Source organism: Barbatula barbatula, assembly GCF_947034865.1.
Source record: "Barbatula barbatula genome assembly, chromosome: 9".
Taxonomy (NCBI): Eukaryota; Metazoa; Chordata; class Actinopteri; order Cypriniformes; family Nemacheilidae; genus Barbatula; species Barbatula barbatula.
The window spans coordinates 10,862,630-11,006,808 of record NC_136772.1 but is presented as its reverse complement, the minus strand read 5'-3'; the positions used below and the strand labels follow the sequence as shown (position 1 = coordinate 11,006,808).

At 39.3% G+C, this 144,179-nt stretch overlaps 2 protein-coding genes across 5 annotated transcripts; both read left to right on the top strand.

Moving 5' to 3' along the window:
* Positions 1-58,065: 58,065 nt before the first annotated feature.
* On the top strand, positions 58,066-103,995 carry zeb2a (zinc finger E-box binding homeobox 2a). 4 transcript variants are annotated; one of them, XM_079464301.1, is made up of 10 exons: positions 58,066-58,242; positions 59,584-59,714; positions 91,278-91,496; positions 94,346-94,408; positions 95,351-95,539; positions 95,789-96,003; positions 97,541-97,649; positions 97,974-99,931; positions 100,353-100,455; positions 101,923-103,995. In XM_079464301.1, exons 2-10 carry the CDS (start codon positions 59,591-59,593, stop codon positions 102,519-102,521), a joined length of 3,579 nt encoding a protein of 1,192 aa, XP_079320427.1. In that variant the 5' UTR covers positions 58,066-58,242; positions 59,584-59,590; the 3' UTR covers positions 102,522-103,995. The 4 variants fall into 4 exon arrangements, with proteins under 4 accessions (XP_079320427.1, XP_079320424.1, XP_079320426.1 ...); XM_079464298.1 differs by having other exon boundaries at positions 100,353-100,533; XM_079464300.1 differs by lacking the exon at positions 58,066-58,242 and having other exon boundaries at positions 59,265-59,714.
* Positions 103,996-106,212: 2,217 nt separating this feature from the next.
* gtdc1 (glycosyltransferase-like domain containing 1) lies at positions 106,213-141,420 on the top strand. Its single transcript, XM_079464305.1, has 11 exons — positions 106,213-106,249; positions 112,350-112,550; positions 117,143-117,310; positions 118,868-119,041; positions 127,934-128,029; positions 128,405-128,560; positions 134,748-134,857; positions 135,651-135,795; positions 139,169-139,239; positions 139,521-139,612; positions 139,907-141,420. Exons 2-11 carry the CDS (start codon positions 112,366-112,368, stop codon positions 140,006-140,008), a joined length of 1,299 nt encoding a protein of 432 aa, XP_079320431.1. The 5' UTR covers positions 106,213-106,249; positions 112,350-112,365; the 3' UTR covers positions 140,009-141,420.
* Positions 141,421-144,179: the final 2,759 nt, after the last annotated feature.

Here is a 144,179-nt window from a genome sequence, read left to right as displayed (position 1 = left end):
CCATGCCTAATGCACACATCACTGTGCGGGTCAAAGCCATCTGTAGCCTTTCTTAAAGGTCCTCTTTTATAGGTTTCTTACCCCTGCTATTTACGGTAAGCCTTTTTAATTGACTGGTCATGGATTGGTGGTCTACACTGCTTTTTTTGATTTCGCTAACGGCCCACAGTGTTTTATTTATGGGTTTATATTAAAGCGTCAGAGATGTAGAGTTTAGGGTAACTTGACTTAAATGTTTGAATTAAGTCAAACATGAATAACCTTTTTATTTACATCTACATTTAGTCATTTAGTAGACGCTTTTATCCAAAGCGACTTAAAGATGAGGAAACATTGGAAGCAATTATAACAACATAGGCAACAAAATACATAAGTGCAACAAAAACTAGTCCATTAAAGCCTAGCACAGTATACAAAGCTAAGAATTTTAAGAAACGTTTTTGAAAGATGGCAACCGAGTCTGCTGATCTTGTAGCAGCAGGTAGATCATTCCACCAATGTGGAACAGAACCAGAGAAGGTACGGGAGAGTGACTTTTTTCCTTTTTGGGATGGTATCACTAGTCGTTGTTCCTTTGCAGACCGCAGTGATCTGGTAGGAACATAGGTCTGCATCAGCGAGTGGAGATACGATGGTCCAGACCCAGTGGTGGTCTTGTAGGCCAGGAGCATAGCTTTGAACTTTATGCGGGCGGCAACAGGGAGCCAGTGTAACCTGATGAAGAGCGGAGCTAAATGCGCTCTCTGCGATTCATTGAAGACCACTCTTGCCGCCACATTCTGGATCATCTGTAGAGGTTTGATTGTGCAAGCAGGAAGACCAGCCAGAAGCGCATTGCAATAATCCAGTTTGGACAAGACAAGAGCCTGGACTAGGATTTGTGTAGAGTGCTCTGATAGGAAAGGTGTAATTTTCCTAATGTTGTAGAGGATGAATCTACAGGACCGGGTGGTGCTGGCAACATGACTTGTGAGGTTAAGCCGATCATCGATTACCACCCCCAGGTTTCTGGCTGTGCTGGACGGTGTAATAGTTGATGAGTGAATAGGAAATCTGAATGGATTTATGTCAACCTTTTAAGTAGATATGCATTTTCTCTGTTCAATGAGCGGCAGAAGCAGCACATTCATGACCAAACAACAGCTGAAAGTTACTGTGAATGAATGAATGATTACAAAACAGCGTTTAGAAGCACCTGTTATTGTTGCTGGACACATGAACATAAATATTTGTCCTTAATTATTATTTAACGCCTCACAACAAAAACATTAAATATGTAAATGACTTCTGCTATTGGGTTTGCAGTTGTATTAAAATACAGTAAGTTTAGAGAGTTAATGGATGTATGTTGTGATGACGTCACATAGGCTACACGGTACATCACCTTACACCTTAATAACAGGTAATAATAGATTATGGCATTTTTACGAGCCTGTCTGCCAAAATGACAGACAATAAAAAAGTCTAGCGCAACCTCTGGTAACTTCACTGAAAATGCTAAAATATAACATTTTATTGATTTATTTAAGTTTTTGTCACAACAAAATTAGGTACATTTATGTTTTTTCATAGTTTTGTTGAACTCACTATCATTACAAAATGTCAGAAAAATATAAACAAAGTATAAGTAAGCGATCCTAAACTTTGAAATGGTAGTCTGAATGATTTTTTTATATTTTTATAAATAAAGGTTTCACGTAACTGCCAACACGCCCAGAGGTCAAAGGTCATGGTAGCTATGCTGTCGGACAGTTTTTATGAACATGCCCGACAGAATTTTTTAAGGGACAAGCAAACTCCTGCAGGAGTTGTTTCAAATGAGGAAAACATCCAAGGAAAAGATTAGTCTGTGTCTGATCTTCCCTCATTTGAACTGCTATTTCAACCATCTTCCTTTTCCCGTGCCAATGGTGAAACAAATGCTACTGTTAAACATTCCAGGATTCATCCATATTGAATCACTCCCACCGTCATTAACATACGACTCCCTTAATGAAGAAAGTGTTAAATTTATTCACACCAAACGGCAATTCTGCCTTTGATGATCTCGGCAATTAGAGAACATCAAAGCCTAGATTGTGCAAACAAAGAGTCACATTTGCATAATTAAACCAACCTGTAGCTAGAAAAAGTGTAATACGAGCAGCGCAGTGAACATTTGAAATGGAAAGTGAAATGATGTTTACGCTGCTTATGAAATAATTATGTACCTTGTACTCAATTAAGAATTTGTTAATTAACTTGTAGTTTAAACACAGCTAAAGGAATTTGTTTAGCTGCTCTGTGTTGACATAGCAGTGTTGCTTTCGGCATTTCTCATGTCTTGAAATGGCAATATTAATCTGTCATCTTTTAAGCCGTATGTTTAATGGCATCTAAAACAGTTCATGTTACAGGATATACGGATTGAGATTTGCAGCGTAAGAATGATGACCTCGTCTGCTGTTGTTGAAGAGCCTTTAATGTCAGCTGTGGCCTAATTGTTAGAGAGTCGGACTCGTGACCGGAAGGTTGCCGGTTGGATTCTCAGGGCAGGCAGGTCACACGCATCTTACCCCTACTTGCTCCCTGGGCACTGCAGTGATAGCTGCCCACTGCTCCGGGTGTACGCGTATTCATGACTTGCTGTGCTTGTGTTCACTACTCTCTGGATGGGTTAAATGCAGAGGTCTCATTTCGGCTATGGGTCACCATATCTGACTACTTGGGTCACTTTCATGTGACCTCAATTGATTCTAGGCGACGCCTAATATGGCGACACCTCCCTGACCCCACAACGAACTGAATAATCTTTTTCATGATCTTAAAAATCAGAATATCTTCTTTTGTGTTCTGCGGAAGAAAGATTTCAGACAGGTTTGAAATGACAAGAGGGTGAGTAAATGATGACATCATTTTCATTTTCGGGTAGCATATTATTTTAAATATGTTACAATATAATTTCTTTAGATGCTTTTAGTCACAACATGATGTTTCTAAAATGTGGAAATACTTTGAGTATGTTTTAAAGATATTTAATTGTGTTTAGACATATAGCTTTTATATTTTTTAAACTCTTTACGATTATTGAAGTTTTCCGTCATCATCTTATTTGCAATTTCAATTTCTTTAGTGAGTTGGACAATAAAACAGCGTGTGCAAATAAATTGCCCTGTCAGGGGACAGCAGATTCCCTCGAGACTGCCGAACACAGCAGAGCATGTGCAACATGCTCAAAAAGGAAAGTTCAGGAACTTGTTGTGTTTGGCCTTTGCCATCCATCCCCTGTACAAAATCAAACCGGCGTTCTCCATGTGACCTGTTCTCTACTCTCCACTGTCGGTTCTGTTAACATAAGCCAAACTAATGAGGCAGCGCTCCTTATCTGCCTCCCTCTTCTCTCTTGACATGAGCGTCCTGCACACAACTCTCTCTCAGTCATCGTTCCTCTGTGCGTCAGCTCCTGCAAGTCGGGGAGTTGAACCCCTCCGGCCTTCGCTCTTCGTGGGAAAGATGTGTCCCCCTCCACCTCCCCGATGGACCTTAGGCCTTGTCATCTTTAAACCTTCAAACAACACCCGAACCGCCCTCCCCCTTCCCACGGTTTAAATAAATTGTCCTTAGTGCCGAACCGGCTGTCTGAAGCTTGCAAGTTAGGCCTTCCTGTCTTGAGGATTTTGCTAGCCCCCCCCAGAGGCTGTGGGTTTGTGTTTGTGAGAAAAACAGAGAGAAAAAGAGGGACAGGAAAAGAGAGCAAATGAGAAGAAGGTGTTGTTCAGAGACTCCGCTTGTTCCTGCCCACTCCCAAATGAAGTCGGCGCCCACACGCTTTTTCTCAAGCCCCCATGAGCACTGATGCTTGGGGTGATAGCAGGGGGACTGGGGACCGGTGTGGGGTGTGCGTGCCGTTATGACGCTGAGGTGGCGTTTAATGGCTGGCCAAAGTATCCTTGTGGGCGATTGCTGTTCCCATGCCCTGCTGCATTCCTCCCTCAGATCCCAGACGCGTTCTTTCGCTACTATTTATTTTTCCTTCCCCCTACGTGGAGGCCAGGATGTACAACGAGTGCATTACCAGTGACCTGAGTGGGAGGGGAAACCGAGGAGCCCTCCTGAACACAAATGCACACGAATAAACACACGCAAAAACATGGCAAGCAGTCCTGTCCCCAAGGGGTTGTGCTCTCCTTTAAACACAGCAGTGACACTATGAACAGTGGACTTTGGGTAATCGGGGAGCAACTTTACCCAGCTCATTTTGAGGTGTATGTTATTTTCACTGTTCGTAATATTCGTTCATATTGGCCAACGTGTTTCAAATACTATAGTAATTTTAAACTTTGTGTTTGTAAGGGAACAACATTGGCAGATCTCCATTTATGAAACTAAAATATATTGTTACTGTCCTTCTGAAACCTCAGATGTCCACATTCACAGTTTTTCTGGAAATTTAAAAAACACTGTACCTTTAAAGTGATAAATACAGTGTTGTCAAAGTTGACAAGCACTCTGTAATACCTTTTATTGGTTATTTGCAAAAAGGATGGCTAATAATATAAATTTTAATGGCAAAAAATAAAATATAGAGATACAAGGTTTTAGGAGGACAGCAACAGCATGGGAATATACCGGAAATACAAGTGGCATAGACTTTTTTATTATTCATCATTGTAATATTGTACAATATTTATTATTCTATATATTTTCAAATATTTACACCGCATTTTGTACAGTAACACCTGAACCAGACAGCCAGTGATCATTATGCATTACCATAGAATGAAAATGATCAGCTTTGATTATTTCATTTGTGTTTGACAGGAAAAAATTGTTTGTAACAACATAAGTGCAACACAATGATAAAATTTCACTTTGAAGCAAAGGGACAAACTAGAAACATATTGAACATGTAACGCTTGTGTGGTTAAACCAAAAAAGATGATCCTGTTTTATTTACCTCCGATGTTTCTTTTAGTACATTTCTTACAAATAGCTCCTTTTTGTGTATCACTCCAAGTGTAAGTCAAATTCTTTTGACATTTTTTCTCACTTGAGTCTCGAGGTCAGCTCTAAAATGCCTTCGTGGCATTTTCCCAGCAGTGCAGGACTATTAGTCCAGTGTCCCTGGATTGTGCATGCATGCAGCACTGAGGCCTGTAACTTCTTGGTAATGCTTAGGGTGACACCGGGGGCGCATCCTTGATATGAGTCTGCACATCGATATCAGGATTTCCAGAGGCTGAGTCACATCACAGTGAGTGAGAGTCTGTGAAGATGCTGAGAAAGAGGCTTAAGGCTTTTGACTTCAGGCCTCACTAAGATACTAATTTCATATCCTTTTAGTATTTAATGATGATAGCAAATGTGAAAAAAAATGTGTGCATGGATGGATATACATATTGTTCATATATACATATAAGTGTGTCTGTGTGCGTGCGTGAGCATTTGTCTTCTCATTTGTGTGTTAAACATTTCATACACACCCTGTAGTTTCTAGTCTTTTCTTTTAGCTTTTCTTTCTTTGTAGATAATACATCAATAAAATTAGAAGACATTACATTACTCTTGTATCAAAAATACTTGAATAGGCATTTCAAAATGTGACTTCAGAAGTCAATATATTTTTATTTCACACAAACACAATGGTATATAGTCCACAACAGCCCATTTTGCAATGTTCACAGACATCTGATCAGAAAGTCAAAGATGTTCTAGAACATTTAAAAGGAAACAGACCTAAATCCTCAGCTCATGAGATCTTCCTGAGGCTCTTCTTCATGGGAAAACATGGGGCAAACCAAACACCCCGAACTTTCTCAAAGCTCCCACAATCTGCAGATCTGACAGACCCACTTCCTGTCGGGGGAACTTCCCACCTCTCCCTGCTGGAGAAGAACAGGATGCAAGGACCCCCAAGGTGATCCGAAACGTGGAAAGGACATCGCTCTGGGGGCCCCATACAGAGCTATCATAACACACTACATATTCACACGTTACTGCCCCCTCCATCCTGGTCCTTACTTTCTCACACAGTTTGTGATGTGGGTTTGTGTACAGCCGCCTCCAGGAGGAGGATTGCTGCCTTTTTACCCTTTAGAAATGATCGTTGTTGTCTTGTCTAATATTTCACCCGATGATGTTGGAGGCCCACTACAGTGGTCTTTTTTCTTTCTTGTATATGCCTCCCCGTTTTCAAATGACCAATTATCATGATTTAGTAAAACCTGACATGCGGTGAACTGCGTTCTCACGTCAGTCGCAGGAAGAGCGACGCCACTTTCCCGGACACATCCCTGTTTAAAAATGCATAAATATTTGTTCGCTTAAGGATCACAGTGACAAATGTTTTAAAAACAAGTCATTTAGTGGCTCTCAATAAATCTATATTTAGCTTCCACTACAGCTGAAACTGAAGTCATTGACCCCGAGTCAGAAGGAAGAAAAAAGCGAGTGAAAATGTATTTTGCGCTGGAGCACATCTGGGATTGGTTACCCTCACGGAGGTAGGTATTAAAATGGGAAACACGCTAGATTTTCCCTGAGCGTATGCCTTAGTGACTCTAAACAAAGCAGAACATTTACACTTCCGTTTTACACGCGGATTAGAGAAAGAAACATGCACCCGGGAGTCCACCTGGTCTGACCAGTTAATCAATATCGGCCTAATCCTTGCCGGCGTGACCTCTTATAGATCGTGACGGCAGCAAATTGGGTTCCTCTTAGAAGATATACATCACTGGATGCTTTGCTTTTGGTGACTTCAAATTATTCCACGCTTCACTGAGAGACCCTGTCTCGATCCTAGATAAGTGCTCTGAGCATTGTGTTCTTTTCCAGTTGCCTGACATCTCAAGATGACCGGGCGAACATCAGTGATGTACAAATGAGGACGATGAGGGACGGCTCTTTCGTTACAGGAAGCTTTTCTGAAGGGGAAAATAAAAAATGGCTCATTTGGAGAAGACAGTGAACACATCATGAGAAAAAGCGCCTCTCTTGACACCCGTGTCATCAGCAATCAAACAAATGTTGATAAATTGAGTATAATTAGCATGTGTCAGGAGCTTTGTGCATAATCGCGAGTGACGGGCCAGCCAGTTAAGCATACACATTAAAAAGTCCCAGAGTGCTTTTTTAAGTAGAAATATGGATAATTTCTTTCTGGCGGTGTGTCCTTCAACTGTAACACACATCATCGTGGATGACGGATTCGAGTGGATTTGTCCACTTTTGAAGACAAGAAATACAGGCTAATCACGCTGACCATCTTAACACGTCTATTCATCTACTGCTATATTTTTCCAAATAACATATCAAGGGGTAAGAAAAAGTAATTGGCACACTGAATGCAGTGCACTTCTCAAGCATTTTGTGGAATTTCATTAAACACATCTATCTGAAAATGATCATTTTTGGGTGAACAGTTCCTTTCAGCACCTCCTACACTACACAATCCCATAGAAGAACCATTTTCCTCAAAGAACCATTCAGTCAAAGGTTCTTTAAAGAACCACCTCTTGCCTACCCTTTTACAATCTGTAGAACCTTTAATGCCAGAAAGAACCTTTTGTGAAACAAAAAGTTCTTTAGATGTTAAAAGTTCTTTATGGAACCATTTAGACAAAAAAGGTTTCTCTATGGCATCTTGAAGCACCTTTATTTTTAAGTTGTTGAAAGAAAAAAGGTTATTCAGTAGAGTGTAGAAGATACTGTCATCGTTTACTCAAAAACATTGTATGGACACAAAACAAATGCAAGTCAATAAGGACCACATTCCATTTTATGTATGTAATCTTGAAATGTATTAGTTAATTTATTTCTTAATAAATGAAAGTTATTATTTTCAATCAGGTTTATATTCATGAATGTTGTCATTGCTGTTACTCTTCTGTGTGGTGTGAAACTCCACGCTGAAGAATGTGTATGAACAAACTGTGATTATACTCTAGCCCGATATGGCCTTTGTATCAACACCTTCCACAAGTCAGGGGCTCTCAGCGGCCATTAGAGACCACATACAAAGAGCTCTCAGCTGCAATCAAAACTCGATGTACTTCAGAATGAACTGCACTTCCTCTTATTCATTTTCCACCTGTGGAGGTCCATAGTCCAGCGTGTTCTCTTAAGGAAAGCTCAGACCACTAAATAATTCTCCAAAGGACCAAAGAACCAATAATGAATAAACCAGCTATGAACAACCTGATGGCTTCCTCATAGAGAGGACCAGAGAGAGAACAGCTGGCTTATAATGTTTGAAAGCCCCTTAACCCCTGATGATTGTTTTTTTACAGTTAGATACAGTACAGTCTGTTTTTGGGGCAGACACTTTTGTTATATTCAGTACAGCTAGTGTATGTATTCAAAAGATCTGAAATTAATGTATATATTCATAAATGTTTCCATTCATTTGAGATTTACCTTCAGTGATAAACATAATTAAAATTTTAAGAAGAAATTATGAAAAAACTTTCTGCGATGATATTATACCTTATTTAAACGGACATTTCCATTAATCCTAAAACCAAATGCAATGAAAAGCTAAATTCAAAATACAGGGGAAACAACTGTAAAACATTTATACTCTTATTGATACACTGTAAAATTAGGACGTGATTATTAATGTGAAGTATTACTGAAGTACTAACCAGTGCATTTTTCGTATTTTTTTTAACAGTGTACAGTAAACTTGGGTAACAGTGAACAGTTTAATGAATTGAATTCTCCTTAAAGGTGCTGTGTGTACTATTTAGGAGGATGTATTGACAGAAATGCAATATAATGAAGATAACTATGTCTTCAGAGTTGTACTAAGACCTAACATAATAAAGCGTTATGTTTTTATTACTCTAGAATGAGCTATTCCCACTTTACAAATATATATATTTGTAGATTAAATAAACGTGTTAACTGCATTAAAAAAAAGCAATGCTGACAAACATACAATTGGCAGTGGTAGTATGTGCGTGAGAGCCTTTTTGTTTAAAAGCGTCTGGTGATATGAAGCCCATCAACAATACATTTTACCAAACACAGTGGGCTGTGCCTGGGCAAATAAAGAAGCTTTGGTTATGTTCTCCACGAAAAACAATGCAATCAGATCTCAGCCATCAAGACAATAGCAAAACCACATCAACATTGAAAACACACACAAACGTGCAGTATTTATGTGACCTCTAATACACCTTACAACCAGTCACACATTAAGCCAGCAGTCCGAGGATTTAGCCCAGGCTTACAAGACCTCCTCACTCCTGACATTTTTTATCTCACCACATGGACGTTCAACTTAGGAAAACTACTTAGACAAGGTAGAGGATTTGGGGGAGCAGCTTTATTTCCATTAATCAGTCTTAAAAAAAGCAATCTCCGGACAGATGTTTCTGCCTCCTTTTTTTATTTTCTGACGGGCAGCTGAAAAGCCGTTTTAGGACCGGATTGAGAGCAGGACGCCACCTGTGTCAGCAGTTCCAGAGCACGGGCTCTTGTCCACAGGAACATCTGAACTAATCCGGCAGTGTTCAGAATGCTGGTACAGATGTACGGTACAGATTGCTGTTGGTGAGCCACCTCTGGACGTGTCGTGCTGATATTGAACAGCCAGCCACAACAACCGAAGATGAAGACATTTCTTATTTCTTTAATCTAGACTTAGTGTTCTGTGTGACCTTCTCACTGATCTCTCTTTTTCTTTGTTGTGCATCTTTAGCAGGACGGGTTCTTTTGTGAGAATGGTTTGGCACTAGGGACACGCCATATGCTTTAAGGCCCCTTTTCCTTAACTGTGGGCACTTTTGGCCCCGTAAACACACTTTCACACTCTCGCTGATTTATTTTATTTGTGTTCTAACAATGGCTAATGAACAATTCATTGACATGAATGACAGGAAGATGAAGTGAAACTTTTCTAAACCGACAGATGATATTTATATTGCACAAAAAATATGTATTGTGTAAGAGAAGCATTCTGTGGTGGACCATATTTTGGAATAAAAATAACTTCTAATTTCAAAGGCGGGAAGGTCTTAAAGGGACAGTTCACCCAGAAATCTAAATGATGTCCTCATTTACTACTCACCCTCAAGTTGTTCTAAGTCTGTATACATTTATTTTTTCTATCGAACACAGAGAAAGATATTTGGAAGAATGCCTGTAACCAAACAGTTCTTGGCCACCATTGACTACCATAGTAGGATCATTTCAAAGTACCATAGTTTGTTCTGTTGAACACAAAATAAGATATTTTGAAGAATGTATGAAAGCAAACAGTTCCGAGGCACTTTTGACTACCACTGTAATTCTTCCTACTATGGTAGTCAATGGTGGCAAGGAGCTGTTTGGTTACAACCAAAATTTTCATTTTAGGGCGAACCGTTCCTTTAAATACACATGAAAAATTATTGTAATTGAGAATACATTCCTTTGTAAAAAAAGTACACATAACTTGACCATCATATCTAGTTTAACATAATAAACACCTAATTTGTGTTATACAGTGATATGAATAACATTAAAGGGTTTTATGTTTTAAAAGTGCCAAGGGTAAAATAAAAATAACCTATAGTTACGTACTTTAAGAAATACTTAAATTGTTTTTAATGCTGTTTATTTTCCACAAAGCGTCTTGATATCATAATGAGCAGACTGGAAGCATAATGATTTTAATCCTGAAGGAGGATTTCTTACAGTATTTCTGGATAGCTACAACCAATCAGGTTCCATTACCTTAAACGTCCAGTTCAGATTTCACCGCAGGTCTTTGAAAGCTGGAAAAAAGACAAGGTTGATGGTAATGGCAAGCAGTCAGTGAGATTTGTGAATTTAAAAGAGGTGGAAACATTCTTGAATGTCTTTAAAGAATCAGAGTTTATGCCATTATATGTAGCAGGGAGACACCCTTCCAGTCTATCAAAACCAGAAGCCACCATGGACATGAGCCCAGTGGGCCGAACTCCCTAAATCCCGTTTATATTGAGAGCTAGTATAATCTGGGCTTTAGTACCATAATTCATTATTTAAACCTCAGTATTTAGACAGCTTTTAGATGATGACTGTCGCACAATGTACGCAGGGTCCCTAGTTTTTGTGCAATCCAATCCCAGCAATTATATGACAAATAATATATGTAGAATGTGCTGTTGTAATTCTCCGCTTTAAATCAGAGAGTGAAAGGCAGATCTCCAAATCTTTTTCTGACACCATCTGAAATGAAAGTAGATCCTAATGTATCCAGAAACTTCTAAAACTGCAAAAATGTAGCAGGGAACCTCTAAACTATCAGGTGACCAACTTCAAGTTTCTTGGAAAATGCTTCACGTTTCCTGTTTAGGTGAAATGGAAAATAATCCACAAATAAACTGGAACGCTATTAAATTTCCCTAGGCTAAGAAAGTTATACTGGCAGTATCTCGCCACAAATTTGATAGGAGTATTGTGATTGTGAGCGTCTCTTCAGATGTCACTGAAAACAATTTGAATGATTGCGGTAAAAACTGTAGAAAATGCACTGGACTGATTAATTGAGGTGAGAGGCGCATGTCTGTTTAAAAACATCAGCGACATTTTACTCTGAGTGAATAATTGTAGCCTGTCATATGCGAAAAACATTCAAAAGAAAACCACACTCTTTGGCAGCAAAGGCATCTCCTTAGTGAATTTAAAATTATATGTTGTCGATGGAAGTATTTGAGCTATAATTTGGTGTCTCTCTTTCATAAAAGTTTAAACTCATTTAATTTACCAAGACTGGGGGAGCCCACGGATCACTTTACGCTAATTTTTTTCTCGATGGTGATGATCGTTGTCTTTGTTTCAGAAATCTCAGAGATGCGGCGCCATTATTCCACCAGTGCATCAAGGTTATTAACAGATGGCTAAAATGTTACATTACTGGTACTCTGATGTGCTGAGTAACCATCCGTGTTTTAAGTAAACATGGTTTTCTTTGTCTTTAAGGCATTAAAGGTTCTTAATTCACAGAAATGTATAATCACGTCATGTGTCACTTTTGCACTTTAACACATTACTACAGAGCTGCACTCCATCTAAGCGGCTAGAGAAAGAAAAAATGTTTTCCCACATTTTCCTGCGCCTTTTTACGGTATTGTTTTGTTCCAACATCTGCCAAATAGATGTGCTATTCCAGATTTGTGGCATTTGGAGGCATTACACGGATTTATGGCTTGTTTTAAACTTTTTGCGCCTCGATAATTGTGACGGCAAATATTTGTCCCCTCAGTATGGCCCGGTCGAAAGGCATCTGCAGGCATCTTCAGGGAAACACAATGATTTCAACACGCCTGATCTCAGACCTGCGTGACCGATCATTGGGCCTTTGAGGAAGGACTCAGATGTCAGGATTTACAAGGGACCCCTTTGGGGTTCACCAAGGTATACTTTCTGCTTTTTGTTAACAAAATACAACGGTAGATTTTGGCTGGATGTGTTTACCTGCATTATGTTTTAAGGCAGAAGGGAATTTATGAAAAAATGCTCAGATGCTGCAGAAATAATCAGATTATGGTAAGCATCATACAGATAGTGGGGGAAATAAATATATATCTAACTTAGCCTTTTAAAAGCATTTATCCATGGAATTACAAGCTCATCTGAGGACACATGTGTCTGTGCATGTGTTGGTTTGTGTTGAGACTCAAATGAGATGCACAGATGTTGTAACATGTAATCAGTTTATTAGTTTGGTTTCAATGAATAACGCTGTGTGTTTTACACATTTTTTAAATAATTACACCATATATATCCTTATGCATGTAATATATGTTGATTATCTATGCTGATTGGCATTGGACTGGAATTCTATATTCAAGTTCATAAATATTAGTAAAAGGGGGCTTAACTTAAATATGAGTAAAGCCCCCCAAAAATGTTTAAGGCATAGCTCATGTAGAATATCTGTCAGTAAACTCACATTTGCCCTTCTTTCAGGAGCCATGATTAAGACACATGCCAACCCAATGCAAATCCAACTGCGTTTTTATCAAAAGCACAAATCTGAAAAGCGTTAAAGTAAAAAATGTCTTGGTGAGGTGATGACATAAAGCTGTCAACGTTATAATGGCCCTGTCCCAAATGGCACTTCAGCTTGTGGTCTGTGCTTGCTTGGACTCCACTGCGGATTATTGCTATTAACAGCCCGTGTAGCAAAACGCAGACTTAAAGAAGGACCACAAGGGCTGAGGGTGCCATCTGAGACACGGCCAATGTGCCTCTGTATGTCTGTTTCTCTGTCTCTTTCTTTTTCTTTCCCTCTGTCTGTCTATAGACGTTTTTGTCAAGCTATATTAGCAGCTTTGCATGAAGTTCAAGCAGCATGTCATATCCTTAACCTTATTGTGTAACTCTTCTTAAAACAGCATGACCTTGCATATTTATCTTCACCCCTGAGCCTTGAAACCGCTTCCACAATATTCACCAATGATCAGGTTGATAGAAAACTTGCTTGTAAACAGCGGTCGAAGGATGCTAACCATCATGGTCAGCAATCACATTTGACATCCTCAGACATCTTTCCAAGGGAAATAAGCATGGCGAGTCAAATTAACTGAGCGTCCACGTGCCAGACCTCAGCCTCAATTCCGGAATCTCTCACAGGGAATGTGATAGCAAGCGTCTGCCTCCTACCAGTCACACCCGTACATGTGGACGTATTGCTTTGTTCCCTTACTTTGTTGCAAAAATCTCACAGATGTTTTTTTCATATTTAAATGATTTTTCCAAGAGCTTTGAAGAATTGTCCTTGACATATCTAGCAATCTATTACCTGATAATCATTTGATATAATTTCATTGATTTTTATAGCATTTAGAGGATTTTGCATCTGGACTCTTCACATGTCATATGGCATGTTAATACAGTAACCGTCCAATCACACTGGAGAAGTGATGGGGGATATATTTATTCAAAGTTTTTGTGTACAGTGGAAGAGAGGATGGGAATGAAAGTGATAGAGAAAAAGGGAGTGGAGACAGGAAAGGACTACGAGTCGGGTTTTGAATTAAGGTTGCCCAGTTAATATTTCAATTATGTAATGTAATATTATAAAATAAAATAATTGTTAAAACAATGATAATACAATATATTGAATTTATTTTAATGGTATTTTTATGATTATGATTATTACTATGATTGTTAATGTAATAAAAGTATAATAATAAATCTAAAATAGTTTAACAATATACTGAATTTATTATTATTAAAATTAATGTAATATTAGAAAATAATTTAATAATACTACATATTGAATTTTATTATTATTATCATCAAAATTGGATATTTATTTATTTGTTATGGAATGTATCTTTGCTATGAAATATTATACCTTACATAATAAAAGCATTCGTAGCTGGCATTTTAGAAGAGAATGCAACATTTTCAGACACCTTATAATACTTTGGTGGATATATAGCCTAAGGAACAGAGAGGAGGAAGGGCTCATGTCACACTATGGGCTGTTAAGAATGTGAAAGTACTGAGGTTTGAGCTGTTTCCACGGCAGCCCAGTCCATAAAACAACCAATGTTTACCACACTACGCTGGCTCCTCTGGTCATCCATTTGTCTCTTCAGCGCACTGTATATGTTACTGAGGTTTCTCTACATGAGTACAGTATGGCCACTAATTTGTACTCTGGCTGTATTTTGCAACATGCTGCACTCCTTGTAAATTGTCAGATTGAGGAATATGGTAAAATGTGTCAGATTCATCATGACATTTTCTAAACCTTCTTACGCTTCAATAGATCAATATCACGTTAAACATATTTAAATTGTGTCTCTTAATGTCGTTAATTTAAAATAATGTCATATAACATGATATGATTGGAACAGATTGTGTACACTTGTCACTTTGAAATATTGCATCATTCATAGGCTTTGCCGTTTGTTTCTGTTGATTAAGCACATGGAAACGCTTCAAGAGAAAAATGATGGAAAGTAGTTAAGTTGTCATTACCACTTAATAACATGTTTATACACAGCTGCGGTTTTGCAGTCCATACCTCCTGACATAAAGCACAGTCGATTGTCTAACATTTGGTCCAGTGAGCAAGGTTTTGTACTTAGTCCCTCATCTCCGGCCTCCGCAGGTATTTGAGGGAAACTTCCCAAACTTGAAAAATAAAACAGTACAGAACAAACCAGGCACCTCTTTTCATTTTTTCTTCAACAGTTTTAAGGCTTCTCATCTGACATATAATTTGAGCTGTGGTCCTTTTGAAAGCGGCATCGTGGCTTGGCTGACATTTGACAAACCTGTGTGTAGTTGACAGCATTGGTCTGTGGTCTACCTTATTTGAAGCGAGCCTGCTTACGGCACACACAAAAAAGGTTTGAATTACTGTTTTGAGAAGCACGGCCACGTTAACTGCAGGCCTGAGAGAAGGAAGATGGAGGTATGATCTCCACCTCTGCCCTTAAAGGTAGCCTGAGGTTGCACATTGGTATACTGTCTGACGTCCAAAATAATGTCTCAGTGTGAAAAAATACTTTGACATTCCAATGTAAATTTATTAGTTTTAGTGTATTATCGCACATTAAAAGTTAAAATGTTACAACGTAACTACTTAACTTTGACCAAGGATAGTTCACCCAAATAATCAAAATTCTGTCATCATTTACCAACCCTCGAGTTGTTCCAAAACTGTGTAAATTTCTTTGTTTTGGTGAACACATTCTGATCCTTTATAAGCATAATCAGATGAATCAGTCTTATTATATATGATAAAAAAATTTTGGAGGATCTATTCTCAGTAATATACACATAACTGACCATAAATAGTGAAGCGTTGCGTTTTTTTGTTATCTCAGAATGAGCTATTTTGATCTATATACACCGCGGGTCCCCTTACATGGAATTCACCATGTTGTTTCTACAGTAGCCCTATGGAAATACGTGAAAAAATGTAATAACTGCAAAGTATTAAAAGCTGTGTGTGTGTGCATGTGTTTGCATCTCAAACTGAGTAATTAAAGAGGTAAAATAAAAACGCAACACACTCATTCTCTGTTAATTTGCAGACACCAACAAAAATGGAAAACAGACAGCAAGTGGACCTTCCGACCCCCATACACACTGGAGCCAGTGAAGTGTGTCAAATCTAATTGGAATATATGAATGTTTCTTTTGTCTGTTGCCCTATTCCACTTGGCACTGAGAGGGGATTGGGTAAATACTGTTTTTTGATCACAGAGTAGACCATAAACCTGTGTGAAAAATATATACATTGATTTTGCAGCACGTTGCTGGTTTGTCGGAGTCTTTAGATTTTTTATCAAGTGTAGGATTTATGAGTGACAAAGGTTAAATGTAGATTATTGAAACTAGAGCAGTAGAAAGATTATTAGTTGTCAGAAATATCATTAGTTTTACCTTTACTTCGTCAATGTGGTAGACTTTTTTATCGAAGTTGTTCTAAATAATGTAAAAAACATATGCAATTGTAAAATGTCAGTGTTTATATCTCGGTCTTTAAACTCTGGCAGATTAAATTAGTAAACCACAACAAACACAGGCAAACAGTCAAGTGGGCAAATCATAAAAAGAATGTGCCACCACACATCTACTAAAACAGAATCATTGTTGCTGAGAAAAGCAGTTTTATATTTTTAGGTCACCACATTTAGCAGTTCATACTGTCTATGCCTTCCCCTTTTACATTAACAAAACTATTTTGTAACAGAAGTGAATTCAATCTACCTAATGAAACCCAACATAATCCTGTCCTGTGAGCAGATAGGTTAACCATTTGCCATCAATCAGCTCAAGGTCTAGTAAATGCCCCTGGCACCCTGTCATTCCCTCACAGAGAGGCAGGAGGAACGCAATGGATTCCTGGACCCGGGGACGACTGGAGTCTTTGAGAATAAAACACCAGTGGTTCTCAGCAGCTCCACTAACAATAATAAAAACGCCCCGACTTTAAGGTGACATTCCCAATTTACGAGTATTTGTGTCTATAAAGTGTGATCCTTGGCTCCTGACTCCTTCAGGCTGTCCCGCAGAAAGAACAATATGATTTGCCTACCACTAGGAAATCTTCGTCCTTCCTTATCGAATATCCTCTCACCAGCTCGCTGTGTGGCTCCTTTGACATCTGAGAATATATTAACTGATCTTTTGACTAGACAATTGCACATTAGCTGACATAAAAATGACTATTTTATGCATGGTATTAAACAGTGTAGTATAGTGAGAGAACTTAACTGAGTGAGAGTTTATTGTTTTTTATTAGATTCTTTATGACCTATATAGACTTGAAAATAAACTAAATGCATCAAATGTTTTTTAAATATGTGAAATCAAAAAAAAAATGTGATGGCTATGAGATGCTATGAGGCTTGAACCAGCAACATTCTGAATACCAGCAGGGAGCTTATGTTCATCACATCATGTAGATAAACAGATCACTTTGTAGACCACTTTGGAAAACTTTTGCAGCACAAATTCTTAAACACAATACAACCAACAGAACATGTATAACTGAATGAAAATGCTAAATGAATATCTTTAAGATTAAATAATATATGAACTGTATGATATAAAACGGAAATCAAAAGTGATTTTAAAACAGTGTTAACATTATCCAAAGTGGTCTATAAAAGTGTTTGTTAAAATAATGTTTTCTGTCTACAGACATCTATTTACATGCATACAATGTACGTTTTAAACTGCTGATGCTTCACACCATAGCTTGAAATCTTTTTTTGGCTTGTTTATTAATCTCAAATCATGTTTAAATGTTAATTTCTTATTGTGATTGTTATGAATAATCTGTGATTAAGAGTCAACCAGGCAGCCAGTATGGACATGCTTGCAAGGCTTTAACCAGTGGGACACCAAAGGCAGTCTTTTTATTTACAGTATTTGCTACAAATGATTGATCCCTTGTTTCGTGCCCTGCAAGATACTTCCTGTTTTGCAGCTTTTCTTCTCTCAGAAAACATAATACAAAAAAGTTATCCCCCGTTCATAAAAGACATGATTAATGTAGAGAGCAAATAAACGGAAATTTGACATCTTTTGAAAAGAGGCCTCTTTGTGAAATGAAGCCATTGAGAACAATGAGGCATGCGGAGCCATTTTGGACCTGCCAAATAAAGTTTGACTTCTGTGGCGGCCGCAGATGCCATGGCAACACGCTCTGACAGGGAGTTTATTTTCTCTAAGCTCTGGTGGAATATTAATATCTGAGGGACGCATCCTGCCAAGTGGATTTGGATGGGGCATAATCGCAAACTGCGCGGGAAACACAAGTCGAATGTCAAATCAGTTGAGCTCCTGGTATTCCATCAGATGTACGCTAACTGTTTGCGTTCAACTCATGCCATTTCGGCTTTGGGAGAGCGTGATATTTATTGGTGTTGCCATAGGTTATATGCAACGTTTATAGCTCGGAGGGCTGTTTAAAACAACAATAGACTGAATTAATCTCCACGGCTGAGATTTGGACGGAGAATGGCGCTTTCCTTTTCAGGAGGAATCTGTCAATTTGCTCTTCCCAGCGATCACACATTGCCTAATACGTCTCGGTAATAGCACATTCATATTGTAAAACACACAGAGACCCATCCAGCGTATTGTTATTACTAAATCAGCATTGCAGTTTTGATTCCTACAGTTCCCTGTTTGTCTAAAATCCCCCAAGGCCTGTGAGTTTGGCTGTTTTCTAATGGTGGGAGTCAGGTAGCGCAGCCAGAAGACGCTGGATCTGCTCTCCTAAGTGTAGGGACTGCTATCTCACATGTGTTTGACACAGTGTCAGGCCACAAAACTCCCACCAAAGCACTCAGGCATTGGGGATGTTATGTTTTCCCCAGCCCCTAATCATTTTTGGCCCCAGACCCACTTCCTGTTCTGCAATGAAATGGTTCAGGAATGCCATTCCTCTGATACAAGAGAGACGGAGAGAGAGAGAAAGGACAGGGGAGGAGGAGGATCTCCTGCACTCTGTGTGCCAGATAGTGACAGTGACCTGTTTAAATAATGATCGCCTGACTCTCACGTTTTTAAATCCCTTATGTCAACATAATAACACAGACATATTCACAGTGATACAATTTTAGCCCTCTCTCCCGCTCCTCTGTTCGAAGAGCTGGAATGCATCAGGCGACAGGGGAGTGTAAAGGACACACTTTTCCCACATCGGAGTCGCGACAGACTTTTCGGACCCTGGCCTCTAAAAATAGACCGCATTTATACTCCCTTCATCTGCGATCGGAGGTCAGTTGGAGGCGCCACATCTCATTAACACAAACAAACACGGTGTCGCAAACATTCCGCGTCTTTATTCGCCGCTCGTCCTTCATATCACATAAGAGGTCGAGCGTGCATATATTTAGTTGCAATTCGTTAATGTTCCATGTGCCACACCGACATTGTAGATGCACGAATCTAGCAAGCGATTCTGTATTTTATGGGTTTGATTTACATAACCCTCATCCAGACCACATCAAAGCCTCACGCAAAGAGTAAAGACCACGTCAAAAGGTTCCCTGAAGCAATGTGATGTCTTGAGAGGATTCAAAGCAAACACACGCTGCCCACAGAAGTCCTCCGTATGGAGCCTCTCTCTTTTTTCCGCCTCCCCCACCCCATTTTTCCTCGGTCTTACAGGGGTGTCGAAGTGACTGCGGTGTATTTTTACACAATTCCATCCCCTCTGAAAAGAAGGCGCCTCAATTGGCTTGAACAATGTTTAAATAATCAAGGAGCCCATGCGTCTTTGAACTAATTTCATGAGGAGAGAGATCCAGATGTGGCGTCCCTCGCTCTGGCTCGCGTTCTGGTGCACGAGTGTGAAAGACCTCATCTCGCCAAACCATTCAATCAGATTTTGTCAGCGTTGGTGCTGGAATGATGGAGGCATAATAAACACTGCAAAAGTAAAGATAAACCAAGATGTCAGCCAACAAGCGGCCCAAATCATGTGACATGTCCAAAGAAACAATTCAGAGCGGCCCACTTTGTCATGTGCTGCCAAAGGTTTATATTTGCAGGTATGCCATCTTTGTTCTGCTCTGCATTCAGCCGACGCACTCAAATTACAATTTATTTCTCCCTGTGGTGCCATGTGTTTGTAATTGGCCCGAATGATTCCGCCTAGAAATGTGTGCTCAACATTTTCTGCACTTCTCTTGGGTGTCGAGAGAGACAAACGTGCATATGAAAATTCGGAGGGAAAAGGGCCGTGCAGGACTTTTCATTTGTATACATTCATCGGAGGGATAACTCTAATCAGATTTGAAAGGCTTGATTTGAGGATGATGAAAAGGAAAGGCTGCGCCGGGACTGCGTTGCCTTTGGCGGGATGAAATTACAGAAATTTGGGTGGCAGCGCTTTTATTTGAGTGCCTGTAACAAAGATAATTTTACAAGGTTTCCGTTCATTAAGTGCTGCTCAGGTGCAGTGCAGACGGCAGCGTTTGCACACACGCACAAACATAGAAAAGCATGGAATGCACAGAAGCGTGGCCATGCACATTTGCACCCTGTTTGTTAAAAGCCTAGTCAAACCTGAGAAGTCAAAAAATAATGTTTTGGAGCACAACTGATAGAGATCATATTGACAAATATGTGTCCCGAACAGAACAGCGTGAAAGCGTCTGGAAAATTAATAAATCTGTTGTAAGAAATAAAATAGAAAATAATAGTGTGGATGTACTTAAAGGAGCAATATGGAGATTTTTGTGGCATCTGCTGGCTCACTCCACCCCTCCTGCCATTTGTTTTGAAGTACTACGGTGGCTGACACAGGATTTTCAAAGATGTCTTCACGTTTTCGCTTCTTTGCTGTAAGAGATAGCGTTTTTACAACTTGTGCTCTGTAGAGTCCGTTTAGGGCTACTGTAGAAAAAACATGGTGAATTCCATGCAATGTGTGCTACGCAGATAGAAATAGCTCATTCTTAGGTTATAAAAACATAATGCTTCATTATGTAAGGTCTTAATACACCTCTGAAGACATCGTTATGTATATTATATTGCATTTCTAGTAACAGATCATTCCAAAAATTACACAATGGACCTCTAAAAGCGTCAGGAAAATGCATGTGTTGTAATAAGGAATAGAATAGAATAGTATATAGTATAGTATAGTATAGTATAGTATAGTATAGTATAGTATAGTATAGTATAGTATAGTATAGTATAGTATAGTATAGAATAGAATAGTATAGTATAGTATAGTATAGTATAGTATAGTATAGAATAGAATAGAATAGAATAGAATAGAATAGAATAGAATAGAATAGAATAGGTGTTGTACACGAAACATGTGACACACTTCTCCCATGTTTAAATGGACACACACACATTTCACACGCATGCACACAATCACACTGCTCACACACACACACACACACGCACACACACACACACACACACACACACACACACGCACACACACACACTCTCACACACACTCTCACACTGCTCTTTTCTCTGAACTGTGACACAGAGAATGTTGAACCTTTAAGGAAAATAAACGGGCCACTTCTCAGCTGCCTGGGCTCTTTCCCAAACTTTCACATGAGAAACAGAGGCAGGAATGCTGAGGAGCAACTCTCTCTCTTACTCAAGTACATCCTTCTCATGTGTCCCTGCCATAATATACCTTTAATCGAGCCTATTTTTAGACATTTCCTGCTTCTCCGTAGGGCAGGATGGGGGGCGTCTGATGTGTGTGTGTGAGACTTACAGTCAGTCATTCAGCTCCACAGGGAAATGGCTGTTGTTCTAGCCTGGGAAAAAATGCACCTACCTCGTAAAGAGTTTGGGAAGGAGTAAAACATTTTGGCGAGTCTTTCTCTGAAAATCCCCGATTTACACAACAATGAGAACACCGTTTTAAGTCATAAAAGTCAACAAGTTTCCTATGATGCATATCAAGGTGTGAATGTAGGATGTTACTGTTGCTCATGTTACAAAATAGTCCGAAATTTGGGAGACGTTAGAAATGGCTGGATTGTGTTGTATATTACAGCATGATTAAACATTAGAAAATGTATAAATAAATTAATAATAATTGGCTGTGTATGAATTTATTTAAATAGGAAAGGTACCATAAAGAGGGTGCAAGATATTTGTGCTGAAGGCCTGTGGTCAAAATGATAGAATATAGTCCAGAATATATCATCTGCAGACTACTTAAATGGAAACTTGCATGTAGAATAGCAAAATCACTATAATATGATAATGGAGATGTGGTCAACATCATCCCTGTAAAGTGGCCTTGTGCTGTTCGTCTGTGTGTGTTTGAGCTGGGCAGCAATATTAGGGTTTCCCAAGCACTTTGAGCACAAACTTTTTAACCAGCCTCACAGATGTCAGGGTGCACTCAGAGTGACATCAGGATATCCTTGATAAAGCCAGCAGGGTCATCTATCCAGAGAGGCTGGCACATACTGGCATTACAGAGGTGGGCATTCCCTGTTTTGAAAGAGAGACTTGCTACCAATCTGCTGCCAATAAGTGGTAAAGTCCCAAGAACATTATTAAAACACAAAGACTTTGAGATCAAGAACGCCAACGAGTGGAAACTCTGAGAAGGAAAACAAAGCAAAAGAAAGTGAGGGAGACAGAGAGAAACCCAATGAAAGAATAAAGCAACAGAGAGAGAGAGAAAGTGAGAGAGAGGTGTGTCTTGAGAGACGTAAGAACTGAACTATGCTGCTCTTGGCAGGGTCGGGACAGAGCGATGGAGCCGGAGGCGTCACGGCGCCACCTCAAAGAACGTTCCGGCGCAGCCACTCACTCGGGCGTTCACTCCCAGCACATGGCATTCATTTACGGGGGGGCTGCCGGCGAGCGCGGGCTGCTGTCTCCCCTCACAAAGCCCAGCGGTGCCTGGGCAATTAGGAGGCCGCAATTACCCGGGGTGGATCTCCTCCAGAACGTGGCCAGAAGTTACTACGAGACCCTGCCAAAGGGCTCTGAGGAAAGTGACAGGGAGGAGAACTGCGAGCCTCTCCGCGCACTTGATTTACGCGAGAAAAACTTTGGGGTTGTTGTTTGAGGAAATGGATTTCACTTTAAGTCGAAGACACAAACACATTTATGGCTCGGCCTCGGGGTGATAGGGATAATTAAAAATGTGCATAATCCACATCCTCGGAGCACTGTAGCAAATATGTGGTGTGACATCCTCCCCTTTGAGATCTCCGATGGGTGCATTTCTTCATCGTCTCACCAGTCGTAATTATTAATGCCAGAGATTCCTCCTTGGTTTGTGTTCCCGGTGCGACGGAGTTTATTCAAATGCTCTGATTCTCTGAGTCATATATGCTGTGAGGTCATTAAGAAATGATCGTGACAAGTGCAAAATCAGCAGGTTTGCTTTTTTTCAAAGTGATAGTCCGCCCGAAAAGGTTTCGTGTCAGTACAATAGAAGAGCTATACAGAAGAAAGGCATACAAACTTACAATAATAATTGAATTATTTCACCTGAACTTGATTTAACAATATCAAACTAAACGCTTACGTGCAGTGTTTCTTATTCAATCACCAGTCATGCATCACTGCACTCAGTAGCATCAAAGAGACTATTAGTATGTGTGTAAACCAACATTAATGTCAATGGAGCAATGAAGAACACAGTTTAATGTGACATGATCATAAAGCGAGGTCTTCGGAGTGAACTCTAATCCCTTTGGCAGAGGAACTGACAGGCGACACGCACTCAAACAGTTAAAAATGAAGTGTTAAGAAAGCCCACACGAGTCGGTAATCCTGCTGTTTCTATCCTGATTTTTGCTATATAATCCCTAAGAGCTTCAGCTGGAGGTGAAGGAAGACACGTCTCAGAGGAGCATTTTCAATAAAAGAAACAATGTTATTGAATAGAAATAGAAACTGGATGAAATAAAAAAAATGGTAATGAAAGCAATAGAGTTAACAAAACACCTATGTTTATTTATGCTTGCAACATGATCAATACATTTCAAACAAACTCTAAGGTCAAAGCCGCAAGTCAGCAAAAGCTCACTTCTCCATACCTAATCTGACATTAATATAAAAACATTCCACTCAGTTTTTAGTTCAGGAAGAAAAAAAGGCTCCAAACTGTAGTCAACGTGAAGTTGTCAATAAATCTTGAGAGACCTGAGGCACACTAAACTTCTCAGAATAGTTTCACTGTGTTGCTGAAAAACTGAGAATGTGATAACATAACTCATTTTCATTATAAGATGATGCTGGTTTTGCAGCGCTGTGGTATCCATCATTTGTCTCTGATTAATGTATTAAATAGTCACTGTTTTTGTTTATCAAATAGATATTTGTTCATTACCTGATGTATGTTTTAATGACTACATTGGTTGGTTGGTATAAAACCCATGACCTTAGCATTCCAAGTGGTGCTGTACCATATAAGCTAGTGTACCCACTGTATATTGTGATCATTGCTGTAACTTCCCCCTAATGGTCCATCTTTTACATCACATCCATATTTCGTTTGCATAAAAGTCTTTCAATCTTTATGATCAGATTTATTAAGTTGGCAATTTGTGTTGTTGGTAAGCATGTTTTAAATAAAGACAAAGAAATTAAAATACATTTGGGGATTGATGCACTGACAAAGCACTGTAACTTCATCTCTAAAGTGTAACTGATGAGAGCGGTGAGTCCAGATTGGTCCGCTCTATAAAAATTAATGAAATAAGAGAGAAGTACTTAAAAAATCTATATGGAACACATCCAGTTGACATAATTTTTACTGTACTTCAGCTCAAGGAAAATTTACAGATGTGTATAGACACTACACATAAAGAAAATTTGAAGTACCTGTCAACCTGACAAAATCCAGAAGAAGGGAAAGATGGGAAGATGGGAGTTCGGTTATACATCATTAAATGGTGACAAAGTGTCATCTTTATATGACAAGGAAAGTACCTCTGCTTATAACGTGAACGCTGCTCTGTATCCAAAGACGGCTCACTCTCTCTTACATCTATGGCAGTTTTAATAAGATAATGACATTATAATCAGGATGTGAGAGAGACAGAAACTGAGCTTCGGGGAACCAGAGGAGGAGAGCAAAGAACAGATAAAGGAATAGATGAAGAAGAGGAAATGTAACATGACGAAAGAGTGTTCACGCAGACTGGGAGACGCCACGCTGCCTGCTCAGACAAATAGCCCGTTCTAACAGTGTTTGCTTGTCATGCGCTTGTCTTTGTGGCCACTGACTTTAGAGCATGCACTGAGAAGGGGCTGTGATGATGTCATGTGGGTCTTAGAACAGGTGGAGGGTCCCATTGTATGGGCACAAAACCACTCAGACATTTCATATACAGAGTCATAAACAGGTTTTGAATGACATGGAGGTGAATAAATGAGAACCGAATTTTCATTTTTGGGTGAATTATTCCTTTGATCTTAAGCTTCCACATAAAACCCATAGAAAGATGCTGTAGCTCAGTGGTAAGAACATTGCATTAACAATGCAAGGTTGTGGGTTCCATCCCAGGGGATTGCACATACCTATGTATAAATGTATAGGATAATGCAATGTAAGTCGTTTCGGATAAAAGCGTAAATTTAATGACATCATGTCTCACTGCTGCATTGCTTTCAGATCACCCATAAAAAGAAACTGGTGTATTGAAACTGGGAACTTTCTATTGTTCACTCTATTGAAACTCATCTGGTTCCACAAACTAATACGAAACCTGCTATAAGGAAATTGGCAGCCCATATGGACACAGCAGTCATTTGTCTTCAACCAGATCAGCCAAAACATGTCACATTTCCTCATTATTACTCCTAACTAGTGCTGTTGTTAACACTGACACACGTTATTAAACCAGAAAAGTTCAACATCACCTGCATGTTATTAGATGAAATAAGTTCATCACAGTAATTCTTTGTCATTTGCGTTAGTAATGTCTTGCCTGAAAGTGTACTAAGTCACTTTATTTTTAAATAAATAAACACTGCCTTTGCATATAATAGAGCTTAAATGCAGTCTCGATATCAGATTCTCAGTGAGACGCGACCCGGAGCACTTGCATGCAGAGCGGCTGTCATTACATCAGAACTACTCAAACCTTCACAAAAGCCTTTCTTTGTCTGTCCAGACAGAGACGCATCAGGGTTTTATCTATAGCTGAATTAAAGAAGTCACAGCCTTTAAGTCAGGAATATAAAAGTGTCTCCAAAATAACGGAAAGATAGGTGACATATTTCAATTTAATGGCATATTCAAGACACTGCAGATGCTTAAACTGATTCATTTTGTTGAATAAAAAAAATACATTTTTATTCATAATTTTAAAATAATCATCCTTTTTTATTAGATTTTTCTTTATTAAAAGTTTATATTTCTTTCATATAACTTGAATTGGACATTTCCTTTCTGGATCGTAACATCTAACATCCTTCTAGTTAGGTTTGTCTAGGTGGACATGTTTTCTCTGAAAGTAAAAAAAAACTCTGTTTTTGTTTCTTGCTACAAATGAGCCCAATAAAGGGATTGGTGAGATCAAAACAAACATCAGCTGCCGCGGTAGAGCCGCTTCATCAAACGTCTTGTGAGACCACCAGCCCTTCCCTCTTGGCTGGAATCCCCAACTTTTCAACGTTTGTGTGTGTCCAGCAGACCGGTTGTTTTTCTAAACAACAAACATGAGAGCAGAAAAGGTAGAGCATGTTTTCATTAATTAGGAGAGCCAACAAGCTTTCACCTGATAAAAACATTTCTTGCCCCCCTTTTCAGGCAAACTACGGCAACATTTTGCAAATCTGTCTCTTTGAGGCCTTGGTGAGCGCAGCCAGCTGTACTGACAAGTCTTTTTGCCTATGAAAGTGACTGTTGACCTGGCCTGTGTCTTCTCTCAATGCGTCCTCCTCCCCTTTTGGCCTTGGGAAGGCTTTGGATATTGCTTGCCGTGCCGAAGCAAATAATCTGGAATTAAAAAATGGATTCCTGACTCCTTATCCCTAGCAACAAGCCCATTGCCATCTGCTAGGCCGAAAGGGGCCACCGTCAGTGGGAATTTGGGCTGTTGTGAGGGCTCTGTCACCTGTTCTTCTGTGTTCTTTTGTCCACAAGATAAAGATCCTCCTCACATGTAAAGCAGTGAATGGACATTATTCATTTTTAGAGGCCCTGCATCATCATAAACGCTCTTTTCAACTATGAAGGCCTGTTTTTATATTATAGAAACTTTTTATTAAAAGTACAATTGTTAAAGCCAAATTTCCAGTAATATAATGAACGGTATGATTATAATAAAGCTTATAGATGTTTCAAGATTCATTCCCCTGGCTCAAAGTTAAAGTCCCAGTGAAATAAAAAAATACTAAACCTATTTTGTCATGAAATATTGCAGCGTTTACTGTAAATAGTTTGTGTGTCATTCGCTTTTAAAAAATCGTGTGCCCTCATAATCTTTAGTCAAAATCTGAAAATGCACTTCCGCCCGTAATGACTATCCATAATAGATGACGTATGTTAGATGACTTGGTCGAAGCAACCGTTAACTCCTCCCCTTCAATTGTCAGCCTACTGCCAGTTCCATTTTAAAATGAAGAGGCTGTTTATACATCCAATCAAATCGCAGAGAAACACCAAAGGCACGCCCACTATTTTTCGTATTCACTCGGAAAGGCGTCAAAATACAGAAGTAAAGGCAATCGCAACTTCCTGTTCACGAGGACTTTAACTTCAGGCACAAAGTTTTGTTACGATTTTCCGGTTGAACTTCTTCTTCGTCTTCTTTTTGGACTTTGACACATGCGTATGAGGTTTGTGCGCCAACGCCTCATGGGGCTCTTGTCCAAGAAGAAGTGCTCTCGTGAACGCGCGGCATACACTGACAAGACAGAGGAGAATATATCGATTAAAGTCAGTATTTTGGTTAGTTTTTCCGCACATAAGGCATTTTCGTCGCTATAAAAAATAAGCCACTATGCGTGGATGAACTGTAACTATAGTTACAGTTAGCATCCTAATGACACAATCCTGTTTGTTCATAAAAATGTTATTCTGTTTAGAGAGAATGACTTAGTAGTGTTTACTATTTAGAGCAATAATGAGTAACCTTTGGCCATCACCAACAGCTGTGTAACAGATTCCGGTGGAAATGTGCTATTCAGGTTTCTTTGAACAAATAAAACAAAACACCAATAAGGCAATCGAAAAATAACAGGAAAATGTGAGCAAGTGTCTTTGAAGGATTAATCATTAAACTCTTACTGGTGGGATCTAAAGGCTGTAGGACAGGAAGGGGTCAGGCAGAGCCATTATCCCAGACAGCCTTAAGCCATGGGCGTCCTATTCACCTGGGGGCCATTGACAGCTGTAGAGTCTCCTTTCTGCTCATTTTAGTACCTCTAATCCAATATAAAAGTCCATTTGAAACCTTACTTTGTAAGGCCACAGATGCCACAAGTTTGAGGTACAATTGTTTATGTATTTTTGCATTCTGTTAGTCTACCATAACTTTATTTCGATGCAAGACAGACTGTGTTTAACATTGTTGAAGTAACTTTCATTTATTAAGTCACACCTAAAATGGACCCCAGAAAATGTATTCCAGTTCAGGTGCTGTGAAGTCCAAGACGGCAAATTCAGAACTTGGTCTGCATCGTCAAAAAAGAAACAGCTATGAATTGTTTACTGATATTTATATAAGTTCTATTTATATCCTTCCAAGACAGATAAATAAATACAGTTGACGTTAAAGTCTCAAAATCAGGCTGCTCGATTTCAAAAGCAGGTAGTTCAACCACAGCACAATCTTTTGCCTTGAAGACAAAAACAAGAAATTGCACTCCGCTCTGTGATTTCCAAAATCAAAGGATTTGTTTAGGCATAGATGACATAGTGACAAGGGGCATATTAAACCCAGATGGACCAGTACAGCAAGTCAAGATGTGCTCATCACTAGAATCAGAGCTCTACCTCCCACCAGGAGGAAATGGAGGAATGCAGCGAGATTATCTTTGTTCGGCTCAGGGGTTCTCCAGGGGAAACATGCTGAAGAGATATGTGATCAAATGAGAACGTGGACAGTCTACTTAAAGAAAAAGAGACAATATCATTTGAGAGGTCAGTGGTTAAATTAGTGCTGCCACAACAGTCACAATCCTCCGGGGACACAGTGTCTGGGTGGTTGTCTTTCATAGAGAAGATAAAACTGAGGACATGCAGGATTTAAACGTATTGCATTCAGGTATGAAAAAGTAGTTAGAGCATGGGGTCATATGTATTCATCATAAGAAACAGGTATGAAATGTTATTTTGCCGAAAATCAATCACAGCCTCAATGAAGTCAAAACCCGACCTCGGTTGTGCGCCAGAATACAAGAGGGTTGATTAAATCTTTACCGCATGTACTTCTAAGAGCTGTAATCTGTTTGCTAAGCCCAGCGTGGCTTTTGTGTTCTCGGTTTCTATGAGTTTAAATTGTGATGGGTTGATGGCAATTAGTGGAGCCCTGTAAATAGTTGGCAACTATGCCACAGGCCTGTAAAATAAGATTAGAAGGTCTGTGCCATGTGAGGGAAGTCACTGTTTTCCGATTTTTATGACAGACAATTGGAACGATGCAGATCCTGTAAATGACATTAGCTGTACAAAAGGAAATGTGGGAAAAGCCGAGACTAGTGTCTCTGGTGTAGTCGAATGTGATTAAATCAATGCACGTAGTTGCATTTATAAAATGTTGATGTTCATGGTTTGACTGATCTTTTTACATTTTTGGTGATTCAACCTTTGACCATTATTATAAGTTTGTACGTTGTTAAATTTTGCGACCAATATTTAGTTATCACTATAGATTTTTAGTTTTTTTAGTGGTGAAGTAATATTTAAAAAAATTATTAAATTTTATTATTTATTATTATTTTATTATTTTAATTTATTTTAATTTATTTTATTTATTTTATTTTATTTATTTATTTTATTTATTTTATTTATTTTATTTTATTTTATTTTATTTTATTTTATTTTATTTTATTTTATTTTATTTTATTTTATTTTATTTTATTTTATTTTATTTTATTTTATTTTATTTTATTTTATTTTATTCATTTCATTTCATTTCATTTCATTTCATTTCATTAAAAGTGAGCACACAAAGTGAACAGCTGAATCTATATCTCTAATAGTATCACATATAGAAAAAAGGTTGCAAGTTAAGTCCTCAAGACAGATTTAAAATGTGTTCTTTCCAAACTGTTTAATTCACTGTTTAATCCTTTACGTGAAAAATCATTACTGTAATGTGGTCAAGTGGTAGCTATTCAAACAGCCTTTCTGTCTCTTTGCTACCGTTTAATCTCCATCATTCAAAGTTATAATGTCCAATGATCCTAGAACTGTTTTTAAAAGGTTTTAGTAAAAGGTCTTCATATTCAGATGTGCAAATCATCCCATACTTCAATAAAGGCCAGACCCGGGATAATGACTGAAGCTCCAGGCAAAAATATGTTAGACTCTGAACAAAGAGCGTGTTTATTTGGACTGGAAACAACTTGCCTTTTTCACAAAGGGATTTCTTATTTACTTTCTTCTGAAAACATAACAAATAAAATCAAATTTAACATTGAAGGATATGAGCTACCCGTGCATGTTTTGAGTTAGCGTTTCATTTTATTTTGTCAGTTCAAAACCCCAAATGCATTGGTGTGCTACAGTTATAATGCTACCTCTGTTCCCAGAACAGGGGGCAATGTGTAATTGTGCAGAGGAATGTATGACCAACTGCCATCCACAAAGACCTCCTTAATAGCGAACAGATCATCTCATATTTTTAGAATACCGTCCCAACAATGAGATATCATCTACCCGCATGTTGCCAAGCTTGAAATGTTAAGTTCTCTGTGTTCAATAAATACAAAAAACAGGCATTCCAGGGTCCATATGCATAAATACTACCCAGCTGGTAAATATCTAAAGCGCAGAATAGCATTGAATGTTGAACAATCATGATGTCTTTCCACTTTTGATTTTCCTTTCAAGCCAAATAGTAAAATTATCAAAAAGTTCATTGTGATGCTGTGGAAAACTTGTAACCCTGAATATCAAAATGTACCTCCTCTGTGCTCTTCTTCACCCTCAGGTACAGTCCTCCTGACTTGCTCCCTTACTAAAAAAATCAGCTTAATCTTGAGTTTTGAACACAGTTTAGAGTTTGAATGTGAATAATATCAGGCTAATTTACTTGCAAATCAAATTTAATGGCACATTTTATGAAGTAGTACATACACTTTAACTAGGGCACTTACAGAATATTTATTGATAATAAGTTACTGAGCTGCAGGCTTCTGACAAAGCCAACCATGACATCACAGCTGGCTGCTATTTTAAGACGTAGCTCAACAGTTTGATGCAAGTTGGCTATCAACATATGGGTATTTTCTGTAAATCCAGATCTTAGACAATTAAAATAAAGTTAAATTCAATGTCAATAAGCTTAATGTAATAGATTGCGTGCTTGTGGTTGTCAAACATCATCCAATTAAGAGCCGTAACAATTCATTTAATAAATAGACTTAACAATGCAATGACTTAACAATGTATTAAATCAATTCGGGTTTTAGAACTATTTATGTCCACTAGTAGAAAATTACTTTTTCCACTCCACTTCCAAATTACTCTTCTGTGTATGTGTGTACACGACATCAATACAATTACTCTTATTATCTTTATGTAAAAATATATAAATGTATACATTTTCTTGATGTAAACAGATGTCAAAATATGAAGATGGAATAATTATGATATCAGATCTGCAAAATAACAACCAGCTATTGTTTGCCACTGGTACAGGTTGCAAATGAGCGTGTGCGTCAGGTGACCGCAAGGGCATTTTCTCATGTCAACCAAGTGCTCAACAAACACCTCTTCCCTTGTTAAACATTCCTTTTTTGCCAGGGTCCCACCGTGACTGGGGCAGGGGGGAGGATAACAGCACCCCTGCAGGCCAGCGGACCAGCCTTCAAGACAGGACTTTCCACCCCAAGCGGTGCAGGAAGGATGAAAAAGCACATTGTATGATTTCCACAATGGCCACTTTGTCGCCACAATCCCCACTAATTTCATTTGCCTGCGAGGTAGAACAGAAATTCCCCAAGAATTCCTGTGATGAAGAGATGCCCCCAGTCTTGTGGAAAATATGTGTGCGTGTGTGTGGGTCCGTGTAGATGTCTCTTCCTGTGTACTACTGAACAACACGCCTGTCGGATCGACCTTCTGATGAAAAGGCCATTTAATACCGTAAACATTCCTAAAATGGACCCCAGACTCACTATTAGCATTAAATGCCTTAACTTCTGTTACAGTAATGAACAATGGGCATATTTATATATATCATGCTCATAAATGTCTGCAATGTTGCAAGGAGTCAAAAAGTGAACTGGTATGAATTGATACAAACATAGGGGGTGTGGCCTCACAATTATTTTGTACAGAAAAGCACAAAGACGTTTCATCTGTATTTTTAATCTTTGGCGTCTGACGTGAGTGTGCTGGTCTTTGAAGCTCTGTCACAACTTTAAATCTATGATTATGTTCCGAATAAATCTAACTCTAAATAAGTTATTATTTATAACTATTATTATTAAAAGTATGGATTTATGTTTTTGGAATTTATAAAAATCTTAAAAACTTGTGAAATCCGTTTAAAACAACATTTAAGCCAGTTCCACTAAATTGCTGCTTGAGGGCTAATGTAGTCATATTTCTCCTCATTTAGTATTTGTGTAACTTATTGTGCATTTTAAAATCATAACATTTGACTTTTTAATTTGTTTCCGATCTTTTTTCTTCAATGTGTTTTACAGCTCTTGAGTTAACTAAGAAATATCTGTACTGTATTAAAATGCTCACAGACTGCTTCACATGTGATTGAATCAAACCCTTTTGAAAACAGCTAAATACATTTTAAACACAGTCTTGGCTCCCTCAATGGTATCTGGGGGTTTCAAGATATTAAACAAACTCAGGAAGAGGTTCACAACATGAAAAGTCTAAACCTCGGTGCTCAGCCTGCTTTTTAAACTGGTATTCTTGTTTGTAAATACTTTGACTAAAATCAAAGGCTTTCAAATGTTTGACGCTACTTAAATACCACAGGCTTTATTTGAAAATTGATCTTTTCGAGTCACGCTAAAATCACCACTGAACTGAAGACGCACAACTAAACTTTGTTTTCAGAAAAGATTGCAGTATTTTAATTGTTAGCATTTATCTCACATACGAAGGAGCTACATGTATACAGAGTGAGAAATTATAATACAAAAAAGGGAAGGAAGACATCACCTACATTCTTAAACCGAGTTCCTTTTTCTTTTTGTTACCATAGAAACAAACAGAGAAATATTGACCACACGTCTTTACATTTGCGACTCCTGTTTGGATATTTAAAAAGCTGCAACATTGAGTGACACATTTAAAAAGCAATGCTGATATATTTGACAAATTATATGTTTAAAATTGTTTTATATGTAACTCTTCTTCATGCTAGCGAAAACAGGAACCTAGGTTAAAACCTTGTGACAGTGTCTTGAAGGCACTACCTTAAAAGGCAGCATCCATATCTATATATATATATATATATATATATATATATATATATATATATAACTCCACAAATAACTTAATAATATTTTACATACTGTTGTCAGCAACTCTATTAACAGGCATTCAAGTGGACCACACAAATAGTCCTCCACATAATAACTTCTCATTCATCATTCATCATTCACACTTCATAAATCTATATTAAACATTAAATATCATTTTTAACAAGTGAAAGTTTAAAAACATTTGCAACTATTGCACTTCTTATTTAATGAATGTGCAATTGTCTGCATTGCCAGTTCTCTTAAGAGAGCAAGCAGAGGTGTTCACTTTGATTTGCCACTTCTCTTGAGTACTTTTATTACCTTTGAAGTTTTGGGTCGCTTACTTAATCCTACATTTTTCACGATTTATTATAATAGCAAACACACTATGGAATAACGCAATTGTTTTCCCAACATTAATCCAAAATGAATTGAAAATAAACATTTGCATTAAAAATTAATATGGTGAAAATAATACTTTTTTCCACTCAACTCATTTTAAACATTTAGAAATGTCTTCAGATCTAGAGGGTTTAAAGATCATGAAAAACATTTTAGTTAAGGGACCCTGTATTTTTGAAAGGTAGTGTAAAACATTGTACAACATATGCTATATTAAAATAGTATACTTTGTACATGTGAGTCCAGACAAAGGGGACATAGGAGGGTGCTTATTGTTTGGAGTGGTATACCATTGTAAAAAGAAACACTGATTTACATGAGCATGAACCTGTTTCCCTATGCTTCATTGAGAGTCTATGGCTGTGCCATTAATATCAATGGAACAAAGATCAGTGATGAGTGGTGTTTTGCATCGACTTAAATTATTTGCTGATAATTGATACAATTATATATATAGTGACAGGGTTCGAATTTTAAAGTCTCAACAAACATAGTGCTTAACAATTACAGTATACCTTTACTTTGTGTAAATCTGATGGTTGTGCACCAACCGTCACTGTGTGGTAGACAGCTCACGACGGTTTGAACCGGAGCCTGTTTCACAGTCTGCAGTGTGTGCAAAAGACCAGCCTCTCTCTCTTACTAAAGTAACATATTGACTGTAGCACATCAGCTATTTCACATTAGTTCAGCTAAAGCTACTGATGGCGTCAGCATTTGTCAGGGGTTTTAAAAGTGGGTTACACAAAACTGATGCTTCTTTAATGAATCTCAATAATGGAGGTCATCAGACATTATTTAATTTCGCCAGTCGTTCCACCTCATCATTGAACTCCTTGCTGCCATACCTCAACCACAAACAGTGAGAAATGTATTTTTCTTCTGGAAGATGACTGTTATAATTGAAGGTCTATCCCTCTTCCCAGGTTTCCATGAGCTGAAGGTGGAATTGCTCACAGTTGTGGTCAGTCGTGTTACCTCACACCACATGGCTGAGAGGAGCATCGGGAGGATAGAACAGACGAGGGGTGCGGTTACAGCGTAACCAGTTTGCGCCGCTGCCAGGGGCCGAACCCACAGGCTGAGTGAGTGCAAATATATGGTGAATGACAGAGAAAACAAACTGAGAGTAAGAGGGTGACGCAGTATTTAGTCAGAGGCAGCCTAATGAGTTGTGGCGGTCAAGTGTAAACATAGCATTTACACTTTAGTTGGAATAAAAGTGACTATACCATCCCAGACGTTTAAATGAGCTTATTTTGGAAGCACAACAGAAATGTTTGGGTTTGAAAAATGTTGCATTACATTTGCACATGATGTTTCGGACACAAAAAAGGATTGCGTTCTTTCACAAGCATTCAGAAATGACCAGAAAAACGATTGCGATAATATTGGGTCTGTCTTTGTGTTGTTACCATTTACACTTTCTTTGGTGAATCTTACGTGTAAATATATGGTTTCAGAGTTCAAAGATTTGCGTTATTTGTGCTTTCTCTTTATATATGTAAGAACAGTTATCCAATATAGTGTCTAGTAGCCTACCAGATCTAGAGAAGACAGTAGCCCACTTTATCGTTGTCCTGAGGTCGGGTGTAAGCCAAATATGCAAATAACATTTATAATAAGAGATTTTACATGTCTATATGGTTTTTCTTTACCCACATGCAGAAAAAAGGTGGGTAACCATCTAAGGAAGTGTCATCATTTTGACTAAAAAAACTAGTCTGGTTAATGCATTAAAGGGATAGTTCACCCAAGAATGAAAGTCATAATTTCCTCACCCTTTTGTTATTTCTAACTTTTCTCCTGCAGAACAAAAAAGAAGATATTTTGAATGAAGAAGCAACCAAATGGCAGTACCCATTGACTTGCATTGGTTTTGTGTCGATACAATAGAAGTCAATGAGTACCGCCGTTGTTTGGTTACCAACATTCTTCAACAAAGCTTCTTTTGTGTTCTGTGGAAGATAGAAAGTCATACAGGTTTAAAATGACAAGAAAGTAAATGATGACAAAAACTGTTATTTATCCCTTTAAACACATTTAAATTCCCAAGTACAAGTGCCTCACATGCTTCCGTTTTTTCATCAGTTTCCTTGCCAACGCTCTGAAAAAGTGGTAGGTCAAGTATGTATAACATCTCAGTCGCTCATCGACGGGTCTGAGGTGATCTAATATGATGGCAGCTTGTTTTGGTTAGTACCTGTGTACATCTGGGACCTCTGCCAGAGCCTCGTGTTCCAACATTTTCTTCCTAAGCCAGCAGCTCATAAAGCTGTCAGTGCATTTGTAGACTTGGTCACCTTTGCTACAGTTCAAGTCAGCAAATTTCCTTCACCTTCCCTTGCTTGCTCTCTTTCATCACCCTTGTACACGCATGACCTCAGACACAGCTCATATTGGGCTCCTTGCCATACTGCTGTAAAGGAAAAAGCTGGTGTTAATGCTTGTAAATTACTTATAAATATGTGTATGCTCAATGTAATCATGTTTTAATGGGAAGTTTTACGTTTAAGCCAACAGCTGAATGTCTTGCGTAAGTACAGTATGTGAACATAAGCATCCCTAAACAATAAAACGTATCATTTTTTGTTGAAGTGACAACAAAAGTGTGTGGAGTGATTTTGTGATCTGTACTATCCAGATTGTCTTTTTAAACGGCAGTAAAACAACTTTTGAAACAACGGTTTAAATGCTTCCTTCGGCATGACTCAATGCAGATAACTGGCTCGTGCAGCTTGTGTTTTGTATTTTGATTGTTGCAAAATGATTTCCCAGGGGTCGACCTCTTCACTGGATGAAAAGGCAGTGTGAAGTAAATAACAAAACATGTGCTTTCCATAAACAATAGCTGAGGATAAACAGAATCAGTGTCTCATCCACTTCACAAAGATTCAAAAGGTATATAAAGCTAGTAAAAAGCTCACACGGGACTATTTATATTATCATCCCTTGACAGTTTAACCTCTGCTACTAGTTTATTAATTATTATTATTATGATCAATGATTTGAGTCTGAGATTGCCCATTAAAAAGAGGCCAGATACAGATGTCAATAGTGCGTATAATGATTGTCAACAAATTGTATTCCTCACTGGCCTTCAGTGTACAAATTAAGATCTTACCAGCGGGTTAACAGTGAGTCTCTGGAGTGAGCTTCGACCTTTACAGATACAACCTACAAAATTCTTAGAGATGTTTGTTTCACAATGCTGTAAACTTTTCCGTGCAACTCACAAAGAAATGAAGACAGACAGAAAAAATAGCTCTTTTCCAGGGAAATGCACCATGAAGCGAGCGAGGGTTTAGAATCTGTGTAAAGGATGGAGAAACAGCCCTTGTCACAGTTCCAGATTCTGATAGCACACAAGCATCTCTATTCAGAGGAACATTTCAGTGGAGTCATCTGTTATATTGAAGATTGACTTTCTGTGTGTGTGTGTCAGATGAAAAAAGGGCATTTCAGTGTGATCAGAGCTGTAATGGGCTACCAAAACACATGTGTCTTTGTGTGAGCTTCCCAAATCACTTGATGGGACTGGAGGCTATTTTTTTTTTGAGTGCACCAAAAATGTCACATTGATTTTTACATGCCTCTGACATTCGGAAACGTCACCAAAAAAGCATTTTGAATGGTTATCATTTTAAGTGGAATAAAGCATGTTTGATGTACAATACTGTTGTGTATTTCTTCAATCGGTTAGTTTATTTTCAGTTAAAAATAGGCCTGTGAGTCCAGTAAATTTGTTTTAAACTATTTAAAAAATCTGTACACAATTATATATCTGCAGAATGTACACCATTTTTTATTCTTTTTATTTGTTTTATTAAAGTATTAATACTATTACATTACTGTATGTGATTCATATAGAGAATTTCATAGTTTTGTATTTATATATATTTTTTAGCTACAAATATTTACAAATACACATATTACAAAACTTGTAAATTCTTATATATTCAATATATAAATACAGAAGTTCAGATCTTGCACTTACTAAAGTGGCATAAGCAGGATCCAAACTATTTTTTTGCCACACCTGCCAGTGGTGGGAAAACTGAGGCTAGCTCTTAATATTTTACTGACCAAACTCTGTAATAAATTATTAATATGTTCTTCTCAAAAGGACAAACAGTCCACACATGCAATCTCAGGTAGATAACATCTTACTGTTTCTGTAACTCACTAGCATCCACCTGATGTCCTTTTAGACCACTAACATCCTCATCAAGGATCAATGAGGCCATGCCACAACCCCAACATTGTTTAAATGGGACTGGCTTAGTTGTTAAAGCAGGCCATCAGAATCAAACTCTCTAATAAAATCTGATACAGCATCTTCATGACTCATTAGACGGGTCGACAGGAATTACCTTAATGGGTTTTAAACCTTGTTGTGTGGCTGAATGGCAGAAGAGCTGGATGAGGTCTGAATAGCTTGTGAAGGAAGGTGTGACCGAAGTGTAGAACAGAAACACAGTAACGTATGTAGTATAGCAGTGAGGAGTTCAAATATATTGTTGACACCTCAGTCACAGTTCCTGGAATCATGGCTCCAGGCAGTGTTTTTGGTATATGAGTTAGAAAGTGTTTGCATGTGTACAGTTGATGCTCAGGTCCGTTAGGAAGGAAATCAAAAAATTGTATATGGTAAAATAATAGTCATCACACTTCAAATCCAGTGAATATTTCTTAAGGTAGATTTATTTAGCATTATTACACTGCTCGTTGGAATGCTTGATTCTGATTGGCTAGTCGCAACATTTGCAGGTTTGTTATTCCCAGATAACAACCTCTCAAAAATAATTTTGACAGGTGTTTTTTGACAAATTAAATATAAATATATATTTTAATGACATATATGGCATTATATTTACAAATGAATAAATCAAATTGCCTGTTCGTGACATTTGAACAACGTTCCTTACCTTATAACCTGCCCGTACAATGGCCCTAACTAACTGTATAGATGAATATACTTTAAGGTTGTCACGAATCACAATACCATAAACATATACGGTACTATGCCGTTTATATGCCGGTTTATTTTTAACTAGCAATTGGATTACATTTAGCAGATAATGTAGTATACTTTTCACTAGTATTGTACAAAGGTCTACTAGAACATTTTTCAAGTCCAACCTAATTCAAATATGCGACACATTTCATGTTTATGAAGGGGATTGTTAGGTTTGCTTTTAAATGTGATATTAAAACGGACAATTTCTTACGGAACCATAACTGATTTATTCAAGAATGAAGCCATTCAAAACATGGATTCATTTTGGAGAGAAACACCGCAAAAGGGCTGACGATGTAAGTCCTCAAATGATTGGTAATGTGTACATGCATTGGTACTTACTACGATACTACTGTTATAAAGTGGCATCGCCAGTGTTTAGAAGCCTTAGCATCGCAATGCTACTGTAGCACCGGTACACGGCGCAACCCTAAGATAAGGTTTAGCTTCTCAATTCTATTAATCCATGCAAAAACATTTAAAATATATTTTTAGCATATTTTCATATTGCATAACCTCCGATATGAAGACAAAGACAGACCTGGCCAACAAAAAAATACTAAATTACTTCACACTGCACACAAAATGACAACCATGCCGAAATTATAAACAAATCAGGCAAACATTTTTAATTCACACGACCACAAAGACTGGATTCAACAAAAGGACAAACTATAGTTTACATACATGCTTGCTTGGAAGCAACTCCCCGAGGTACATTACATCAATGTCCTGACATGACAGAAGAACAACCAGTGGAACAAAACCATGGCTTGGAAATTTCCAGGGTACACAATGACTACATTCATTTCAATGACTTTTTAATCACTGTTATTTTATAGTTTTACGTTTTATATTAATTTACATTACTTTTTACATGTTGCAATTGGTTTATGAATTTATTCTGTGTTAACTGTATTCTGGTTAGGCGTTGAATGCAACCATTAACCATTGTATTTCCTCTTTTGGCAAACCACACCTGGAGAAAAATAACCTGATGTCGTCAGTTTCTGTGTGGTCAACGCTGGTGCAATATCCCTTTGACCACATATTTTTTGATCAGGTTACCCAAACGTGGAACAAACGTAAGGGCCAATCCTACCCTAAAAGTATGCTAAAAAGGAACCCTAAAGGTACACAATTGTATATATGCATTTATTTTATATAGCGCCATTAAAAGTTGCTTTTTCAAAGCGCTTTACAGCAGACATCACATCAGGTAAAACATCCAATCAAGTACAAGCAATCCTAAAATAAACATTTTAAAAACAGATTTAAAAGGTGCTAGTGAATGTGCCTCCCTGATCTCAGCTGGGAGAGAGTTCCAGGCCTTAGGAGCATATGAGGAATATGAGGAATAACCATCACCCGGTTTCAGATTTCCGCCTTTTAATGATCTCTAAATAATGTCCTTGATATACGAAAGAGCAACTGTCAACATCCAAATCCTATACAAGCGGCAAGAATGACTTATATTTCCAAAAAACCTGCAAGCAAAAGACCCTGGCACTAAGCACTTTTCAATGTCACAGACTGTTATGAACGTTGCGTTGCCATAGATGTTTGCCTATGCACGCTTTACGTTCAAATATGTGCATACGCACGTTTTATAAATGAGGCTCCTGGTCTTGAAGGAACATAAATCTGTGTTTCATCAGCATAAAATGATAATTGAGGTTTAGATCTTAGTAGTTCACCCGGTGAAGAGTAAGGAACCCAATACTGACCCCAGTCTACCCGTTCTCATCGATCTGTGTATAAATAACACTTTGCATTATCATGTAATATATACGCCAATGTTTGCGTGCACCTCGGTGGAGAGCAGCCATTTTGAAATGAGAACATAATTAAAATAATACCTTTAGGTTTAGTGTTTGGGTTAGGTTAATAGGAAAAATTGCAGTTTAATATGCAAGCACGTTAAAATTGCAGTTTCATATGCACGCACAATTGAACTTTGGCGTACATATTACACAATATTGCAACAGCGGGTGTTATTTATTTTATACGCATTCCTGTAGCTCAGTGGTTAGAGCATGGCACTAGCAATGCTAAGGTCACGGGTTCGATCCCAGGAGAATGGACATACTTAGGAAAAAAAAGTATAATGCAATGTAAGTCGCTTTGGATAAAACGTCTGCAAATGCGTACATGTAAAAGTTATACGCAATGGATGAAAATAAGTTCACCGTACAGTATATATGTTCTATCTCTATTTCAAAGCCAGCATTACATTGAGGCAAAACATCTACACTTAAAAGATTGTCCTGCTCACACCTGTACATAAGAGGTATACACAGACAGGAAGAGCACCACATTTAAAAAACGTTCCACCATTCTACATGAAATGAATCTATGATATGTATGTATGCTTTAGGGTTGACCATGAAGGCCATTTAGGATATAGTAAAACCTCTTTATACTCTACACAACGAATCCCTTGTCTACACATACATACAACAGGATGTTTGTTAGTTTGTTTGTCTTCTCATTTCAGTAGTTTATTATCTAATTTCAGTGCTTTGCCTTGGAAATTCCCTGTTGGAGCACCTGTCCTGCATTTGGAGATTCCTTTGTAGCATTCGGTCCAACAGCACATTCTTAAGTTAATGGGATTTTAATCGCATGAACAAGAAACAAAACTGCAAACTAATGACGTGTATGATGTTAACACACTATTATTAAAGACACAATAGCCTGTGAGCCACATGCTTATGATCTGGAACAAAATGTTTGAACACATTTGATTGAAAGAAAGATGCTGTTTTGGACAAGCAAGAGGATGAGAATGTTTAACCTCTGTTGATATCATTTTAAAGGTTTATAGGGTTACACAGAATGTAGCAGATGTTAACCACACGAGTGTTTATACCTTTAAATGCCAACGTCTAGCATTTCTGCGTGACCTCCGTGCACCGATTAGTCCCGTAAACACATTCATTGTGTATGTTGCTCTAATTTAACTTATTTGTCTGACTGGCAAGAAAAGCCGACTGGTAAACCAAGCCAGTTTGTCCCTTCTGCCGTAATAATGGCATACAGTGGCGACACACCCACATTTTGTTTAGCGCGTTCATTTCCCACGACCTGCTTTTGACGCCCAAAATGAAAAAATGCCAACGACGGGACCAGCATTTCGCGACCAACGTTGTTCGCGGGCATGTGTGTTTTATTACACTGAGTTATTATTTCCGGTCGTGTTTAATCAGGCACTCCCTATTTTCCCTCTCTTGATATTATTGATTGTTTTTCACTCTTCCACGACATGTATCTCAAACAGGGATGAAAGTTCCTGCTGGCAAGATTAAAAGGATCCTTTGATTTGACATGCTGGAGAAACACCTATGAAACAAAGAATTTATGATAACTGCTTCCTCTTTGTTACTTTCATCTCACAAAAGAAAACAACAGTAATAGTTTCCCTTTCCGACCACTCGGTGACTGTTCACCCGGGCTCCTGGGCTGATGTGGACTTTCCAGACACAAAAGACACTCCTGGCGTGCAGTCAAGGCGCCTCCCTCCATGTAGAGTTTTCATAGCCATAATTGTTACTTAAAATATGCTTTCTCTGAGTGAAGGGAAATGGGTCGACTATTACTGTCAGTGTTTTCTTTTTGATGTGTTTCATCGTTGTAAATCAGGGGGTGGTTTCACATTCCATCTTTGTGTTTTTAGACAGGAAATGTAACAGACAAGAAAGGAACGGTGTTGTGTAAACACATTATTTACCTTGTAGATTATGGAAACGTGTTTTGACCTCAATAGTGCTGCATTGGATTTGTAATATTGGCCATTATTATGCATTCATGGCTTACCTATTCAAACAGGTTTGTGGTTTCTACCTTCCCTATCAAAACAATTCCTACCCGTATAAATAAATCCTGGAATATCCTCTATGCCTTCAAAGTACTTCCTGTCCCGATTCACTGAATCAAAACTGTGATTCTTCACCATGGGTGTGCGTGCCGTGTATAACTACATTAGCCACCAGTGGTGACAGTGTCTCTCATATGAGAGCTTTTTTTCTACTTTAACGCATCGACCATGAAACCTGCCACCCCAGGGCTCTGTCCCAAGCTAAACACATTTGGTCATAACTGAAAGCCTCTACCTTTTCTGCAGATAGATGGTGTAGTGTTTCCAAACTGTGGCTGAACGCTCTGTCAACATTATCTGTTATAACAAGAGACTACGGTGGGAGGTTAGGGAGCTGTGTACTCAAGCAAGGCTCGGTTTCCTCTCGCTAAAGGCTCCGGCCGTGAGTGATGAGTACCCAGTCAGACATACCAGACGCTTCATCTTTGATTTGTTGTCCCAGCAACCTGGCACCTTCAAGCCGACCCACCAGACTTCTTTTTTGATCCCCACCGCCAACAAAAACCATAACCGTTCAACAAGCTGCTTTTCCCAACACCCCTATTCTACACCCACACCACTGTGCCAGCATATCGAAATCTAAAGACTTCCATTTTACTTCTTCTTTGGGAGAAATGAAAGACGCCTACAACAAATTCAGCATCAATTAAACCAAACATTTGAAATAATGCTACGGCAGAAAGATGTGTTTGCCCTTTTAAAGAGGTTGTCGTTTCAATCAAACAAACAAATCTGTACGAGGATGGCGATTATTTTGAGAACTAAAAATATGACATGTTGTCATGCCATTGTGACATTTTCTTGACAATGTTCTGGGCAAACTGTTATGTTTTAATTTATAAACCACTTCCCTTTTTCAAGAAGAATGCTGACAGTAATGTTTCCATGTCAGAAAAGTCAAAGGTAGGTTCAAAGGAGTACAAAGCATATGCAAAATCTCATCTGTCTGTGTCTTTTGTGTAATCTCTTATTTGTGTAATTGATCTTATATGCCGAAATGCTTTTAAGTAATAGTTTAATAGTATAGTAATAGTAAATTCTTCATTTATACACTCTTCTGCAAAACACAACCATTTTTATTTTGAAGAACGTTGGCAACCAAACAACACTGGCCCCCATTGACTTCCATTGTATGGACATAAAACGACTGAGACATTTCTCGGAATAGCTCGTGAGAGATTCAAGTTTCTTTTTTTGGTATGAACTATCCTTTCAGAACTGTTTAAAACTAATTTGGCTAACTCTACGCTACACACTTTCCTCACACTTTTCTGTGTATTCAAAGAAAACTATGTACGTACATCCTCCACATTCATATTTACTCATAACAGTGTTAAGTTGGCACTTGTAAATAGTTCATCATCACTGTGAATTCACACTTTTTTTTCTGGTGCTATTGATTTCAATACAATCTTCTTACAAACGTTTAGTGCACACAGTCTACCATTACAGTCAAAGAAAACGACAAGCGTGGCAATAAAGAAAGATCTTGGCAGAACAAAATCCAAGAACAACAGGAGGCCGAGAACACAACCCTGATACGGTGCCCAGGACCAACTTAGATTCCTAGATAAACAATTTGAGGAAAGACATCCAGTGTACAGTTAGTTCTCCGAAAGACTGGCAAATCCCTCATCATCTGACAAAATTTTCAGAGTGGATTTTGTTCAACAAACGTGTTTAGTCATACTGTAAATGCGTCCAGAAACGTAGTGTCAGAACTTTCACATTTAGTGACAACAACTTTCATTTGCATGTTACTTGCTTCATTTAGCACTGTTTTGACGTCAAAGCTGAGGCTTTTGCATTTGAGAGAAAAAACTTCAACCAACGTACTATTAAAAACCTGTAACCAAAACGTTCAATCATTCAGACATGTAGCATTATGCCAATATTCTACGCCTCTAAAGCTCTCACAAACTATACCGGTCCATGGCGCCATATCAAGGAGTGAAATTTCACTACTGTAATATCAAGAGCTGGGTCAACAGAAGATGACTCCTGCTTGAATATGAGAATTAAGTTTTTTGAAAACCGCCAGCCGGTCCCAGACACAAACACATGTGTAGCTGGGCCCCGTTGACAGATGAACCCATGGGTTCCAGCTGTGAGTTAACACAATAGCCTTAACACTTTGGCTGGATTTCGGATAGGTCCCTGGTGAACATCAGGTATGGATACAGAAAATCAGCCATAAAGGAGTCCCTTTTCCTCCCACAAAAGTTGGCCTGGCAATTGTCTGTTGCAGCTCTAATTTATTTGGCTAGGTCTGTTGGGTTTTCAGTTTAAATTGAATACCTGACCCAGGATGACTGGTAACGTGACTCTGGCTTAGCTTGCCCACCAGCGAGCCAGGAACACTGATATCATGGGATGTTTAACTGTCATTTAGAGGTTGTGGAAAGGTTGTGCCGGTTAGCTGCTTTGTCTTATATTGGGAGGAAATAATCTAATACGGCATATATACATGTACTTTATACATATACTGTATATATACACAGTTAGTCGAAAGACAGAGCAGGTCTGTCTCTGGTGAGGCCTTAATTCTAATTACTTATGCCAATTCTACAATAAAGGTAAGAGGTTTTGCTTTAGAATAGGCATCGATAAGTAACATTACTAAATCAATGTGGACTAACAGTGAACACATACGTAGTTGCATGTTTTAATTAGGGTTTATTTTAACTCATAAATTTCATTTGATTGTTCATTGGTGTTTTGTAAGAATACATTTCTGAAAATATTTTGGCATATTTAGAAATTAGCCAAGAATAATAAATGATGTAAAAGTATTGTCTCAAATAACCCTCAAATAACTAGGACATGTGTCTCTTTGTACAATGTATATCAGGGACATTTTAGGACAAGAGGACAAGATTACTGAACATTATTATAATTGATTTTTCTTCTTTATTCAAAGGCATTGTATATATATGGCCCTGATATCAAATAATACAACAATACTGTTTGTAATATGCTCTGTGAAAAAAAAATGCGGAAAATGCAGTAGGACAGGAGACATTTGAAGGGCTACCTTAAGTGGTGATAGGGAGGCGGGGTTTCCAGGAAAATGCACATAAACCAAAGTAGCGCTGACAGCATTAACATGACCTGCCCGAGCATCCCAGTCTTGAGGTTTGTTTTAAGCTAAAATGGCACATAACACACAGATACAGACTGACATGTACTCTCCCAAAAAACATCCATTAAGCAAACATCTTTGCTCTAATGCTTGAAATTTGACAGTGAGATTTGACTTTTGAGAGCTCAAATAATTCCATAATCATTCGTCCGAGAGTGCTCACACTCCGTTGCTCTTCCAAGCGGAAATGTTCAAATGCTACTGTACATATTTGTGGTTGCACTGAAAGACCACAATTTATAAAATGAGTTAAATACCTAAATGTTGGGTATTTGTCAGCTTAAGTAAATGACAGACTGTCAACGACCATAGTTCAGATCTTTTTTAACTAGTTACATCCTCCAGTGAAATGTAGGCTACATGAAATGATCACACAAATACAATTATTCTAAATCAAAGAGACAAACCCTAACACAAGTTATAGTGATCATCACCATCATCACCTGGGCAATTCCAACGTTATGGAAGTGACATTTTGCGTAATGTACTTGATATAAATGCTCAGAGAATTAATTTGTTACGAATATATTGAACATCCGTTTATATTTGACTAAACCCTTGTTGATAGAGTCTAAACATCAAAATATGTCAGTCTATGAACATATTTTCCATTTTTAAAAGGGAAATAAACATCATGCGTTATGGATGTGACAAAAAAAGGCGGCAAACTTTGTAGGATTTCTGTGAAATAAAATGCACAATCCTTAAGCAATAATACCCAATTAATGGAGAAGGGATTCCTCTATATAGAACATGAAATAGTTACTTTATTTTATTTTAATTTCATGTATCAATTTATGAGGAATATGTAGCGTTATGGATGTGACGATCCTAAAAAATGGCACTTACCTGTCTATAAAAAATAAATACGAAGGCTATACAAATTTTAAGAGAGATCTCACATGGGAATTTGAACCACCAAAAGTTAATATCTGTGCTGTCAGCATACTAAAGACCGTTGGTAAAAATAATTTTTTCATTGTAAGGTTGACATTTTCATGGAATTGCCCACCTATTTTATTAGCACAATCCTGAAAAAACCTGTTCAAAAGTCTCCTTTTAAGTAAGACGGTACAATACAGTACAATTTTATTTTTAAAGTTTGAATAAAACTCATTTTAATATTCAGTATCAAAACAAAAGTCATAATTTCAATTGTAAGTGTCAGATTTAGAATTATTCATGCAATACAACTTAAAATTATAGGGTAAAGGTGCAGGTAAATAGTTTTACATATAAATCAAACAAGAAAAAAAATTATATATTTTATTTTATCCTGCTTGCTATATGATGTTAAAAAGCTACACCTGCTTAGCATTTCCTTTCTATACATTTACTAATGTTAACGTTATTCGCTTAAATTACTTTCCTTTAGTTCTTAATAAAAAACTTAAACAGCAGTAAAACAAACAGTTAAAAAGTTCGGAAGACCGACGCTCCGCCAGCCCCGAATTGGCTAATCGGGAGCACCGGGAGAATTCCGGTTTTTTTTTTCATTGTATTGTCATGGCACGGTTGAAATGTGGCTTTCCCAAGGCTGCCTTCACTCACAGCAGCCCTAATCTTTATATTTATTATTTTACCGCAGCCCCACTCTTTTTTATTTCATATTTTTTCGCAGCCCCACTCAGAGTGCAGCGCGCTGGTTAATGATGAGGTGATTATCTTTTGACTCCCTGGCCCCGCCCCCGACAGCGGCACTGCAAGTTGCTCAAAATAAAAAACGTCAGAAATAAAAATGGATGACAGAAAGCTCATTGTTAGAGAGCCCGTCCCCCATTCGGATCGATGTCGGTTCGAAGCCCGCGCAGAGCGGGGCGAGTGGGACCGGCTACACAATGAATCCGGGATAGATAAAGTTGAAGAGACCAGTGCTCTGCTCAGGCGGTAATTAATGTTTTAAGGTTATCCATGTTTCCTTGAAGCTACACTTATGCAGAGAAAAAAGAGACGAAACAATCATTAGAAATCATTGTGAAAGAAAAGTCAGATAACAGTCCAATAGTTTTATTATTTAACTAATGTTCTCATATTTTTTTAAAAATATTTGAAGTTGTAAAGCAGACGTTTCATTAAAATAAATTATAGTGTCATTAGACAGTGCAATACATTTTATTTTAATCTTTTTTAATTTATATTTTTTTCCTTATTTCAATGTTTGGATATTTATGAACACTAATTCTTAAAGAAAATAGATTCTGATACTGTCCTGCTATTTACTGTTCTAATAAATCTTCACTGTGAAGCAAAACTTAGGCTACTGTATTTTCACTGAATGACAATGAATTCAAGGCTGTAGAGAACAGTGCGCTATTGCAGACTTAGGTTTTAATTATCATTATTTTAATATAGTCAGTCGTAAACTTAAGTGGGCCGGTCTAAGGCATGAAACTCCAGGGCTGAAAATGAGTCCCAATCCGGCCCTTCGCTCCGCCGTATACTTATGCGTTCATAAAGCAGTCATGGACAATCTGACATAGAGCCGTTCGATTTTTTTATATAATTTGAAGTTTACAACATTAAAATAATCAGTAAACACATTAAACAAAGAGAGACAAATAAAAAGAAATACATTCCTCCTTCCCCTTCCTTCCTATGGACAAAGATTTTAACAAAACAACCAATCGAAACAAGAAAACATTATGTAAATCAAAATTAAATAAATAAAAAACATTGCATAAGAGGCGGGATATTAATTTGAAAGAAAAATCTCCATAAATTTTAACAGCTTTTTGTAGTTTATAAAAAAAATTGTAGTCTAAAAAAAATTATTGCTATTAAGTACAGAATTGTTAACTTTTTTCTATGAATTCAATATTAACCATGTAAAATATAGAAGTTCACACATGGAGCCATTAGTTCCACAATGTACCTCGTGATACATTTTTCTCGAATGGCGATTGGCCAGTGCAGTGCTTTTCTTCTGTTATTCCTTCCTATGCTTATAAATGCACGATATCGCCCCAGCTTTCAGTATGACTTTAACACCTGTAATCTATTGTTTATTGCTCCTTTCACTGCATAATTGAATCAAAATGCATAATGTGCCATTGCACACGTTTGGAATGGATGTTGTTTTTAGCCCCCCCTCTGATGAGAAGTATAATACAGTTGGTCATTGGAAGCTTTTAACATTCTGATTTGTTCAGTTTTGCAAGTTTTGTTGCATATAACGTTACATATACACATTATAAGCGTGATGAAGTGCTCCTTAAATAATAATTTAAACAAACACTTAAGCTGTGAGTGTGGGTTGCAGTGCAGCCAGGCAACAACCTGTTGTGGTAACATGCAACTAATAACGGCCAGCGGATGAATGTTTACGAGTAGTGAAAGTGCGTTTGGCTATACCTTTTTGTGACTTTCCCAAGGTTTATGCTGTAGGTCAGTGTATAGTACTGGGAGTGCATGTGCAGAGAGTGCCTCTTAACAAATGCAGCTTTAATTCCTAACAAGAATTTCTTATTAAAAAATGGTTGTTGAGATTTTCTCTAATAATCAGCCAGTAGCTTTAGTTTACATCGTCTTCTTTCAATCACAATTTACAGTTTGCAATTGCCTATTATGTCATTTTATAAAAAGTTGTTGTGTGAATCTGTGTGAATTGTGTGAATCTGTGTTGTGTCAAGTACATACATTTTTACAGGAACACTACTGACCACCAAATCCATCACATAAAATCTAAACCGCAAAGCTCCAGATTACCTTTAATGAGGCCTTTAAAGTTTATTAATGACTGGTAAGGGGAAGATATCGAGGGAAACCCCTAAAAAATACCTATTGCAGCCACTGTTTATAGTATGCATGGAGATGCGTCACATTATGACATTTTTAGTTGGGGGTACTACTAACTTGACACATAATAATTTAAACTGCTCTTTGTTTTTGATAGTGGAGAATGTTCTCTTTTTTATGTGCTAAACTGAACGTTATTAGCTTATCACTCCTAACCTCTTCCCATGGTTCTCCAAGCCAACTTCTGCAGCTCTGGTCAGTTTCAAATGCATAACTACATTCTATCTTTCCTCTCTCCTCTCGCTCTCACTCACTCCCTTCAGCAGCCCCTGATAACATGACATCCTGTTTAACTCGAACTCCACTCCGTCTGAGCTAACCTGATGTTGTGATAGAAATAGCGTCTTGTTCTCCTGTCTGCCCGACGGCGCTGTGAAACGCTTATTCATTCCCGCTTTCGTCCTCCTACGTCCTCCCTCGCTTATCATCTCTGCTGCTAAATCTACCTGACAGGCCCCTCACAGGTAAACGTAATCCTCTCTACGGCCTCTCGCTCTCTTTCTCGCTGTCTCAAGATTCAGATTGTCAGATTCTGTATGACTTTCTCTGTGTTTGTTGTGCTTCAGCGGGTGGGATCAAACATCCATCCTCTTCTTGTTGTGGCAGTTGGTGTACTTTACAAAAGAGCTGACATTTCATCAAGGCTGTGTCGTCTTTTCTGTTCTTATCCTATAAGCATAATGTCAGGACAGAGCTCTTCTGTATATTAACAGTTAACACACAAATACAAATACAGAATGAACAGATAAAAGAATCTGACATAACTGATTTTAAACAATCCAGTCCAGGTTCATTAAACAGTTTTTAAGCCAGTGCACTTTTGTGATTGTCATGGCCTAAATGATAAGCCTAATGCTTCTTATTCAGCACACACTCAAATACAAGAAAACCAAAGGAGGTGCTGACAGTAAATGCATCTATAAATTCTTATGCAAAAGACACACACACCAATGGGAAAGCATTGGGGAAAGGTGACCACACACGCACACACTCAGCGTGTAGCGGGGGAGGTGATGATGGCCGTGACAGCCGTGTGTACAGTAATCAGAGGCTGGTCACTTCCTGCACACTTCCCTCTCCAGCCCACCAGACTTCACCTCGCTGCTTCCCCTGCAGATTAGCTTTGCTGTTTCCTGAGCGCCGATTAAGAAGGTTCAGCAAGGGGGCCAGAGCACGCTTAGGTTTTGCATATCTTCTGTTGCCTTACAGATGGGTACTACTTGGACACTGGGTGTGTTACTTTAATGAACTTGTGAACTGTAAGGTTCTATTGGTGCATAGGAATGACCTGAAAAGTGTGTCTGGGTGTGTGTGTGTGTGCGTGCGTAGCCTGGCTTATGAATGTTATTTATGTGACATCATTTTTGTTGAAAACGAAGCAAGTGGGCAATCGCTATATACCACTTTCGAAGACGTAAACAAAGGTGGTCCGGATGAACTTTCTGTTTCAGTTTTTAAACACTACACAAACATTTGTACAAAATACAACCAACTGAACATTTCTTATCGAATCAAAATGCGAAACAAATATTTTTACATTTAACTACATATTTAATATTTGAAATGAATAATAACATAAAAAAATGACACTGGAAGTACTTCTGGACCTGTGTTTGCATCTTTTGAAGTGGTCTATATTCACTCAAGCTCACACATGAGCTTCTACTTAAAACTGTCATTTTACTTGACCTTTTTTCACTATAGCCAATAAACTAACTTTAACAATATTGCTTTTAAAGTTAATAACATAGTTTTCTGAGGTGTGTATGTTTGTGTGCTTATGGTTGCAACACCCCTGGTTGCTACTGTACATTGCAAGCTTGCATATCATTGCAGCAAAGCCTCCTAAATCTGGAGACAATCAAGTGTTGTGTTCGTATCGATCACAGGTGGTCCCGGTCTCAGCTGACCTTTAAAACATGTGATCCTTGTGTATGTATGAAAGGACAAATGGCTTTCCACGCTCTTGCAGTACATCTGGAGCGAGCAGATTTCCTGTATCATTCTTCTCTTGAGCTCAGGGACACTGCACCAGCGTTGTCCACACACACACCAACACAAACGCTCCAACCTACAGTTCCTATGCTTTGTCAAACTTGTCAAGACACTTGAGTATCCGGCCTTCTTTATCGGCAAACCTGAGGGCAGCTATGACAGGCCTGAGGAAACACCAGAGACCAGTTCGAGAATAAATTTAGCCCTGACCTGACAGCCTGTCTCTTTGTCAGCTTGACAGGAGCTCGACGCATCACTCTGGGCACCATTGATTACGATTCTGAGCTCATTGTGGCTTCTGTGTCACTCTATGTGATATTACACTAATATTTCCCCTCTCAACCGACTTTTACATCCTCTGTCCTTTCACTGACAGCAACACGAGCGCAGGTTCAGCGACTGCACCAGACCCTTATTTTTACATGCCTTGAAATTGTATGCTGCTTCATCTAAAAAGAGAAATTGCTTTAATATACGAGTGAGAAATGAATAGAAATTTCTCATCCTATTCATATTGGTTTCTCTTGATGTTGATGTTACTGTAACTTTTATTTACAGGAAATGTTCTCAGCTTCGAGTGTGATTTGAGGACACGTGTTTTTTCACTTTTGCAATGAACACAATAGTTTGGATATGTGCAGAATGTGAAATTGAAACTTTTTTTCGGGAATCAGCATATTCTTCAATTTTTGATACAGATGGGAGTACAAAGGTTGTTGTGCAAGAATATTGCACCTCTGTGATAGGGCAAAATGTAAAAAAATAAGGTTTTTTTTGCTAAATCGATGATTTATTTAACTCATGGACAATTAAATATATGTTTTACCAGTAGTTATTTCGTTCAGCTGTATCAGCTACCATTGCACATTTTCCAGTAGGAGGTTTCATTATGTTTTCCACATCGTCATGACCTTTGAAGCTCAATTTCGGCACATTTGCTCACTTGAAAATGACAAAGCACAGTCGCTGGAGAAGACATGTATCTGGGACTTTTGCTATTGTGCTCTCTTGTGGTTTCTTTTGTGGCATAAATAGTTTTCCCATTTTGAAATTACTAATGGGCTTTTTTTGTGTAACTAGCCAGTCTCTATCTTACTAATGGGTCCTTGTTGTAGGTACAGAATATAATCGAAATGAAATGCGTTGCCATAGTAGCTCAAATGGGGCTGTTGTTTTAAAACAGTTTACACTGAACATTACTTTGACAGCATTTATTAATCGTTTCTACTCACACTAATACGTATTTTACCTTTCAAGATGTATAAATGAACATTAGATAATGTATCATAAATGAACTTGAAATAACAATGTGCAATGGTATATTTATAACTGAACATTAACCTATTATAATGCTGTTCAAAGGGTGTTGTATATTTTTGCTCATGATATGTGGTGCAATAACTAATGGCAATGATTTGAAGTGTATTGTTAATGTTACATGGTAGTGTCAGTTTGTCGTTCAGGGTCGAGATGCCATTTTTTCAATTGTAGTGGATTATCATATATCATCCCTTGTGTAATTTGTTTCACTGTAGATGACTTTAATGCAGGCACCAAAACATTTGCCCACATAATCTGGTATGTCTGATGTGATGCCATAAACAGTCGAACGAGCAATTAACAGAAATGTACCAAAATGATACAGTGGTTCCTTTGCATTTACTCAGTGTTTACAGAAAGTAATTGGACATAATATATTTGAACCCAGCAGAATTTTTTTGTAATGAAAAAATGATCTCTTGTTCCACTAAAGTCGCTTGCCAAGAAACTGGAGCGTAGGTGTGTTGCGGCAGGGATTTACCGATACAGCTTATGTCAGGCATCCTGTCAGGGAGATCATAATTGTGCATGCGTGTCTGTGCACACGCATGTGCGTGTGTGCGCAAACGCGCATCTGAATGTCACCACCTGGCACAAATCACGAGGGCCCCACAGTTTGATAGACCCACAACAGGTGTGTGGAGGCACAGCAAACACCCTTGACTCCTGACAGGTGTTGAAGTTTGGGTTTCAGCCCAGACTGCGCTGCATTTGCTTGTGACACTCACATTAGTCACCGACTCGACCGCCGGACTTCTCACTCTAATAGCCAGCTAGGTATTCTAATCCCTCCCTGGGCCATAAATGTTAATAGCTTACTAGGTACGGTAATCTCCAGCAGTGACATTTGGTCTACCTTAATCTGAAGATGTATTAGAGGAGGTGGGGGCAGAGAGAAATGGATGAAGGGATGGATGGATAAATGATGGCTGGGGACGGCTGGAATTACAGCACTCGAAGTAGGGCGCAGGCGAGTAAAATGTATCATTAGGCTTAACCTGCTACATCATATTCCTGTGCATGCTGGGGGGTCCAAATCCAGTCGACCATGGGGGGTCCAAATCTGAGACCGTCTGGTTAAAAACATAACACGCATTAAAAGATAAATAATGTTATTCTGATGATGCCGTAAGCAGTACAGCATGTGCAGTTGCTCAACATGTCGAAATGTGAAACATGAATGTTATGGGAATGTGACAAAGTCATATTTACTTTTGTGCATTTGGCAGAGGTTTTATTCAAAGCAATATACAGTGCATTCAAGGTACTTTTGATCAGGATGAGAGCGTGTTCGCTGGGAATCAAACCTGGGAATGAAAGGTATTTCCGAGCAGCTGCTTTGCATGTTCATGTCCGAAGTGAATGTAACTTTACCAACCACTTCACAAAAAAAACGTTTTTTTTTTTTTCATTTAAACGTAGAATTTCTTTATTCACGTATTTTAGGGGAAAAACTGTTTTACTGCATGGCTGAATTAAACAAAGCAAGTACAATACATAGAAATGTTGTGTAGTCATAAAGCATGATTTATTCATGGAAAGACACATGACATTTACAGGAAAGACTCTAAACAGGAACCTGGACAGGAAAAGATATGTTACACCATATTACAGCGGTAATCAAAATGAAAGCGAGTCATAGAGAAGCTAAGGTGTGCATTCCATTTAGTGCTGTCCAGCAGGGTGTCTTTCAAAGGGTCAGGAGGTCATAGTCCTGCGGCATACACAGCAAGAGGTCAGCAGATTAAAGAATGCAAAATATCTCAAGAAATCAACTCGATTCATCAAAGTTTTACATTGCAAAGAACCTAAGCTGTCTTGACTTCAGAACTGCACTACATTAGAATGTACTGTGAGCTTCTGACAAACATTGTGAAGGTTGTTACACAATTGATTGCCCCTTAACACAAAGTATTTTCCAAGACATGGGTGTAATCACATCATAGATCCTCGTCCAAAAGCACTAATCCTCCTTTATTTTGTAAACTGATAGAGCAACCATATGCCCCTGCATATCACTCACTCAATTTTGGGTGAAACCAAGCCCTGACCTCCCCTCCCCAAAATAGTGTTATATTTCCAAGGTCTATTATTAATCTGTTGTTTTTTTCCTCCAAGGATTAGGCTGTTATACTCCCCCACTCTTCTCCTGTCCACTTGTACTTGTATTATTGCCATAGATGCACTCAGATTAGCGATGTGTTTATGTTGACAGCGGCTGTAGCTGGATTAGATCATGCTTTTGGGGGACACGTGTTTCCCTGTGTACATCAAGGGATGAGGCCCCATGTTTTCTGACCAGCACCTAGAGCTTAGCCATGCTATAACTGACAATAGGTTGGGCAAGACCCTCGCCTCACACAGACATATTGTCCTGACACGCAGACACATGGGGGTGGAGAGAGTGTGGGTTGATGGAGGGAGAGTGGTGACATTTAAAATATGGGACAGAGCAGGATCGTAGGTGTCATAAAAGTATGTTTGTTACCGTGTAGTTTATAAATCCCAAAGTTGACACAATAATGTGGAATATTTTTATATTATGTGGGAAAGGGTGCATATTGCATAAAGTTTGCATTCGCATACATTTCAGACTCCAGGGGATAGTGCATACAAAGATTGTGTATTTTGCAATGTGTATGCTGGAGTGGGTGACTAGGAGCACACGTGGTTGCAGTATGGTCAACCTTTCCTCAGGTTTTTGTTGACTCATGCTCTCAGTTCTCTTTTATATTTCCTAGAATTTGGTTCTTTTGTACTCACTTAGCATAAGGTTAGATTAGACCATGTCAATGAAGTCTACGTTAGAAAGAGTGCCAGTTTAGATGAGGTGGCATAACTTCCCTTTTACCACCCATTGTATGTCACATACGTGTATATGTTCCTAGGCAAATTTATAATTTATTACTAAAAAGATTGAGGCTCTTCTGTGTTGCTTTCTCTCACCCTCAAACTGATGGCACTGTCTGATGTCTTGTCAAACACTATTGGTGATGCAGTGTGAACTGAAGGCAGGATTTTATTCTCTGTTCTCATGTTTTCTCAAAGCAATGAACTCCCACAGACGATGACGCAACAGGAAATGTCGAAAAAATGGAGTTCCTAGTAATTATGTGATAGCTTGATTTGTTCTCAAACCTTTTTTCCTCAGCAACAGTTTATGCTGTTCGGTTTTAAGTCATTATGCGTTAAGCATAAAGAACATTCACTTATATTACATAGTTTACTGATTCTAATATTGTTAAAAAATGAGAAATATAAATGTTTCAGTCCTACCAAAGGCACATATCTGTTTTAAAGTAATAATAATCAAATCCTAACAATTCAACAAAACTAAATTCAGGGCAAACGGTAAGAAAGGGCAGAAATATGTTGTCATAAATGAAACAAAGGGATCATTTGGGAACAAAGGTACGTGGGTGAAATGTAGGAATATGAGGTCACGTTTGTTTTTATTCAAGCGCGTTTCTATCATTGTGAATTGAAGAATCAGGAATTGAATATATGCCGTTTTATCCTCGTAATGTATTAGTGAGGATTCTCGCGAGGGGAGCTGATTCCAGTCAAAGTGAATGAGTAATACAGCTGAACTTCTGCTGCCAATTTACACAGCACGGCACGCAGAACACAGGACAGTAAGCCGAGCACCATTCTTTCGTTTACGTCTTCAGAAATAGGTCAAATTATTTCAGGAAAAAATAATAATAAAATAATCACCTCAAATAAATGTCTAGGTGCGGGTTTAATCTTTTCGACTGTGATCCAATTTCACGCCACACTATGCGGCAGCAGCACAAACACACATTCATAAAAGTAGATAAATGCATGAAGATGGAAAAGAATGAATGCGGCTTCGAGTGTTCACCCTTGGTATCAGGTTGACATGGTGCTAAAAAAACGAAATTATAATAATAATAATGAATATAGATTTGTATAATTGTTGCTATTTCATTATCATATTTGTATGCATTCGCAACAATTCCAAGTAAACGCTCAATGCTCAACCAATGTATGAATCTAAATAAAATGCATATGTTAACCTAACGCGTTCAATTGGTCTTTCATAAGTACACGAAACAGCACTGTCGTTTTATTGGTCAATTAGTAGTCCATACAAAAACAAATGTATGAATTCGGGGAGGATACATTTCTTTACACTGTACCAATCAGCGTGCATTTATTAAGGGGGCGTGCTAAAATGTCGGAGTGCTGTTAAAATTAAATGATTAAAATATTTAATAGAGCTAAAAAAAATAGGATGTGTAAAGCACATTTGACTTCATTATCAATCGTCCTGAAGAAAATATTTTAGCTTAGATATTTTATGACTTTATTTGAAATCTAATCGATTTACTATCACTTCCTGCAAAGAAATCATCACTAGGCTACTTGAAATATTCGATATAAACACGAAAAACATTTCTAAAAGGAATGCGAAGACACGCGTGTTTGCACTACAAACAATCCATATTTAGTGCAATCACATATTTGACTTGTGAGATAATATGCAACAATCATCACCGCACAAAACAAGAAGTAACAATCATATCAGATGTAAATGAGAAAGAGCGCGTGCGGGGAGCGCGCATGCACCACACACAGGTGAGCTACCTGTCAGATCACTGAAGCAGCGCAGCACCGGCAGCCTTTTTCTTCCATCCCTCGTTTCGTACGACCATGCTCTCGGTGGTCTTATAACGACCTGTAACGATTGTTGCTCTGCTCTCTTTCACGGGAAATCTTTACCGCATCACCTTTCCGGCGTCCCACACCTGAACTGCAAAACGACAGATGGGACCTGATCTGTTTCATCAGACGACCCATCACTCCCTCACGCCAGTGTTTCTCCATCTATCCCGCCGTGTAAAGATAGGTGGCGTGTGTGTCAGAGTCTCGAAGCGCAAAAGTAAAAGAGAGAGCGTAGAAATGTCATCTGAAGAGGCGGAACACGTCAGTGCGTCCTCAGGTTTGTTCCGTGTTGTGGCTCACAGAGATCAGTCCTAACCTGTCCATCAGGAATAACGGTCCCTCATTATAAAGCAGAGTCCTCCTCGGCGCTCCAAACATCTCTCTCTGTGGCGTTTTCCTCCCCTCTAGCCGGCTTTTTGGGGAATTTTCGTATATTTTCGGGTAGGTGAGCCTGTTTCGTGTGTACTTGAGTCCTTGTGGATGCTTTTTATACACTGTTGGACTTTTTTGACCCCCCCTCCCGATTATGAAATTGCAGTCAACTTGGCTTCAGCCGCTTACCGGCTCAGGTGAGAAAGGTGCGCGCGCCTCACGGACGGTGACATAGCTACCGGCAGCTTCATACAGGGTTGATGAAGAGGATGGAGACGCTCGTTAACTTTACGAGTATACCGATTGAGAGCAGCTCTTATAAACCGTTGCATCCCCGTTAGACAACAACATTTGATTTGCATCTTTATTCTTCTCGTTTAAAATGTTATGTGAACCACTTAGTTTGGTTTTAAACGTTTCAACATTTAATGCGTCAGTATATGTATTATGATATTTATTTTTATGAATTTGAAAAAATAATAATAATAGCTGAAAAAGAAATAAATCACATAGATTTTGATGTCAGCATCCTGGTTGCTGTTAATCACCAACGAATTTTCCAAAACACTTCGACCAAAACTGTGATGAGAGGATGATGTGGACTTGTTTATTATCTCGTTTGTTATGATGTGATTATGTGGGTTATTATAGGATTCGCGAGCACAGCTTCTCCAACAAGGTACTGACACTGCACAATTTCTTATCTATGGGAGACAGTTTCACTGAAACTCCTTTAGATTTGAATTCATTGTAATACATGAATTCATTGTAAACTATTTTTTGAAAAGTTTTAAGGAATAGCACGATGTAAGAGTTTTGTGATAATTGTCTGTTTGATCAAATAAACTTTCCCTTGCCTATAAAATAAAAATAACAGTTAATTAACTACTTTTGTAAACCTGCACTAACTAGATTTTAATAATAATTCATAAGAAGTCGATCAATCAGAAAAAGTCAGACTGTAGAAAATCAGTCAGGCTCAGGCTCACAAAGAAAGTGGCTCATAAGATCTGACGCCTTTATCAACTCAAAACAGAAAGAGAAAAAAAACGCGTTTTCGGTTAAAAAAGCATTTCCACCAAACACAAGCTGCAGAAAACTTTTTCGTCTTCATTCAGTGAAATGTTGTTTAGACACTGCACACGCTTTATGGTAACTTGAAGGTGTCGGTGTGTCCGTCCCCCTTCATTCGCGCACTGACGCGCTGCTGTCCGATCACACACACACACTTCAAAAGATCAGACGACGCGCAGGACGCTCACGGTCCCTCTAAACAAACCCCCCTGGATAACTTCATTCGGACTTCAGTTACTCTTCTTGACAAAATATCGTCTGCTCCTCTGTGACCGACGCACATCCTCCTTCCTTCCCTGAGAGTACAATTGTTGCCGTGTGTGTGTTGGTTGCTAGATCTTGGATGAAGGAGCGGAGCCCATGCGGACTGCTGCCATCTGACCCACTCTTATCAATGAAGCAGGAGATCATGGCGGAGGGTCCCCGGTGTAAGAGGAGAAAACAGGCCAACCCGAGGAGAAAGAACGGTAAGAAAGTATATTTTGTTGAAAAACTCAACTCCGGCGTGTACTTGCGTCTTTAAACATACTTGGATTTGGTTAAGATTGCGCGGTGTCAACTGAAGCCCGTACAGAAGAGTTATTCGTAAAACCCTGCGACAGTTCAACCTTGAATGTTGTCGTCTTATGTTATAAGTGTATTTATTTAAGCTTTCCATTGTCTTGAGGATGTTTAAGAGTAAATGGTGTAAGAGAGCAGTAGTTAGAGGGGGGTTGAGTAACGGTCTGCCAGAGAGCGTCTATTATCTCACAACACAAAACCGTTATGTGAGTGAGTGAGTGAGTGAGTGAGTGAGTGCGCGTCTTCTGACGGACACAATAAGCATCTAAAATACCTTTTTATGCTTACGAAAGTTGTATTAAGTATTGTTTTTGAAATGTTATAGATCGTTCTGTAAGTTAAGACGCAGTTCAGTTGACTTCTGTCTTTGGTCAAGTTGTAAGGAAGTACTGCTGTGCGGTTACAGGTTGTGTGTTGGGACACTTTTCGTCAGTTTCTTAATTTATAAATAAGCACGAGGATTACGATTTATTGAACACATAATGGTTCTCATTCGATAAAACAGAATTGAAGTGAAAATGTGTTGTGGGCTTGTTGCGACCCGAAGGAAAAAAGTCATAAGTGCAGCAGGAATGGCCTGATGAGCATTTTAGGCACAGAGAACTACAAAATCATCTTCAAAACAACTTCATCAAGCTATTACTTACTCGTTCTCATCCCCTTTTTGTTAATATATGTTATTTTCTTATTTGTGAAGAGGATATGATCAACATTAAATCAAACAGTTTTACTATACTTTTAATTATTATAAATTGTTTTAGCCTATCAACTATAGCCATGTAAATATGTCACGGTTTATTTTTGAGAGTTGTAAGTACACATATTAAGCGTCTCTGTTATGTTTGACCTCGTTTCGTTATTAAATGCGAGCTATTGATTACATGAAAATCAATGTACCCTGACGGTGGAGTATGACACTGAATAAAGTCGATGGGTTGAAACTCTGTTTTAAAATGGGGGCAAAAATTTGTAAAACGCCACTCTCATGTTTCTCTCGTACGTCAGAAAATGAGACACAACGGTTTATATTTCCAGCGGTGTTAATATTTTCATTTGTTTTTGCTAGAGCATTTGCTCGGAATGAGGCCCGTACATAAACAAAATTATTTCTTACTCATTAAACTTTTTTGTTGGCGTCAGTTTTTTATGTTTAATTAGAATGCAATTAAAATGAGCAATTTGATTACTAGATAAAAACAAAATAATTAAGAAGAACAAGTTGGGAGCTATCTGTGACTAAAAAGCTTACTTTGTATGTGTTGGGTAAATGCCTGGAAGCACGATTAAACGCTTTCTTCCATACAATAAGTTATTATTTATGTGAATTATATGAATTGTATATATGTTGACAACTTATACTTTAACGAGTTTGCTTTTAACGCTGCATACAGTAGGCTAGACTATATGACTGCGTGCAATTTTTCTGCAATATTTACTTAAGTATCCATAACATTTTCTACATAAATCCATTGCGATTGTTTACTATCTCGCATTTTTCATAATTTGTAATGCACATTTGTTAGATTTAAAAATGGGTGATAAAAACAACAAATGTATTTATAAAGTTTGTAGCTCAGGCCAATTCGTTGGTCCTCTTCTCCTCGGACCGCGGCCCCACCCCGCTGTTTCGAGGGCCCAATGGGAGGTCACATTAGGCCCTATGTGAAACTCGATCTGCTATCTGGCTGCAGTTGTGTTGTGGTTGTCATTTACCCTCCCACACCCCCAACCTCCCCCTCTTTTTCACAGCACGTCACATCCAGCTGTGAGGGCCAGCTTGACAAAACTGTCAGAGGCGCAAGGCTATAAAGTTGCAGTGTTCTATAGGTAGTCCTGGTTCTGTTGTTGTGTGCTGCTTTGTGTCATGACGCATCACATGCACATTGCAAGCTTTAAATGATGCTGTGGTGCAGCTGCATTGATTTTTAATTTCCTTAAATTGTCCTGTTATTTTGTATGGCAAACTGTGCCATGTTCATTATGCTTCACTGTGTTTCAAAGATGCTAATATTCAAAATGTGAAATATTTGCATGCATTCTTTTTTGGCTGTTTCTGAAACCGTTGCTAGATGTATTATTAATACAAAAGATCAGAACCCATTGTGGGAATGACGATTGAGTCACTGCAGTTACCAGATTAAATCACTTGTTTCTCTGAAAGGAACATTGTGCGATATTTGTTCAGATGGTATAAATAGGCTAGCAGGTTCACCGAGACAAAGCACTAAGACAATGGCTTGTCATTGGGGCATCTCATTGGCATGCTCTTTTAAACGGCAGTACCAGGGTGTCTAGTGTACTGTCTTTGGCACGTATCGCGCACAACCGGGCCATTGTTAATGCAGCTGCGATACCTTTCACCCTCCTTCTATAACCTCTTCCTACTAAATCACCCATTTAAAAAAATATATGTGTAAATTCTAGCCATTATTTCTTCTTGCATTTACAAATAGAGGTCTCGCTCTCAAAACACACACACATCTCAAGTAGCTCTCCAGCAGTAACATCGTCTTTACTGACCTGAATGCCTTTCATATCTGTTATGCCATGTCGCAGCCACCCCCTTTTCCCTCTCTCCCTCTTATTCTCTCCCTCACCTCCTCTCTCCCTCCTCCACAACACACCCCCTCAGTAAACACCCCCGAGGGCAGAACAAAGAAAAGGAGCTCCTCTCCTCCTCCTTAATCACAATTCAGCCCTTTCACTGCCGCCAGGCCACTCTCTCGCTTTCAGCATCCCAAAGCCAGAGATGAAAAGAGAGGGAAAGAGAAAGGGAGAGCGGGTGAGCGAGTGAGGATAGAAGAGGTGGAAATTATGATAGGCCAAGGGAGAGAGCTGGAGGTATAGAGGTAGAGTGACATAACTCTGCTGCCTGTTTGCGATTGTTAAACTCCCCTAGTTACGCTGCCCACTCCGAGCGACTGCCCCAGTCAAGGGATGGGGTCCTCACTAATGGCAAGATAATGTTACTGGATGCCAGTCTGGAACTATTAAAAAGCGAGTAACAGAAGAGAGAGAGAGAGTAGGGAGGGACTATGAGAGACCAAAAGAGAGACACTGATAAGCTTAGTAAGAATTGAGTGAGTGAGAAAACAACTTAGAGTGTGTGTATACAGGAGGAGAGTTGGGGGCGGGGGGACTGAAGGGGAAAGCAACAGATTGTTTTATGGACCCAAAAGAAATATCACAAGTGCCTGAGAATAGTTGGTTTTCATTTTTAAAGAGCTGCGACAGAGGTTAAGTGTTAGTTGTTCATGTTTCTACACTTTTTAGAAAAAGCACGCGATTCTGTTGTCATTCTCAAAATTTCACAATTTATCTGCTTTTCCCCCAAAGTTGCCATACATCTGCTAGATTCAAGATAAGCTGTCGACCCAGATATAGAGATAAGAGAAACGATGCGCTTGGTCTTTAGAGATCCATGGATTTGTGTGGACGGTGGGACAGATGCCACTCTTGGGATCAACACTTTCTAGCGGTCCATCGCTTTCACGAAGTGAGACAAAACATCCAGTCAGGGGCCAAACGCCTGTGCCTTTTCACTGACAGACAAGACATCCATTATTGTGTTAGCCTTTCATTCGTTTTCCCCCTGTACCTCAATAGGTCAGGGATCACAAATGCAAATCCACAGGCATACCGAGAGAAAGAGAGAGAGAGAGTAGAATGTACTCTATACTCAAATGCACCATGTGATATGAATTCTTAATTTCATCTGTTTCGCTCCCTCCCCCCTCAACTTATTTTTTGTTTGTAAGAAAAGGAGATTATCTGTACACCTTCATTCAAGTCCCCTCCCCTTTCAACTGGGCCAAGCTGTGCAGGATTTAGGCCGATTTACTTCAGCAAACACCTATGGACACTGGGGAGGGGACGGACCCTGCTTGGAAAGAGGGGGTCCTTTGTTTGCTGGGGTGCAGAAGGCCTAATGCTTCACCGGGCGGCCGTATTATCGCATTAAGCTGTATGCTGGTGGCCCAGGGAGGCTGGTTAAAGCTAAAGCAGTCTGCTATCTTCCAAAGACAAGGGAACATACATTAGCAAAGAGACGTGCCCCCATTGTGTGCCTCTCAAACTTCTTCTCTGGGTGTGAGAGATTAGATGGGTCTAGGTAGAGTCTCAGCTGTCTCGGGAGCATCCGCATGAAAGTACGTTCTGGTCAAAGTACACGCTGCTTCAAAGGGCTCCCACAGAATCTTTCTGAAGCTTGTGTTATTTTGGAATATTTGGTGAGAGATGGTATGATTCCTATATACTTATACTTTGTGGCAGGAAACTCTCTAACCGTGGCATAACTACAGTGTTTTTATTCCAAGTTAAGCTACATTAAGCCCATCCCCCTGTTCTTTTTTCTTGTGTTTCACCAAGCTAGTGAAGAGAGATAGAGAGAGTTTTATCTGACTCTGCTCTCCCAACATCTGTCACCGCTATGAGGGACAGGAGAACACCACCGGGGGCTTCGTTAGTCCTGTGTCACTTGTGACTAACCGGAATATGGGCAATTCACAGTAGTGAGTCTGTTCTCTTTTCTCTTGCTCTCCCACTCTCTACTAGATGATGCAGCTTCAAATGCCACAGTCCAAAGCCATCTCTACGTTGGGTGTGGGCAGTTGGCCTAAGAGTGCCAGAACGCCCACGCTGGCCATCACGATCGAGATAGCATATAATGTTTCCGTAGTCTGAGGTTGTACTTTACAAGTTATCTGTTGTTTGTTCAAGGTGTTCGACCGTGGACGTTTATGTGTGTGGTTCAAGGTGACTGACAGGGTTTGTTGTACGTCTTCCCCCTGACTAACCATGTGCACATTTTCTTCATGAGTGAGTGCAGAGTAGCGCTGTGACATTTTGTGGCGCCGAATTGCCGTTAGCCTAAACAGCGAGGATTTACCAAGGTCAATAATGAGGTATGTCACTGCAGGCAGCAGAAACAACACTGCCGGTGATAATGAATGGAACTAAGGTTGAGCTCGGCTGGGATGTGTGTGTGTGGGGGGGGCATTGGGAATAATACTTGCTTAAGAAACAGATAAGCAATTAGAATGGGATGCAGCACTGTGTTGCTTTTTATAAAAGTTGTTTTTTAACCCTCATTTTCCTGACAGTCAGGAAAGGAATATTCCTGAAGTCTAACTTATGATTGCCTACGCATGTGGATGCTCTCTCACAACACCCACACGTACACCGTATGCACTCACATGGACATGTCCCGTTTGATTAGTGGAACACCTCCGGGAAGGTCACAGGCACATGGAACAATCAATAACGGATCGGTGGATTAAGGTGTCATGACATCTGTGAGCCCAGACCTCCCATGTATGGGTGAATGCCTCTTAAAGCCCACGCTGTTGACAATGCACCCGCCCTAATGCCAGATCTATATTACAGACCAAAGAGTCCGTGTCTGTAGGCTGTGGCCTGGCTGCCAATCACCTGGGTTTGAAAGTTTCCCCTCGCCGAGCTCCTAAGAAAACACAGGCTGCGTCTGCCGTAGCATATATTCTCTTTGCTGTGATGAGGGTGGAGATGTTGGCCTGTGATACGGTGGTTAAGTAATTGGAATAGATTGCTCTCAGAGATTAGCTCGAGTGTAATGGCCTCTTTCATTCTGACCTACGGTCGCAAGCACTGCTTTGAGATCAGGCTAAACATGCTTGTCTATGTCAGAGGGGCCAATAGCTGTAATTACATCAGTCTTGTTATCTAAACACTTACTTATTCAGTCATCCATTTACAACATGAAAGTGAAAGTTAAAAAAAGTTTTTCTATGACACATGTATATTCCAACATGTGAACTGGTTGGACCTAGTACTTGACTGGAAATTAGGTGCCATGGACGCTGTCAAATGTCAAATTGCTATCTCCGGTAATGATCAGGATGAAGAATTTGTTGTGACAGAATTGCATTTTTGCGTGCCGTTTGACAGAGGTGAGGATTTGAGAGAAGTTACCAAGCTCCGCCTTTTCTTCTTTACTGCTTCTCCGCAGGTCCACCAGCAGGGTTCTTGTCTGAGATTACAGGGCATAACTTTTTTTTGAGGGTTGCAGGTCTAGCAATTAAAGTAATGAGGAGACGCTCCGCTCACAGAAGCCAAGGCCTGAGTGTAGTGCTGACTCGCTGCCTTTCAAGTCGATAACTCCTGGCCCACAACCTCGGGCAAGGCATGCCTGCTCCTTATCAGGGAGGATGTCCTGTGCTTTACATTCCAGGGCTAAATTATCCTTTTCCTTAGTGCAAGCGCTAGCACTCAGGAGGATTGGATCCGATGGCCCCGTCAAAGCAGTCTCTGGTCGCTAAAATGAGACACTGGCACGGACTAACTGATGTGTTTTTTCTGACATGATAGACGTGATACGAGAATTAATTTAACAGAATGTTTATGATTATTACGATTTGTGCTGCTTTTCATGGGTTTGGCTGAAAAGTTGTCCATTACCTGAAAATGATGAGAGACTATGAATAGGTTTGTTGATGCACAAAACGTGTTTTGATCCCTGAGGGTCTACTGTAACTGAATGATGTCGGGCTTTTATTGTATTCCAATTGGGAGGCAGCAGCGAGACTGGATTGCCATGTGTGCCACAAATCCAGATGGTATGACTGAACCCACCTTTTTAAGCGGGCAAAATCACAGGTCTTAATGCCATCAGCTTTTCAAGTTTTACAATGGGCCAGGGCTCGTTATTACCAGCGGCGGCCTCTTCAGCGAGACTGCCATAAAGAAAGTGTTCCTCAGCAATTAAAGCTAATGAAATATTCATGTGTGGCACCTTCCTCAGCCATCCTCGAAAATGAACAAGCTATACCACCACCCCCAACCCCCCCACCAACCAACTCCCTGGCTTTATTATGGCGGTAGCCTGGCATGTCTGCAATTAGTGCACTGTCTAGCAATGCTGGCTGGGTATGGCGTGTTGAGATTGGAGGAGAGGGGAGGGGAGTGTTAGGGATGTTGGAGGGGTCACGTGATGCTTTGGAAGGTACACAGGAAATCGAGAAGGGGAAGAACCAAGCAAGAGCCATTTGTAACATGAGGGTGGCACCGCCCGCTGATTCACTTCACACACCAGCTTTTGTGCAAACAAGCAGGGAAGGAGGAAAGTGATACTTGTGTAGAGGTTGGAGGTGTGAGACAGAGTTATAAAATTAAATATTTTTTGAATGGGTGAAATTATTTGGAAACATAGTGTGATGCCATTTTACAATGTTCTCCATGTATCTTGTATAAGAGACTCTTCTTGTTACATTGTATCAGAAAACAAGCACAGCTGTCGATCCACTAGTTGATCTATCACAAACATAGCGACAGATGGACACAAATGAGCCTAACAATGTAGTTTTGTTAAACCGAAGACAAAAGAAGGAGGAAACGCTGAATAGTTGTTTGTTCAACTGCTCAAACGTTTTACCTGTGAACTCTAAGCTTTCTTAGTTGTTATGGCAATCAGCAGAGGCCGTCGATTTAAATTCTTTTATCACAGCGGATCAAGCTGTTGAATCCCAAAATCACATTTGCATTAAACAAAGACTTTGCCCATCTCCACATCAACCTGGAGAGGCCTTTGTCACTTTATGAGGTTTTCACTCTGCCAGTGACCCTTTTGCATGTCAATGAGGAGCCGTACGCTCTCCTCCCTCATTCCCACGCAGCGAGGTCCTATCCATGGTGCACCTTTCCCCGAAGCTCTGTGAGAAGTCCCGTGCATCCTCGAAACAGGCCGGCCCTGCCGTGTTTACTGTGGGATTAGGGGGGTGAAGGGGGCGGCTGCGGGAGGGTCCGGGGGCAGCTGAGGAAGAGGTAGCCATGGGAAGGGCCCCCCAAAGGCATGGAATGCCGGTGAGGTCAGCAGGGGTTGGTGTGGGGGGAACCAAAGAAGCTCTCCGGGGATGGAGCAGGTGCTTTTGTGTAGTCCGTCAGGCATCAAAGACGTGACGAGGCTGAAAAGGTTAGTGCTGGCGCTGCAAAGCGAGACACCCCTCCCCCCAACACACACACTTTTTTTGGCTTCGTACTTGTGAGAGTGGGTGCAGGAGTGAAAGTGAAGGCTGGCTCCCATGCTCTGGTGTGCAGAGGTCACTTTTTGTACCTGAATGGGCTCCAAAGGAAGAGAGGTCCATGGCAAATGCTCAAAGTAAAGTTTTCCGCTCCATAACGGTCTGTTTGCAGGCCTGTCATCGTAGATGCGCTTCATTTTGGCACATCCCTAACACAATGTGAAATCTATTATACCTATGCAGTGTTTATTAGGCACCAGTGAGAATTCATTCCAAGTTTAAAGGCCATTGCATTTTCACTAAAATAATTTTTTGTTTGTTTTTGATAAACAAAACACATTATTAATCAAATTTTATCAACAAAGAGCTCAATGTAATTAAAATAATGCCAATGATGTTTACTTGACAAAAAGAAACAAAATAACTTTTTCTTTTCAGATTCAAGCCCTGTCATTGCTCTGACATGGCTTTGAGTCAAAAAGCCCAGTCAGGCATAATGCTGAGAAGTCTTTACAGCCCAGCGACAAATTGTCTTGCCTGTCTCTGCACTTGACGTCCCAGCCTCACCCAATCAGTGCACCTCATGTATTTTTTCCCCTTCCGTTAGGACGGGCAAAGCAAGGGAGGTGAGGTGAGGAAGCGTAGGGAGGGGGGGGGCAGTGGGTTTCAGTTGTTGCAGGTTGCGTCATGGGACCCGCGGTGTCCCCTTTTGTGCAGCACGTCAAATGTGGTTAACATGCGGCCATTTATCTGCAAAGCCCCCTGGGTGTACAATGGCCTGGCTGTGTGTGTGTGTGTGTATGCGGAGGGGGAGGAAATGGTAGAACGGTGGGCTTAGCGTCGGAGCATTCCTATTCTCTTTCCCTGTCGCTGTCACCTCCCCTCCTCCCCTCATTTCTCCTCTTGGCTGCACACAACCCCTCAGTCATTGTTTCGTTTTTTTTTATTTTTCTCCCCTGGGGTGCTGTTGGAGCGACTGGGTCAGGCGGCATCTGACAAGGTGCTTCTGAATGTTGTGAGCTCCTGTGAGATGGATTGTTCCTTGCGAACACGCTGTAAACGACAACCCTTTAGTAACCAGGGCGAGAAAAAGAAGGTGTGCTTTAATTCCCAGCTGCATCTAGCCTATTGCACACTGCTTTCTGCAGAGTCAGAACTAAAAAACATCCCTCACCGCTTAGTCATTCTTTAAGTACGTTCCGTATCTGTGAGGTGAAAGTTTATTTAGAACACAAGGTCTTATGAGGTTCTTAAAAACAACATAACAAAATCAAAGCCGACGAGACAGTTATGGCTCTTTCAATTGCCTAGTTTGTTTTGCCTCAGCTAAGCCGCCTTTTCAGTAGTTTTGTGCCAATAGAAATGGCATGCATGCATTTCACAGGTAACAAGATTAGTCAGACCAGTGATTGACTCATTTGCCAAGGGAGCTGTTGAAAAAAATGCACAGGAGCTCAATGTGAAATTTTATAATTGTATTTCTTCAGACTAGATACAGTCAAACGGATATTAATGACGTCAGAGAAAACAGCCTTAGCTTTTTGTGTCCCCCCTAGAGAGAGCAGATGCAAAAGGGTCAAGGGCCAATTTAATGATACAAGTGATGTGTGCAAGGGGGGGGGGTGTAAACTTATTTTTTTATACAAGACTTCTTTGCATTGGTATGTGCTACAGGCTTCTCAATCTGATGAGAGAAATGCCTAATAACAGAGAGTTCGTCATGATATTGTCACTCACAACAGAATGATGCATCCCAGTAGAAGAAATAGGTGTAACTGAATAGTTTTTTGCTGAGATATTTGTAATTGAAAAGCTAGTTTATTTTAGGGAACGGCTGAACGAGTCACAACTTCAGACATTTTAGTTGGACATGTTGTTTTCCTAAGAAATGGGTGGTTGCTGTCCCTGGAGGCACAGAGCTCGGAGAAGCCACAGAGAGCACCAGCATTTTTATTTTCCATGTTCTCCCTAAAAATACACCACAGTACATCCCTGCATTTTTGCGGCGGAAGCCGTGAACCGAGTCCAGTTGGATGGATTTTTGCATCCCGTGTAACGTGAGGACAGCCGATGTGTTAGGGAATGGCAAATAATTTCCCATCTCATCTAATTCAAGGAAGAATAGTTTACATTAACAGCGCCAGCAAAAACCGTCCGCCAGCAATGTTCCAGGAACCTCCCAACTGACCGTGAATGTTATCTATAAATTTGTCCTCACAAGCTATGTACCCTTGTTCATTTGTTGCTGCTTTTTACCTTCATTTTCTTTTCTTTAGTCAACGGTTGAGCATACTGTCAACAGCCCGTTTGCATCACATAAACAGTTCCCATGCCAGTCCCGTACTTATTTCCCATGACTTGCTTTCTTATTGTGATTTAGAGTTGACTTAACACAGCACAGTACAGTCTGAGGCGAGCAAGAGGCGTATATTCTTGTAGCTGTTTGGTTGAAAATATAAAGCTGCTTCTCTGGTCAGAAGATGTGGCTTTACGGTTTGAGATAGTTACTCACTCATAAAGTTTCTCAACACGGGAAGTGGCATAAAACAGTCATACCACATGAGACAACTACAATTCAATGTTTGATAGAAACAGCGTGCTACAACTGTCTGTTGCTACTCGACCGACGGCCATCGGCAGAGAGCTGTTGACACACGGCCATCTGTAAACATTTAAAAAGATGAGTTTGCTTACAGACTCTCCTTTTTAATTAAAGGCCTGGGATGGCACCCACCCTTTTCCACAGGTTATGTGATAACTGCACCTCTCTGTGAAGAATGAGAAGGTCTGCTGACGTCTTCTCCAAAACACTCGAGCGAGGGTGGAGATTCAGCAGTGTCCTAAATTAGACGGTCTGACATGAGCCATTAGATAGTGCACGGGGAACTTCCTGTTGCATTGATTTGAATCGGGACATTTTGAATCGGGGCGAAACAAACAAGTTTCAATGAGGTATTTTTGACCTTTAAAATTACAAATCATGCTTTTTTGATTGTTCAAAAAATGGCGAAGTGTGGCATGAGTGTGTTACATAATTGTTGAGTCGTTTGTTTATGACTGTTAACGCTAAAACAGCGAAACAACTCTGTCTGTTATTGTCTGGCAAACAAGTACACAGTCAAGCAAACAAACAAATAAACATTTGTGGGGTGAGACATGGAGACGGGATGGGGTGTTGTGCAGAGATCGTGCATTCAAGACAAATCGCTAAATCCTGGGGCACCATGTCGACCAGTTCACCTGAAACTAATGCTCCAGCGGACTCCTTTACACAGGCCCTAATGAGTATGAGGTTGGCGTGGGAAAGAAGACGAGGAGGCACAAATAGGTGACCCACTAGGCCAGGGTGGGGGTCATACCTCTTGTTTAAGGGATCTTTTGTTTGCATGTCTGAGACATGGGAATTAGTGAGACCATAGTGTTGTGGGTTATGCCTGGATTGTTATGAACATCTTGAGGGACTGCATATTACTTATGGATTAACAGTGTAATTATATACTTTGTGTGATGTGTGTTATCAATAAAGAATATTTTATTTAGTTTTATCACATTTGTCATTGCATTAGACCATTTTGGATGTATGTTACGCGCCCATGTGTATGGCTTTAGGAAACACGATAGAAGAATATATATCGAAATTATTAATAAATGATTTATTCCCAAAAAGTCAGCACATACTATTGTCTATGCAACGTTCGTCGAGACAGTTCATATCGACCACATCAATCAGATTCTATAATCCCTGTCAAATGAAAATCTAGGTTAAATGCAAATTGATTCAAGCAATAGCAGACAGTAATTAACATGTTAGTTGTGTATACATGCACTAGACCAGAAGGTCATTCATTAAGACCCGGGTATGTCTACAGTTATTATTCAAACCAATCGAAGGAAAAGTAATTATTTTTCTAAACCTCCCTACAGCAAGAGTGATAACTGTCAGGAAATGTTTTTGACGTATGATAAGAGAAAGGAGGAAACTTCTTAGGTTTTGGGTATACAAGCCTGTCAGATTAAGACCATAAGAGATATTAATTAAAAGAGTGTGACAGTTATGTAGCTTTGAATTTGAGGTATCTGGCAATATATATACATTAAAACCTGTAAATAAATCATTAAAAATAAATGATAATGTTTATATTTTTAACCAAGGCCACAATACAGTCACTATCTGGCATTAGTGTCCTTTGATGAGCCTGCTCTTTATGTCTAAGTTAAACCTGTATATACTCATTATTTCTCTTCTTCTCTTTATTTCTCTCGGTGTTGATGGCCGATCCACTAACACAGGTAAGAACATCTAAATATATACACATGCCACATACACAATGAAAGCTGATCTCTGTTATGTCCTTATTTGAAGAAGCTAAAGAAGTTTTAAAAGCCCTCAAGAAACCTCTAGACTTCCTCTTTTTTAAAACGCTTTAGCGTTCATAAAGTGTTATTGTTAACACTTCCTCTGTTGCACAGTAACAGAGTCACAATTGCGATACGTTTCAGCTAATCATTTGACTCTTCCCTGATAAGCAACGTCTCAGGTTCCTCAGTACTGCTGCTCTCTGTTGCATTTACAGCATGTAGATGATTATCAGCGTTTGTTTGAAGCTGTTTTAACTATTATTAGATCTTAACTAGATACAAATCCTCAATGCTTCTAGGTTGGCAATCTTTCAATTTACTTAAGGAAGCTGCTAGTTTCTGTTAAGAAATGATTTAACCACACCAATGATTCAAGTCAGTGATATAAACATGAATCATCCTGCATTTAAATAACACGAAGCAGTAAACAAACAAGCTGTTGGTTACAAGCAGTGTAGGAAATGACTTTTCTATCTCCCAATCTTACAAGTGGAAATTACATAGCAGTGATGTGACGCTATGAAATCTAAAGTTGCTCTAAATGATTAATATTAAAGGGTTCTGATAAAAGCTGCATGCTTTCACAGGCCCCTTTAAGCGAGGCAACAATGTCTCTCTCCACCTGGGGAAATGAATAAATCCTGTTTCCCAACTGTGAAAAATCTGTTCTTTAATGTGGAGCACAGCTCCTTGCCGGCATCATGTGGGTGGGCCTGTGTTCTTCCCACTAAAATTCTACGATACTTTTTTCTTTTTGCCTGGCTGAGAAATGCATTCCCTCGCCAAGATGGAATAAGGCTTCAGAACCAATGAAAAGGTGTCCCCCAAGGACACTGCTAATGCAAAATATAACCCAGAACCCAGAGCGAAGATGGAAATATAAAGAAAACAGCTTGATTTGGTGAAGATGTAGATTCAAACAGAATTTTGTTGCTCCAGTTGGACGCTGCGAATGTTTATTTTACAATGTTTGGGTGAGGGTTGATAGCCTCGTGAGTTTACATGTAATTTGGACTGTGTCAGAGATTAACATTAGTGTTCTTTTGAAGTTGCTTACCTACTGTGCACACATGGTGCGTATATTTGACGGCTTGACAGTTCCACACCTTTACCACAAAAGCTGATTTTGAAAAGTGACACTAGCTGATACAACTGAACTGAGCTACAGTGTGAAAGAGTAGAGTGCAAATCTCCTTCATACACTGTGTGGTAAAATACAATTATTATCTGACCCTAACATTTTATCATGGCAATATCTGTAGTTTAGATATAACCACAAAGCACATTTTTTATAGTGAAGATGTGTTTAGTATGTAACAGACCAGAGAATTTAGGAAAATGTTGAAATTTGCAGTGTGTGCGAGTATGGTGGGTAAGGTACAGAGAGCATTTTCAGATAAAAGCTTTAACTCATTTTGCCTTTCAGCAACACTTCTATTTCGGATACGATAATGTCCTAACACAGATCCCTATTTCTGCCGCACTATCGAGGCTCTTAAACACGACTAGTGCACTTAAAACTATTCTAAGCAAAACAGCTTGAGCGTTTCGAGATCTCCCGTTTTAAGTGGCAGATTGTTTTATAACAATAGCACTGGCCAATTGCTAATTGGAGCCTATAGTGAAATTAGCAGAGCACTGATTGGTAAAGAAAGAAGAGAGGAGAGAGAGAGAAGGGTCCTTCATGCACTTGCTTTAGAGTGCACCTTGAGTGGCTGCACCAGTGTCTCTGTGCTTCCTTACTGACAGAACGGTGGTGGCGCAGCTCCCAGTCAGCGGCTTTGGATAGTTGCATGGGTTGGGTCAAAAATGTTTTATTCCCCTCTCGACTTTGCTGCTGAGGTAGCCGGTGAGGTGTCTCCGACAGGAAGATCATTTAAGGTACAATCTGATAAAAGAAGGAGTGTTTCCATCTCCAAGCCCGGCCCCTTTTCTGATTTACACAGTACTCTAACTCTCCCTCACTAGCAATTTCTTCAAGTAACAAGTATCTCTGGAGTTTGGAGGGGGCGGCCCGTTAGGCTAAAGGAGAAAAGATGCCAGCATGACTCAGGAATGGGACGCGGTGGGTTGACATTTCAGTCCCACCTTCAGTAGATGTCGCCTCCTCCAGCTTATTCCGACATCTGGAGTTGATCAAGCGGTCACTTCCTAGTGCTTTTAACCACCCCTCACCCCCGCGACTTAAAGGGGGTCGACAGCTGTTAAAACACCTGAGCACGCTTGCCAGAGACCCCTTTATCCCCACCTCCCCAAGGAGGTCCACACATTACATGCTGGTGAGGAGAAAAAGAGCCACATGCTAACTCAGGTGGCCTGGCAACCTGACACCACCTGGGTTCCACGAGTCTAGACTTAAGTTCTGCCCTAATTTGCAGGGCATCCGAGTGTCCCCTGGGATTACAGCCCCGCAGCCTTTTCTACAGCAGGAAACTGCAGTCTATGAGCAGATTGTATCAGCAATTTAGGTCCTGTCGGCGGGTGATCTTTAAGGTTGTGGGACAAGCTGGGGTTCAGACAGCTGTAGCCCTTTTGATCTTCTAGTATCCCACTGTACTAGTCCAAAGATAGCCGTCACTCACACACGAACCTAAATATAGTACATATGGAGAACAATATGCATCAAAGATGCTGTAGTACACATTCACAATTATGTGACCAGCTAAATGATAGAAAAACTGTGTTTTTAGGGTAAGAACAAAACAATGGCTTGGTGCTGAGGTGATTCAAAAAGTAGTTCATGACCTAGCCTTTCTTTCTGCCATGACTGAATGTAACAGAATCAGTGTTAGCCTCTAGCATCCCTTGAGAGAGGGCATTATGGCTGCTGTATTGTTGGCTAACCTCCTGCCAACTGTGCAGGGAACAAAAGGCCGAGCGTTTATTACCAGACCCTGCTGTGTTAAAGGAAGCCCAGACCAGCCCTCCTTTCCTGGGGATGGCCTTCTTTTAGCTACACTTTCATTCAGCGAATGTAGCTCTTGCTAATAACCAGGCAGATAGCTTGTTTTTAGGAATGAGGTGTCATTTTATTATTTGGCTTGAGTTGGAGTACTGGTTTAAATGTGTTAGTAATTACAGTTAGTCGACATACTGTTGCTGGCTCTCAGTTTGACATTATTTCTACTCTACAGTTCAGACGCCATGCCATGACATCTGTGTTTTTAGAGAATTCTTTTTAAACTCTTACTATTTTATTATGTGTACTATATATGTAACATTAACGTTTAAAGTTTGTTGTTTACATCATAAATGTCTGTGCATTGTGCATATTAATTCTGTATTCATAAACACATACACTTAACAAGCATATATTTAAGAAAAATATAAAAATGTATAAACTTTATATAAAATTTTAATTATTGGTATATATAAATACATCTAAATATTTCCTAAATATATATGTGTATGTTTTTTTATGTTTATAAATACAAAATTAATATGCACAGTTTATAGACATACATAATGTAAACAAAAAAATTTATTCTGGATGCGATTAATCCTTTGGCCAAAAAACAGAAATTCGTCATGTGATATTTTACAATATTTAAAGATATAGTTCACCTAGAAATGAAAATGATTTTATTATTTACTTACCCTTTCTTCTGCTGAACACTAAGGAAGATTTTTTGAAGAACATTGGTAACCAAACAACACTGGCCCCCATTGACTTAGACATTTCTCAAAATATCTCCTTTTGTGTTCCACAGAAGAAGGGTTAAATAAAGAATAGCAGAATTTTAAATTTTGGGGTCAACTATTTCTTTAAGCCTTCACATTTAAGCCAGTTTCTGCTTTTTATCAGTCATGTGATAGAACAGGAAGTGGCAAAGAAAACTGTGGTAATTATTGTTGAAACATTGCTAGTTCGGCAGCGCCTGCGTGATACCTTTAGTTGCTTTCTTACATATTGGCAAATACAATTTTAGATTTAGTGTAGTGTGTTTGTCGTTAAATATATGCTTGTTGTTCACTAAACTGAACCCTTTGTTTCCAATGAAAGACATGTTTATATTATGCTGGACACAAAATGGCAGCCCAGATCCAAGAGGTGAGCTTGCTTAGTTATCCCGCTCGCCCTTGAAATCATCTCCACCTGGATGTTGTAGGCTGGAGGCCAAACACAATAAGGAAATAAAATATGAGTGTGAAAAGCTAGCAAGAATGGCTCTTCCCCCGCTGGGACCCGCTGCACTCCACAATGCACTCCGATGACAGGAAAACTTTATGGCGATTTGTTGAATCAAAAGGAGGAGAATGGGGGAAAATGCTATGAGCGTGAGCTGTCACATTCCACACTCATGACGGAGGCATGCATATTTTTCACTAGCTTAGTCCAGCTGCTACATGCTAGCCTGAGAACTAATCGTCAATGTTGGCCACCGGTCCACGGGGATCAAATCTGGGTTGTTGTTAAGTGGAAGCGAAAATTATTTCCACTGAGATTGATCGAGATTGCAAGACTGAGGGAAACTGTTGTGTGGAACATCTTAAACGGTATTTTAGCCTTTACTGTGGAGAGGCTATCAATGAAAGGTTTCCAGTGTTTATTGATGCACATTGTAGTGCGCAGCTAACTATGTGGAGCAACTTCCTCAAGTTTCTCTTTAAATCTACATCCTTGTTGTCATGGGATAGATTAGCCGCTTAGTCTTTGCCAATTAGCTTATTAAGGCTGTATTGGACTTTAGGGATTGTAAAGAGATGTTATGAGAAGACAGTGTGTGTGGTTTTGGCTGATGTCATTGCAACCCGTTTTGCTTAGTTGTCAGTCCTGGACGTTCTTCGATGTTTAAAGATTGAGCTTTAAAATTTTAAGAAGCATTGAAATAATTAATTTTGGGGGGATTAATGTATAAGCCCTTATGGGGTTTGGATCACGTACAGTTATCATACTGCTTGCAAGATATGTCTTCCGAATGAAGCAACAGACTTTAATAGTCCCATTAAATGCATGTGGGTGTGGAACAGGATAAAGATGTTGTTGGGTTTTTTTCTCCGAGGGGGGGGGGGGGGGTAATGAAGACCAAATGACTACTCAGAAGTCATTTATTAGATTTTTTTTAACCTTCAGCCTACCGATTCACTTGGGTGGAAAGTTTTGCCCAGGGGGGTGCACGGCTGTCAGTTCCTCTTACCTCAGACAACCATCGCCATCGACGGTGTCGAATACGAACAGTGGGACAAATTACCCGTGCTGTGCCCAGGGGGCAGGTGGCTTTTAGGGGTCGTTTTCTCAGGTCACATGTAGGAGATGTACATCTGTCACTGTGAAGGTAGCACTGGGGGAAACACGGCTTGCGATTCCCTGATGTGTAAATTGATTCAGATTGACAGACGGTGCTACCTTTTGCTTCGTTACTCCATGTGCCCTTTTTAAAAGGGGGACCGGACCATAAAGCAGGGTTTGTTAGGGTAATCTAGGTCTTTGTCCACTTATCAACATGACAAATCGTCTGTGTGGAGCTAGGGGACGTTTAACATGGTTCACTTGAAGAGCAGTTTATTTGTGAATAATTCAACACTTCTATTAATCCCCCTAGAATGTTTTACACGTTATCATTCTGGAACACAGTAATCTGATATATGTGTGCAATGTGTTCAGGTTACTGAAGAACACAGAAAGCAATCTTAGCAAACTAAAAAAAGTGTGCTAATAGTATTTTATTTCTAAAGGACATCTTAGAATTTGTTTTTATGGAACTTGTAGCCCAAGGACAGGTTTGACCAGACCAGTATCAGAATACGTGGTTCACTGGTCTAAACAAACTTCCTATCAGCTTGTTTATCTCTAGTTCACCTTATCGAACGCAAACATTTGAAAGCCCTAATGAGATGTTTCTGTGACACTTAATAAGACTTTACTGTTGTTAGATCATAACAGAAAGGCTCCAAACAGGTTTTCACATGATTATTTACTTTTCTTATTTCCTTTTTAATTGACTCTTATTTAAAATGCAGACATTCTGCCTACTGACATGCTTTGTAAATAACCTCAATTGAGAGTTTTTTAATGTTGTTTTATAAGTTACTATATTTATTCAGAAAAATATCTATAGCACTTTACAATGCGGATAGAGAGCTGACACATTTTTCAAGTCTTTAGTTGTGGTTGTCAACCACCATCAGATGATATACAGCGGTGATGTACAGTATAATAAATAGCTTTGAAGGAACTTTTAAATTGCAAGTGTTTTATACAGCATGGAGTGGTCAATGGCCAGAGGTCATATTTGGATAGTTGGAGACAGTTGCTTGATGGTGATGGTCTGAGGTCTGATGAGCTAAATAGTTTCACTACTGCAAAAGTTTGGCACGGGAAATGAACAAATAAGTGGAAAGACACATGAGCGATGCTAAATTTGTAATGTGTCTGTATAAGAAAGAAAGACATCAGTTGGTATGTTTTTTTGACTGGTGCAAGGAAAATAAGTATAGAGGTACGCAAACTGCCATGTGTATTTGTGTGTGTGCTTTGCTACAACACGATTGTTTCATTTAGATGATTTTTGCAAATATTAACGAGGCTCTGGTGATATATGTAGTGTTATTTATGCTATAGTGCTATTTATCATAGAATAATTGCATAAATCATGTTTGTTAAGAAAACCCCAGATGCCCCAAACATTTAATCTCAGATATTATATTGCTCTTTTGATATGCTCGAATAACCGTTGCTGGCTATTCACGACAATAGAATAATAATAAAAGATTTGCAACAAATAAATTTTTTCACTTACATTATGGCACTGTAAAGTTGAATGGCAGCATGTGACACACACATAAATATTTTTTTAAATAATTCAAATAAAGCACTACCATATCCCTACTGTTTAAAAGCTCACAAGTCAGAATCCTTACGTTTTCTCTGTTTCTTCATCCCATTTACAGTTGTTTGAAACCTTTTTACGTGTATTCTACGATTAAAATAAAGTATTTTCAGCACAGCATATGCCTATACTTATATCTTCCCCACACGTATTCTCACAGAGATGGCAGTTTTGGCAAGTTTCATCTATATTCTGTACCGAGTAAAATCTTACATATGTACGTAGTGTGATGTGTTAAAAACATATGATGCTTTGTAAAAAATATTGTATTGTGGTCAACAGTACTGGCATAGACGTTTTTACCCAATTCCATAACTTCATAATCAAAGCAGAAGTGAAGAATTATCCATAAATATGAATACATTTTATTTTTTAACTGTAATAATTGGCATGTTACTAGTAAAAACAAACACAATGACTTCTATCTTTTTTTGGTCATTTGGGATCGTGGGTTATGGCTGTTTAAGTTAGTACACCACTTTTTTGTTAGGGCTTCACCACTGATATAAATGTCTATCCATTAAAATTTTCTAACCTTTTAAACATGCCAAGATGTGAAGTCTGCGCTCAGAAATGAATATCCACGGATGAACTTGACTAGCAGGGCATGCTTGTTTGCCAGCACGCATATTTAACATCACACACAAACCAGTTAATATTTCACCAGGGAAAACAAAAAGCGCATGCCCCGGACCAATGCAAGACAGTGGTGGAGATTACAATACATTGTAAGGTCTGGATTGTGTTAGACGTGAAACAAAGGGTTCCCTGCAGTCAGTCTCTCAAGGGTGAAAGGTCAACTCAGCACATCTGACATACTGCACATTAAGATGTGTGGGCCAGGGAGCCTTGAGGTACTATTTGCCACCTGGCAAAGATCAAGTCGTGTGTATGTGTTTGTGTGTGTGTTTTGAGGGCACCTAATGCTTCTGCTTAAAGTGTAAATCGGGAATTATAGTAGTGGATTCAAATAGAGAGGCACACGGTTTGCGTGTAAAATCATTATTAAATGATGCATGGAGAAAGTGAAGCTGGTGTATTTTGGATTTGATCTAAAACATTAGGAATTAAACATGTTGCTTTCTTTTGTCGAAAAGGTTTTGAACATTTCCAGAGAGCACTCCCACCTAGGTCAATAAATTATTCAGGCTTTTTGGAAGTAGGCCTTGCATCCCCCTGAGAGGCTAGCGGGTTGCTAAAGCCAGAATGGCTTCATTGCTTTCGAACATTTATACGGGTATACTGTGCACTCTGTTTGACTGAGGAACTTCTTCTCTAAGGCAACTTTGCTGGCTTGAAAAATGGTTAGAAATGGGGAGACGGTGGTCCCCAAAGCACGTTTTCTTGCAAATGAATATGATTTAAAATGTGTAAAAATAGGATTAGTGACAGTTCAAGGTGCAATGGCCTTTGGCTGTTGAATCGACTTAAATGATCAGGAAAGGAGAAAAGGGATGCAAATACTTTTTCAACACTTTTATTATTGATATTTTGATATTTTATGTCCGTCACCCCTAAATTCCTGATACAAATACACCTTTTAAAGGTTTCCATTGATTAAAGAATTTACTTCCCATAATATAGGGGATTCAGGATATCCTATTCTAAATGTAAGCATAACCTGACACACACACAGCAGTTCATATCTTCATGTGTAAGTCTTATCAGAGACAAACAGCTACATATCTTTCTTTTTTCCCTCTCTTTTGGCAAACGGCTCACTGTTGTAGCAACATTACCAGTACAATGAAATGAGGTGTTTTCCACCTTATACACGTTTGTCTGTTGTTCACCTAGGCTAAATAATATTCATGTTTGAACAAATGTTGTGTATATTTAAATATATTCCGTTGGTTCAGTAGTACAAAAGCAAAATATTATGTCAAACCCAAGGGGTGTGAAGTGCAGATATGATAACTGCTGTAGATTCTCTTCTTCATTCTGCTGTGAGGAAGTCAAGCTCAATAAAGCGAAAATGTCTCTCGGTCTGATAACTTATTATTTTGTGTGATCCATGGTAACGCAACATATTTGGTCCTAAGAAAATATGCAAGCTGCTCTGTGTGTGTGAAGGCATATTACCTTGCGTCAGTGGCATTTGTGATTATCTTCTACAAAGTTCAACTGAAGCTTACAGTGACTCACCAGGTTATTTGCACCAAGCAACCGGAAGGTGTTATTTCCTTAGATCATGAGCTCATAATTCAGAATGATTTTTTTGGCATTTTTTGTTTAAGATAAAAAGGAAATTACACCTCACCAAAAACATATCCTAATATCTATAGTTGGAAAGACTCACTCCTCACATATAGGTCTTAGCTCCTTAAACGATATGATCACAGCAGATACTGTAGTCCGTTGCATGTGTTAAATAGATGCAGCTGCCATTTCAGTTAACGTCTGCTCAGCGCACATCTCAAGGTGTTAAAGGCTGATTAAGTTCCTTGTATTAGGGCCTCTGGCTCAATTGCTGGGCCCTAGTGATCACACCTCTCGAAGTGGAACTTGCCACCCTTACCAGGTCACACCTATCCCCTTCATGACTGATAAGAGCTGCACAAAGGCAGAAATGAGCTTGTGTTAGCAAATATGTGACAAACAAAGCGGTGAGAGTTTTTTCAGCCACTAAGTCACCGTGGCATGGTGTATACCAAAGAAAGTTACGGTTTAATATGCGCAAACACATTTTATTTATCAATTTGTACTTGAGAACCATTTAAACGTGTGAAAATATTGTTTCAGTGATGCTCAACGAGTTAACTCTCTTCTAAAAAGAGCTAAGAAGCTGAAGGCATCCATGGGAGAATGTGACGTGCAGTCCTTTCACCCTTGCTTAAATAACAGGTTTTGAGACCGTGTAGGTTTTTCTTGGCACCTGTTGAAGTCAAAACTCCCTAAAACAGACAGTTTCACAGGCTTTTGTATTTTAAGAAAACATGTATTTTTGGCCACTGTCTAGCTCCGCTTTCCATGGTACTCTGGGAGAAGGTCAGAAATCAGCTTTCTTCTGAGGTGACCATGCAAGGATCTAGCTATTTATCGCTCTGTTTATCTAGCCATATTTAACTGAAAGGTTTGAGTTGTATTGCATTTTAAAGACACGATTGTACGGCTAAAATCAACAAAAGCAGAGCCAACGTCGAAAGTTTATGAACATAATAGGGATAATTATACAGTAGAGTTGTGGGGAACGAAAAGAACAATAAACATTGGGGTGTGAAACGAGAAACTCGATGTCTTGTGCGAGCCACTTTCAGTCCTTTTATTTGCCATTTTAGAAGCATCATGGCAATATCCATATGGATTCAACTGAAAATCTGGTACATTTTCAATTTAACAATTGTGATCTGTTGCTCTGCATACAATTGAAATAATTTGACGGATGTTTTCAAATGCACTCAATTGTTTAAGTAGCAAAAAGTTCCCCGTGATAGTCATTATGAAGAAGGATTCAGTCACAAATCAGGCTGCATTGAGCTGCCCACACATTTGTGGAGATTGTCTAGGGTATAGTAACTCTAACACCAATAATTCAGCCTGTTTGTAAATGGCCTCGTCTAGCTTTATTAGCCCAACACTTTGCCACTCCCTGCTTTAAATCATAGATGATTCCCTTACAAAGTAGCAAAGAGAGTTTTTCTACGGCTGCTCGCGAGTTAACGTGGGTCTTTCCTGTTCTGTGAAAGCCCTGCGGTCCTCAGCATTACGAATGATGTGGCTTCTGAGAGCCTTAACACAGTCGATGGAATGAATACGACTTCCGTTTGAGACGATAATATGATCCCTGTGTGTTCCCTGGAGGTGTCATCAAGGGGAAAGTCGAATCCTCCTTACTGAACAGAGGAAGTGAAGGGAACAATGGCCCCTCAATATTTACTGGTTCTCCACTCTAAGCCTGTCTTATAATCGCTTGAGCCAAGGAGATGTTTATGACTTCCCTCTGGACTATTTGTATGTATGCTTGTGTGTGTGTGTGTGTCTACCCAAAGGAGTGGTTACAGAGGGAGGCTATAGCTTTAAGATCTGCAGTACCTTTTGATTCCTGTAATCAACGCTCTGATTACCCACTTGAGCTAATTAGGACCTTGCTTTACCCCAGGTGTGTTACTGTAAACATCATCAAAGTATCTCACTTTCACACTCTTTGATGTGCTCCTAATCCAGCACCTCCTACAAAATTGTCCCTGCGTGCATTTTCTCTCCTCATTCAAATACTACAATGTCTTATAAATAATTCGAAAAATAAATATAAAATAAGAATATTTTATCTCATTTGATAAAGAATATCTAAGAGGGATGAATTTTGTGTTGTTTTAATTAAAGTAGAAAGTCTGGTGAGGTAGTAACACCTGTAACCTCATATTGTATAGTAATTTTAAAGTTGCTAGACTACTTGGGTTAAAGGTTTGCAGGCATTATTTATTTGTGTGTGTAAATCGATTTGGTGCAAAATACAACTCTCTGATTAGCACTATTGTCAGCATTGTAAAAATTGTGGATCATTCACTCAACCCTCCCCTTTATTCTGACAATACAGAAGGGCGTAATATGGGTCCCTGGTGCACCCTACGGGTCATTGACCTTTGATGGGAGTTATGAGCAAAAGGCATAGAAAAGCTTTTAGGGGGGTCAGAGAGTGACCACATAAAGGCCAGAATTCATCCCTTGTGTGCTACCTGCTGGGCAAACTATTCAGGTGACCAAACTCCTCACATAAGTGTGTATGTGTGTGTAAGGATGTGTGCGTGGGGGCTGAACAGATGTGTTTTACTCCCTCATTAACATCAGAAAGAGTTGCTCTGATTGAAGGTCCTGGACCAAGGGGGCTCTATTTCTCATTGGTGGACTGTCCCCATTCACTCGCGCACACTGACCTCTTTAAAAGGCTCCCACCTACACTGCCAGCTGGCAATTGGTAAGGTTTTGCTGTGGTCTCCGCAGTCCACACCACAGATCCATGCACATGAGCTTTCAGAGCACCTCAGTCGCACACACCCATAAACATATGTTGGCATTTGCCACAAATGGACTCGACTTCCCAGTGTAGTGTTTCACCGGAGAGAAATCCGGATCCTCACAAAACTATCCCAAAACATGAAAGAAACCAGCCATATTGTGTGTCACGCAAGCAATCCAAATCCCTTGTCAATACTTCTGAAATCCCTGCTAACTATTAACTAGTTGAGAATACAGCAAGCGCAATTGTCAACAAAGTGCTTAAGCGGCGAGTCACACCGAGATTTAAGTTTCGCCTCTTTTACAAGTCAAAGGAATAAGGCTTACTGTAATCTGCACTGGCACTGCCGTATGTTATTATCATGTCCTAATTAATCTTACAGGAGGTGTAATTCAACCTCAGATTAGACCTGCACCTCACACAGATTAATTAATGCTTCTCATCAGCAACAGCAAAATTAATTTAGCCATGATTACGAACATTCGAATTTGCATGTGCTTAACGCAGGGTCTTTATTTCATTATGATATTGAGCTCAGACTAACACACACAAATTGTCATTGGCTGCCACGAAAGGACACGCACACACAACTGAATGCAGGCAATAATCTGTGTTATTCACTCGTGTTTTGGCACACATAGCACACAACGCGCATGTACACACACGCTTGCAGCGATAGCCAGGAGCTGTTTGCAGTAGAGTGTTATTGATGGGGCTGTGGGAGTGATGCAGAGAGAGAGGGAGAGAAAGAGAGTGGCTATAGAACAGCACAGCAGATGCGCTGACAGTTGTTCACAGGCAACCTTGTGCATCTTTAATGCCACCCCAGCTGATCCTGGGCCTGCCAAACACAGGAGTGTACTGCAACCGATCAGTGTGTGTGTGTTTGACAAAGCCATCTTTGCCCCCAGAGCAGTATGTACATGTGTTAGAGGTCAATGTATAAGGAAAGAGACACTGGGGAGGAAAATTACATTCAGTGGATAAAATGGTGCAGTAATGCATGGCCTGAGAGCAAGAGACTGGATTGTAATCCGAACTGTTATGGCTTGAATTAACCTCTCTCGCTCTAATTTACTCTCACTTTCTCTGCAAATCAAACTCACAGCATATGTATCCATCTATATTTGTAACACTTGCCATCTATCCCAAACCAGGCAGCCTTATTTTCCTATCATCACATGGGCGCTGGTGATTTTTAGGAATTGTTCAAACAAGGCCTGTGCTTTCCCATGCAGGCAGCACTTGTGAAACTACAATTAGCGGTCACACATGCTGTGAACACTTGCCAAGACACACTAAACGATGTCCAATAAGTTTTGAGATTAAAGATGGAAATCTAACCATGGAATCGCAAAATCCTCAAAGGGTTTAGACTGATAACATCCGGCTGGTTCTGCTTTGTGGTGCCAATGAAAGAGTGATTTTGTTGTTGCTTGTTTTATTATTTCTAAATTGAAGTGTACCATAAAATGGTGCAGAGCAGAAGAAGGAAGGGTGGGAAGGTTGTGGGCAGGATGGATGGATAGATAGGGCCACTCCTTGCATGAATATTTCATTAGCAACCTGTCTCCTGGTCTGGAGGCTTCATTTAAAGCCCCCCTTTGAGGTCTTATTTTTTGCTCCATCTGGACCTGTTAGCTTTCAGAAACCCAACAAGCACCTCTGGCAGTGCCACTGAGGAGTCTTAGCGGAGCCCAAGCTGTCTTTTAGTTTCGCTTTTTGCCTGATAGTAAACAGGTATTACGGAATGATGATTGTGTTTCATAAAATCAGACTTTAATAAGAAGCAAGTGAAATCAACTGTATTAGAAAGTAAAATAGAGATGCACAAATACAAAATTTCTCAAACCGATACAATATCCGATTATTCAAAGTGATATCTGCCGATACTGATTCTAGAGATTACATTTATATTTCTTAACTTTGTTATGTATTCATATAATGACTTTTAGTAAAGAACATCAAACTGGTCATGTTTCTTAACATTTTCTATATACAGAGCACATATTTTCCTGGCCTCTTGTGATTGACATGATATCATCAGCTGCTTTTAAACTATAGGTTAATAGCCGATAGTGTGAATAATTGCTCTTTATTTTCTTAAATGAATCTTTGATTTCTGTTACTGTAAAAGAAAAAATATCTTTGAATTGCTTTGCATTTCTACAACTGAAATAGAAAAAAACCACAGCAAATGTTAAAAAAGAGAAGAGTGGATGGGAAAAAAGGGGAAGGTGTCTCGTTTTCTCGCCGAGAAGGAACCTGGTGTTGTTTTGCTCGGGAAACTGTTTGAACAGCTAGTGACCGACGGGCCAATAGCACGCTGAGAGCCACCGAGCATCTGCCGGGAGATTTGCATATTAATTGACCCATATTAACTTCCAAAAAAATTGATAGACTCAAAACTAAGCCAACAGATTCATCTGCCCACCACTTCTTAGCTCTCACCTGCCGGTTTTATGGTAGAGTATCACCATACAAAGACAGCATGCGAGAAGAAAAGGCAACCTAAAATTGCAGGTTTTGTTGGCGTGTATAATTTGTGTTGTCTCCTTTCAGCTCTTTTGCCCTGAGGCGGTTTGGGCTTTTTGTGCTTGTTTCTTTTGCTCCCAGAATGCAACCTGACTGATAGTTTGCCTTAGATATAGAGTTTGACTTCTTTATCTTCCTCGGCTCAACATATTGTGCTCTCCACTCCTCCTGTGTGTTCTCGTCCTCAGGGTAGCCCAGTGAGCCATTGTGTGTTTCCAGCCCTACGATTTTAAACACACACACACATGTAAGCACACAGGCACTCCGAGGCTGGTAGAGGCCCAGAACAGTTGTCGAGAGAGAGGGGTAACATGTGCATGGGGTGGGCACAGATGGTGGGTCTGCGTGGGGGAGGAAGGGGGAAAGGTGGGCCGTCTGGCGGCATGAGCGAGCCTCAGAGATCTCTCTCTTTCTCTCGCTTCCTCTCCTCTCCTCCCCTTCGCTCCTTCTTGCCTGTTGCGTTGGGTCCTATAGTAGACAAATGGGAGTTTAATTCAATTAGGGCCAGGCTACTGTTGCCGCTTCACGGCAGGGCCTTTACAGATGGGTGCTCGCTGGCTAGATAAGTGCACACACACATACACATATACACAGACGCTCTCCCTCTCCTACTTTTATGCTCACAGTTATTGGCAAGTGCTGAAATACCTAAATACAAGCAAAACAAAGCCACAGCACACACATACACACACTCCAGGTTTGCAGTAATGGTTCACGCATTGCTGAGTTTTCACTGAGAATCACAGCGGCACAAAAGCGGCCCCTCTCTTCCTGGGCTCTTTGTTCCCTCAGCACCAGTGTGACCTCTCCGGCTGCCCGGCCTTAAAACAAACTCAGAGAGCCTCATCTCCGATCACACACACCTTCAACAAGAGCACTTTCACAAGCCGTTAGCTGCATGCTAACAACACAAGATTAATTGACCAGACGCTATCTGTCAGGTTCAAGGCCTTCACAGGCAGAGACACATAAACAACCTTCAGTGGGAGTCACTGATTCATTGTTGAAAAGTGTCTTGTCATGTTTTTACAGAACTGAATTTGAAAGCCCCATCAAATCAGAATGAGAGTTTTGTGGCTTTGGTCCATGTGTGTCAGCTTTATTATCTGGATGCAAGTGTATTTCTTAATGTTGTCTTTAACCTCAGTGTCTTTAAAAAACAGTGCAAGAATGGTCTTTAAAAATGAATTTGCTAAAACATTCAACAGAATCTACAATGTTCAACAGGTGAAAATCATATAATTTCGCGACAAAATTGGTACCATAAAAATTCCTCTGAATACAACACATATTTGTTATACACTACTACAGATGGCCGTCTCCGCAGACCTTATTCAGCAGGTAAATGTTAACTCTCTGTGCTTTTGGTGCATGATCTGATGTTGCCTGATTTGATTTATATGGATCATTTCCAGGCTATAGCCACTAGGCAGCGACCTTCTTTCGAGCGTTTAAAGGCTTACCTACTCGCCCCCCTCCCCCGTCACTCGCTCAGGTGATGCACACCGCACAGGAGAGAGAGAGAGAACAGAGCGGTTATTTTCCACCGTCTGTTCAGTCGGGGTTTCATTACCGTGGCAGAGAGGCACCTGGAAAAGACCTGCGGCAGGCTGTCTGTTTCCTGACATGGATACGGAATACTCACTTACCTTTGCGTTTTACCAACGCCGGGCACAGGGAACATATGGAAAAGGGAAGAAGAGAAGGAAAAAGGAGGAAAATGGGAATACCTGTGAACAGGGAATGGTTAAAAGGTGTGAGGAACAGGATGTATCATGCGGACCAGATGGATGTGATCGGTGGGCATTTGATACAGCTGAAGCCTTTCCTGTGTTAAAATATGAAGGGTTTGATTTTATATGCGACCAATGTGTGCGGTGAATTGACTTCAGTGGACGACGTGGATTTGCAGGTGTGTCTGCAGTTTCCCCCCGAACGCCTGGAACGCGCTCTGCATGGGAGATGAGAGGATTGTAAGAGATTGTGACAGAGCACACACATACCTGTCTAAACAGCTAAACTGTTCAGAACAACATGTGTGCGTGTGTTTATGTGTAACTTCAGGCTATTGAATGTGTGAACCTCTCTCAGTAGAAAGAGTCGTTCATTCACACTGGACTGACACAATGTATTGTCTATTTTTAAAATGATGTTTTTACAATTAGTGTTTGCCAACAGCATATACAGATTCTCTGATTCTCTAAAAGGTACCATTGTGAAATACATTATGCCTTATTCTCAAAGGAGAGCTAACAGAATGATAGGTGGGGTTGCTTGAGAATACGAAACAGCACACACAGAGAGAGAGAGAGAGAGAGAGAGAGAGAGGGTGGGGAGAAAGGAAGAAGCCAGAGAGAGAGAGAGAGAGAGAGAGAGAGAGAGAGAAGTGAGGTGGCCTCTTTGTCTCTGGGGTGAGCACAATGGGCCGTTCACTGCAGGAATTATATGGCAGGACAGCTGCCGGAATGACACACTAAAATCGCAGCCAATAGAATTGCAAAGGGGGCGGGGCTACAGAGGGAAAGTTGGTTTGATTAGTTGATCCAAAATTGTTTGCAAAGTTAGTTTATTCATTTATTATATTCTGAAACAGCTATTTTGTCTCTCTACCATACAAACGTACACATGCAAGACCTTTTTTGACCTCGGAGGCAGTCAATTTGATGGATGACCATTACTGGTGTTTTACTGACACACACACATAGAAGGAAGGACACATATGAGGTTCTCTCATGTAAGGGTTAGTAAGATAATATTTTCTAACCTCCAGACCTGTTCATATTATTCATGTTAACAAAAATTGAATTGGTTGATGTTTCTTCAGCTCTTTAAATAGTGAGAGGCAGTTTAGATGTCCTCCTAACTCTTTTCATTTCTTACAATTTTTTTCTAAACAGTTGGCCCCTGAAAGTTTGACCAAACCTTCACGCACACACAACATGCAAAATATGTCTTGTTTTTCCCCTTGATGGTTTTAAACCTCAGCGTTTTCTATTTGTGTCATCAGAAGGCAAAATCTATGCAATTACAGGTCAATTAGAATATGCCTTTAGACGAAACCGCACTGAATGTCTCTATAACGTAAAAGGGAAACAAAACATTCACTTAAGTATTCAAACTATGTGATTTGGAATGTGGATGGCTAGCATATGCTGTTGAAAAACTGTCTCGGCAGCCAGATCAGGAAAATGTGATGAAGAGAGTTTCGTGTTTTGTGTGGGCTTAAAGTCAAACCACTCAGCAGTTCACTATTATTAATATTCAGCCCTGACCTCTGTATTCATCCCCTTGATTCTTTTCCCAGTCCGCCCACTTCTTTCTTTTTCTTCAGAACACTCCCACCATTGAAACTCTGAATGATTGGCAACAGCTTTTTAGCTTTAAATTCAAGGCTGCGTTTCTTACGGTACCTGCATGACTGTGTAGCGACGGCGAGTGATGCGCAGACACTACTGGCATAAATATGCAGATTCGTGTTAAAGAGAACTACGAGAACAGGGGAGGGAGTAGAGCAAAGGCAAGATAAAGTTGCTATACGTCCAAGGTATACCCGGACCACACAATGAGCCTCTCATGTCTTGCTTTCAACCACTCCCCTTATGTCTTTCTTTTGCTCTTTCTTTCTCGCCTTCTCATTTTCATTCAAGAAGGAGGGGGTCTTTACCCGCGGACTGAAGTCGGCCTTAAATAATCCCGGCGGTCACACCTCTTAGTTAGAAATCTTTTTGTCCCACGCCCCTCACCCCCGCCATACCACCTCTCCTCACTCTTTGGTATTCAGCCTGGGTCAGTGCATTTCGACCATCTCTTGTACCCGAGATGGTTCCCCTTTTAATTTGCACCTGTTGCGCAGTTGTTCCGGGGGAGCAAATGCAGCCCCACGGAGCAGACAAAGATCATATTATGATCAGATACGTACGGCTAATCTTCGCGTCCTCTGGTGAGAGCCGCCGAAGGGAAGCGCTCTGCCTTTTTTGCATGGGAACCTGAAAAAAAAGACGTCATTGGTATTTTTTAAGTGAATGGGCTCCTAGGGAGAGATTAGGGGTAGTTAAGGTGTGGAGGAGGGAACGGAGCGTTCCGCAGCCCAGTTGAGTCCATTTGACGCCAACGAAGTGGGAAATAGACCGCGGATGGAAGGGAAAGTTTGTTGTGTTTTAAAACTCTGTGTTCAGAAGAGGGAGAAAATTGTCCTGAAATCGGCAATTAGGTTTTTCAATCTAACCATTAGAGTAACTTCCCACTTGTTCTCACTGCTTTGGCAGCGAGCCTCAGAGATAAGGTGCTGTTGAGATTGCTCTATTAGGCAAGGAAAGAACCTCAAATGAACCTGAACAATAAACTGCTGTTCCCATGATGTAAGCTTCATAGCATATCATACCCTTACCACTTCTCTCATACCAGCTTGTATGTCATTTAAAGTTTTTTTTGTCAGTCATGTTTTTTCTGAACCCTAAGACTGTAATAATATAATTTGAAATAATGTAGATTTAATAGAACAGAAATTCAACTTTTACATTCTACATCAGGTTGCATGATGTTTTTAGATATAGGGAGACTAGGGTTAGTGGTCACTTCATTAACTTCAGTAAGTCAATTTCTGTATTGGCACAAATGTCAAAGTTCCAGAGAAACCAATTACTTCACCATTACTTCAATACAGAATTCTTTTGATCTTTTGTGACAACATGTCCAAATGGCAGCGAACTCTTTTCTGTACTTTGATGACCTAAAACCAGTGGACAGCGGACAAACCCAAATAATAACAGTTTTCTTATATCTCTGTCTCCTCAGTGCTGAGCTATGAAAATGTGGGGGATGCTGGGTCAGGTTCCGATGAGGAGGACAGATTGCTGGGTTCTGAGGGTGAAGGCAGTCCAGCAGGAGTGCCCAGTCTGGAGGCCTCACCTCGGGTAGCCCATGCCCTGCTTTCCTGCCGGGGGGATGAAGAGAATGAAAGCCAAGATGGGGCCAGGGCCCACGTCTGGCGCCACGGAGACCTGAATGGATCAGGTAAGAGTGTGAGCCAAGAATACGAGTCGTTTGAGGTTTTTGTGGTATTAACATATGAGACAGCCAAAGTTTGGACCGTTGTGATGTGATTCAGCATTATAAGTAATAGGTATAACTAATAGGAAAGTGAGATCAGAATAAAAAACTCACACTGGATCTACTTAAGGGCATAACTGACTTCTTTTAAAAATGTGATTTACTTATTGGTTGTCGTACCTCAAATCAAATCGGCATTTTTCATATTATAAGGCCAGATGTTAAGTAAAATTCGATTTTACAGGTAAAGACTCATAACACACTTTTTTACTTGGTTTACAATTTTTAGTCATAAAGGTAGGTTATACTCAATCTCCGATGCCTCATCGCGTTCTCCACCTATTTTTTCTCACTGTTTCTGTGACTCATCCACGCAAAAGCGATTGAGTTTGCGACCGAGACCCAAGCTAGTGAGGCTTTAAAGACAAATTCTCTTAATTAGGATCGCAAAGCTATCATTTAGCATGAGCCTGCCCTTCTGAAGACTCATTAGATGCCTTAAATGAAATTTTTAGCATTATGATGGCCATTTACATACATAATAGGCCCACAATTCCCTGGGCCTGCATGACAGTTACAGAGTGAAGGGAGAACTCATGCGAGTCACCCGGTTAGAAGAAAGCGAGAAAAAACCCGACCCCCAGCAATCAGTCTCAGCTAATGACTAAACCATATGTGTCACTTAAATTCAGCGATTGTCAAAGTCCCAGAACTAAACGGGGTCTTCAGGGATGTGTCATTCGCTTGAATAGTGTTTTGTTTAGTTGGTGTTCGCACTTTGATATGCTAGATTAATGAACGTCTTCTGAGTTTATTCGAAGGCCACGCCTCTAGCGCGATTGCAATATTCGATCTTAGTGATTGACTAAAGGCATTAGTCCACTAGCTGGAAAACATATTGTGGTAAAGGCTGGTAAATGTGACATCTCGAAAGTGGCTGCATAATTCATCTCGTGTGGTTCTTCCTCTTTTCTCTGTGCATTATGGTTGCTAGAACATTACACCTCAAATCTGCAGCATATAGATTGCTACAAATTAAGAAACAACGCATGTGTAAAGATGTCATTATTTTTACGCCGAACTAAGGTAGTTTTTGGTTCTTTTACACCTCAGTCTGATTTAAAAAACATATATATTTAGCTACTAGCCTTTTTGAAACGAGACAGTTTGTCCTTTTAATGGAACTTCTCCTGCGTTTCAGTGGTTAACTTCACACCATCACCTTAGGGGATGGCAGTTACCACAAGCAGAACTGAGACTATAATGTAGTTGCCATTTTGTCCCTCGAGGAAAGCTTAAATCCATTGTCCTTCAATACATTGGTTTACTTTAAATTCAACTTGAAGAAATTGCAGTTGAACAGAGTTTCAGCACACCACATATGACGTTCGGTCCTATATATGACCTGAAAATATCCCCATGCTAATACTGCTAATCACTAACCCAGCCAAAGAAGTTTTAAGCCACTGTACCTCAAAGGAAAGCACAATGCAGAGAATTCAGGAGAATATTTTCACTGGCTCCAGGCCTTGTGCTTTTATCTGTGTGGTGCAGGAGACACATTCTACCAGGAAGGGTTTTCAGCAGTTAGCAAATTGTCTTGTTTCTTTACAACTTTGTTAAATCCAAGTCTAATAGAGCTTTTCTTCTTTTGGTGCTCGAACAGTCCAATCGTCAAACGTTTCTCTGAGAAGTTTGATTTCAACTCTTTAAAAGACATTGCTTAAATGTGGTAAATAGTGAGAGCATTCATTGACTTTCAGTATCTTTGTTAGTTGTCATACTTAGATAATGAGGAAGGAAGTGAAACACAGTTTTGAAATGAAACAGTGCTAATGCCTTGTGAGTAAGCGAGTGTGTGTCAGGAGCGACTTGTCCCCTTGTTTTCTCCCTGTGTAGAGGTGCTGTATATCCTCCTTTTGTGGGGGAAGCTTATGATACTTGTGACTGCCCATACGAGGTCACATGAGGAGGAGGAGGAGGAACAAACACAATAGCTGCAGTATATGAGCAAACTCCTCTTTGACCCTCCTCTCCTCCCTTAAATACCTTGACATGATTTCTTAAGCCACGGTTACAGTGAAGTGACTCTCTAACGTTTTATCAAACCCTGAGCGGTTTGAAATGTTACTCTTCTCGGCAGGTTTTCCTCCATTTTTGAATCTTTTGATTTGTCATATATGTTCTATACCTAGTTTTGGTTCTTACACTTAAACATGTGATGAATAAGTCATGTCAACATATATTATTATTTCAACTCAACAAACCAAGTTAACACATTTGTTAAAAAAACGTGTTTTTTTGCATTTAAACAATTTATAACTAGACTAAATATAAAATAGTAGGTTTAAGAAGGTTTACAGAGAATTAAATGTACAACTAAATGATTAGTATTTTACTTTTCAAAACACTTTTTTAAATATTGAATTGATAAATGCAAATAATATTCCCTGCCTTTATATGTTTGTATTTTTTTACATTTTTCTATGTTTTACTAATTGAATACATTTGCATTCTATACAAAGTATGTGATCAACATAAACCTTTGAGTATAACTTTAAATTGTATAACTTACGTACTGAATAACAATTTGAAAGGTATAACATTTCATTTGTTTTAAATAGTTTCAAGTTCTATAGCTTTCTTGTTTACATTTCACTAAAATTACATTTCAGATCCCTGGCTTTCAATGTACTCTCAGACTTTTGGACCCCACTGTTATTTTATTGTACATTATACAGTAGTGCACCCTATGTAGTAATTGTTATTCTTTAAAACATATGTTTTCTCTCTTTCCTTTGGCATTCTTACAGAGGAGAGAAAATCTGATTCCATGAGTCCTGACATTTCTCTCCCTGGAATTGGAAATGGTACAGGTGAGCTCACTTTTGAAGATTTTGATCTTTGGTCTTTCTGACTCAAAGGTTGTTTCATCATATTTAGGCAATTGGGTTAACAGTTTTAGATTTGTTCTTTGTGATTCTTGCAACATTGCTTTGTTATTCAGATTCTTTGTAAATTTCTTGATAACTAGCTGTGAGCGGGCGGCCCTTTGAGCACCCTTAGTTTGCCATGAGCACACACGTAGACATGTGAGATAATGCTCCCTCATGTGTGCCCACAGGGGGTGGAAAGCAAACATTTTTAAGTTGAGCATAACTAAATTAGGTTTAAGAGTAAATCGGATTTGTACAGTGTATGCACTTTCAAATTTGGAATATTTTCTGTTAGTTTATTTATTATTTAAATTGATTTCATTACATTAATTTTGTTTTTCAAATGGGCTTATACTTATTTTGTATACGTTAAATGTAGCAAATTCACACTTTATGTTCATCCAATCAGTGTTTTTAGTACTTATCCACACAGCATGCAAAAACCTATTGTTTACGTTTAACCTTGTTAAAACCTTGTTCTGTGCAATTACACACAACGCATGATCCACAATTAGATTATTGGGTCTGATTTTATGTATATGATGAGCAATACAAAGTGAGATCAGTTACCCCACCGCACCTAATTGCCGTATAACCCAATTACCCAGAATGCTGGAAATGTTTAAAGCATTTTCGAACATGCAAGAGGATGCTTAAAGAGTGCTTGATGATCAAGCTGGCTCCTATTAGTCTTTTGAAGTGGCCATTATGTTGTAACTTAAATAAATACTTCCACCTTTAAGGGCCTTGTAATGGTTCGGTCTCCACTGCATCACACTTAGAGTGGCCGGTGTCCTAATGCTCAGCTAGGTCTTTTCCAATGACAAAGAGTCTCAACCAGTGCATACATTTTTGCTCCTTCTCCCCACTTCCTGTGTGCAGTTAAAGGTATTGATGCCACTTCAGAGCTGGAAAGCTTCTTTGCCAAGAGGAAACTGGATGACAGTGAGGGACACGCAGGGAGTATTGCGGACTACCTGCAGGACACTGTTATCATTTACCCAGAGGACCCAGAGGAGAACATGCGACTGTGCACACCAGAGGCCAATGGACAAGATGAAAATGAAAATGGTACAAGCATAGGGTTCCTTTTTTATACATTTAAATGCACAATACATAAAACGGGTTAAAAAAATGCTTAATGCTGTAAATAAACATGTAGATTTAACATTATTAATGAATCAATTTGTTTTTAATTTTACATAATTGATTGTAATGCTCTACCCATCATCCTCCCATTGCTTAATATGTCAACTATGCCACGCATATGTTGCCGTTTTTCAACCCCCCTCCTCTCTCCCTCTTTTCACTTTTGCCCAGATCTGGCACTGAGGACGCCAGATGCCTTTGCCCAACTGTTGACCTGCCCCTACTGTGACCGGGGCTACAAGCGTCTGACCTCCCTAAAGGAGCACATCAAGTATAGACATGAGAAAAACGACGAGAGCTTCCCCTGTCCCCTGTGCAGTGACACCTTTGCCTACCGCACCCAGCTTGAGCGCCATATGGCCACACACAAGCCCGCTAGAGATCAGGTGAGACCAGGCCCACCTCAGTCAGTGCACAGTGCTCATTACCTCCTACTCATTAAATGATTTCAGGCTGTAGAATTCAACTGGTGATATGTCAAACTAACAAAAATCAACAACATGATTCTGTGGGACGATCTGGCTCTCATTCTGAGCATGTTTGTTAAACACTTAAATTATACTTTCCTGTTTCAATAGGAAACAAATCCACACAGGAAGATGCTTCTTGTGTACTTTCCTTGAGTTTTTAAGCACTCAGAACAGAATTTGTTTTAGCCGTACACTAGCCATGTCCAACATTGAACACGCTTCTCTAGAGCCTCACTAAAACTTGAATTCTTCACACCGGAGCCACAGCTGTGCACTGTCATACTCCCGTGTGTCCGCCCACAGCCGGCCATGTGTGGGCTGTTCTAGGACATTGAATTCTATAGGCCTGTTGACTTTTCGCATCAGCTGTTGGCTTGAAGTCAAGTCAAAAGATGCATTAAAGCTCATGTTAGTTCTGCCTGTTACTCAGATCTCAACGTAGCCTTTCTTTTGAATACAAATCTCAATTTTTGCTTTTCTAAAAGAGGGGTTTGTCTTTGTTATGGTAAATGAGTTCTGAGTAGTTTGATTGGATTATAACAGGATATCCTACATTTAAACCTTCAACTTTGAACCTGGGCACGTTGGGAGAGAACTTAAGTGAATACTTGCCTTACCCTCTCGTCTTACTGTCTGATTGACGCTCGCATGCGCACACATGCACATGTCCACCTCTCCAGACTGATTTAAACATGACCAGATGGCTTTTCTTCCGGTGATCTAAAGTATCTTAATCCTTAAATGACTTTTAAGTGTTTGTTTATTTGCTCTCAAGGGGTGTTTTCCTGAAAGGCTTTGAACTTTATTTACTAGATCCACCTTGCTAGTTTTTTGTTTTATGTCTCATGGTGTTTTCAGGGTACATATTTGCATACAGTTTAGTACAGTATATTATACTGTAGTATAGCATCGTATAGTATTGTGTCATATAGTATACCCCTGTACACATCTTAAGCTGGACTTTGCAGACAAGTATGACTGAACTTTTCAAGATAGTACTTCTGCATCCTACTGTACGTCTTAACTATTAAACGTGCGTTTGCCGACTCCCACGTGTTTTTCACAGACCTTTTGTGTATGTGTGTGGGGTGCAGGATGAATGCAAATGTTTTTGTTGTGCATCTGGGGCCCACATTTGAATTTTTAAATGCAGGAAGAGCACCTACGTAACATTGAATGGTGAATACAGATACAACCTACACTGTTTTAACTAAACAGATCTCTGCTTGAAGTTAAAAGTTTGTGGCATAGTAACAGAAGGTTCTGAGATGGAAAAAAATGGATTAATTACAGTATATGAACTTAATATATCAATATAATTTGCAACCTCATCACAGATGCTCCATGACATGCATTTGTTTTAAATGTGTATTAATAACTAATTATTGTACTTCATTTTGGCCTCCTAGTTCTAACGTATACAAATTGTCTTTAATCTTCTTCTCTGTAACAGCCTCAACTACTAAATGAGGGGGCCGGGAACCGCAAGTTCAAATGCACAGAGTGTGGCAAGGCCTTCAAATACAAGCACCATTTGAAGGAGCACCTTCGCATTCACAGCGGTAAGTAGAGTGTTTCATTCCTCCTTACAAGTGCCATAAGATTAATGGCAATCGAATATATAGTCTAAGCCCATATGTCTCCAATTTACTTAATGGTAATTCAGGGCGGTTTGGCTAGTCGGGTAGATGATGAATATTTAAAAACATAATTGTATAATTATGCAAGTATGATTTATTTATTCTAACATCCCATCATCGTGTCATTCATAAAGTGGAATGGTACATAGTAAAATGACAATTTTGACTTCTTTCAAAAAAGGAATACAATGTGTCAAGCAAAAAGGCAAGAAATGTAAATTATATGTTTTGATTTTTTTCATTAAGGTGAGAAGCCCTACGAGTGCTCCAACTGTAAGAAGCGCTTCTCCCACTCCGGCTCTTACAGTTCCCACATAAGTAGCAAGAAGTGCATTGGCCTCATCTCTATTAACGGGCGGGTACGCCAAGGAGTCAACACAAAGTCAGGCTCATCACCAAACTCAGCTGCGTCCTCGCCAGGCAGTCCTGCCTTAGCTCAGCTCCGTCACAAACTGGAGAATGGCAGGTCCATGAGCCTTCCATCTGACCCATCTGTCCACCAAGACATTAAGTCTGAGCCCATGGACTTCAATGAGTACCGTCTTATGATTGCATCTCAGCAAGATTATGGTGGGACAGGAGCTTTTCTCAATGGTGGCGGACGTGGAGGGAGTCCTCCGGGAATACACGGTTCCGCTCAAAACCCCTTGCAACACCTGGGTATCGGCTTGGATTCTCATCTGTTGGCTTATCCAGGGTTTAATAACAACATAAGTGAAGTTCAGAAGGTTCTTCAGATTGTGGACAACACCGTTTGGAGACAGAAGATAGATGGCAATCCCGAAGAGATCTCTAAGCTCAGAGCATACATGAAGGAATTAGGCTCCCAGATGGAGGAGCAGAAGCTGGCATTGGCTTCCCAGCAAGGCTTCCTTGGCGTTGGTCACAACAGTCCTACAAAGACCATCATTGACTACACACTGGAAAAGGTCAACGAAGCCAAAGCGTGTCTCCAGAGTTTAACAGAAGATTCAAAGAGACGGGTGCTGGATATCAAGAAAGAAAGACCCAACCATGACCTGGATCTTGGATCTGAAGAAAAAACACAGGAGAGGGATGCACAGTACGCTCTGTTTTCGTGTCAGTACTGCAAGGAGACGTTTTCTGGCCCTATTCCATTGCATCAGCATGAGCGCTATCTCTGTAAGATGAACGAGGAGATCAAGGCTGTCCTTAAACCTAACGATACTGTACCAACCGGTCGAAAGGGGGTTTTCAGCTCAGAGACTGGCGTGATATCCTCATCACTTTCTGACAGGAACGCCACCAGTCCGATCAACCCTTACAAGGATCACATGTCAGTACTAAAAGCTTACTTTGCCATGAACACTGAGCCCAACTCAGAGGAACAGAGGAAGATCTCCATAGCAGTGGGTCTGCCTCAGGAGTTTGTGAAGGATTGGTTTGTGCAATGGAAAGCTCAATCTCACTTGTCTAGGAAACGATCTCCCCCTCTTGAGCGAAACTGCGGAGATGTCAACCACGGCTTGGTCAGAGAGTCAGCATTTGCCCGCTCACCTGTTTCGATAGGCCAGTACAGCGACTCATCAGCAGAGATTCAAGCCCTCACTAATGGGGATTCAGGGCACAGGCTGTCCAAGTTTACAAGCATCAGACAGACCAATGAAAAGCCACTTGACTCTGTGGACCACTTGAGAGGTGAGACTCCCTCACCTTTGAATCTTACGTCATCATCATCCAAACACTCGCATAGTAGTTCATACACCCCTAACAGCCTCGCATCTGAGGACACCCATGGGGAACCACTGGACTTGTCTTTACCGAAACAAGTTTCCAAGGCAGAACGGAGGTCCAAACTCAATGGTTTTTCTTTTGACCACAGTAGCGACACCTCTGTACGTGAACAGGGAACAGAGCCTTTAAACTTGGCACACATCAAGAAGGAATTCAATGGACCCAACACCCTGGGCAATGAAAGTCAGCTGGATAAAAGCTCAAGCCCCATCTTTAGCATAAACCCCTTCGGTGGAGGGCACATGTACACTTCGCTTACACCTCATGGAGCTTTCCCTCCTCCTACGTTCATGTCTCCAGCTCAGGCCACCATCCCGGGACTCAGGCCCTATCCAGGGTTGGATCCCATGAGCTTTTTGCCACACATGGCTTATACTTATGCAGCGGGGGCAGCCACCTTTGCTGAAATGCAACAACGCCGGAAATACCAGAGGAAATCAGGCTTCCAGGTAAATTCAATGTAACGGTAACATTAACTAGAAATGTGTTGTTTTTGTTACAACCTTTTGCAACAAAGTGAATTTACTGTCAGTTTGTAGTGGTCAGTTTTCTGTCTTTACCCAGTTATGATTCACAGTTTATGTAAAACAAAAAGCTATTTTACTTCCTGTTTGCTAGTTATCCAGTTTACTTTGTTACCAAGATGAATAGACTCTGCTCTATTTAATTGTAGACACCCCATGCACATATGTCACTCTTTTTGAGACATCTTCAGGAGATAAAGCCCTTACACACATTACAGAAATAAGCTCTGTCCAGACTTAGGATCAAACAGGCGGTTTGTTTGTCTCTTCCTAGTTGGCAGGTTAGGATTAGGATTTGTGGCAGGTTAAGATTGTGCGACGTGCCTAAAATCTGTTTCTTTTACAGGGGGAGCTACTGGACAGTGCAGGGGACTATATGTCAGGGCTAGAAGACCTGACAGACAGTGAGTCGCTGCTCGCCCGGAAGAAGATTAAGAAGACAGAAAGTGGTATGTACGCGTGTGACTTGTGCGACAAAACATTCCAGAAGACCAGTTCCCTCCTAAGACACAAATATGAGCACACAGGTATATCACATTTAGACAACTCTTTTTTTTACCCTCGTCCACCCCTCCCAAGTAATCCCCTTTTATTACCACATTGTGTTTTTTCTTGTTTCTTTTATTTCTTTTCTCAATTCTTTTCTTTTTTCTGTCCATTTCCATTTTTTGTTGTACATTTAAAACCTAGGTGTAACGTTTTCCTTCTTCTTGACAGGCTTGAAGGGGATATAGTTTAAATTTAGTGGGTGACGCGGATTATATTTTTAATCCTGCTAAAATCTATATAAATATCACTTAATTAAACACTTAAAATGTTAAACGGCCGATTCACACGCAATGTCTCATATACACCTTATATACAAATCTCACAATGCCTGTAAATTGAACATTTGGAACGCCAGTAAATATGGAGGCACTTTCTCAATGCAGTTTGCTGGCATGCCAACATGGCACAATATGCCAGGTGTGTAAAAGCCTGATGTGCGCTAGCATTTCTATGCCACAATGTGACCTCCTCTCCCGGGGGACTCCTCTCTTTCACACGTTTGCATCATCCTCACTTACATTCTTCGCTTGGAATGCATATAGAGGAATCTGCCATCTCGTCTATTTTTGATTTTGATGAGGGGAGGTGGGGAAGGGGACCATCTCAAGTATGGCTGCTATGGAAGGTGCATGCCAGGGCTATTCATGGCCAAAAATATAGTACATCTGTTCATGTGCTCGGAGATGATGGCGAGTGTGTGGGTTTTTATGGCAAGTATGTTAGTGGTAAAATTACTGAATGCCAAATGGCAGGTCCCACCTACTTTACTGTTTAGACTGGAATTTATCTCCCCGTTTCTGGGAGTCACCGTAGATGTTATGATTGGAGGAGAGACGTTCGGTTTGCGGGCGTTGCCGGGCGTCACGAGGCAGCTGTCTTATCTAAGCATTTTTTATCTAGAGACATGATGTCATATCACTCTGTCAGGGATGCTGACTGCCTCACTTTCACCTTGTGCGGCACGGAGCGATAATCACCTGATCCTCTTGGCTGCATTCAGAACAGTCACAGACGGCCTCAGAATAGCACCACAGGACCGTGGCTTCCCCCTCACCTCTTTGCACTGTTTTTGGTAACATCCAAAATAAACCGAGGGTGGTTTGTTGCGGGTTGACATGAAAGGGGTTTTCAGTCATGGCATTTGTTTTGTTTGTTTGTTTTACATTTTTCCCCAAATTATTTCCACACTGGTGAGAATTCATCATGCGATAAACACAAGTCAGGAGGTTTTTGTGTGGTTACTTAAAAATGTGTGTCTCTGTAAATTGAAACAATATATTCAATATAGGTTATGTGTTTTTTACAATGATGGTGGGGTTTGGACACTCTTCTAATCCATTGGCTCCTCTCTTTTTGTGTGTCTGCAGGAAAGCGGCCTCACCAGTGCCAGATTTGTAAGAAGGCCTTCAAACACAAGCACCACCTCATCGAGCACTCACGCCTACACTCGGGCGAGAAACCCTACCAGTGCGACAAATGTGGCAAACGCTTTTCTCACTCCGGCTCCTACTCACAGCACATGAACCACCGGTATTCCTACTGTAAACGGGAGGCAGAGGAGCGCGAGGCAGCCAAACAAGATACCCATGACAACGGCGGACCCCTGGAGCCCACGGAGCTCCTCATGCGTCGAGCTTACCTTCAAGGCCTCGGGCCCTTGGGGTTTTCTGATCCGGAGGACCAGGCCGAGGACATTACACAAGAAAACACCATCTTGAGAGATGGAACTGAGGGTGGGGCCAGACAGGCAGAGGAGGCATATCCGGAAGTGACGGACAGGCAAGGGACAGGGTTGGCAGAGGAGGAAGAAATGGAAGCGGTGGAGCAGAGATTTGACAGTCCTGATGGGATAGCAACAGATGAGAAAGAACGAGAAATAACTGGAGGGACAGAGGACGAGAGTTCGGAAGAGGGGAAATTGGTGAGGAAAATAAATCCTGGCGGCGAGAATGAGGATGCTGATTAACTACTGCTTTTCGGATTAAGCTTCCTGCATTCTTTGTTTTCTTTTTTTATCAAGCTTGTGCCCTTTGGAGGGACTTTGAGCCAGATTCACATTTGTACCACACTGCCACGTATTGGTTATCTGAGCGTGTGCCTGAGGCTTGCGCTCATCAATATTAAGAGTCGAACACTAACAACAGGCATCAAAAACTGGGAAAAATCCATATTATGCAAAAAATATCGTCAGAATAAAACAAGAAAGGTTTTCAAAATGTACGGATTTTTCAGACAGAAAGCTGAGCGGTGCTGATTTCCGTATAACTCCTGTGTTTCATTGTGGTTGTAGCACAAGCCTGGGAATTGCACTCTGAGAAAGAATGACAAAAACAGAAAAATGAAAAAAATACAAAATAAAACATACAAAAAAACGTATTGGGTTATAAAAGATATTTGCCTATATGTACTTACTATACTGCGCTTGAAGATGCAGTAGCGTGTCAGTGTTATATTTCGTCTATCACTTACTGTGATACCATTGGTTTTACCTTTCTTTTCCTGACCAGCCACATGACGTTTGGGGTCTCATCCTTGGCTTTTTAATGAAGCGACTATAACTAAACGAAACCTGTTGTGATTCTTAAACATATAAAGTCTTAAAGTTGGCCAGGGGCGGATGGAAAGAGTCTGAGAAACTGTAATGACGCCGGCTCATTGTATGAGACCGCGCCAGAACCCCTGTGTTTTTTCGTTCGAGAAAAGCCTTATATGCAAACCCTTTCACCTGTGTTTTCTGCAAGTGCCATCCTTGTACAGTATAATGCGAAGTCAACTAGTGTTCTCTTTGCACCTGCTTTAGAATTAAATGAAATATTTCACCTTGTCATTTGAAATACCTACGTCAGTATTAGTATATCTAGACTGCAGTTGTTTAGTTTACATATTGTTTGTGCAATTTTCTGTATTTTTTAAGGAGCATCTGTCAGTATTACCTTGGTTTGTTTTGTTTTGTTCAATACAAAATTCATTTTTATTTTAAACTACCATTTTATTTATGTGACTCATTTTATATTTCCTAATTATATTTATTTCATACTGTAGTGTACAGTATTATAGTTCCTTGATATAGATATATTTTAGTAATTAAGGATCCTTACAAGTGTTGCAAATTTTACGTAAAGAGAGCATTTATTGTATCTGGAGCGATTGCTGTGAATTGCTCTTCATACTACACTTACCTGATGAAGGAGAATCAACAATTTGGGAACTTTTGATACAATATTGTGAAAACACTGTATTTTTGTCTGAAAGGAAAAATAATTCCACTTTATTCATCTTATTTGTTTTTCCTTTTTTCCCTTTTCTAGCTAAAATAAATAAATGGGGGAGTGTGGTTGTTGGGATTTTTGAAATGTCTGTTGAAGTATAATTTAATTTTTAATTTGTAATTTCTCTTGAAAATGAACTTGCTCAAATAAATGTAGCCCAATTTAATTTTGAAAGCCTGTGTAACATCTCTATGGAAAGTGTTTACTGAAATAACTCACAAACTGACAAATGTCTGTTTGACCCATTTGATATTCTTCAGTTATTTATTTCAAGTATCTAATCAGATAGTTTTCTATTCATTATCTTCAATATAATGTGTGCCTGTACACAATATATCCATATTACAAATCACCTCTATAAATTGGAGTAAAATAGCTATCAATCATCAGACTTTTAATATTCCCCAGTATCATTTTCTCTGCTATCATTTAATTAATTACTGGAACCTTTACCTTTTGATGTGAATTACACATAGCCATATAATCCACCTTATCAAAGTCTCTCACAGTATGATAGCCTTCTATTAGTCTCTTTGAAGTTGAATGATGTTGGGTTGTGCTAAATTAACATCAGCTGCAGGCTTCCAAACTGACTGTGAAGTCTCGAGGTTGGAACTCTATGGAGTTCCATTAACCATGACCTTGCTAATTTTCTCAACTCACATACTCATCTCAAGTTTAATTTAAAAGGAACTATTCAAGACCGCTTTTCCCCGCAGGGATGTACAGTCCATTTGATTTTAGAACCTAAAGTTACTGTATAAAGTAGCCCTATTAATTGCAGCATAAGCTACATTATTCTGCAATACACAGTTTCTTTACTTGTAGATGGGGTCATTTTGATTGGAAAAAACAAATAAAAGCATGAGTAACACTGGCCTAGCCAGAATTGTATTTTTGAGGGGGCCTGCCTGTAAATGAGGGGCCATTATGCATATAGCCATTTCATTAGGCTTCTATCTATTTCTTAAATCATACACCTGTATTATGTAGCACATTTCACCGTCTAAGCAAACACAAACCTTGACTAGTGGTTCTTAATGCTGGTCCTCGCGACCCCCGCTTTGCATATTTTGCGTCTCTCTTCTTTAACACAACCAATTGACATGGTACCCACACAGTGTTCACTGCTCTCTACTCCCTGCACACAGGAAATTGGCTTAAGTTAACTTCGGAACACCAATTTGCGCTACTCGACTGCCAGCACTGTCTTCACACAGGGTCAACACTTACTACGGAGGTTTGAAGGGTTATTTAACCGCAATCATGGGATTTGCGTAGTAGTCACCCTTCGTGCACTTCAATGCCCTTTATGTCCACTTCGTGACGACCACGAAGAACCGCAGTAGCTCAGCGGCTACCTTTGACATTGCAAGGCTGAGTTTTCGAGGGTGAGATTCGAAAGTGTATTTTGGGTACATTCTTTCAACACTACAAGAAGTCATGTGCAGAGAAATCGTTATCTTTAACACTACTCATTTTCCTCCTGCTAATCTTTTCGGTAATTTATAAAAAAACTGAATATTGTTGTGCACTAGCTATCGCACCCTGTAAATTAAACTCATGGCGCAAAAGATGCTACACACAACACGTGACACAATTAAACCAACAACTTTGAAAACAGCGAGGAGCACTGATTGGTTGATAAACCAGAATAACAAATCAACATTTATTTTATTTTAAGCAATCAAAATTCTGTCGGGGCCGTCCATGTCCCCTCAAGCCCCCTCGTGGCTACGCTACTGATAAGTAGGAAAGCTACTTAAACCTGCTTGAACACCTAACTTTCTACAATATAATGTGATAACATGCTAATTAAATTGCATGGAAGTTAGGGTGTAATTGATATGAGTGCAAATGTAGCAGATTCTGTTTGTTCAGTGTTTCATTCAGGTGAGTATGATAGGTCTGTGTAAATTCTTTACCTACATTCATCCATGCTCCCAAGCACTTAAGCATTAAACGTACACAACATTACTAAATATTAAACATTATTTAGAAAATAAGAGGTCCAGAATGCTGGTAATTAAACATAAATGTGATTGTTTGCAACGTAAGAATGCATCTTCTAGTACAACTACTGTACTGTTACTTTATGATATAAATTTGCCTTGTTGCATAATTAAATACAGTAGGCTGAAGGCTTCATACACATTGGACACCCCGTATTCATGTAATGTGACTGTTGTATTTTGATTACACCAATAGTTATAATAATGTACTGTTTGCTCCACTCAATTATCAATGTAAGATATTCAATAACAAGCATTTATAGCAATAGCACATGAAGCGCGTATAGTAAGCACGTTTACGCTCTTAAGCGTAGGTTAGTGGGATAGAGGGATTTCACGCTTGACGCAGATATGGGTAGGCTTCTCGCGCAGTGACGTCATGACGTAAACGGACGCCGGGCTTTCAGGAAGAGGTAAGAATGAACTGATCATGCGGGTTTTATAAGTTTGCAGAGATAATTCTTTATTGATTAAAGTTAATGTTTGTTTTTAGAGATAATATAGAGGCATCCATTAATCTATCATGAATTTGTTTGTGGGGCGAGTTCTAGCGATATATCTTATCTTTTGTCTTCTAAAAATGTATTTGTTTTCATATTCCTGCGGTAAAGTATTGTAAAGGTATCGCTTTTCGTAATGTCTCGTGTAAGTTATGGAGCACATCTTCCCTCACATAGTTGTCATAATAGTAAATCAACTACTTAAGTGCCTGCTTACAATAATAGCAAGCTTTATTCAACCGTATATTTCGGATTGTCCAACACCAGAGCAACATGTTTCATAGTTAATGTGAGGAGAACGAGACATCATACTTCCACTATACTGCAGGTGTTCTTGGCATCAGTTAAAAGTAATTGCAAAAACAATAAGACAGATTAAGTTATTTAAAAGAAAATGTCAAATATATCTTTGCAATTTTTTATATATATATATATATATATATATATCTAAACGAGGCTTGTGTCCATCCTATCTTATGTTGAAGGGCTGCTGTAAGTTTGCTAAACTGTGAGACACCAGCTGTCTTTTAACAACAGACAAAGTTTAAGCTAAAAATATAAAATCATTTTATGTATTGGTCTTATTATTGTATTAAAACAGGCTTAAAACTGTGTGGTCTGAGCGCAATAATTATTTTACTTGACTGTCTGAATGCAATAGATGCAAGTTATGTGTGGAATACACTACAAGACTTGAAATCTGGAAAAAAATGTTTGCTAGACATACACTTACAGACTTTTTAAAAGTTTCAGATAGAAACATACTAACTGATAAAATATGCAGACTGGGATAGGCTTTCTGCAACAAGTCCAGACTGAAAATCTGGGCAAAATATGATACATTCAGATATTGTGACAGCTTTTTAAATCCATCAGAATAGCACTGAATATCACCAGCCTTTACTCTAAATGCTACAATATGATACTTTCTTCCGGTCTTGATTCGAATGCTTTCATCTGGACCAGCTGTGTTTTGCTTGAAATGAGTCTAAGAGCGGAAATAGAGAATGCAACCTTGAAATGTCACAGAGCTAAAATGCGAATCATGTTGTTTGATCACTGTTACAACGTAGTTGAGGTTCTTCACTAAGGTTCTCTGAATCATTTTCATCTTCATTTTGCACTGTTCGGTCACTGGATCTTATGTTGCTTGCTTTTGGAAAATGGCTAAATTTGAAACATCTCAGACTATTTTGTGTGTCATTACACAAAAATAAACAGCATTTATTTTGGTATTGTTTATGAACAATTTTGTGTCTGTTTATCTTATCGACTGGTTTATTTCGGTGACTACATTCAGCTATTTCTGTTGAATGTGGTTTTAAGAAACATTATACTGTAATGACCCATGAATAAAGGACAACCTGTGCGTTACACCTCAAACAGGAAGTGTATCAAATGGAAATACTTGCATATATATATATGACACTTATGCCAGTAAACTGTATTGATTAGGACGTTTCTTTTCTTAAAAATGACCACAGTTAAACACCTGATTTACACTATTATTGGATATTCTCCTAAAGCGAAAATGAATTTAGCACTTTTCTTTTTTAAAGTCGACCATCTGATTAGACCTTTTACAGTAACAAGACACAATTTTCTCCAGTAGACACTTTGAATTAGCCCTCCATTAAGACCTTTTTGAAATTTCGAGGAAGGCTTGGTTGTGGTAGACCATTCTCTTTGAAAAGAGCCAAACGATCTGTACAGGAACCAAGTGTTTTACATTTAGCAGACAGAGCTTTTGTCTTATTATATCAAGACTTGTCTCATTCAGAATGTTGTAGTCTGTTACCTAATTGTCGCCTATACATGATAAAGAATCAGGTTAAAGTCCTCAATTCATGGCACACGATTAGCGTGCCTGCCGCTCGCTCACTTCATCTCCCAGCCGAGTGTGCAGTGATTAGCATGTAAGCGCTAGCATGTAATTACAGCGCAGCTTCCTTTCCTTTAATGATTACCGTTAACACAAAGCCTCTGCCGAGGTGAATGAGGACACGGCTCACTCTATTAAAAGACAGCACAGACACTTAGATGGACTGAAAATTTAATTCGTGAAAAATGTGAATTTCCTCTCGCTTTTCTAATGTGAGATCAAAGGCGTTTATGAATGGTACTTTGTGCCCTCTGTGCGTGTGGCAAACCTTCTGAAAGTGTCAGCGTCTATCTGAGCACTTGGAATTAAAAGGTTTCAGGAACAAATGACTATCATTTCACAAGCTTAATAGTGTTTTAGTTGATTGGGATGCCACTCAGCTTGGCAGAGGTTGTAGAATGTGTGCCGGCAACATTCATTAAACCAGTTTGTTAAACAATATTGTCGCAGAAAAGCTTTTTTGACACATTTATTTCATGCCGCTTGAGCCGAGGAAAACGAATTTACCCATATCAAATGACAAATTCAATGGAAGGACAGGTTGGATGCTAGAGCATTGTTCGTGCAATGTTAAAAGTTTTAGATATTAGGAAGTGTGGAATTATCTTAATGTTGTCTGACCTCTACTTTTGATTTTAAGATCATTTTCACATCAGGTATCTTGATTACGTAGAAGTAGAACAGAAGCAAAGAAACATCTGTTTTGGCAAAATGCAAACTATAAAGGTGACCCATGATGCCCACCTTCTGAATCTATAGATGATGAACTTTAAAAGGCTTGTGTGGCTGGCCCACTCATTCATAACCAGACAATATGTGATGGCATAAATCATTTGTTTTCCCCTGTGTAGGTTTCACAATTGAATTCGATCAGCAAGCCGTTGGAAACACGGTGTCTGCTGCAGCTTGTATTATACATTTCATCACAAAACATGTCTAGCAACACTCATCTGTCATGACTCAGATAGAAAGTCAGTGCAGTTGTTGTTCAGAGGAGTGCACATTTTGATTTCACAGTGGTACTGTATATGGATGGTTCTTTAAATTGTGGAAGTTTATGGTCTTCCAAGATGACGTAATAAAAGTGATCCTTTAATTAAGATTAAGATTATTTTCACATTTTTTTAAATAGTTTTCATTATTTTGGGTTTGTCAACAGCCCAAATATGTTTGAATTTCCTTCTAAATAAAATATATGAAGAATGAAGAATATATTAATTAAAATTAGACCTAATTTCAAGATTTCATATCATTTCAAAGTAGCTTTATAATTGGTGGATGCCATTACTAAAAACATTTTTTTTTACATTATTTATTTTTCGAGTTTATAGTTCACTGAGTTATCTTATCTCAGCAAGTCTGAGGCGTAACCAGCTTTTACGGCAAACCCTGAAAAACGTCCTTACAATCACACACAAATGATTTTCTGAAGTGTCCCTAAATATAGACTCACTACACCTGGCTGGGTTTGTCTGGGGGGCATTTCCCCTCCAAACTTCTCTTGGGCCTCTCCAAAAATATACAGCTGACAATTCAAATGATAAAAAAATTAAGTAAATACTTACTAAATTATTTTATGCGTCCTATCTATTAAACAATTATCTGTCCATTTGATTTCAGATTTTTTTTGAAATTATGCATGCAGTTTGATTATATTTGACTTTGGTTATATATCTGCCCAACCATAATATGTAATAGCTCACTCCCCACCGTCGAACCAGCCTAATACCGGTCCTGCGTATTCAGACATAATTTCAATACCCCACTTTATGCTGTTGGTTTATTTGGATTTGGCCCTCATGCAGCCTGGATGAATCTCGTCCTCGTGTTATTTCCTCCTATCGCTCGAGTCTAATTTCAAGTGATCAGCCGTGGCTTTGGTCTGCTGTGTGGGAGTACATAATCGGATGTTTCATTCTGGCTGAATTAGCCCTCCAGAAAGACCACATCACTTTAAGGCCTCCTCCTGCCCTGTCTGAGTCCATCGCGGGTAATGACGCACACACATATACACATTCACACACGCATATACTCTCAAGATATATCCACGGATGGCTAGAGGCTGTTAAAATGAGGTGTCGCGAGTTGGCTCACACGCTCCAATGCGCCATGTTTCTGGGTGCTTGTCACTGGGCAGTGTCCGCCCCCTGTACTGGCACTTATTGGTGCCATTGGTAGAGTCACTTTTACTGATGGGTTTAATCGTTAGGATTGGTACTGGCTCTTGATATGACGTCTTTATGCGCTGCCCCTGCGGATGTATCAACTGCATCCCAGATTTTTTTCCTACTTTGAGGCCTTGTCTCTCTAAAGCAGCCTCTTCCCCAGTATTCCGTGAGCCAAAGGAAATCCTGCATTTCATCTGGAATAATTCAGATTAGATAACGGCCTGTCTCCGCAGGGAACAAGCTTGTTTTTTCTGTGAAAAATGAGGAGCGAATATGTTTGGATAATTTTTAAACGTATCGGGGTGAAAATGGCGCAGGGCTTGTATGTTGACCTCGATAAATATTAAGGTATCAGTCAGTGTCATCAAGCTTCTGTGAATGTGCAAGTGCACGATACACTGTTGGAAGTCAAGCGACTTGTGTGTCTGTGCAAATTCAGTTTATGTGTTAACACCTTTTATTTTGACATTGGTATCACATGGTGTAGCATGTTAATCTTTCATCTGGCCTTCATAGATTATTAAGAGTTTCTGCAGAACACAAATTATTAAATTATTGTGTCTAGCAAAATCTTGTTCTTATTTTTCCCATTTATTGAAGGTAAATGGTAACCACTGCTGTTCCAACCTGATTTCAAAGGAATTTGTTACTAATTTATGTTGTGGCTAATTCGTATAATGTGAACAAAAATGTAAAAAATTTTAAAAATAAGAAATACTGAAGCCCACAACCCCACCCTAAACCTAACCATTACTGGTGCAAAATTGGGTCTTTATCCATTTTTAGTGCGTGTATTAGAACAGCGTTAATTCTTTAAAAAGAATTAACAGATTTTTCATATTTGGTTGAATTTTGCCTTTAATTTCACTTTAAATTAACCTTTGTTTTTAAAAACACACATAAATATTTTGAGAAATGTCTCAGTGGTTTTGCGCCTAAACAATTTATGTCAATGGGGGCCAGTGTTGTTTGGTTAACAACCTTCTTACCTTTTTAATGTTCTGCACAAGAAGGTAAGTTATGCAGTTTTGGAAAGATATGAGGGCGAGTAAATGATGAAAGGAATATAATATTTGGCCCTTTAACATTTTATGCTGGCATGCTTTTTGAATGCAGTTGAGCCATCGATGACGATGACAGGGTTAATGTCATGCTTTTGATTGAAAGGTCGGGCACCACGGGGTTTCCCTTTCACATAAACTGTCTTGGGAGCAGAACTCATCTACATTAACCTCTCACTTTCCTATCCATTTTGAGGTTGAATGCTTTTCACGCCTTACCTGTGTAACACGCAGTATCTGAAGTAAATGGTTAGAGGTAAATCACTGTGTGAGGAAATCCCACTCACTGTATCCGAGCGTTTGGAAAACCCCAGCCTTTTAGGTTAGATGCTTAAACCTACATTACTTGTTACATTTCCATTTTTCACAGTTTTCCATCCTATCATTAAGCTTTATGCTCCGCAATGTTCTCATCTGACTCTAGGTGAATGACTGAGGGGAAAATGTGTTTTTTTATCTTAAATAGATGGCTAAAAAAGTAAGATTTACTCCGAGCATTATCTTGTTACTGTAATTTCAACGCTCGATCTAACAGTTATCGTCTGTGAGTGACAGTTTTGCATACCATTACACATAACATTTTTATTTAGTTGCCGAAACAACATCGAGGTAAATTTCCAGCTGATCAGCTAAAGTATTTAATTTGTTTGCTGTTTAGTTCATTTTGCACTTCAGCTATGACTTGAGCCTCCGTTGTAACACATACATTATGAAATTGTAAGTGACTTGGAAAGTACTGTACGTAGGTAATTTTTCTTATTAACATCCTGCGGTTGTTATTTATAAGCTGTTAAAATTGTGTCATATTTTCTGTCATCCTTTTATGTGAGTCATAGAAGTTTATTTAGATTTTATGCATGAACATTTTCTTTCTAAAAACATTTCTGCTTCTCACACTGCAGATATCTGCTTCGGCCTATGTCCATGAGTGTGTTGTTGCTGGAGGCTTTCAATGGCGGCTCTCACAAACAGCTGCTTGATCTTCTCCAGGAAAGTTTTGAAGACTGTGTAAGCTTCACCCTGCCTGCTAAGAAATGGCACTGGAGGGCCAGAACGTCTGCCCTGTACTTCATGCAAGCAGTTCCAGTCAGTTCCCTCTACAGGTCAGCACAGTTCATGTGGTTGGTTGTGTTGGTGTTTGTTGTTATGAGATTCATTTAAACAAACTATAGCTATATGATTATAGTTTTCTGTGGCATAAGAAAGAAGTATTAGAAGTATATAATACAATTATAAACCTTTGAAGAATATAGTTTACAAAAATGTATTTATGTTATTATTAATTTATGTTTTTAAGTACTTAACTATTCTATGTCTTTAAAAGGTATTTAAGTAAAGCAAATCTACAAACAGCAAAGCATTTATTACATTTTTACTATTAAAAGGATACTTCAGCTAAAATGAAATATTCTGTCATCATTTACTCACCCCCAGGTTGTTCCATACCTTTAAACATTTAAAAAAATTTGGAAACATGTTAGAAACTGACATTTCTAGGACATCAATTTGATATGATGTAGAATGTAGGAACGCACACCATTCTGGGGCACCTTTGACTACCATTTAATTTTTTTGTACTATGGTTGTCAATGGTGGCCAATAAATGTTTGGTTTCAAACATTCTTCCAAATGTTCATCAGAACAAATACAATTAATTTCATGAAATAATTAAAACATTTTTGGGTGTATTCCCTTAAATAAAGCTATTTTTAGGTCCATCACTTATGTTGAACATTTTGAAAAGGTCTGTGATCTGTGCAGAACTGGTTTATACATTTCTTCCTTTAAATTTATAGGATTGGAAGAATTGTGCACATTTTTAAACCAATAAATATAAAATATAGTCACAAAATCTAAATGGTAAAATGTATGGTAGCAAAATAAACAAATTGAATTACAATATTAAAAAAGGTGTTAAAAATTATCACGGTGTTTTTTTATTTTTGCTTTTCATTATTGGAGTTTAATTTTTATTTAAATGTACAATATAACATAAATAACAAATTATAAAAAAAACTATTTGCCCACTAAATCATTATGGTTGGATCGTGATCTGGTTTGACATTAATAATATAAAAAAATGACATGTTTTGAAAGTTGCAGCTGCTGATGAAAGATAAACTTAAACATTAACCAAAATTAGACCTAGACGGTTCCCCGAAACCCAACCTTTGGAGCTCGATCGCAGTTGCATGGAGGAACGCGATTGCAAATTGACGTAGGCAAATGTGCCGTGAAAAGATTCATTGTAGTGTCCTGCCCATTGCAATTTTAGGCTGTGCACAAGAGCTTGATATCTACAAAGTAGGCAAACGTCCACTCATGAAGCAGCAGAAATGACCTCCACATCATCTCAAGGAAAAGGTAGATCACATAAGTATGTTTGTCTTTCAGACTGTAATTTCAGAATAAGCGCACATCTCTCTCCCAGTGAGTTCAGGGTGCGCGCAAATGGAGTGGTATGTAAAAAAGTTGCCATTTCTGAACTTGAACGGCTGTTTAAAGCTGTTGACGGTTATTAAAGATGTAAAGCAGTGGCACTATTTTCGACAGGCACACCGCATCTGTATTATAAACTGCGAATAAACTCTCGCTGGTTTTAAAATCACGGAAAACCGGACCGTTCTCGTAATCTGGAAGATTAATCCTTTTGGAATAAAGGATTCCAATTACAATTTTGTAATGGTTTTAATGCAAAAACCTAATGGTTCACAATGGTATTTTAATGGAAACCATTAATTTCTGTGATGGTTTCTTTTGTTCTTTTATCGACAAGGTTGTAACATTTATAATCTGATCTCTTGAAATCAATCTGTCATATTCAGGTATGTTTTTGTTTCTTCATATATATATATATATATGTATGGGGGGGCCCCAGTTCTTTAAAGGGGTTGCGTCCATGAAAAGGTTGAGAACCACTGACCTAGATTATCTTCATCATACAGCGGTATTTAACACTTCAAAGTGTACACCATGAGGGGCGGTTTAGACATTAAGAGACGGTTTCCCAGACAAGGTCAAATAAGGATATTTAAGTCAATTTAAAAAACATTCTTTACAAAAGACATTATTGGTCTTTATCTTGAGATGAAACAATCACACTGATATATTTTAAGATAAATCGGTGCAAGTTGTTTTCAATCAAGACACCTCTAACATTTAAGTTAGTCTAGGTTCAAAGAATAGGATCGGATGGGGACTTTCTTGCTTCCTTTTAGGGACAGAGGAACCGCAGGTGGGTGGGGGAAGCCCTGAACATTCCTTTGGCTGCAATCTCATCTCGCTGCACTCAAAGTGAAGCAAAAGACAAAACAAGCGCTTCATTCCTGAAGCCTTCAAATTTGCACTGTCATAACCTCTTACATGTCAACAACCTCGAAATCTGGTCAGTGTTGCCATGTCCTCTTATTTGAAGCCGCTCTCGGCTTAACTTCTCATAGTCACTTAATAAATGCGTGCAGGCTTGTATCCGGTCCAGTGTTGTGTATTTGGGTGTGCCGACCTGATGTTTGAGCTTTGCATAACCGTTATTAATTGTTGCAGTTTCTTCAATGTAGTAAAAATTTACTGTACGTACTGTGTTGCAGCAATATGGAAATTAACTCATTTTATTATTATTATTATTTTTAGTTGTCTTTAATAATTAATAAAATACATTTTTATAGATTTAAATGAGACATAACATCAACTCATCCGCTCATGCTTGCAAAAAATAAAAGGTGATAAGGCTACACCATGCCAAGAGCAACACTTGCTTTTCCAGTCCAGTACCTTTGATCATGAAACTCCTAACCTGACTAAGCAGAGAACAGCTCGCCCACCCACTGTTGACTCTTATCTTACAGGTTTCTTACAGAACCATAATGTCTGGTTTGGTTATGGTTAATAGTTTGAGCTTGAAAAAGTCAGTGGGCGACAGTTTCGGTCATGTCACAGTGTGATTGAATCCGACGATGGCTTGCCAGAAGCAAACTATTGTGAAGGATATTTATTTACACACCTTGGTCATTGGAAGTAGAGTTCTTTTTCCCAGTGTGTTCATTTGAGGAGATCCAGTTGAAAGTTTTTTTTTTTCATTTAATAGTGTTACACCGTTGAATTTTCAATTACATATTTGGTGGGACAGCAAATCACTTCGTTTTATATGACCTTCACTTATGCATCTGCACACTTGCCCACCACATCAACCGGGCTGACCTAAAAACATGCATCAATCTTAAGTCTCTGGCCTCACCTACTGTTCAAAGGGAACCAACCTAAGTCCTCCTGTTTCGTTAGTATTGAACAACCTCCACTTGATCATTTCCAGCAGGGACAGGAAAGCACGGTTAAAAATAGTAACTTCCATCATCTGGTTCGATTTCAGAGTTGCGCACTGGTGAGGATCAGGAGGTGGCGTTTGGGGTCCCTAAAAGAGATGCGGAACAGACTAATCCTGCCACACAGTTACAGGGGCATGAGACGTTAGAAGCTGTCCATTCTCGCTCATGTGAACGCGCTATGATTGGTTTTTCGTATAGTTAAGATTAAGAATTTGTTAGGGGTTGTAGATTAGCATAAAAGGGACACTTCTGACAGTGGTGGAGTCACGGTCGCGAGGCCGCGGGCTCCCCACATCAAAGAGGCTGGCGTGCGGGCTGCGGGGTTAGAGTGACAGGCGACGGGGGTTTCAGAGAGGAGAATGGGTTCATTTAGGGAGACCAGAAGTGAACTTCAAAGCTGCTGTGCCATGGCTCTTAGCACATACATAAAATCTTCTAAAAACATCTAAAAAGAGTGTTTATTAACCTCAGTAATTTTTCACTCAGCAAGGAGAGAGATTTTTGTATTTTAAATTATGCCTTTTGTCATCAGATGTTTGCTAATATACAGTTGGTTGCATTTTATAAGCCTAATTCTCATTTTGCAACAAAAAATAAGATATATTCTGCCGCAAGAAAATAAGGGGCCATTTCAGAGACCGTTTTTCTGATTTAAAAATGTACTATTTATAGGTAGCCTATATTTTAGCTAAAATTATCATTTTAGTTTTATTCTGTGAACTACAAATAATAGTTTCCAACTTTCAAATACATTTTTTGTTTCTATTTGCATTTACTTGCAGAAAATGAAACTTGAGAAGCAGGTCAAAATAACTGAAAAGATGTTTTGTTTTTTTCAGACCTCAAATACTGCAAAGAAAACAAGTTGATATTCAATGAAAAAATATATTTGTACTTGTATTTTGGAAAAGTTCAAAAATAACTTTTATATGACAATCCCCATTTTATCACAGTTTACATGCGTCTTGTCATGCTGTCAGTCTTTCACTTTGTTTTTGGATGACTTTGTCACTACTGAGGTTTGGTTTTATTGCAATAAAACAGACACTGGACTGGAATGACCACAACACTTATAGAAATGTTTATTTGAAATAAACATTTGGAATAGTCTCTTTCATTTTTCTCGGCTGTTTATCGGATATAAACAAATATTTTTTTATAAAAAAATTAATATGCACAGATTTTATATACAACAGTCTATTTAGTGAATCATAGATAAACAATTCAAAATCAATTTTCAGAAGAGTTAAGGTCGGAACCTTGAGAGATTTTATAACCTGATTTATTTGGCACATTCAAGCGTTTATTGACATTCAACAAATGACATTATAGATTGCACCGTAACAGATGTTTTTTCCCCGTCTCTGCCGCAGAGTTTTGTTCACCAGCTCCGTCCTCAATCTCGCTGAGCTTGTAGCCCTGCGGCCTGATCTCGGCCGTCTAAAGAAGGTTCTGTACTTCCATGAGAACCAGCTGGTCTATCCAGTCCGCAAGAGCCAAGAAAGAGACTTCCAGTATGGCTACAACCAGATCCTGTCATGGTAACAGCAGAATTTCATCAACATTACAGAAGTACAGTTGAATGAAGAACATGTATATAATGTTTTACATATGTTAATACACTCGGCGTATAGCTCAAAAACAAGTCCAGTTTCTGTAACAGGATGCATTTGAAAGCCCTCGCTGAGCTGCTTACATAGACATGTTGCCTTTCAAGACTGCATTTTAACTATTATAAAATGTCAACAGTGACTCATTTTGAAAGCTCTACATAGGCAATAAAATGTGCTCCATGTACTATATGAGAACTACATTTGATTTTAATATTGTTCGCTGTTTTCAACTGCTTGCAACAGAAAGTGAAATGATACATTTTTTATAATGCACCAAATCGGACATCCAAACTTCTTGAAACAGACTTCGCATTGGAAGAATGCCTGTGACGTCTTAAATGGATGTGTTCGTAGCAGCTCACTGAGTTTTGGACAAAGCTAGTGTGTCTGAGAAAGAATAGTTCATCATGTTCAGTGTTTGGCATGATGTGCTTGGTAATTATGAGATCGTATAATGGTGCTCTAATACTTAAGAACTGGATGTTTTAAACCCTAATGTCATAATCAATCTTGATGTTTGAAAGAAAGGGTTTTAAGCGCTCTAATTTGAATACATTGTGATTGTTGTTTGTCAGAGTATCATGTCAATAATTCAGAGGCCCTTTGCTCGCTCGACTTTATTAACGTGGCAGAAGAGCGACACAAAAAAGAGCTCGGCTCCTCTAATTCACTCTCTAATTGAGCGCAATGCCGTGATTGATTTTGGCAATTGGGGTTAATAAGTGCGCCATTTTAAAAAAACATCTTCAGATTCTAGAAATCAGGAGCGACTTCAGAAAGTCTTTCATCTTCAGAAAGTCTTCAGATTCTAATCAACATGTATTAGTTTTTTTAAATGACTAGTTACTGTAGACGTTCAGCGTTTGAGTGAAGTTTGCTTTGTAAAACATATGTTGTTTTCAATAACATTCATTTTGCAGAATTAATTTAATTAAAGGACTTTATTGTGATAAGCTTGACATTTTGTGGCTGCCTGCAATTATTTGGAAAGTGGCTCATTTAAGAAGACGTCATGTTTTCAATAATTTGTTTCCTTTGTTGTCTTTAGTTCCTGTATCTTAACTGGTAGAGCGTTACGCAAGCAAGTTCGTGGGTTTGAATTTTCCCAGGGAGCATGTTAAAAAACGAAATAATTGTTCTTTACATGCAGTCTTAAGGGATATTTCACTAAAAAATGTTTATTCAACCTCATGTTATTTCAAACCTGTATGGCTTTCTTTCTTCCGCGGTACCGAACAACGGCGGGACCCATTGTCTTATGTTGTTTGGAAACAAAACCAAGGCACATCAATGGGTACCTCCGTTGTTCGGTTACCAATATTCTTCAAAATATCTTCTCTTGTGTTTTGCAGTAGAAAATAAAGTACAGGTTTGAAATGATGGAAATGATGATGGAATGATTTTTGGGTGAACTATCCCTCTAAATTATGTTGAATAAAATGCATAAATATAAATCTTGGTGACTCTCTCTGTTTTCGTCCCAAGCCTGGTTGCGGACGTGGTTGCATTCAACTCCTCATTCAACATGGAGTCTTTCCTGTCCTCCATCTCCACCTTCATGAAGACTATGCCAGACCATCGACCAAAAGACCTGGACCGGCTCATCCGTCCAAAGTGCCGTGTGCTCCACTTCCCGATACGCTTTCCCGAAGTCACAAGGTCGGTCATCCCTCCCTCAAGCCTTCCAGGGATCACTGATTAAAAAAACACATGCAAGTTCACTCTTAATCCGCCCCCAAAAGCTGATGGCTTATGCAAGCGTGGGTAATGGCGAGTGGGCAAAGTTGTGTAAGAAAGTGATTAGAATAGACAGCTTTTATATTCTGTGCGGATCACTTGACACGCTCCGGCTGCAGATCCACGCGTGCTCCGACAAACACGCGCGCGCGCGCACACACACACACACACACGCTAAATGCCCATCAGTCACAGAATCAGCTGTGGGACAGCGGTTTCTTCATGAGTCTGTTTGGTTGTAGGAGGTGTAAATATTTGTATTTTATTTTTGTGAGAAGCAGTTCAGAACATATAGTGGGTTTGAGGTTTTTTTTCACTGTCCTGGTTATCAGCACAATAAACTGAAAATCAAATAGAGATTCAATTTATTTGGTATTAAAAAACGTAATGTCACTTTTTATTTTAAGAAAAACAAATAACATTTTAACTTTCAATACTGATTGACCTAACAACAAATATTTAAAATGCATTACACTTGCAGGCTTGCGTTCCGCTTCATGTCTTTGTGGTCTCACTGGTTGATTTTTTTAACTATTGATTCGATTTTAATTCGGGGTCTCTGGGCACACTATTAGCCCCTCCTCCCCCCACAGCTTTTAAATCTCACTGTGCTGTGTACTTTGTGTTGACTTGCCTTACGCAGTCGAGATTGGCTTCAGAATTTGCCTCTCGAACTGTCGTCTTGGATCAGCAAGCATTGGGTGGTGCTTTTCGCCCCATTCCAAAGCAATGTCAAGAAAAAGCCGGCTAGAAGCAGCTTCACGGAGGGGCCTGCTTCTTATTAGATTCCTAATGAACAGCAAGCAGGACCTGAACCGAGTGGAACAATGTTGTTAATTCATTTTGATATGAGGCATTTTTGGGCTAGTTCGTGTACGCTTGTTTAAAGATTAGAGAGACTGTAAGCATGTTCTGCATATACAATTCACATCTGCTCTTATGTATAGAACTGTCTTCAGAATGTTATAATCTACATGCTGTGTGAAGAGTTTATTTGCAAAAACTCTTTTTTTATTATTAATACTCAATCAAAAACAACCCAACTGCAGATTGATTGATATTACTTTGAATGCAAAAAAAAAACATGACATTTGAAAATCTGTTCTTGCAACATTGCTTTATATGTTCTTATATATCATCCTATAGAATAAGTATATATAAATATCGGCAAATATGACTAATTGAATCAATTTATCAGCAAATTAGCAAATTGTCTTTAATTATAATTGTATATACATATATACAATTATTTTTATTTATATATATATATAAAAAAATATATATATATACCACATTTTATTAGAGCTCAATATATACCTCTGAATTTGAATCAGATGTGTTTCAGGATGTGCCTTAGCTCGACATAAAAGACCCATGTTGTATCTTTAAGAGCAGCATTAAATCTTTGTTTAATATGTTTACAGTCCATTACTACTGTATTTTACCACATGTAAAAAACATGTTTCCTATTATACTTCTAATGCACGATTTGGTTATAACTGTCTGTGGATTCTTGGTTGACAAAACAAGATTTTTAGTGCTTATCCAGTCCGTTTGTGTTGTTTTTATGATTTAAAGGGCCGCACGCACCACCGAGGTCACGTTACATTGTGTCGCTCCTGAAACAGCTGTGGATCCTTTAATGTATTTTTTTATATTTGCAGTTGCGAGTTCCCAAATGTAGAACCTACACAAAAATGACTTAATCGATGAAAACAGCTCTGTGCCAAAAGTAATAGATCTCAATAGTCTGCCTGCGTGTTTAGTTTGGATAAGGGTGGATGGATGTGCCCCTGCACTCGATCTGATGACAAATTTGCCCTGTGTGAAAAAATGTGGGTTAAGATGACATTAGTAATGTTGGTCCACACTAGTGTGTGTGTGTGTATCACGGGTAAGAGTTACGCTGTAAGTAAGCCGACACTGATGACGCAGGACTCTCGCCTACAGTGTTTCTCAGCTCATTTTCAGATGGTAATTCGTCCCTTCCAAAGCAAACTCGCGGAGTGTAAGGAAACGATTATATGCATGGTCGGCCATCCGTCAACATGCCCTGGGTTCTTTTCGCAGCAACCAACTTTGTCCGAACCTTTTAAGGATTTCAAAATATTCCCAAATAGAAGAGAAGCAGAGCATCTGAAATGAAATATCTTGCAGGTGGACTCCTGTTTGTCTCTTTGTTTGCACATGACATTTTATCCTTTAAAAATGTTTTATGGCCTTGTTTAATAATGTAATAGTCCTATTAAGGAATGGTTAGAAGTGAGAAGAAAGGTTAAGTATATGGAAACTCCCCTTAAAGTAATAAAACGCAGGGTTAGCCCTCATTTATTGGAGAGAGAAAAAAATAAACAAGGTAAAATAAACCTTGCAATCAAAACATCTTTTGTAAGATCCCATTGAATTTAGAGCAATTCACCCTTTAAAAGGCTTCTATTCCCTCACAGTGTCCTTTGGATCAACTTCATCAGACCTCACTTATTAATTGGCTTTCTGCGTACGGCGGTAATTCAATCGTGATTGACCCTAGTGAGCAGGAGCCCAGCTGAGCGAGGCCGTACCACATCATCAATCACTGAAATCTACCACGCTGGTGGGCCCTATTAAAGGCCGGTCTTTGTATTAAAACACAACTGGCTGACAGGGTATGTTTGCATAGAGTCACATGACAATCAGGTGTCCTTTCAAGAGCTTCGGCCCCGGGGAGCCGCCACATCACACAGCCACTCCTGGAAGACTCGAATGTAACGTTGCTTTGATTTCCATTGTTCTCGTCTCTGGCAGAGAAGTGATTTTGGTTTCCATAGCACTTAACTGGCATCAGATGTTTGCGAAATGTCCCGCACGCTCAATCGGAGCTGTAAGATTGATGGCCAGCACTGTATTGATCCAAACGCCGTGATCAAAAACAATGACAGTTCCTCCTATGACTGGGACCACAGTGCTATCGGGCTCATCGAGGGGAAAATCCATCACAGGAATCTCTCACTAAACTTTCATTGTCAGGGGGGACAGGTTTTCATTAGCCCATTTAACTCAGCACAGATAACTGAAGCTACTTTTCAAAGTTGGTGGGGAAAAGAGGGTATTTGGCCGCTTTTTAAAAGCAGTTCAAAGGCATGGATGTGACTCCGTACGCCGGTCTGCCGCCAATGACTGACTGGCGAAGCGATTCTGTTACTGAAGCAGATGGCAGGATATCCTGCTGTAGAGATTGTCTCAGAACGGTTCAAAGGGAACGAGGCAATGGAAATTATGCGCCTCGGTCCCATATCGAAGTAATAAAGTCGCATCAAAGACACCGATCACCTTGTTACACAAACCAGCGCCGTGGCTTCGTAGCTGTGTGGGATACATTATTTAATTGAACATTTGAAAGAAAGGAGTGCGTGTGTTTCTGCTCATTCGTAGAATTTTGAATCGATGTACCGTTTTTTAGTTCATTTAGTAATTTCATCCCTGGACAGCTGAGAAAACCATTCTTCAGTGTATTGGAAAATTGTTGGTCCAGCACAAATAGGTTTTATAAATACTCATAACTAATAAAAGCTGCTTCGCCTGGCATCACAATGGCAAAATTTACGGATAGTGCGTCATATGTTGAACTTTATTTTGGGACCCTTTTGATATCCTGGTGGCCACCAGCGGTCAGAAACACATCACTTGGCACCCCGGGCTCCAAATCCCCATACGCCTTGCTACTCATCCCGTAGCGCTCTCTGTTTTGATTGCTCTTAAGCCTTAATGTGGGCAGGATGGAGTGATGAGGAGATGGGCTTTCTTAATCAAACCACCAAGCGTTTAATCTTGTCTGCGAAACATCTGGCTGGCACCTTTTCTCATTTGTTTCTTTGACATTGGATTCCACCACCTCGCGTTCCGAGGACATTTCGAAAAGGGATCTCCGTCCTTATGGCACGAGGACTCATAGAATGTGCCCTGTGAAAATAATCCAATGGTAAAACCCAAAGGTATGGCATGCGTCTGATCTTCAGATCACATGTGCCAGGAACGAACCACAATTGAGTCCATATGGCGCTTTCAAGTGCTAGGAGCGAACCGTGATAAATAGGAACGAATCAAGGATAAATCCCACGGCTTCGGAGATTTGTCCCAAGCAGCTGGCTTGTGGCCATACGTTTTGCAATGATGTAATCAGGTATATACAAAATATAAAAAATTCATTAATTGTTTGCTCTTGATTGGGTAAGAATATCAAATCTGGTTGCCAGGCCTGAAATTTTTCAACTTTTTATTGTAAGATAGATTTTGTGCGATTGAGTTACTCAGAAGGAGTTGTGGCTAAGATTGGATAGAGCTCTACGAAGCTCTAGGAGCGTTTTCATCACGCTAACACCTGCTCATGAGCAATATTAACAAAAAGAAGAAAGCAGAACATGACATCATAGCATATGTGCCGTGTGTAACTGAACCATAGTGACAACTGCTTCCTTTGCTTTGTCTGTGAAGTCCTGTAGCTTTCTATTGGCTTTTAAGCTCTGTCTGTAGTTTGTTCCATGACCGAAACTTACAAACGTTTCAGAATAACAGATCCATTGCTACTGTTAACATCTAGCATTATTCTAAAAATGTTGTTAAACGTTATGAACAGCTATGTACTTGGAGGGGGCTGAAATGTTGAGGTTTGTTTGAAGTGATGGGGTTGTTATATGCCTGTCTCAAATGACAGATGTCATGGCTTATGCAGTTGTGTCAAAATCTGCCCGTTCCATGTCAGATTTGGTGAGCCTTATGCAGATTACGTAATACAGAAAGTCTGTCATCACTAACACTTCTTAAAATCCGATACGATCATATCCGTCATCTTAGTTACATGGAAATGGGGCAGCATTGTCATATAGTTGAAAACCTCTACAGGCCTTCAGTTTGGTTACCTCCCATGACCCACTTTTGTCAGTCACTGTCATTAAAAATTTGGGAGTCCTCGCCCTGCCGCCCACAGAGGTATAATATATTATATTAATGTCACATAGAGTCGAAAGAAGTCCAGGCTGTGTGCTTTGGCTGGGGCAGTGGATTTGGCATTTGACTATGAGGTCAGTTGGTAATAATGAATGGAGATGTTAATGTGCAGTAATGACCTTCTCCGTCCACGTCTCAGAGGCTCTCTTCAGGTCTCCTGTGCCCATCGCGCCGGACCTCTGTCAAGCCACCGCACCAAACGCCCACCCTGATGAGATAATGCTAGTGACGGTGCTTTCAAAACGACACACTCGGCTGCATTAAAGTTTCGCCTTTGCTCAATGGGCAGCAAGTGTTAGAAGAATGTCCTGGACTCAATACAAGGAAAGCTTAAAGGGATAGTTCAAACAAAAAAAAGAAAATCCTGTCATTGTTTATTCATCCTCATGTCAGTTTAAATCTGTAAAGGGCTCTTTCTTTTGTGAAACAAATTTTTTTTTCGAGAAATGCGTTGGTGGTTTTGTGTCTATACAATATAAGTAATATGGGGGGCAATATTGATAGGTTACCAACATTGTTCAAAATATCTTCTTTTGTGTTCTGCAGAAGAAAGTCGTACAAGTTTGGACTGACATGAGGGTTATTAAATGATAAAAGATTTTACATTTTTTCATTTAATCAACAAAAAACTGACTTATCTCTATTAGACAGGTTAGACTATTACAATGTATGGAGAAATAGAGCAAGGCAATAAACTTTTATATATACCATGTTTATAGCTAGAAATACAGTTTAGTATTTTCAAAAGGTGTTTGGTTATCTTAACTTTGTCATTGTGATCAAGGATATCAAGATGAAAAATGATGTCCCTCTTTGTTTACATGGAGCTAAGCATGTAGTCTTGTAGGCTATTAGAATTGATTTCAAGTTAAAAAAAAAATTGTCAGTATTCCGTTGGCTTCATACTCCAAATATATGTTGACAATATTATTCATAAATAATACAACTGTACGATGTTTATTACAATATTTAAAATGACTTGGATGACTTTATCCTCTAATCATAACTGTTGCTTAGAGGTATGAGTTATAGTACGAGATGGGTAAAATTACCAATAAATCCCCTTTATAAAATAAAATAATTGCACCAGATGGACCTTGCCATTGGTTACATCTATAATTTGTTCTAACATTCTCCATGTTAGGCCCAGAAGACCTATCGTTTAAAAAACTTCTTTGACGATGATAATATTGAGACAATTTTGCTATTGTGATAACACGATATCTGTAATATTCTTAGTCCCTAATATAATATTTTCCAATGATATAAAACAACCAGAAGTCTAAACAAAAGCCACCTGCTTCATCTTAACCTAACACAAAGTTGGTCACTAAATACTTGATCCGCCGAGAGCAATGATGCTATCACAAAAATGATGATTATTTTAACAAAAAAACGGTTTAATGTACTGTATGAGCCTCAGTTACAAAGTGCATTACTGTATCCACAATATTAAAGTGACAAATCAAAATTATTATCTGTGGTCATTTTAACAAATTCTTTCGACTAAGCTGTCCTGAGCGTCACGGAGAAACTTCCCAAACTGCAGGAGTTGCTGAAGAAACTTAGCACAGCTCACACGTACAGTAGCTCCCTCCGCTTTTGAGCCGTCGCAGCCACCGACCTCAAGATCAATGGAATTTTTCATTAGCCAAGGAAAAAGAGACTGCTTGTGATTATTGCCAATAAAGGAAATTAGATGAAATGATTTTTTACTTTGATCCCCCCCACTTTCCTCCAACCATCCTTTCGCATTTAATCAAACGCAAGGTAAAAGTCATCACTGAAATTGCGTCTGATTTATAAATAAGCTAATTGGTGCCGTTCTCCCTCTCCTGCCGGTGGACGAGGCTGCGTTTTTATTGCCTAGTCAAAACCTCCTTGTGTAATTTTCAAAATGGCCCTCGAAATGAAATTTTCCTCCCGGCTCCATCGCTCATACCTTGCTGAACCCACCTTCTTGTCATCTCTTTAGTGCAGCTTTATGCAGCCTGGCTCTCCTGTCCACATCTGTTAGTTAATTCATCCATTGCGAAACCCTTCCCTGGCACTTCTATCAATGGCTAATCTAATGGAGGTGAACTGTTGAGTGACTGCTTTCATTGATACTCTGTCGTTCTCCGGGACGTTTGGAGAATGACGATGACATTGTGATGTTTCATATTTTGATGGCCATTGATTGCTTCGGGATGCATATTCGCAGAGATGAATACATTGCCTCTGCATCGACTTCTTCTAAAGACCTCGGCGAAGGCTTCGTGGACATTTAACGGCTTTCTTTGAAGGTTTTTGTGTACAGAGCACAATTTACCTGTCTGTGTTTGACTAATGCTTTATGTAATTGTTTTATCTAGATTAAAGTGAAGTCAGAATGCATAAATATGCATGCGTGTGCTATAGCACTGGTGAACCTGGAAACACTTTCTTTAGAGTATGATCTCAACATGGCTGAAAAGGTTAATAACACATTGTTTTCTCTCGTTGTACAATCACTTGCGACTGGTAACTAACTTGGGCCTTAAAATAGTGCTTCATATTTTGGAAAGTTAGCACAAGTGTCTATTTGTAACTCTGAACGCTCAACAGCCAGTACAGATCTCTATGTTTTGAAGTTGAAGAGTTCTCCAGCACTTGGAAGGTTTCACGTATATTACAAACATATCGTGGGAAGTCGTGCTAAATCGGTCATTATTTTGTAATGTATGGTTTGCTTCTCTTTACCACAAAGACTTTGGCTCACTAAATAAATACATTTATTTAAGATTTCTTATTTTTTCACTCCAATTTAATGTAACTGCACAGTTTTTTTTTTGTATCCTGTTTCTCAAGTTTTGAAATGATTAAAGCATAGCGCATTTTTGTGATAGTTAAATACAAATTCTGTCATCATTTGCTCGCCCTCTTGTCATTTCAAACTAGTATGACTTTCCTTCTTCCACAGAACACAAAAGAAGATATTTTGAAGAATGTTGTTAACTGCCCCCCCCCAATCACTTGCATTGGTTTTGTGTCCATACAGTAACAGTGAACGGGGGCCAGTGCTGTTCGGTTACCTACAAAATATATTTTTTTGTGTTCTGCAGAACGAAGGAAGTCATAAAGGTTTGAAATGACAAGAGGGTGAGTAAATGATGACAGCATTTACATTTTTGGGTGAACTATCACTTCAAGATTGTGCTTTGCATCTATCACTCCATAATTTTGACTTAAGGCAACCGAAGGCCGCTTCTTTTTGGATTTTAGGAGTGCCTTCAGTTTTGCTCCAGAGCAAAAAATAATATCGCGTCAGTAAGCATGAGGGAATCTCGCTCTCAAGCAGCTAATTGGCCCCCGTCCATCGCACAACCTACAATTAGGACTGGCGGTGCAATGGAGGCAGCACATAGGCTCTGAAGTCGCAGAGAACCAAGAAAGTACTTTCTGTGCTTTATGGATTGCTTTTGGCAGAGAATTACGTGAAAATGTGACTTGTTTTAACTTCTTTAACTTGTAATAATCGTGGTGGTTGCAGAATACATCACTCTGGCTGTGCGCTTGACATATTTTAGGGCCGGGGAGAGAAAGAAATGCCACATGAGGCCCGTTTTCTTTTTTAAAATGTGGTTTTAGTTACCTTTTTGTTTATTTTACTTTAACTTGTAATGTTCCGACTGGTGTAGACTATGAATTATTTGCTGCCTGTGTCGTTTTTCATTATAAGAATCAATAAAGGTTAGAGAAAAAACGTATATGAAGGGGAAAATGTGTTTACAGTCTGTATTTTCCTTCTTTCTCAATTTTTTATTGTGTTTCTTATATAATGTTATAGGACTTTTTTCCTTTTGTCTTCAGATTCCTGCCTGCACACAAACGTCTTGCTCATTCAGAGCGGCACGTTAATATCTGCAGTCCAGCTGCTCAACACCACACCGACACATCAGTTCCAAGGTAACCCAACTATATTTATCATTGGCCAGAAATAACTTTCTGAAAACTACATTCAAAATATGTAGTGCCACACCGACACACATTTTTAAGAACTTTTTAACATTATCTTTTTTCAGATTTCAGTGATAAAGCAAATTAACAATTCAATCAGAGTTATATATTACAGAAAAGATTCATAGAATTAACACACTACACACACCATTTGTATCCTGTATTTCTAAATGAAGAATGCTATTAAACCTCTACTTTTAAACTCATAAGACAAGAAAACATTGTAAAACAATTTTATTTTATTCTTTAATTCTATTTATGAAGACAAAAGTGACTGAAAGAACTGTGCCTAACCAGTGACCTTATAGCCTTCTTATTGGACAGTGAAACTGAGTCGCATGAAGAGGAACTACAAAAGGAAGGACTGCAGTCTACGAGTTTGGCACAAAGTCTGGAAGCATCACAAAATCAGCCAGCGTGTCGTCCGTGTGACGAGGGAGTGAAACCCCGGCCACTCCACATAGTTTGGCCGCATCGCTGGTAAGAAGTTAATGATAACATAAATGTATCTTAAGAACCTTTTTAAGAGAGTGATTATACTTTGATTTGAATGAATACAAAATATATAGTTATGCATTTTAAATTCATACATTGAAAAATTTCAGAAAGAATTTGACTTTTTGTCCACAAAGCTTATTATGACCTCACCAGATTCACTGTTCCCACCGAACAAAGTGCTGACACGTAATTGTAATGTGAGATCCTTGTTTCTCAGCAAACTTCAAACATTTGCAACATGAAAGTTCCTCAAACAACAACCTGTATACAACTACCATTCTGTGAGTTATTTGCTTTGGACTGTCCACGGAGTTGTTTGACAGTTAGGCAGATTCATGGTAAATGGATAACATGCTTGTTTTTGTACAACAGCATTAAACATGCATGCATGCATGCATAGACCCTGGTTCCATTCTGAGCATGAAATCTCTCTGCTTACCCCCTCAACGATTATGCGTAATATTTTTCGACATCATCGTAATATTTCCTAAAGTCCATCTTGGCGTAAGCCACTGATGGAATATTCAATGTGAAGTTTGCAAAGTTTGTACACACAGATAAAGTCAATTGCAGAGGCAGCGGCAGAAGAAAATGTCTTCGCCGCTGAGTTTTGTTCGCAGGGGCCGTTGGGGGAGGCCTGAGAAAATATTTTATTGCCCGCAGGATCGCTCTGTGGTTTTTGTTGAAGTTTAAATATCTTCCACTCCCCATATTTTAAGACTCTTTCTGGCATCAGTGGAAACCAAACAGCATTGTATCTCTACCTCATCTGCCAGGGACTGAGGAAAAGAAAAAAAAAAGTGTTGCTCCAGCCACATATTTCTTCCATGACTCTTTGCTCATCTCTTGGCAGTGATGACATGTTTCCTTACCAAAAAACACCAATAAATCTGATTAACAACCAAAAAGACCACCAGTGTCGAAGTTTGATGCTGGCAAAGGGATTTTGCAATGTTTGTTTGTGTTGTGTCTCTGTCATTCACCTACTCTTGTATCAGTAACAAAAGCGCCCATTGTGTAATCTCTTCAAAACTGAGCAAAACACAGATGGATTAGCGCTGTTAACATCCGTGCTTCATAAATGCTGGCTTTGGTCCGAGTTAAATTAGGATTTACGCGGGGCGAGAGCTGCTGGAAAAATAAGAAGGGGCTTGGATTATCTCCGACAGTGTGTCCCATTTCATCCTTTTTTTCTAGCCTCTCTTTTTGTCATCACTGGTTGCAGATTGTTAATCTCCATGTGGCCTGGATAGGTCTTCATCTGTTGGATTACAGAACTGTTTTATTGCAGGCGTTGACCAGGGCGAGTGGTCAGAGAGGGCAGCTGTTTGCAGGTGCTGATGTAATGAGGCTTAAAGGGATAGTTCACTGGAAAATGAAAATTCTCATTTATTCACCCTCGTGTTTTTTTTCTAACCCAAATGACTCACTTTGTTTTGTGCGAGTCCCCATTCACGTTGATTGTAAAGAAATGCTGAACATTTTTTTATCAAGAGGCTTTTTTTTTAACCAACCTTGTTCGTCACAGTGACCGACAAGCACGTGCTCTCACAAACACACAAACGGCCGCGTGGACATGCGTCAGCCATCTTTAAAAGACATCATCTCTACCGCATCAGACAGTGTTCTTGCCCTTCTGTTGGACCTTTGTCTTTTACGCGATAATTTTTTTTTTAAATCCAGACATATTTGTGTATCTCTCGTTCCTCCCAGACTGTGCAGTGGGCACCAATCGAGGAAAAAAAAGACGCAGGCACTGACGCATCACCACACTGTGCTGGCACGCATCGTGCGCGGTTCCCAGACTCCTCCTGCGCCCTGCTCATCGCCAAAGCCATGCCACAAAGACCGGCAGTAGAAGAACTGCTTTTGGAAGGACACGGTGTGTTAGAGGTCTGCAAACGCCAAAAAGGAATTCAACCTGGCGAAGGCAGAATGGCAAAAAATATTAGACTTTGATGTTTGCACACAGTTAATGCTAACGAATGAGGGTTACGTAACATTAACACGTCCATTAAAGCATGCAAAGGAGTGGAAAATGAATCGATCGAAACAATAATCCAAACATCACAGTGTACGTTTTCACACTTTCATGTATAGTTGTTATTCCCTTATTAAGTCCGCACCACACATCCCACCCCACCGATAAACAGCAGGAATGTGATCTGCGTTGTGATCTGTTTTCAGTTTTACCGACTGATCTGCCTCCACTATTTTCAACTGACCCTAATCAATCCCCAGATAACTGAGTCCTGGGCTTTCAAGAGCCCCGTTAATTAGCCCTTTCGCTTCCTTCTTATTTGAATCCTTTAAGGTCATGCTATTGCAGTAAATAGAGTTTGAATTTTAAAACATGCACCTCATGGGTGCGACTTAAAGGGGAATATTTAATCATAGCTGTCTAAATGAGAGGATCATATTCTTTTAAGTGGTACCGAATGACTGCTAATGAGGATTCGTCGGGTCCCTGCTGAACCTCTTTTTCTCTTATTTGTTTTATTTGGTTTCTGTCTCATTGCACTTTAAGGTCAAGGATGACAAAACTCACCATTTTCATCGTAGATGGCAGCATATATATATATATATATATATATATATTATGAATTAGATGAAAAAACAGCAAACCAAGTTGCATTTGCAAACAAATGATGGCCTTATTCATCAACTTTTTCTCAGACATTTTGAGCAGTGATTTGTATATTCTGTCTGGGTGAATTTTAGTGAATGTATGAAGTAAAATGTCTTAGCAGAGTAGCTACTGTGTATATATTTTCAATTTAGCTTGACCGACAGAAAAATGCATTTAAATATTTTTGGGCCACTGTATAATTTTTTTACATGTGTTTTTTCACATTAAATGCTTTCATGAGAGTCTTGATTGTTTTGAATAGGGCTGTCACAATACTTAAGTATCGATAAACGTGATATTAAAAACCACGGTTATTGATATTATCTGTATTCATTCTAAACATTGTAACAACGTAAATATTTCAGCACGTTTAAAGATTTGCCCGAAGAGACTTTGACTCTCTCTCTATCTCTCCATCTCTCCATCCCCCTCTCTCTCTCTCTCTCTCTCTCTCTCTCTCTCTCTCTCTCTCTCTCTCTCTCTCTCTCTATCTCTATCTCTATTATCTCTATCTCTATTATCTCTATCTCTATTATCTCTATCTCTATCTCTATTATCTCTATCTCTATCTCTATCTCTATCTCTATCTCTATCTCTCTCTCTCTCTCTCTCTCTCTCTCTCTCTCTCTCTCTCTCTCTCTCTCTCTCTCTCTCTCTCTCTCTCTCTCTCTCTCTCTCTCTCTCTCTCTCTCTCTCTCTCTGCACTTAAAGAGTTTATTGGCAAAAAGGATCATTTTATAAATGAAATTTAATGACCAACAGAAGAGAAAAAACACAATAATCAAAATTTACAGTAAGTTTGACTTGTATGTTTGACTTATGTTCCTTTTATATGTAAATATCACGATAACATTAAAGGATTGAATGAAACCATGAAATATTTTGTCCATGATAATAGTGTTGTGAAAATATGATACTGTGACCATTTTTTTATTATCCATGCAAACCAAACTAAAATCCTTATTTCCTTTTAGAACTCTATTTGGGTCATTTATACGTTTTGTTTACCTCATTGTGGCCCTTAAATGTAGCCTCTAAATTTCAATGATTTAATTTAGCTCTTATAAACTTGTTTTGTTTATTAATCCGCTTTAATGCAATCAGTTCACAATGTAACATGCAAACAGCAGCTGCGAGCGCATTTCCGTGAACCCGTGGTTGCGTGTGTTAGTGCGACCGCTGGTCTCCTCTCTCCCAGCTTTAGTGCGAGAGGCATGTTGAGCCCTGGCAATCCCTGCATAACATAACTGACATATTAATTAACCCTCCGCTATGCTGTCAGTAGGAAATAAGGCATCACAGGCTACATGCAGTCTGTTTTAGTTACTAGACTGACAGGCTTGGTAATAAGCATCCCTGTAGTTGCCATGTCACCTCCCCGCAGGTCAACCAGTCTAAGTCCAGAGGTGGTAGCAATCACATCCACATTGTAGCGAATCAAAAGAGGCTGCAAAATTAATGAGGGAATCAACGTCAAGCCATGGGGGAAAAGGAAACATAAAAGAACCGGAAATGAGAGGAAATAAGCCTTCACTAATACCTCATCTGAGGAGATTCCAACCAAGTGGGAGGTGTCTTTTGTCAAAGCGCTTCTGCCCCCGGTAATTGTTTTTGACCTTCAACGTTTGTCGTTTTTGTGAGGAGCTTCTTCTCCGACAGCGTACAGGACGACGGTGCTGAGAAGCTCTGAGATTTGTCAAAGGCCCTTTTGTGAGCTCTGTAATGCCGTTGTTCGCTTGCGTACCTCAGTGCTATGGAGTGGATGAACCTCGCCACTCAAGTGTCAGAACTTCAGCTCCACGGTTTAGGTCAAAGACAAGCTTTTCAAACTCAAGAGTTCAGTGTCATTGTCTTAGGAGGGAAGTTTTTCATCAGACGTCATTTTAACTTGCGCGCTCGACATGCTAGTAGGCAGTTTTGACCCTTGAATAAAGTTTAATGGGGGTTGTGTCTCATGTTGGGAAAGAACTCATTGGACTGGGGGAGTCTGCGGACATTATATGATATTACATGAATATCTGGGTCACTATGTGATGTGTACAGTGTGTGGTTGTTTAGCGTATAGTTTTAGAAAGGGACCCAAAAATGAACATTGTCATTTACTCACCATATTGTCATTTCAAACCAATATGCATTTCTCACTGATGCAAAACACAAAAGCATGTATTTTGAAGAAAGTTAGTAACCAGACAAAGGCAGTTCCTATTCACTTCTATTGCACGGACATAATGCAAGTAAATGGGTACCAATGTGGTTTGGTTACCAACATCCTTCAAACTATCTTCTTTTGTGATCTGCAAAAGATTTAAAGACATACAGGTTTGAAATGACTAGAGGGTCACTAAATGATGACACATTTCTCTTTTCAAAACTATGATTTATTGTGATCCTTAACTTTTCATTAGTCTTTAGTGCTACACTTGTGGTGTTGGCTTTTTGGATTATGGCCGAATAGTTTTGCCTTCCCACAGTCACGTAAAAAAGCAGTTGTTGTCTAGAGAGAATATAGATCTCAAAGATTTAAAACATCAGCTCATCGTCCACACAACGTACATCCAAAGGTTGTTTTCTCGGTTTGATAAGACCCATCGCATGTAATTCATCAAGAATGTTCAATGAGATTCCTACGGGAAAAAGTCAAATTTAAGTCAAAATTATTGCGTTTATCGAAACATTATTCTTTAAAGTACTCCACATGTAAGGTTATTAGATGTGAAAGCACACTTCAGAGAGAGCTATTTTTGAAGTAATGAAGCATTGCCAGTGATTGACTTTGAGAAAGCTGCTCACCAGATCTCTTGGCCGAGCTCAGAACTTTAATGGAAACACACCAGCAATCAGCGGCCTGGCTGGATCACAACGACAGAACATGTGGCCTCGGCTTTCAGATGTGTAATGAAGGTATACACTGTTTGTGATTGGAAGAGGAACTCTCAGAACTCGTATCAGGCACCTCACATGTAAATAATCGTATTAGCGTTTTCATACGTTTACAGATTTAGAAGGATTCGGAATATCTAATGTCAAACATTCTGAAAGCTCACTTGAAATGTCAATCATCCATATTTGCTTTTTTAACCATGTCCATTTTTTTATTGTTTCCATATTGCTATATCATACACATCCTCACTGTCCTTACAAAATCTTGGAATTCGCTGTTTTTCAGGAAATTTTATTGGTTATATATTTGCATAAACATAAAGGCTAACTAATAAAATTGCTTTACGGCAAAAAATTGAAATAATGAAATGTGAAGATACAAGGTTTCAGAAGTATTAGTGTAACGCAAACATTAAGTAGTTAATACTCGCATACCTTAAGTCATTCCTCTTTATTGGACATAAATCCCTTTCCACCTTTTTTCTCAGATAAAACAATTCGCATAATACAGATTTACAAAATAAATCAGCAATCATGGTTCTGATTCTGTTCCATTTTATGTAATAATTTTTTCCCCGCTGATAATATTGTTGTCATATTCTACAATTAATTAATTGGGAATCATGTTATTGTTTCTGCTGTGTCTCTTTTTGGCTAAAGGGAACATGACAAAGACCCACAGCTGTTCTTCCAGACCTTACTGAAACTCAAAGAACGACAGCTGAGCTTTGAAGTTTCTGTCCTGGGAGAGACATTCACTGACGTTCCAGGTACATTGTGTGCTGCTTTTATTCGTTGAATTGATAAGCATGTTAATGTATTTAAATATCACGTAAGCTTTTAAAAGTTTTGGACTTCTTGGATTCGAGTCCTAATGCATGAAAGCAAGATCTCAAAGTTATTTTTGTATATTTCTGTAATCCTTCCTTCAGATTTCTACCTCGATTTAGGTGTATGACACTTCTGGTATCACGGTCAAATGTAATTAAATGCATTTTATGTAACTTTGAAACAAATTTGTTAAGTGGATAGCTTTAGGTCTCATCTGTTTATCACACACAGGCACCATTTTTATTGGCAAAATACACTCCCCATTAGTGGACAATTACGTTTTAATAACCTTCGGACAGTCTTGAGTATTTATGGCGCTGTGTTAATTTAATTTACGTGCATGCACACTCCAACTATAACTAGCGCTGCCAAAACCAGACTTACAGGAAACACAATCTCTTATATTGAGATGCAAACTTTTATTGTGGCATAAAGAGCCGCTGGACCAAAAGAAATAAACAGATCGTAAAGGTCGCTCATGTTATGAAATTATGTTTACGATTGCTCGGAAGGCAATCGCGTTGAAACGGTTTTAATCTATTTTGATTTCGCTAATAGAATCACGTTATTGATTATTTGTATGCCTTTTCATTTAACGTCCGAATTTATGACGACCTTGCTTATTTGATCTCCTCGCAAAATATGACCAACATTTTAAACATCCCTCTCTCCGCTAATTACTACACATCGATACTGAGGCCTGTGTCCCTTCTTCGTTCCTTCCCACTATAGACATCTTTGCAGAAGCCAAAGAACAGTTGGTTGACCACATCCAGTACTGGGGTTTCATGCCCAGTAAGGAAGATTACCTCAAAGTGCTGTGCCAAGCAGATGTCGTCGTGTCCACAGCCAAGCACGAGTTTTTCGGAGTAGCAATGTGAGTTATTTTTTTAGTGTCTGCTATAGAAATATGTGTTTTTAATACATAATTAACAGTAAGTTTTTTTTCCAATCATTTATTTACATCATACACACAGAAAGGCTGTTCAAAATATTGCCAGCAGCGAAAAAGCAATGTTTGTCTCTTACAGTGACCCCACACATTTTTGGGATGCATTTTTTTTAATGATTGCATTAGATAACAATTGAAAACCATCACGTCACATTTTGCGACAACAGCTTTAAGATTGTCATTGCAAAGCAATCCCCTTAACTACTGGCATGTTAACTAAACGGACCATAAGAAATATCAAAAACGGGTCTAAATATGTTGTTTTTAAAGATATGTTTTGAGTGCATTTTGCCTTTATTGGACTGTTGGGCAGGTCATGTATAGGGAGGAGAGGGCAATGGGATCGGCAAATGACCTCGAGCCGGGATTCGAACGCGGGTCGCCGTATGTGTATTGGCACCAAATTTCAGACCACTGCCCACTAGGCAATCTGCTCTTGATCTTTCATTGAAATAAATGTATCTTGGCTTCCTGTAGCTCACTTGGTAGAGATTTTTGCAAACAATGCAAAGGTTGTGGGCTCGATATAATATAATAAAAAAATCAAAGTCACCATGACACATTTCATCACAAAGTGAGGCAATAAAATCCTCTTTTACTCTGAAGTTCACCTTGAGCATGTTTTTTTTCAAACCCCAAACAGACCAAGAAGAGTTCACGGCTTAATTGAAAGTTTGTTTTGAGGGCTATACCATAGTATGAACGGTACCGAATGCGTGTTGGTGCGACCTTTGAAACCATCCCCCTTGATGTCTTCAGCATAGCCTGAATCGATATCTTCAGTCACCTGTGCTTTACTTTTGAAGAGTTTATAAGATAACGCCGAGGGCCAAGGTACAAACCGTCCAAAGCAGGAGTGCACTGGCAGGAGCTCTGGTAATCCTACACAGGGGATTATAATCATCCAGGTTTTACTCTCTAGATCTAAAACATCGGGTTAATGACAGCACTGATGATTGTTCTGGGCAGCGATGTCCATTGATTGAATAGAAGCATCCTCTGTTTTGTGAGGTAACAGTTTAGACTTGTGCTCCCTTTGGACCTCTTACTACACAGAGCTGAAGTTGTTCTCGATTTCATTAGATCAAAGTCCAGCGGAGAGGAGACATACGGAGACTCCTCTGTGTGTGTTTTTGCATTCATGTCCTCAGGCGATGTGTGTTCAAACAGTGATCAAACACCTGCTGTCTGCTTTTCTTAACACTGTTTATACTCCTGAAAACATCCAGTTCAAATAGAGACGAATAAGGGTTATTAATACTTTCTTAATCAATACTGCGACAGAGAATCGATCGCATGAAAAGAATGTGCTCGTAAGACATCGAACTTGAATCACCTGCCCGGCGCTTTTAACAATCGTGCCGCATTGGTCGCGCGAGGGGACTTTCTCCACCATCTTCCGTCCTCGTTATTGTGGAAATTAGCCTAATCTGATTAATTGTCAGCAGACGCCCATGCATGCCCTGCAGAAAAACAGTAAGGCAGCCAAGCAGAATGATCACCTAATTATATTTGAGATGAAAAGCCCGATAAGCATTTGCACGCTCGCACGTTAACTGCATTGACATGGAACTGACCTTAATCAGTTTCATACGACGGGCTGTTGGTGATTCCTGCCGAGCGACTTTGATTTACTGCGTCCGCTGTGAATTTGATCGGGGAAGGGGATGTTGACGTTGCAGAGTAGGTAATACTAGACTAAACCTTCACTGTCTGGTGTTTGCACAAGGGCGGCGGCTATTGTGCTGTTGTTTTTCTTTTCCTTTGTGGAGAAATTAGCGCACATGCTCGTCTTTTCCCGCTTTTCTGAGGCGTCCAATGGTTTTGGCTCGTATATTGTTTGAATAAAGATATTTAAATTGACAAAGTGCAAGTTCTGCCGCTTTGAGATAAATCTTAAATGCCGATGTATTGGGTAATTATTGTACATAAAGTAGATTATTGATTTTAAAATGTGAAGTGCTGATTTTAGATTAGTGTTTCTCTGCCGGGGGTACGTATTTTCGAGGGAGCCTCAAGATAACCTGAAACTATATAGTTTAAATATAAAATATTCCGTCATCCTTTACTCACCCTCTTGTTATTTCAGACCTGTATGACTTTCTTTCTTCCGCAGAATACAAAAGAAGAACCAGTTTTAGATGTTGAAAAATCCAATGCATTGCTCAAACTACAGCAAAACTAAAATGTAAAAAAAGAGAAAGAACTGAAGTACTCAAAAATGAGTTTTAAGCAGTGTAAGGGTGACCATTAAATATGCAGCAATACAAACCACTTTGAAACACAACTTGACACCCAGCGACGTTTCACTCATCCTCAGGATTGTTCTGGAAGATTTGTCCCATTGCTCAATCAGAATCGTACAATTTCAGCCGTGAATGGCAGAGGGCTAATCGGATATTAAAATATGCATGGTTTTAGCATGGGAAATGAGATGAGGATCTGATGGTGAAGGGAGAGATGGATATACTCATTAAATATTAATACTCATTCTACAAAATATTTAAACAGCCGGTCATTTCCACTGCCAGCAATAGGGGTTCAAATGAGTTGAATCAGTTGGGAGTAAAGTTTGCCCTAGATTGAACTATTTGATGAAGTAAAAAGCTGGAGATTATGGAAAACTATGCTATAGTTATGAGTGTCTCAAAACTTCATTATGTATTTGAATTAGATGGGTTAATTTGGTACATTTAATTAAAAAAAGTGTTCCAATTAATGCATTCAATCGTGACCCCTGACCTGTAGTTTACTACATGCTAAATTCAATGCCCAAAGACATCCATCCAACACAGTGTGCGCAGTTCTGCTCTTGGAAGTGTTCTTCAGGATTACATACATTTTACAGAGTTGTTTTTAACCAATGATCGGGTAAAACATGGACAGATTTATTATAGGTCATTTCTGAAATGTACAACACCAAACAACTTCTATAGCTACTTTTTGCAGTGTATTTTCTGTGCTTTCCACTTTTGCATCATTCATATAGAAATACATTGATATCATGTTCAATAAATTATATTATATTCAGTATGCAACTTTATCTGGCTGGTATGTAAATTGCATAGTGCAACAAAGATGTTGAGGAACTTCCAGCCAACTCTTCATTTAAGAATTGCCAACTATGTTTTGGTTTGTTGTCAGCCTCACAGCTTAGACCCTCTGACAACTTCTGTGTTGCCATTTTAGAAATTCTTAATTGGGAAAGTGGAGCCAAGTCATTTCAATATATTTTGTCAATACAGTATTAATGCATTATGGGATTGAACCTTACATGTAATATATGTTTCTCTATCAGGTTAGAAGCAGTCCACTGTGGTTGTTATCCCCTTTGTCCGAACGCTTTGGTCTACCCTGAAATATTCCCTGGTAAAGAACGTCTGCTCTCATTTCATGATCTTAATTTCATATGCAAAAGAAGATTCATTGTCGACTTCTGTATATAATGACTTATTCATCTTAAAGCACAATTGAAAAAAATTAGCTATAAACCATTTTGGCATTTTTATATAAATAAATATAACCACAGTTCAATAATGTACAACATCACACAGCGTGGTGTCGTCTGCATTTTTAATGCGGAAAGTGTCTGCTATCTCATCTGCTCTTTGAGGGTTCTGACTGATCAAATATGTATTTTCCTTTTGTAGCGACGTATCTGTATTCGACACCTGAACAGCTGTGTAAAAAATTACAACATTTCTGCAAGCGTCCGCAGTTAGTCAGACAACATGTTACTCAGGTAACGCATATCTCATGCCTTTATTTGCTCCTCTGAATTCAGTTTATTACATTATACACTGTAAAAAATTTTGCAGTCTTACATTTTTAACTATAATGAAATTGGCTGTGTGTTATAGTATTTAAAATAATAACTAGTGAATATTTGCTGTAATTTGACATTTTTTATGAGTTTAAGTAATGTGAAACATATGTTGCCATGGCTTATTGATCACATTAGTTTCTACAGTGTTCTGTCTTCACACTTTCTTAGTTGTTTTCTGCTTTATCTCAATTTATTCTTTATGTCTTCTAGGTGAACATCAGTCCTTTCTCCTGGGAAAATCTTCAGGACGTGTTCAAATCTCTCTTAAGAACAGATGGTGACATGATTTCATCAGAGCAGCACACATCATGACAGAACCTTTAGAAATACATATTTAACATCTTGCCTCATTGTGAAGGAGTTTTTGATGTATTCAAACATGTGTATGTGTTGGATAAGTGACTAAAATATGGAAACACAGCCTCATATCTACTGTACCACCAACAAAAACCTTTTCAATCCCTTCAATACATAAGATGATCATCTTTGTTAACTTCAACGTTACAGGAAAAAAAAAAACTTTTATATTTGTGGTTAATGGCAGAATAAGAGCAAAGTAAAAATAAACAATTGAAAAACTTGCGACTGCTTTCGTGTCACGCATAGGCGGGCCCACCTCATATTTCGCTTCGTATCCATTTTTATCCTTTGTGCTGGAGGACTACAGCCTGGAATTCTGGAGTCTTCGGTTCCCACTCCGACAGAGCGGCGGCCAAGTTGCGGCTTGAAACGATGTGGGCTCTTGCTCCACCTGAGGTTGCCAGGTTGTGACAAAGTCCCCCGAGGCTCAGTAAAGGTTGATGCAAGGCTTCCCCAGGACTGCGGTTCAATCTAAATACGGTTCTTTTATTTTCCTTGCATTTGAGATCTGGCTGTACGCTACAACTGGAGCCCACTGCATAATTAAGGGGGCCTGGTAACTAGCTATTTATATGTGTTTGCTAAATGTAAAAATACTGGGCAAACTAACAATGGCCTGTCAGATTTTCCATCTTTTTTAAAGATGTGTCTGCTTTCACATCACAGCAAATCCACAACCTCTCGACCCATTTCAAGTCTGCCAACATAAGTGTCATTAAAAGAGGCCCGACTTTTATTGAAGAAGTAATTGAGAGATTCATCCTTTATTATCAGATATTCTCCGAAGAACGCTGTGGAAATGTCTTACGTTATTGTTTTTGATTTATTGATTATCCAGGTGCACTCGGATAGAGGGTTAGAATTAAAGGCTGAGATATAATCACGTTGCCAACCAAAGCCATTACTCCCCATTAAAGGAAAATGTATTCTCAAAATTGTGTTATTTTCAACACATTTTAAGACCTCCCGCTGTCTTCGGAAACACAAATGAAGATATTTTAGGTAACAAATTATGTCTTTAGTACTTTTCTGGACCTTGACAACAACTATAACAATGATCTCTATGACGAGGCCTGGAAATCTCTCGGATGTCACCCAAAATATATTTTTGAAATGAACTTTTCCTCGTAGCGGAAGTGCTTCTTTAAAGCTCATAGAAAAACAGTCCCAATATCCTACATCCATATCTAACCGAATATAATATTTCAAAGCATCAGTGAGGTTCTGTTGCATGATATTTTTCAATATTGTGTACAGATATCGTTCATGCACACTTCCTCTGGTTTTCTATAATACAGTTTGCCTCTATTTGTTATGCTTTATTAAAATGACACAAGTAAAACAGAAATAAAACAACCTAATTCGATTGACCTGTTTGCATATTAACAGATCTGGATTCGTTGAGGAAACGCTCCTGTAGTGTTGGATAGGTTTGCCATCTACTCTGAGTCTGACCTCAGGTCAGGACCTAATGACGCCATAAAGCCTATATAACCTGCTGTTTCTGTAGTCGCAAAATGTCACCCCACATATAAAAACTTAATAGCGACCTCTATAAAACTCTGTGCACATTAAACCATTTCATTGGCCTAAGTTTTCACTCTGATGGTGTTTTCGAGGTATAAAGCAAATATAATACTGGGCGAATTGTACAGCGATACAAATGTCAGGGCACAAAGATTTGTGTGGTCGTCTTATTTTTACAGTAAGTCACATTCACTAATATTACAAAGTGCAATAGTTTCTCTTCAATATCCTCCAGATCATATCCTGTCCCATCAGTTTAATACAGAACAGGCAGATTACCACTCATTTGAAATGACTCTGCTTGTAGATCCATTAATCTTTGAAAGGGAAATCTGAGACAGCTTCAAGTATAAATACTGATGCTATCAAGGTCAGCCTTGAAGATACATATGATATTACAGTAGGTCCTCTTCAATGTTATGAAATAATGGAATCCCCATTAAATGATCCTTCGCGGTGATGTCACCTTATGAGATGTTTGCTGGAAAGAGAGCAGACTTCAGCAACTACTGTAACTGCAAATGAAATGCCACAGAATCATCACAGCCTCCTGAAACCAGCGAAAGGATTTAGGAAATGGAAAATGGAAATAGCGCTTTAATGAAGGCACTGAAGTTCTGACTTTAGTGGTCACGGTACAGACTGGGCAGGACTTTCAACAAACACATTTTAAATCAATCATAACATATTTATTTCAAATTAATCGAACATCTCCATTTATAGAAAAGGGAATTCGTTCTTAAGAAATTTACAATGACTTTGCAAAGTTTGTCAGTTACTCTGACGTATAGTAGGATCTGTTCACAGAGCGTGTGTTGACATTCCATCTGACCCATTTTTTTACATGTAGACATTCTGCGGATGCTTTAAACCATATAGAAAAAATCTAGATTTCCCCAAGCCAAAAAAAGTTTTATCCAACAAATCTGTAATATCTAAATGAGAATGTAGCGTTATTTAATATATGAGCTGATATATATGTATGGGTTCCTGGAAGATTTGTTGGAGTTGGGCTGCATTTGGAGTTTTTTTTTTCTTGTACAGCTTGATGCCCGTTTATTTATTCCAGGTTTATTTCACACCACCTTATGTTGTGGTGTGCTTTCCAATTATACCATTACCAAGAAGGCCGGGTGTACGAAGATATGTGTTTGTATAGTATGACAAAAATGCATTCTAGAATGTATAACCTTTGCATGGATTATAATTCACCCAAAAATATAAACAGTGTCATTATTTATTCATCTTCATGCCGTTCAAGCCGTATACGACTTTTTTTTCTGTGGAACGTAAAATAGGATATTTTGAGAAACGTGTAGATTTGTGTCCATACAATGGAAGTCAATTGGGACTGATATTGTTTGTTAACCATCGGTCGAAAAATCCCAGTATGTTCTAAATAGAATAAAGTCGTACGGGTTTGAATTTGTGGGTGCACTGTCCCTTTAAGAAAAAATACAGAATTCAACATACCGTAATGATGAGTTCTCATCCTTTCAATCCAAACACATCTAAACTTGATCAAAGTCCCCATGTCTGTTCTTATAGGAAAACCGAATAAGACTTAGTTGTCCTTGTGTGACACAGTCATATGTTATCAATATGCTGCCATGTTCTCTTGGAGCACAAGCTTTTTAATGGGGCCTGGTGGTTAGAACATGGCAGGCATCTCGCAGGGACAGTGTATTGTTATGCTTTCATTTATATGTTGGGCTCTTGCTTTTCATTTTCAGTTTTTTTTTGCAGACTTACAAAGACGCTCGTTTCCATGAAGCTCTGCCAAGAAGGACGGGAAAACAAAGTGTGGGGGTGGGGTGTGTGGGTGTTTGTCGGGGTTCGGAAAAGCGCAGTGGTCTCCAGTTATTACATGAAATCATTAGACGTGGAACGTCTTGGCTTATGTAGAGAAAACATGAAGGCCGCAGTTACATACAGCTTTGCGCGCCCCTAAGCCGACCGACCGCATGGCGTCAACGGAGGCCTTCACACTGCTCGCGACGGTTAGCGCGACTAATAATTTGATGAGTTTTGTTGATGCTGTTGTTTCCATGATTACGTTTCGAGCCACGTGGAGAAATGTGATATGTTGTGCGTTGTTTTGTGGGCAATGATTCTTGGCTAGGTGAAAAGTCATGCAGTGAAGAATCTACTAAATTAAAAAAGATCCAATTGCTTCGCACCGCATTCTGAATATAACCGTTTAAAATACACCACACCTTTTCAGCCAATTTAATGGAAGACGTAAATTTTGCACGTATTAATGAGCACAACACCACCTGCAATACAACCGCTCTCGACGTGTGAGCTGTTTTGCACAATACCCGATGTCATGTGACCAAAAGATGCGGCACAGAACAAATCTGGGCGTTCGCTTCGTGAACGCGGCTCATGTCTGCCAATATTCTCCCCTGGGTTACTTACCACTTCAATCTATCCACCCACACTTTTTTAATTTCTTGGTATTTGAAGCATTTAATGCAAGATTGAGCTCTGCAGTTTGCCCTCTTGTTCCTGCGTCTACGTGAGATAAAGTTAAACGCCTACTTTCGACCCACACGGTGTGAAATAAAGCAGGTGTACCTGATGGGAGAGTTAC

Bases quoted from the DNA above. Each gene is read 5' to 3' on its own strand.
- gtdc1 (XM_079464305.1), top strand. From the start codon at position 112,366: ATGTCCATGAGTGTGTTGTTGCTGGAGGCTTTCAATGGCGGCTCTCAC. The intron at 112,551-117,142 runs GTCAGCACAGTT...TCTCTGCCGCAG, and splicing joins CCAGTCAGTTCCCTCTACAG to AGTTTTGTTCACCAGCTCCG. The intron at 117,311-118,867 runs GTAACAGCAGAA...TTTCGTCCCAAG, and splicing joins TACAACCAGATCCTGTCATG to CCTGGTTGCGGACGTGGTTG.
- zeb2a (XM_079464298.1), top strand. From the start codon at position 59,591: ATGAAGGAGCGGAGCCCATGCGGACTGCTGCCATCTGACCCACTCTTA. The intron at 94,409-95,350 runs GTGAGCTCACTT...TCCTGTGTGCAG, and splicing joins TGGAATTGGAAATGGTACAG to TTAAAGGTATTGATGCCACT. The intron at 100,534-101,922 runs GTATATCACATT...GTGTGTCTGCAG, and splicing joins ACACAAATATGAGCACACAG to GAAAGCGGCCTCACCAGTGC.